A 144,179-nucleotide genomic window follows, 5' to 3' on the forward strand; every position below is an offset into this window, starting at 1 on the left:
CTTTGCCAGAATGTCTTGCAGTACATTGCATGTAATTTTCTGCTTCAACAACCAGAAGAATAGGAGGCGGAGAACGCTATAAAGTAGGCAGGAAAGATTCGATTTGGAGAGAGGAGGTTGGCCGGGACACAGAAATTTATTTACTTCTTGCCAAACCAAAAAGCACAGCGAGAAATCACATCGCATGACACTTCATCGCGTGCTATTATGCATCAGTAATCTAGCTAGTTTGTGGAACCGAGCAGATAACAAAAGACACATCACACACACCATGACCTCTAACTTCGCATTACCACGTCCCCTGAGGAGATCCTGGAGTCTGGCCTCGGCACGGACCGTGCGCATCGTGGTGCTGGGTCAAAGCGCAGTGGGGAAAACAGGTAAATATGACTGTGTGTATTGCTATGTATCAAATGTTCTCCGTCGATTAGCGGGTACAGAAAAAGGGATAACCAACGTGATAACCGACGTTCATGTTTGTAAATTAGAAGGGTTTGTAAAAAACGCTTATTCGTATCAAGAGAATTCTCTTTGTAGTTTGGTGTATGTTCATGTACGATAGTTCACTGTTACGCGGCTTTAGAAATATCATTCCCAGTACTGTTGAATTCCCAAAGCCTTCCCAGATATAATAATTAAAACAAGAATCATTTTACCTAGTTCTTATTTTTGCTGGGAACACTTAATTGTCACATGACACTAAAGCAGGCACTCATAGGCTTTTCACAGGGGAACTTTCTGCGCCGTTATGCGATTAAACCTTTAGAGGAAAGAATAAAGTGAGAAATGTACTCGATACTTTATAGTATGTGGAAGTAGAACAGGGGTCTTATCATGACAGCAAGCAATAGAATGTGTCTGCCTACTGGACCATTCCACCGATCACCATAACAATAAGACTTTTTCTCAAGCTTTGCATCTATCTATTGGTCCCCCTGCCTCTCCGTTGGTTGGTCAGTTGATCGGTCGATATCTTTGTCGGCCTTCAATTATTTCAGTTCTGTACTGGCTGTCAGTGAAGTTCTAGTTACGGTTTGTTTTCGTATTATGTGACTCTCTTCAGCTAGAAACTGCTTCCCCGGCCATCACCTCCATGATAAGTTTGGGAATCGGAATGTAGTCAATATTAGCTACTGGTTATTTCTGCCGGCTCGCCAATCTGTGACACGCATCCAACAGGTTCTACGACTGCTGATGTTCTAGATCACCTTCTTTCTACCTGTTGTAACACTTCATACTTTGTTTGGTCCTTGACATTCATCCCATCTAGTTGGACCATCATTCCTGATGTAGACATTGAGACCTTAATCAGCCGTTGGTCTCGTCTTAGATTCAGGATCCATATGCCTGGTCTAGACATGTTTAAATTCCCTTACTGTCTTAATATCTATCTACCACTTCTTCTGGGAGGCTCTTCTATTTATCTACCACCGTCTCTTCCTTACATTCCATTTTTGCCTCCGACCCTCTAGTTTTAGATTCTGCCCTCTTGTTCTAAGGTTTCTCCTCCTGAAATAAACTTCCCTCCTGTCCTTTAAATCCCTTTATGTATTTCAATGTTTCTATCACCCCCCCCCCCCTCTTCTCTCCCCCAAGCCGGACGTGTTAGCCTTTCCTGGTACTTTTTATCCTGTAAACCATTTTAGTTGCCCTTCTCTGCACTCTCTCTAGATGCTCTAGAACGTTATCCCATCAATCTACTATCATTCCCCTGAAGCAGTGCTTTCTGAAATTAGGTTAAAATAAACTGACAGCACTCAGCATATCCATCCCAGCCTAGAAAATCTTTAGTGAACCGGCTTTTTAATCATATTATTTAATACCGATTCCAAGTTTTGACGCTTTCGATGGAATTCTCACGAAAGTGGAAAAAGTCGAGGTTTCCTAACAGATGGTTTCTAGAATTTCCCTTCCGCTAACCTGGCCGACTCTCAAAGCTTTACCAAGAAATGAAACAATCAAATGTTTGTTTTATAATCTGTGAAAAACAAACAAAAGTTAAAAATATGTGAAATGCAAAAATTGTTATAAACACAAGGGGGAAAAAAAGTCTAGGGAATCTAACTTACTTTGCTTTCATCATCTAGTTTATTCTGACGCTTCCAAAACCCCGACTAAGCCCATTAAACTGAAACATTGTTTTTTTTATATTAGAAGATATAAATGAATGTTGTATACATATTTATAGAAGAGGAGGTCCTGGATTTAGATTAATTTAAATTAACCCTTTGGAATTACCGCTTTAACCTTAATTTCTTCAGTCCACAAAACATTTTTCCAGTATGGTTGTGGAGTGCCAAGGTGCTTCAGGTGTTCAGCAATGTTTTTTTGGACAACAACGGCTTCCTCCGTGGTAGCTTGCCATGGACTCCATGCCTGTTCAATGATTTGTATATGGTAGACTCGTGGACAGAGATGATGACCAGTTCCAAGGATTCCTTCCAGCCTTCAGCTGTAACTCTAGGGTTCTTTTTCACCTCATTGAACATTCTGCGTTGTGCCCTGGGATCCATCTTGGCTGGGCACCCACTTCAGTCTAACTGTGGACCGATTAATATGTAAACTCTTTGAGATTACTTTGTAAGCTTTTCCAGCTTTATGCAAATCAACGATTCTTGATTGTAGGTCTCTAAAACTCACCTCCAACCTTGTTTTATTAATTGGACTCCAGGTTTGCTAATTCCTGACTCCAATTATCTTTTGCTGATTAGCCTGGGAGTTCACACACTTTTTCCAACCCACACTGTGAATGTTTGAATGATGTACTCAATATGGACAAAACAATACAATTAATTTTTGGGTTATTAGGTAAAACAGGTTGTGTTTGTTCTTTATTGTAATTTAGATGGAGATCATATCATATTTTAAGACAAATTTCTACATAAGTGCCAGTAATTCCAAAAGGTTCGCTCGCTTTATATTATTATATGAACCTTTTGGTTGTTTCACTGCACCAAATGCATAAAAACTTATTAAAATGATTTAATACATATCCTAATTTCGTGTTGCAATAATTTAATTCATTTTCTTGCATCAAGACAAAGTTCATAAATTCTGTTGTTGTGGATATATGACATGTTCCTTTTTTTCTCCATTCTGCTTCTGATCAACTTAGCCGAGCCAGTTAAACATTTAATTCATTTGAACGAACAAATCTATTTAATTACCTGCAAGGCTGTTTTTCTGATGCCAGCAAAAGGACAGAGTCCATCTTCATTACCCTTTTATTCGTTTAATGCCCAGTAAGATATTTTCTAGACCAAAAACCAGATTCAAAGCACTCAGCATGCCCTCTTTGGAGATTCATCTTACCAACCATCTGGTTAGGCTGCTCCTCCAAAAAAAAAAACCACAGCCATCATGATAAAAATATAGATTTTTTGCAGTGGTTCCAATCAGTTCCCGTTAATTGGTTCATGCTTTAGACCACAGACTTGTAATATTACAAATGTTTTGGGATATTAGCCGACTTTACCCGAGGGGTTCTAGGCTCAGAACTCTAGGCATTGTCTCAGTTTGCCTTTATAGTAGGGCTGTTTCTCTACACAGGTATTTTAAGTTCTGTAATTCAATTTGATTTAGCATCGTTAAACCCATTAAGAAAAGTATTAAACATGTCAGCTTAAAAAAAATAACTTATGATAAGCAAAATTTGCATAACTAAACATTTTCTTGTCCTAATCCTTTCTTTAGCAATGCCAAGCTATAAAATGCCAGATTCCAGATAGTGATCCATACTTAATCTTTTTAAATGCTATAATATAATAGGACAGGGACATAAATCAATCAGGATCTATTTAGAACTTTCCCACTTTGAAAAGGTTAGCATGACTTGAAAATGAGAAACCATCAGCCCAAGGAATTTAAGCCCATGGTGGCATTAAGTATTGTTGAAGGAAGCTGTCAGCGTCAGAACAGCACATCATCCGGTTTAGTTCATCAACACCATCAATGTAGCCTTCAAAGTTGGTTTTGGGCAGTTTTTGGGCAGCTTCGCCTGGCATTAAAACAGTCGCTGGGTTCCATGTGTTCATGGGACACTTTACACAAAAGCAGGGATAGCTGTACATTAGTGATACGGTTTAATGGACCAACATTCATAGAAAAGGATGCAGTCACATAACCTATTATGACATCATTTGTTCAGATGTAAAAGTAGCAGCCATTCAATGTCCCCTTGACCTATTATTTTGCCCCTATTGGGTCTTCTACCATACACACTAAGCAGAGTGGACACCATGTTGTCCAAGAAATTACCCTATACTCAACATTTTATTCATTGAAAATGATATCATGATATCATAATGCTAGATTTCCATGCATCGCTACCGTATTAGCGCATTTACATTAGAACACGAAGATCCAAGGGAGGCAGCCCATCTGCCCCGGGGGTCAGTTATAAGGGAAATCTCTGATATCCCCAATTGGTCCATTTGAACTCTGTAGGGCTTTACCCGGGGACATACGCCTGTAAGAGACCAAGGGCCAGAGTATGACATCATATGCTGGCACTCAGCAATGGAGACGACGGCCAGAGAGAGGGTGACTGAGTGCGCTGCTATAGGCCTGATCCATTGAAAATACATACGTATATATTTGAAAGACGGATAAAAAAGATTTACTATCAAGTTATTGTTTAGATGAATTTATATACAACAGACTCACGCACACAAAGCCAAAAGCAACATACCGTCAGAACTACAATAACAAGCAATCAGAATATCTGCACTCATTCCGTGTAAATAAAATATTTACTAAAGGCATTTTATCCCCGACCTTCTAAAAAAAAACAAGCACAGTAATCGAGGAACGCAAAAGCTTTTCTGAAACCAACAGATTTTTTAATCCAGATAACTCTGTCCACTATCAGAAACCAGCATCTCAGCATCATCAAGAGGTGTTCGCGGTGAGGATTATACGTACTGTATTCTTCTTTTATTATTGGGTTTTCCAATATGTAATAAAAGGATACGGACAGAATTCTGAGTTCACAGTGTGAGTTAAATTCCATGTACGTAATGTCACAGAACCTGCCACTTGTAGGAAGCCCCCTGACACAACCTGTCACATGAGATGTTGCCGCAAGCAATAAATATGAACCTCCTTGGGCAAAGGTTCGATATGGGGGATAATTCATTCATTTAGTAGCCTTTATTAAGTGGCATAGCAACAGGACTGCAAGCTACTGGCAGAACGCTAGTGTTTTTCACACATAATTACAGGGGTGACCTTTCTGAAGATACAGGTTGGTTTGGCAGATTGTACCGGTACAGATGGAGAGTAATGGATTTGGTAGTCACAGGTTAGAAATATGGCCACAAACAATCGTCTTAACTAAACAGAAATGTCCGTTCCATTAATTGCATTAAATTGCTGGGCTTGAGTACCATTGGGTTCTTGTTGCCCATCTTCTCCCTTGTTGGCCAACTCAAGGGGTATTGTTAAACAACTTGAAATGTATCTCTCTTAAAATACATGGTTTCCATTCTCATTGTTTGGTCAATACGTGAGACCCATTGTTTGGCTTCCTGACCAATGGCTCACCGTAATAGAAGGCACCTTTACGCGTATGTTCAAGGTCCATTTAATTGTTAAGCCTGGAATATCAACAGACCACGATGTCATTCAACTGCCACATAAGGCAACGGGGATGTGAGCCATCACAACTTCACACATTGAAAGCATCAATATTGCTATATATATAATCCTGAAAGCGTGGAATGTCCACAGCTCTCCATCCTGCAAGCTCTCACCACTAAATGTCTCTTTAAATGAGGTGTGGGCCACCAAAAGGAAAGAGGAATAACGCAGCACATTCATTTAATTGTATAATAAATTAAATACAGCTAAAAAAAAACATGGAAAACACTACAACATGCAAGACGCAATTATTTGTTTGTGACCTTGTAATAAGCAGAGAGGCAGATGATTCACTGCTTGATAAACAGCAGATTGCGCTGGCGTGCTGTGGGCAGGAGCTGCAGATATCGAGGCAGGAATGTGTGACCGGTCGACATTTCTCATGATAATTGTTGCATCGCCTGCCTGGCAGAGATATATTAAATCCGTGGAAGTCTCTTCTGTATACACATTTTGGGTTTTTTTCCAGCAGATAAACTGTATCTTTAGCAGGAAATACAATAAATTCACTTGTGTTTATAATGGTGGGAAAAAAAACAAATTATACCTATAAAATACATTAAATTGGTCTATAAAAGAAAAATTTAGGGAATTTATACAGTCTGGGACTCTCAAAATGAAGTCCACCAAGCCCTATAGCTATACATAGTCAGTGCATCCCACGAGGAACCAAGTACACATTGGGGCCCTAATTTGGAACCTTGCCTACGTCCTCTCAAACCTCCCCCCACTTCCTGCTTAAGAGACCCAAATTATTTGGTTTGGTTGCCTTGTGGGGGTGGGGGGCACAGGACCCTTGGATTGTTGATAGAAGGCAAAGGAGTCTCAGATAGAAAGCCAAGGAAAATAGTTAAGAAGACAACGGAGAAAGAGGTAGAAAGAGAAAGATAGAGAGATGTAAGAGTAATGAGAAGAAAGAAATGAGACTGTTCTAGTTACAAACAGAGAGGAAAGTGAGAGTGCAGAACAAAGTAAAATGGAAAAAAAGAGCATCGCAAAAAAGGGGCAAAAAAAGCTGTATACAGAAAAGAGGCATAATGTGTTGGAGAAGGGACCTCAGAGGTCTACACCTTACTTCTCACATCTTATTACTTTGAATATGTTGGTCTTCTAACAAGTATTACTACCGGCAGACTCCTTATAGAATCCCAGGCATGTTCTCGCCTTATTAAACACTCATAGTTTTGTATTGCAATAGATCAACGGCTCTAATTATATTAATCAACATGGTCAGTAGTCTAGGCCCGTTCCCCATTACTCTCCCATATCACAGATGTACTTGTCAGTGCTTGTTGTCGTTTCTTTTGATCTCAATTAGGATGTGGTTTCCTTGATGTGCGGAAATGTTTAATACCCCGAAAAAATCTTTTGCTTTTTAACTTTTAGTTACTTTTCTGGTCCGTAATCAATGAGGTGTGAAAAAAAATCACTTCTCCATATTAATTCCACCAGAAAGTAATTTTTCTGGTGATAGGTTTGTATTCTATGCTTTTTTTTTCCCAAAGACTCAAATTTCATTTCTAAGTAGGATTTTTTGGGATATAAAGAGATGTTTAGGATACTGTAGATGCTATATCAACTTTTACTCTTTACTACATTTTGTCTTTCTAGAATAGACTGCAATTTAATCGGTGGTGTGACAACATGGGATGGTCCAAGCTGGATCTGGTGGTCTAGTGGTGAAACAATGAGGTCTTGGGTTCCTTTAATACAGGTTCCTCATAATGTCCTCTCTTTAATCATTTTCCTATCCCCATCCTGACCCTCTTGGTGCTGGTCTGCAGCCACGTCTTTACTCTCCAGGTTGGAAGAGTTGTTGTTTCTCCAGCTTACTCCTCAGCCCAATTGGGATAGGGTTTGCCTCGTCCCATATGGAGACGATGGGGGAAAAGCTCCAAGTGAAGGAAAGGTATGACTCTGAGATACCTCATCAGACTCTCCCCACATCATGACCTGTCCACCTAAAGACCAAGCACCATCCATACCACATAAGCCTTCCACTATCCAGTCTGCTCACACCAGATCGGGACAGTTGGAAGCTATGATGTATGTGTTTATATACGCTTTGCAATAAACTCTAGTTACCATCCACTGTGAAGTTTACAATTATTGGCAAATCTACTTTTGTTTTGCTTAATCATACCAAAATGTATTTAATTTGATTTATTACAGCCCTGACTGTAAGATTCATCACTAAAAGATTCATTGGAGATTATGATCCAACTCTTGGTAAGTACTTTGATAGAAACGGTATATAAATGAGAATAATAAAAACTGGTCTTTGAATGCTGGGTTTGAGGAATAAATATTTTACCTTGGAATTTCAGGAAACATTTAGCCAAAGCAGGAGACATTTTTAAATTCCAGGTAAATTTTAAAATTTTAATATTTTTTTTTCATTTAGAACACTGCAAGGGTTGTGTATAAAAATAGTACTTTCTCTACGTCCTCATGGTCTAAAGGTCCCTGCAGCTCATGTGAAACTGAGGGGCTCTTGGTGGCCCACATACTTGTTTAATGCACACTTGAGTGACAGATCGGGTGAGTGTGGGGTGCTGATGACCAGTGGCCCAATGGCTGCTTGCCAGGTGGCCAGTCCGAGCCCACAACTATAAAGTGCCTTGCGCTACCTCGCCCCTTTCGCATAGGTAGCCCGAGACACCACATGCCCCTCATAACGCCACTCCTCAGAAGAGGGGGATGCCTAGGTGGCCCACCCTGGGAAGTTCCCATGTGTGTCGATCAGACAATAGTCTATAATATGGAGGATTACATTCAGCACCAAGTCATATCTAGCCTGTTACCGAATTCTAAGACCCTGAAACATGAGTCAAATTGCATCACTTCCATGACAATACATCATTGTATTTTCTGTCTAATAATTCATCTTCAAATTAACAAAAAAAAAGACATTTCAACAAATAAAATTGATGTCTGGGCCATATGCCTTAACTTCGGTGCTCGGCATGCAGTCATTTTCCACGTGAATAGTGTTTGCAGCTCCTTGACAACTTAAATGATCATACAATCAGTCCAATTTTCTGAAAACCTTCTGTTCAATAATAACTTTCCTCCTCCTGAACAATACTTTTCCTATCTCATCCTGAGATCGCATGCTGTTATCGAGCTCACGTCGCTGTGTTTATACCTTGCTAAATGGAAATTTTGATTAAAAATAATTTCATAACTTTATGTAATTAAATACCTTTTCATTCAGGAGCTTTTAATAAAGGTCTATTAGAAATTCTTTGTTCTTTGTACCTAAACTTTACTCTTCTGTAAAACAATTGACAGGGGAATTACTTATTAAACTGCAAGTGAACGGAGACATTTCAGCATGGGGAAGAAAATAGGGATGTCCCTAGCGGGAGCCAGGGCTGTTGGACTTGCAGGGCCCACTGGTGGTCAGCGGGTCAGGAGTCACTTGATGTCACTTAGTCCCAGTCTCTACTAGAAAGACTTGCAGACAGATACAGGTGGGAGTGCGGAGCTGAAAGAGGAGCCCATGGTGACTGCCCCACCTTGGACAGATATGGGGGAAACTCTCAGCGCTTTACTTGAAGCCCAGATATCAGAGCTGATTACTGGGCACCTGGGGCCCCTTCGGTGTGAGTTAACGTTGCACCTCTCTAGTTTTAGAGTGATCAGGTGGGATTATTTCAGTATAGATATCTCTAGCATTGCAATGGTTAACCTATAGCTTTAGTTTTGGTTTTTTTTGCTGTATGGAACCTCTTGCACCCCGGCCTTGATTGTCTCCTCGGCAGTTTGCTTCCGCTCATACTTGAGAAGCAGCACCTGTTAGATATATAGGACTCAGTACCCACTTTGAATCTTAACCACATTTTCTGGGAACGTTGCCAAAATGCTAATAATAGCTTGTTTAAGATTTCTGGATCCAAGAAAAGTAACGTCTTCTAATTAGCTGGCACCCCTAGAAAATGGGGAAGAGACGACTGGAAAAAGCAATAAACAAATATTAACAAAATTTCGTAGGTTTAGTTGGGAGTCCTCCTATCAGACATTTCTACTAAATGTTCTTAACTACAAACTCGGAGTTAACTGAATAGATCACAACGGTAGGATATGTCTCACCCAACCCCAACGCATACGAAATGGTTGAATAAACCCCAATGTGCCATATAAAAAAAATACACTTGAAGACGGGACTTCTGAAGTCTTAAAAGATGAAGTAATTCTACATAGATCTTATTTTGTGGTTTCCAACCCAGTCCTCAAGGCACACCAACAGTACAGTACTTTTGAATATCCCTATTGGACTAAAATTTGGTAATTACGAGACATGTGCACATGGACCAAAAATTATTCGGATAAAAATTTCTTTTTTCATTTGGTTGATGAAATTCTATGTGTTTTTTTTAAAAAAATTTGAATACAAAAGGGACTGTTTTTTCTCTTACTCACTCTCACGCTCACCCTGTCACTCTCTCCCTAACTTCTCTGACAACCGCTTCTATGTCTCCCCATCGGTGTCTCACATAGGGACAACCGCTTCCCTCCAATGGATGGGGAAGAGGTTCTCCCCGTAGATCTGCCATATTGCGGAAAAAGCCCCTAAGAAGAGAGAAGAAAGAAGACAGACAAGTGGAAACGAGGAAGCAGAGGCAGACAGTGAAGCCGAGAGACACGGAATCGGTTGTCGGAGAAGATAGGAAGAGAGCGAGTGAGGATAAAACAATCCATCTCAAAAAATGGAGCTTTCTCTGTGTGTTTGTTTGCTTTATTGGGGATCCCACCTTGTTTGTAGACAAATGTATGAATAAATTAATTTAATGAAAATATTTTGAAATGGAAATTCATACAAATTTGAATACACAAGTCTAGTAATTACTGAAGCCTAACGTGTTAGTGTGCCTGGACCACTGGGTTGGGAACCAGTCTTAAGAATGTTGGTCAATAAACCACAAACTTCTTTGTAAAAAAACAATAGAAAACAAAATTTTAATGCAATATTTTAGTTTAACATATCTATTGGGTCATTATATAAACTATGATACTGTAAACATCAGCCTTTATCCAATATTTAATGTCCCTGTTGCATAACTGCCCAATATTATACGCCAACTGAGGACAGAGAAACCTTCCATCCTTAACCTCAAAATCCTAGACCTTCGACAAATAATCTCTCTGAGAAAATCCTAAAACTCCCTAATTGCTACAGTTTCTTTAAAATCTTAGCCAGAGACCCTATGTTGCTCTTAGGAATAAAGCTGTTAAATCCAGATCATACTGTACGTGCCTTTTGGTAGGAATTTAAATCCAAGGATTAGTGTTGTGTACTTTTCAGACTACAGTAATTATTTATACATCTAAAACATTTTCTCTACCACGAGGTCAAGCAGCGACCGTGGAGCATTGTTACCGTGTTGTTTTTGAAAGCAATTGGGGACGCCTGACCCTTTATGTGACTTCTGCATTTGGATTTGTATGAATCGCAAATTTACCACATTTTGGCAAATTCGGCTATTTGTACAAAATCATGAAAACGAGTTCAGACCCCCCCCCCCCCATGAAGCAGAAGCAAAAAGCTGCCCAAATTTGTGGGCCTTTTCACTCACACACTCTCATGCTCTCACACTCTCATTCACTTGCTCTCTCATGCCCTCTGAATGTTTCCTTACCTCCTCTGCTGACCATTTCCGCTTCTGCCAATCACTTCTACATCTTCTTGTTCTTCATCTTCTGTCTTCTTTCTTTCAGCTTCTGTCTTTTATCTTTTACCTTAATCCGCATCTCCATGGACATAATCTCGCCCGATCCTCAAATTGGGTGTGAGGATGACACCGAAAGAGCTATGATTTTTGCGGAAGTTTAAACCTCCAGTCAACGGGGGAGGACCTCAATGAAGGCACCCCAATTCTTCCCTGACGTGAACCTCCACCAAAAGAGAAGAAAGGCAAACATTTAGAGAATATGCGAGAGAGGATGAAAGAGAATGAGAGTGAGAGAGAGTGTGAGTGAATGTGGGCACTGGGCAACAAATTTTATTCCCGAATAAAAAATGCCCCCCCCCCCCGATTTTCATTCGAAACAAAGGGATTTGCTCATTTTTGGTAGAGTTTCTTCAGCCCCTCCAGTTACTTAAAACTCACCTTTTCATACATCCTCTACAATTTCCATACCTTTCTTGGTTTCAAATCTCAACACACTTTTAATTTTCACAACTTGTATAATGATGTTACATCTTGGGTGCATAAAGGTAGTAGTATTTTTATAACTGTTTGAAAGGAAGAATTTGAAACAAAGGAGTACAAATGACAGCAGAGATGTCCAATGTAGAAACAACTATTTGGCCCATATAGTCTGCCCGATGTAGAGAAATCAGACCTTAGTCGCTGGTCTTGTCTTAGATTCAGGAGCCCTTGCTGTATTAGCCATTACCACTTCTGATATGACGCTGTTCCACTTATCTACCACCCTCTCACTAAGGGGAGACATCTTTACAAAACATATTTTTCTTTTTTTTTTTTAAATATTGCATTTCTTAAGATATGCTCAATTATTCTTTTTATATATTTTAAAGATGAGGTCAGAATAAATTGTTATTCTTGGAGTCCCTAAATGTCTTGCGCCACCTCCACGTAACTTCTTCAATTAACCTTAATTACATACTTACTAGTAAAATCCAAAAAAACTGCCAGTAACTTGCAGTAATAGGACTGAGCCACCATAATATTTATATCACTGAAAAAAAAAATCAATAGAATCATTGTTTCATTTAAAACAAAAAGAAATTCATCCCTTTGTTTTTGGCAGAAATGATTTACAGACATACAGCCGCAATAGATGGAGAATTTGTTCATTTTGAAATCCTAGATACGGCCGGGCAGGTAAGATTCCAGAATTTTAATTTTTGTATGACTTGTTGCTACAGAAGTAACTTTAAGCTTTTTTTTTACTGGCAGAGGGTTATGCAATGGATCACTGACTTTCCCGACGATGAAAGGACTATATTATTGGAACACTTGACTCAACTATCTATACATATCATCAGCTGTTAATCATTCCCTTTCCAAAAAATAGTGGTTTTGTGTGAAAGCCAGGGCTGGAGTGGAGATCACTAGGCAGCTCTGGCACTTTAAGGCCAACAGCCGGCAAATGACGTGCATGCAGCCGCACGTTATGTTTTTATGCTCACTGATCGTGCGGCCGGGTGTATCCAGCCTGGCCAAAACTAGAACTTATGAAACATATCTTTGTATAACAGGGATCCAGTATTTTTGAGAAAGGATATAGATGCGAATAAGCGATACATTCTCTATGTTTATAGAATTCCGTTCATTGTAGTTGAGCTGGCGTTCTTCTATAGTCTGTATACGCCATCTAGTGTCTAAACCATTCATGTCTTATTGCTGCTCCAGAATCTTGATTGATTCATTAATTGATTGATTGGTTTATCATTAAGACATTGACATGCCTAGCAGTATAGTAAAATAGAATGGATTGTCTCCACTTATTTTTTCACAAAGCTCACTAATTGCATTTTTTTTGTTATCCCTAAATCATCACATCACCTTCTCCCATCATTCAAACATAATAAACCCAAATATATTTGAATGTATATTTTTGTCCAGCTGCTTCATAGTTAGAAATACTTAGTGTGGGAGTATATAGAGAGTAATATTAGTATTAATATTATTATTAGTAATATGCACCTAATCGCAAATTGGGTTCTTCCTAACTCCATAGAAATCTTTACATTTATTGATATTGTCTAAACACAGAAAATTATCACTATTTAGAAGAATACAATAAAAACCCAACATGATGAACACTTTATCTAACCAACGGAGGATGCCGATGGAATCCACCCCAAAACTGGTTGGTGTTCGACTGCGACTTGTAGGCTATTATAGGGCACCCTTTTCCCCAAAAACATATGGGATGTCTTTTTTTCCATTGTCTTATTCCCACCATTTTTTTTTTAAATAAAGGCAATAAGGCTTGCTAACCTCTTCAGGGTAGCCTACTTTTTAATCCCGAGTCAAATCAAGATGTTGGTTAAGTGAGGACACTAATGATGATGACTACTCACTGGTGACTTTGGGGCTCTTGGTCGGCCACAAATCTAAATGTTGCCTTACACTGGTCATTGGTGCACAAGACATCACCTTAACCAGAATCTGCCTTATAATGTGTTATGACTTCATACATACTCCTCTTTCATTGGTTGATGACTGAATCAAAGACAAAAAGGCATGTTTGCCTGTGAGGGTCAAACGTCATCAGACAGCTTACACATGCTTTCTATAGGAAACGTTTCAGCAAGGTCTTGCTATATAAAAGCACTTGAAGAACTTGACCTACTCAAACGTATCCTACCATAGAGAAAAATGACAATTGCAGTAAACAACTACTAATTAGAATAAATGTTGTAATTATGCAGATACAGAACAGTATGTATTTATCCCGGTTTAACGTTTGCTTTTTTCCGTAGGAGGAAGATTCTTTGCAGATCGAAGAAAAAATCAAATGGGGCGATGGCTTTGCAGTTGTTTATTCGGTGACAGATCGCTGTAGTTTCGATGAGGTCATGAGGTTATGTTTTCTCATTAATCATATCCACTCCAGTACAAGGAAAGGAGCCGGCGACCAACCTCCCGTTGTGATTGTGGCAAACAAGAAAGATCTACAGTTCGATCGCATGGTGTCCACCGATGACGGCGAAAAGCTGTCTAGAGCCTTGAAGCATCACTTTTTTGAAATTTCCACAAGAGACAGTTATGAGGAGGCCGCAGTTGTATTTAATAGTATCTACTACGAGCTACTGAAACAAGGAAGCCTTTCTCCGGGATCCTTCAAGAAAAGGACTGTGTCTAAACTCATGGAAAAAATTCCCAAACTTTACGCCAACTCTACGCTAAATACAACGGGCAGGAGTTTAAGTTTCAATTCTTTTCGAGATTATATCCCTGAATGAACTGCCGCCATGGGCTGCCATCGTAAAAGTACTAACGACTGTGATACGAGTCCTAACATCTTTTCCATTAGAAGTATCAATAAGTTGGATTCTCATAAAAAAAATCATCTGCTCTTATATCGATCAGTAAACAATGAGGCTTCATAAAGACACACACAGACATAAAACTATTAACAAGTAGAAAAATAAATGGAAAAAAATCCAAGAAATAAAATACCCCTCCCCCCCACCCAAAAAATAAATGATCACATAAGTGCGTCCGACGGCTTGATATGCGTTTTTGGAGTGGCAGACCAAGTAAGTGTGTGGCTTTGTTGGCCAGTGGCCCACCGGGCATTTGCTTGGTGTGCCAGGTGACCAGTCCGGTATTGATCATTGGCCATTCATTTTACTGGAATTCTACATCTGCCTATAGCTGTAGAAGTTGAGAGTGACATGAAAAATACATTATAGATGTTACTTCCATCCACAAATGTATTCATTTTAAACGAACAATAGGAATATGTGCCTTTAAATGGGTACTTAGAGCTCAATTTGTCTATATTTTATGAGCATTGGTCATTCATTCGACCCGAAAAATGAATTCATGTTGGTACCCAGTTTGGGAACTAAGTCCAGCACGCACAGCTATAACGTGTGATGGGTAGATGTCCCTTATAAAGAGAGAGAGAAGCTCGGAGTTTTTCTGAATAGTTTAATCGGGCAATTGCAGTGAAATAAATCACAATGAAATAATTATATATAATATATTATATATATTCTAGTAAATCTTTGTTCTAGCAAAGAATTGATCCTTTGGTCGATGACTAGTATAAAGACTTCAAATAATTCCTCCTTATCTGGTCACTTCTTTTGTTGCATTTGGTTTTGAAAGATCTTCAATGTGTCAATTTACTTAAATTTAAAAAGTGTTAAAAGGGTTAATGTTTTCGCTTTAACACACGTGCTTGTTATAAGAATATTCAAAGGTTTTGTGTCAGTTGTATAAATCTTACATTTCTCGTATAAATGCTGTTCTTAATGTGAACCCTCATCTTGTCCATCAAAGTAATGGTTTCTTGGGATTTGCTTTGTAAAAAAAAACTTGATATTTTCTGCATTGTGAATTGTTTTTTTTGTGAGATTTGATTTTGTAGGAATACAGCTTTTTTTGATTTCTTTGGCTAAATAATGTTCCAATGCTAATATAAAAAATGGCCCCACTGACGTTCCTTTATGATGTCAGATGCTAATGCTAGCTCGTTTTCCTTCGACCAGAACCAAGAATGTTGGCGGAACATTATTTGGTGGGGTTAGAATGGCAAGTCTTGTTAACTATTTGTATAAGGCACACACACACACATATATATATATATATATATATATATATATATTTTACCAGTACAATACAAATGCCCTTTGAGTTCAATAAGTTGTTACCCACGTTTTGGGATAAAGTTGCTCTCACACTAGATGCTAAAACAGCAAAAGTATTGATGGCTGCTTCACGCTAAGTGAAGGTAGCCAGATGAGAGGGAATGAATGCAGACAAGTAGCTAACTAAATGTTATATAATGAGCCTTATTAAACCTTGGCTTGGAACTCAGAGCCACAAAAAGACACCATAACTGGGAATTCTGTCCTCTCTACGCTGGAGCCCCTGTTACCTTGTGATATAATCCTTCGTTGGTGAAGAATGTTTCAGAAACCGAGTGCCGGTTCTTTACGATAGAACGACAAACAACAGTATCAACCTTTCAATCCACGGACTCAAACTTCAAATGTGAGAAAAGCTCAGATATCATGACATCAGAACACGAAGGAGTCATCTCCAGCCTGTACCACCCTAAGAATCTGGCGGCAAACTGAGATTATTATAATCACAAATCTCCAGTCTGAGAATGAACTTTATTACCATGGGAATAATCCTCCATAACTCGTTAGCAAAACCTCCCAGGGAATATTGCAGATGTTGTAAGGGAATGAATTTTTTATAATATAAACCTTGTTATACACATGACGGACAGGACCGGCCGGGTGGAAGCCGTGACGCGGTGGCGTTTTCTGCCAATATTAAAATATAGTTGGAAGGTATTTTTTGCCGACTTCTATTTCCGGGTAGGTATAACACGAGATGACATCATATGTATTTACCATGAGAGGGAACGGAGGCATTATATAGTCTCTCCTTTAGATGGCAGCATCGAATTGCTGTCGGTAGACCTTCGGCTTTAACCCCGTATTCAGCACTGCTGCACCCAATGGCGTAACCCCCCCTATATCTGGTATCCAAACCAGGTCACTAGTGTTAGGGAGCGTGGCAAGAGGGGGAGAGGGGATGGCCAGAGCTGGAAGTGGGCAGAGTCAGAGGCATGGCCACCAGCCCACCGTAGTGAGGAGCCTACTTGCGGTGCTCAGCTGCAGAGAGACCCGACAACTGGCCATAATTCTTTCTGGAAACATCTAATTCTTACATGTTGCTGATCACCACTAATTACTTAATTAATTAATAAGTGGAAGTAACAATTTTACTCGAGTTTAGTGACCTTGTGCCAGAGTCACGTTTATATGGAGTGAAGTCCAGGTAGATCTCAGTGGAGACTCATCTAAAACCTTGGTGATTTGGGATATTGTATATATAAATACATCTCTTTCCAAAATAACTGCCATCAGGGGGGCACAACCAGTAAGGGGACGCGGCCTCACTGATCTGTCATGGGCTTCCTCTTTGGCCCTGGTGGTCTGCTACCCGGGACTAGGGACCTCACCCGCTTTGGGGCTCTAATGGCCCGTTTCAGAGAATTGAGGCCCCATTGTATCACCTGTGGTAACCTTTTGTATTGGGGCCCAAGATTTCTGATGGCAGCCCTGTATAGTAATATGCGCCCAAAATGTGCCATTCATGCAGATATTTGCTGTAGGGAAATCTGTTTTTTAATACAATTGTGATTAAGGATGTTTTTGGCAAATTGGTAATGGCATATTTGACGTTTAACCATTACTTATGTGCATTAACAGAGCTACTGGGGTTTTTTTCTGCTTTTTGGGGTAGTTTGCTGGCGTAGTGCAGAATCCCAATGAAAATGGATGACATTTCTTCCAGTGTCTGATATCTGACGTTAAGATACCCTGCGGCAGGTGTTATCTAAAGTCACCAAACAAAGGTGTCAGCTGCGGTGACTCATGATTGGCATTTCTAAAGGTGAATTCCCCCAAAAGGGCATTCAGTCCATCCACTTTATACACATTTGTAACAGAGTATTTTAAGGATTTTGAGGAAACAAGATGAGGGATTTTACAATTTGCTCCGGAAAGTCCCCTGGCTAATTGTGGCCCCTGCTGTTATATGAACCCCTAACCAACACACATGGCGGGGCATATATTTATTTCCATAAAATAAATATTATTATTATTTTCATTGACTGTACCTGCGCGTTTCATTGCCTTGAGGAGGACAGGTGACATTTACAAAATAAAACTTGAGTTTTTAACAACTTCTCCAGAAAGTTGGCATTTAACGAATGCGTACGTTACTGGGTTCCCCCCCCCCCAATTCATCACAACTTGACTGCAGTCAAGATGCAGAATATGCGAGTTCGATTCTTAACTCATCAGCTGCCAACATGTAATGTATGTATATTTAAGAAAAATAAAGTTGATATGGTGCAATAATTGACCCAGTAGAATACACTATTGTACTTATTTTCAATAATAACAATACAGGGTGTAATTACATACTTTCCCGAGACAGGAATCCTCTTTAAAAATAGAATTTAATATCGGTTTGGAAATTAATGTTGCTAACTTCAGCAAAAGTGTTTGCTGGCATTTCAGATCATGCAGCTCGTGTTATAACTATATTCTATAAAAACAAAGAAAAAAAACAACTCATTAAATCAAAGCTCAACGATAATGAAAACATTGATACCAGGGTAAGACAATTCTTGCAATGTTCAAACAGGAATGATGCAGATCCACAAGGCGTAGATCATGATAAAGAAAACAAAATTGATTGTTATGAACTCAACTCCCAAGACATAAAGAGAAACAAAACTTCACTATAACAAAAGTATTACACTTACAAAGAATAAAATACATAATACCTTTGATAATGATGCCTCTACAAAACAAATAATGTCATTTATATTTAAATACCGTGAGTGTCGGCGGAGTGTCAAGTATCGGGTGCTGTAGGATAGTTTTCCTAGCCACAGCTAAAATGATGTGGAGTTTCCCTTTTGAGGACGCAGATGATGTAATTTAAGCCCCCAAAGCTACTAACCCAGGACTAAAGCTATGTATTCTATTATTTCCAAAAGGTCGTAATCACCGGGCAAGCCCATACACAATGGCCTAAATCTAGATTGTAAGTGCATTCTAAACTATGTTTAGTGGATGAATAAAACAATGGCACTGACCCACATCTCCTACCGTAAAGGAATCAAATGTAGGGCACAATGGGGGGGGGGTATATAGCTTTTTTTGGAATGCCAACCAAGGTATTTGTCACCCTGGGCAGCTGTCCGACAGCTCTGGTGGGTGAGATGAACTCTGTTCCAGACGTCTAAGAAATGGTCATGTCTGGTAGCCCCCTCTCCATTCCACTGAGTTAAGGCCCATTTAACCCTTGTGTAAGGGTGGGTTGGCCACCATTGGGATGTAGCTTGTGTAGCTTGTGTAAATTGAAAAAACAAAAATATATAGAATTTAATTGTCATATAGAATTTAATTGGACTAACATTCCATTTTAAGAACACGCTTTTAAGAATATCAACCTCCCGTTATCAAGTGAAAAGCAATGCCAACCACAAAACATCCAAGTAAGAAATGGGCAGCAGTATAGGGTTAAGGAGAATGATAAGGTCTACGTGACAGCAGTTTTGTTGTAAATGAATTTAGCCAACGTGAGAAGAATATGGATTGTGCGAGTGCGAGTGAGGATGGTATTATGTATGGTAATGCTATTGCTTTTGGTTTGATAAAGGGAGGTTGATACTCTTGAAAGCTCCACCATATGGAGGATGATAGCGTCCCTCCGGTTAAGCTTTCTAGGAGTTGATAGTAGAGAAGAGGATAGAGGATTAACTGTGTAATTCATGCCTATCCATTCCGTTTCAGGTTATATACCCTGTAGATTTGTATTAGTAGAGTTAAAGGGCCACGGTTAAAAGCGGAGTTCCTTTAAATTCACACCATGCCTTCTGGTCCACCAAGGTTTAAAGGCCTACAAACTTGGGCTAAGGGATATCAAAAAATGCTGAGCTGGTCCATGTGATTTGTAATTCACAGATACAGGTCTGTAATATTTTCTATAAATAACAAAGATTTAGTCCAAAATGTTGTAATGCCGCTGGAGACCCTTAGTCTTCAACTTTGTGCGAAGGTTGGACCTGGTGGACCTGGACCACTTACTGGACGAATGCCAAGGATGTTTTAAAATAATTGTTGACATATATATAATATATATTATAAGGTCACGTTATCCACTTCTGGTTCTACAAAAAAACACATTATTAATATTATTTTAAATTAAAGGGATGCAGAATTTCAGAAGAGCCCAATGAGCTCAATGTACCACAGGTTGAAAACGATTTTTCCCGGCCCCACAGCTGGAGGACATCTGTTCTATGTAATCATTTACTTGAAGAATTGTGAGGAATAAGCTATGATGGGTAAGGTAAATCAGACAATTCTATCATCTGCTAGTACCTCGTGCCATCCGAGAGGACTCCGAGATGAAAACGGCGCTCTCATTTATCTGGTTTGGTGGAGAAAAGGACACGTCTGCACACATGCTACACACGCTTACTTATCTTTGATCAACAGAAAAGACGGGGTGTATATTCAACATCGGTCATCCGATGACATATGCGTTTCAGTGTGGCCATTAAAATGGCACCCGCTAGATTATGTAATGTGTGTGACCAGTCTTAGTCTATTACTTTTACTATTAGTAACAAGCTCTGACTTCGATTAGCATTTGCATAACTCTACATGGTTAAATTAGTGAGATTACTTTAAAGAACCTGGGGGACACATGAATAATGCATTATACAGGGTCAGCTCGGCCCTTCTTGCAGCAGAAGCTCACTGGGGGTGGCCCAAAATGTGTGAAAATGGAAGAGAGAGGCTTTGAACCCTCCAAGACACCCATGGGAACTGTACTAACATTCAGAAACATAATAGTTAATATACGTGAATATTTCCAACATATTGAGAATTGTCTGTTTCAGCTCACAGTTTGTTTGTCCATAAAAACAATATTCACGAAAAAAAAACATTAAAAAAATCAAATTCCGCTAAATGAGGATTAATCCGGCAAAATAGACTAAAACAATAAAAAAGACACCAGATTGTATTTTTTATTTTTTTTTAAATACATTGTGATCAATAGATTTATAGATAAAGAATTTGTACAAATATAACCTTTATGACATCTACAAAATTCTAAATTAGAATTGCAAAAATAAAACTATTGTACAATAAAATCTAGTAGTGAGGAAGAAGAAGTCAGGTATATACTGGGATTTTTTTAGTTCTACCCAAACACGACAATTAACGTGAAATCTGTTAAAATATCCTGAAAAATGCCAAACCAACATAAAAACATAAAGGGGCCCCCCTGGACGGTTAGGAAGGGGGAACATGACTGCTGGCCCTTTGACCGGGGGTCAGTAGTTCATGGGCCGGTCACAGGTGTGGGTAGCAACATTGTTGCTATAATTTTCTTTGGTGTATAAGGGTGGGCTTACCGGAGCAGGGTTTCAGTCATTCCTGACACTCTGTACGAGCTTCCCTCCCGCCCTCCCCTTCTATCTATGTGTTCTGTATTTTTTCCTGTGCCGGTGTTGGTTTCTTTTATTCTCTTTTAGTCACAGCGGGAAGTCTCGGCCAGCACCTTTTATGTGGAATATCCAGTGGATGGAGAAGGCTTGGGGAGACGAGTTCTGTGGAGGCTGACGGTACCCAGAACGAGAGCTCTTGGTAAAGTGTTGGGTTATCTGCCTGTCGGTAACACGACAGCTGGCAGGATGGTTATGTTTATGTATGGTTATGATGTGCTGGTTCATGACGTTAATAAAGCTGTGGCAACGCCCTTACCCACAATTGTTGTGTTGTGCAATTTTTGGGTGGGATGGGGGTTTTTTTTGTGTGCCATATTAGGCCCTGTGGTCTTGGTTTAAGCAGTCAAGTCATTTTTTTGGGTGATACTAAAACCCTGTAAATATTCCTATTCTGTCAATGTAAATAACAGATCACTTAAAATAATTAATAATAATAATAAAAATAAACCTCCCAGAATTTACCAGAAAAAAAATAAATCATCGATTTTGCTATTAAAGAAAAAAAATATATAATTTTTCCATAATTGTCCATATTTTTTTTAAACGCTCAATCCCCCGAATAAGAAAATATTTAATTTATTTCAGTAATTTCAGGAAAATGTATTCTCTAGGACCACCTGTGAACATGCAGCATTACAATCTGTTCCATACATATGTAAGGAAGTAGGAATGAAAACAAGCAGTTGCCCGCTTTACGATATAGCGAGAAAAGGCGAAAAAGGAAAGCCAAGCTCGTTGATGATTGATTAAGTTTGTATTTCTTGGGGGGGGGGGGGTCACAAGAAGTCTAATGGATTAGGTTGAGTCCACATGCTGGAGACGTCACGACTCAAGCACCTGGGATATATCTGGCGGTGGGACGTCCCTGGCACTAAAAGGAATCAGCACAGTCGGAGCTATTTCAAGTTGCTTTCCTTCTGTCGAGAGGGCAGCGTTAGATAGAATAACTCCTTGTTACTTATAGCAACATGTGGTAGGTCGGAGATGGCTTTTCAAAGTTCACATATGAACACGGCTTTTTCCGACATAGCGTTAGATCATTTTTTATGAAGGAAAAGGTGTTTTTTCTCCTTTTTTCTCCTTTTTTCTCCTTTTTTCTCATTATCCTTAGTTCATCAATTTTATTTACCGATACGTAGAGTTTTACGATGCCTCATACCCGGAACAGAAATCCAAATTTCATGCCGGAGGTAACCTGGGATTCGGGAGTTAAGGAGATGAACGAAACGTGGAAAGGTGCGGTTGGGTGTCTGGGAGTCGCGATTTTTTTCATTATGACCATTGGAATTATTTACTGGCAAGTCGTGGATCAACCGACCAAAAACTGGATCCTGAAAGGGAGATTTAGTGGATTTGTATGGGAAAAGAATACTCATACCCTGATACTACAGACCCTGAATGAAAATAAAACCTTCGTTGATATTAACATAGGAAATTTCCCCGCCGCGGAACAACCTTTTATTAAGAATTCATGTTGGATGAATAAAACAGAATTTTGCTACACGTGGGATTCCGTACAAACTCTCCAAATTGCACTAAACCAAAGCTTCTCAGCTGGATCTGAGTGCTACAGTTTAACGTGGACTCCGATTCATTGCGATGTGAGACTAAAGGTACGTTTTTAATAAATTAAAGTGTTTTTTTTTTATTTATTAATTCAAATACTTAGAGATTTTAAAAAAAAGTATAGGAGAGAAGTTTATTTGAAAGGAGAGGAAATGTTCGAAAAAAAAGCCATAGTCAAAAACCAGAGGGTCAAAGGGTTCAGATGTAATTTAAGGACGTTTTACTTTACTGAGAGGGGGTAGATAAATGGAACAGCTTCCCAGCAGAAGCGGTAGAGACTTATATAGTGAAGGAAGTTAAATATGTACGGGATAGGCATACGGCTCCTGAATCTAAGACGAGACCAACGTCTGATTAAGGTCTGAGTCTTTAGAGGAGACTAGACAGGGGCCGGATGGGGCCGAACGGGTTTTATGTTTCATACAGTACAATGACCCCATTAAATAATATAAGAATTAACCCAGCTCTATCACTAGCCCATTTTTTCTCCCCTTAGTAAATGTCCCCATCGCGTGTCTTTGTATTAAGTTGTGCTAGAGGTATTTCTAACTGATACCTGTTTGTCTGTCCAAAAATACTCTCAGAGGAACTCTGAAACCTGATCCGCACACTTAGGAGTATGTTACGGAAGGGTATCTAATTTGTAAAACATGCCAGCGTTAAATTGTACCCAGATCATTCATTTCAGCCGTAAGAGGAAATTCAGCTAATTATACAAATCTGATAACTGACACAAAGATGCCGTAAATGTTATTCCCTGTGAAAAAGGAAAAACCAAATAGTGCTTATTACAATGTATAACACGCTTCACTTCAATATTACAAACATATTTATCTGTGTATTATTATTATTATTATTATTATTATTATTTATATAGTGCCAACATATTCTGCAGAGCTGGTCCTAGTTTTGAGATTATAAATTATATATAATATATATATATATATATAATATTCAAAGGTTTGGGGTCGCTGAGCTGCTTTCATGAAAAACAAGGACGTTTCTGGCGGTAAAATAATTGCAAAAGGGTTTTCTAACCATCAATTAGCCTTTTAAACTTAAACTTTGATCAGTGAACACAACGTGCCATTGGAGCAAAGGAGTGATGGGAGTGATAAAGGGCCATTGGAACCCAGGAGTGATGGGAGTGATAAAGGGCCATTGGAACCCAGGAGTGATGGGAGTGATAAAGGGCTATTGGGACACAGGAGTGATGGGAGTGATAAAGGGCCATTGGAACACAGGAGTGATGGGAGTGATAAAGGGCCATTGGAACACAGGAGTGATGGGAGTGATAAAGAGCCATTGGAACACAGGAGTGATGGGAGTGATAAAGGGCCATTGGAACACAGGAGTGATGGGAGTGATAAAGGGCCATCCGAAAACACAGGAGTGATGAGATTGATAAAGGGCCAGTGGAACACAGGAGTGATGGGAGTGATAAAGGGCCATTGGAACACAGGAGTGATGGGAGTGATAAAGGGTCTCTGTACGCCTATGAAGAGATTCCATTATAAATAAGCCATTTCCAGCTACAATAGTCAGTTACAGCATTAACCCCGTCTGCTCTGGATTTCTTATCCATTCTATGTTATTTTAGTGGACAACATTTGCTTTTCTTTCAAAACCAAGGAAAAGTGACCCTAAACATTTGCATGGTAATGTATATATATATATATATATTAACTTGCCATAAAAATATCAACTTGTAAAGTTAATAAGAGTATATAAACTATGCTAAACCTCCTGTTATTTGTTTCTGCATTCTCCAAATAAAGATCTTACATATACTTACCATTTATAAAGAATGGAGTTTACGCCGCAAATACCACATTTTTAACCCCAGGCTTGGTTGAGGGTATCCATGAAACTGTCAAATTATTCCTCAGAAGTTCAAACGTTTGAGAAAGGTTATGTGAACCCGGCTTGATCCGGCAGATCAGGCTCTTGTGGGACAATCTGGTGAATAGAACTTGGGATATTTATCTAGAAGGTAATAAATTTAATTTAAAAAAAAAGAGAGAAATTTCCAAAATTATATTTTTGTAAATTTAATAATCTCACAATACGCACAAAGCATATTCTAAAAAATATGTATCCTATAGACTTTAATATAACAAAGTAACACAAAAAAATCAATAAAATGTGTTTTCTTGTCAATAAAATTTTAGTGTTTTTTGTTTTTTTACAATTTGAGCATAGCATTTGATTGCAGATAAGTTAAATTTGGCCCATCTGGTCCGCCAGTTGTGAATACTTAATATCTTAATCAGTCGTTGGTCTCATCTTAGGTTCAGGATAGCTGTATGCCTATCCCATGCATGTCTAAATTCCCTTACTCTATTAGCCTCTACCACCCCTGACGGGAGGTTGTTCCATTTATCTACTACCCTCTCAGTAAAGTAGATTTAAGTCAGCAGTATCTGCTAAGTTTTCATCTTTTTTTTTTTATTGGCTTGATTACAAATACATTTTTCACTGTCACATGAATAATTGAAGCTGTTAATTGAAATGCATAGTATTGATAAGGAAGAGGACTTGCTTTGCAATTCATTTTGGATCCCGGCTATTCGAGGGGGCTGATTTTTTTGATGGGGCTTTAGTGCAGTAGAAGCAATAATCTTACTGAACAATGTGTAAGTTTTTTCCAGGTACTCGCCATTTTTTATTTTCTGCAAAGGAAAACTATTTTTTTTTATAAATAATTTTAATACTAATATGCCAATCAGAGGTGATGTTACAAAATATTATTGCAGTGAAAAAATAATTAGGTCATATAATAACATATTTTGAAAAGTTACAAACCCATAAAAAATATGTAAATAGATATGTAAGAAAAAAATATGCATTTAGTTTTTTTTTCATTATTAGGAAAAAATCTTTATAATAAAAAAAATAAAATAAAAAGTGAAGTTTGACATATCATTAGCCAGGCAAGGAATTACTGGCGTATATCACAATACAAATATTATATTGTTATAAAATATTGTACAGAATGTCACATATTATTATTATTTTTTTATTATTATTATTTTTTTATTGCCACATCTATTTTTTTTATGATTTTTTTATAATGATTTATTTTAACAAAAAATAAAATCGCCCCTTTGCTTTTGTGTAAGATATTGGATATCAGACAATATACTATATACATTCAGAGAATCTCTTAAAATACGGCTGAATAATAGTTATGTATCATTAGGACCTGATTTACAATGATGACGTACCTAATTATTTATAAAAATAGCCATTTGTGTTTTAAATGGAACCCGCAGCAATAGATTATGAGGTCAGCTCTTAGGGCTTACAAAGAGATAAGGCTGGGATCTCCGCTCAGAGGCACAGGTGGTTACCTCATTAACATTTGGGAACTTTATAATGATAGACGCATGGATAGCCCAGCTTCTGTTCATGCGTAAGAGCTGCTTCTATGGGTTGTAAGGTCTTCTAGTCTTAACAATCTGCACTCCCGATTTACTTTACAGGCTTCTTTTAAGATTCCACGGACATATTCTCAGCCCCACCAACATATCTGGGAACGCAATGAGCAACCCTGAGATTCTTGAAAACCACGAATTGTCATTATTTAGAGATACACTTAACTGAGTCACCTGCATTCAAGTAGGGATATTGGCCATAACATACTGGGAGCCAAAGCACCAATCAGTAGTCTTATATTAGATCACAGCATGGGGAGAGTATGAAGGAGTCAGTTCCAGACTGTGCGCCTCTGAGAATCTGCGCCCTCACTCCGAGACCCTGAAATTGGGGCAAAAATTCTGAGGCTTAGGGTCAAACCCTAAGAGTTCCTAGGTATAACCTTTTTTAGGTATTGTAGGTGTATCTATAGTATGTTTACATTTAATAACCTAAGAGATGTTTTCTCCTATCACTAACGTGACCCAATAAAAAATGGAACCAGGTGAGAACAAGCCCTGCAAGTTTACATTGGAATAGTATAGATTAGAACATATACTTTTTGTCTAGCTTGCATAAAGAACATCTAATGTTCCTATAATAGTGCTCTTTAAAACGACTAGCCTAAATGTTGCACAAGCAGACTCAAGAAATTATAATTCTCTAAGATAAACAGCGATATATCAACTATAATCCACTAAACAGCATCACTAAATAGACGCCTTGCTTGATATGGAATAGTCAGTGATTTGGGCTTCATGAACTTTTAGAAGACCAGTTCGAGATGAATTCGTATGGTAACGGTCTTGTTAACGAGACTCTATTCATGGCAACTTTCTTCTGATAATGTTTTTTTATAATGTCTTAGAAGTCATGTGAAATGCTAAATCTCACTAATCCAAGCTTGTTATAAAGGATTAAGTGACTTATTGTCCTCAATATGTATGATGAGCTGTCAGGCATAATAGCCGCGGGTTTATAAACTGCGCGTGACTGTGGAACGTGCGTTTATGTTGAAATGTTTGTGCTTTTCTTGAGTAATAAGGTGTTTTTTATGTAACATTTTTTATATCTTTGTATAGAGTTCATGGTTAATTCTTAGTTTATTAGAGATGCCTAAATTCTTACCAGAACAATGTAACAATGTGTGTAACAATCCGATACCTCTGGAACCCACGCTGGGATAACTATTTCACTATTGAAAGGTGACTGACAAAGGCCTCACTCAGCACTGCCATAAAGCAATCTCCATGGCGTGCCTGAAAGAAGTGGGTGGAGCCAATATATCACATTTTAATATAAAATGGGGACCTCCAAGTAAGCAAATAGTGCATGTTTAATTTTAGAACATTTTTATAACATTTTATATTGCTATTACACCATACAACACTATACAGCAATTATTTTGGTGGCCTAATTAAAACCTCTTTTTTGAACTCTTCCATAAAGGAAACAAACACATTTTCAGGCCAAAGTGACTACAGGAAGCTCATTTTTGGGCTACTGCCAAAACCAAAAGAACATGGGATGATTCGTAAACTCAAACTGTTATTTCCAAGTTAGAAATATTTTTCAAATTGCTGCAATGCGGCTAATATCGGGATGAGGTACATTTTCCACACGCTGTACTGGGACTGCTCATCCGAATGACCGTAGATCATTTTATGTTGTAGTCAGGCCAGGACTGGCCATTGTGACCAATGTGAGGTGGGCCGTTGCCTGATGGTACCCCCAATGGATTACATGGCAGATCCCATCTGTTACTGTGGAGCCAATGGCTGGGTACACAAGTCACATGGTCCAAAATGGTACCCATAGCATGTACCCAGAAATAGGCTACATCTATGTCATTTTAGTGGCCAGTGTGGCCCCAAGAACCCTAAACCCCAAGTTTAATCAACATGGCCATCAACATCATTCATAATCCATATTTCACCACGTTATTAATCTCACCATAAACAACCCTTCACTCTCTGGCATTGCTAGATATAAAAGATGCATATTATTATTATTTTTTTCATTTCATATATCCTTCCTGACTGATTACTAAGGATTTAAATAATCCTTTCCTGGCGGTTATGCTGTTTTAAAGCCTTTCAGCTGCTTCTTAATGAAACTATTTAAACAGTGGGGTTTTTTTCCCCAAAAGAGGTAAAATCCTCTAGTATTAAAGTTTGAATAATCACTTTCTTTGTTATTCTTCAAAGGTAGTTATTTTTCCTACCGCTAATTATTTTTCTGCTAGGGAAAGAATCGTATAAACTATAATATGATTATGTAGTTCTTGGGTAATTCCCAGGAAGGAAAGTTATCAAAGAAACAAACTATGTTATTGTTATGCGTGGCTGCATGCTGCGAGAGTATAAAAAATGAATGTATGACCTACCGTATCCAGTCGGTGGCCACACACGGATCATTTAGTAGCCAATGGCCCCAAAGTGCTGCTTTTGAGTCCCATTCTGGCCCTGATCTAAAGGTTTAAAGGTCCCAACCTACCACTCAACTTCACTTCCATTTACATTGTTGATCAGTTTTCATTATCAAGAAAAAGCTGACATTCTCTGCCCGTTCAAAAAAAGCCTACAAAGCCTTACATTTTTAGAGTAGTTTTGTGTCCCTGGTAGTTATGGATCTAATTGCCCTAAGAAGGCGATCTATACAGTGCCCTCCACCTTGGATCATAACTTATTTTTTTTGCTCCAGCAAGTACCTACGGGTCTACTACTGTCCCCTACAGCTTGTCACTGTAGGCTCTTATATAGTTTAATTAATTGTGGAAAGCTATGTAAACACATCATGTGTGTATAGGTGGGTGATGCAGAACTTGCTAGCAGCTCTTTGTCGGAATTCCCAGGTGATATCTCCTGACTCCTGGAAGGAAAATGCTGCCACCCAATTTAGACTTCATTCTTTGGCCAGAAGGTCACTGCCCTTGCCAAGGGATTGATAGACGGGGTAAACAAATTATTTGGTGAGGCTGTTAGCACATGTAAATTAGAAGAATGATACTTGCAGACAAGGCTGGGATAAGTGTAAATTGATTTCATAATCTTGCTTCTATTTGAATAACCGTGCTTGAATGCAAAAAATGCAGGATTATGAAGTATTTAAGAGCATGAAGCTAGTTTGTTCACTAATTACTTTTTCCTTGTTTGGTCCTCTGGCATTATCTTTATCTTTAAGCTCAAGGAGGTTCTGAGCCTCCCGGGAGGTCCAGAGCCTCCCATAAGGTCCAACCTGGCCATGCTCCTCTAGCTAGATCTGGTGAGGGATGCACCAGGACATTTCATATGGAAGTGTTGATGAGCACACGGACTCTCTTTTGCACTCTTTGGCTGGCAAGTCAAGAGGAATTTTTATCTTTAAAAGGATAGTTGCTACCTGAGCTGAACCTGTTGAATAGGACTGATGATTGTGCCTTGGGACAGTTGTCAGCACACTTGACCCATTGTTGGGAGACCTCTTGAGAATGTTCTATGATTTACAAAGTAAACTCATCTTCGCTCCTCATCTGAAAACAGAGTGGCTCTTTAAGAACCCTAAATCATGGAAAGTCAACTTGGAAAAAAAATCAATTGTGCAAGTTCCTTGTGTATTCAGTTACACCCTAGAAGTCCCAGGATAGCGAAGACCAATAAAGACTAATCAACAGCGCAGTCATCTGCTGGGAATTTATCCAAACTCTGATATTTATTTAAAAAACAGCACATCTAATTTAATTTATACGCTAAACATCAGCCTTCCAACCTGATACAACAGTTTGTTATAATCTCCAGCTAAGGCATGTCATGTTTTTGGTACCACATCTTGGGTTTTAACAGCTTTCTAGTATTTGCACAATCCAGAATCGGAGTACAGTGACCGGATCTGCGTTAAATTTCAGATACTTCGAGCGGGATCACAGATATCCGGGCTTGGCATTGGTCCCTACAGCTCAAAAGGAATTACTCAATATGTGTGTTAAACGTGTACAAGGTCACAGAGAACCTTATCCATTCTAGACTCATTCCAACAGGGCCGTCCTGACTTTTTGTTCCGTGAGTCCAAATTTTTATGTCATGCACTACTTGTTATGTCCTAGTAACCCGTTGTACAGCACTGCGGATCATGAAGGTGCTATACACATCAATAACAACTTCAATTAAATGTGGAACTCACAATGTGATGACCCACATTGTGAGTAGATTTAATTTGTACAATTAAAATACAAATACAAAATGAATACAATTAATTTTTTGTATTAAAATACAATACAAAAAATTGTATACCCTTCATTTAGTTAGTATAAAAAGAATGAATATATTGTTCAGAAATAAAACTAAAGGTAAATAAAGGAACGCTTCATATGATATTAGACATTTGTTATTATACCGATTTAGTATTCGATATTGTGTATTGTTTGGTTCTGTAATAACAACAAAAGTATAGAGGGGCATTCAGCTAAAGCAAAAAAAACACACAATTATTATATTATATTATATTATAACTGTAACACTCTCAAGATGACTCCAATAAGACAGAAACATTAGCAAAAATTAATAAAAATGGAGGTGCACAAACCTATAAAAGTGTTCAAAAATTCTTTTAATCAGAAATCATATATTATATTAACACAAAAGAAACATACTTGCAGAAAAAAGTAAAAATAAAGCACAAGTCAAACGGTCCAAAGAAAGTCTGGAAAAAAAAGGAGAAAGCAAAAAACACACAAAAAGAGCCAAAAAAAGGAAGGGACAAGAGAGCTGTTCTGTGGAGACCCACCCAATGTTTTGGCTGGACTCCTTTCTCAAGTCTTCCTCCCTTTATTATTTTATTAATTATTGTTTAGTTCCGTGCCTTTTACGTGGCCATACATATCCAGTCATGTCCACTGGCTCTTGTTTTTCAGGATTGCTTTTCAATGTCAAATGTTTCATGGTATGGAGGAGCAACGCTCAGTGCGCAGCGCTGGCCGATCAACAATGTGAATATGGCTCTTCAGCCTTTCATAATCAGCAACCTCAAATCCAGTCCTTCTGGCTATGGATCAGTTCTGGAGAGATATTTTTTGGGATCAACTGGTAAGAACAACGTATGTTGTTTTTTTCTCTTTGTTGACCACACATGTATTGATCATGCCTCTATCTAGAAAGGTAACATAATTCCTCATTGTACAAAAAAATAAATAATTTAATTTTAGGCATTTTAGGTAAATATATGTATTGACTATTAATGAATGCTTGGAGGGGTTCAAAGGGTTGACACACGAGATGAAAAAAAATGTAAATGATTTGCCATTAAAACCTTCACTAGGATTCGCAGCGGAACCACCTGGAGAAATTCTGGAAGGATAAGCAATGTGTGTTGTCAGGCAGGACAAGGTCAGCGGTAGGCAGCGAAGAAGAACATTCTAATTTTGAACACTCTGGTGCCAGAAACCAAGAGGCCAGACAAATAAACATGGAGCATACTCATGGTGTCAACAAAAGGGATTGGCAGAAAGGGGAGCCAAGGTGCCAGACTGTTAATAAGACAGGAGATTCATTGTGACAAACACCTCGATCGAGAAGGAAACCCAACAGAAGATCATTCCCACCATACATGGGATTCCAGAAGATACTAGAAATATGATTCCCATCCACTGGAGGTTCACAGAAAAGTTCTTCTTTCAGAGAGTAGGTTTGAGTTTATCATCCCCACATAGCTGTCCTCGTCAACTGAAAGGAGAACAGTTTCTTGGAAAATTCAACTCAGATTATTTATTTATTTATATCAATTCATATTGATTAATATGACCATTATGACCATTGGCTTTCTGATATTATCTATACATGGTATGCCCAACAAGTGTCATGTCCTCTATATAGATATCCTAAATGTAGTTAGGCACATTGCAGTTTGGCTTACCTGCCATGACACGGTAGCAAATGCCTGCAGTCTGTATGTCTTCCGGATGCCTCTATCCAAAGGACTATTTCAGTTTGCCCTCCAAAATTGTCTAGATTATCTACTGCATCTGCCCAGGGTCCTTTCCTACACTGCTTTTCAAAGTGATTCTAAACGATAATTTAAAGTTAGTAGAAGACAAATTCTTGGCTAATCCTCATAAGCTTGTAGGGTTCTAGAAAAGATAAGGCTGTGCTTGAGATATTGGAGCCCCTGTGTAAAAAAAAAAAGATGTAAGAAGAATGCATCTAATCCGTTCTAAACACATTCATTATAAACAACACATGGAAATGCTATTTATCCTGGCATTCTTAAACAAATAATTACTTATTTTACTGATTCATGTTTTTTTAAGAACTGGCAAATGCATTAATCATCCAACTTGGGGAAAACTGCACAGTGCGTCGCAGGTAGAACCAGATAAATACATTCAATTTAAATGCAAATGAATCTTAGATTAGCTCAAGAAAGAGCAGTAAATCTATTCTCGGGTGGGTGTTGAAATAAATATATTGTTTGCCCACAGTCACAAGGCTCATAAAGCCCAAAACGTGTTTCTGGGGTTGTTGGTCCTCTTGTGTAGAGGGAATTGACAATTTTTTATAATTGTAAGGATTTTTTTAGTAAATTAACTTGGGAAAAAGGGAGGAGGCACAGGGTGGGCTCCATGCCTCCAAAAAATGTAAGTCAACTTGGAAGCAAACCAAGGATCCCCAGCCTTGTAATTGTCTACTTATTTTGTTTTCAACAGGGGTAGCTGTACTGATCAACCCAGATATTCCAGTATTAATTTCAATCGAAGAGAATAAATCATTTTGTGTGGAGACCCCCACAAGCACAGACATGTCTCCGCTGAAATACACGGTGTGCGTCGGCGAGACCATCCCATCTGTCCATCAAGAAATGGCAAGTCTGCTCTATGAGAGACAAAGGAGGCTTCCAAACTTTGAGATGCTTTGGTAACACTCTACGTTTTTAACTACTCTGTGGTGTACAATCTTGTAGTAAAATGTTTAAGGAGATGTGCCTTGTATGGTATATTATTGTTACAATTTAATTATCTGCTGAAGTTGGAGGTTCCATATTATAAGCACTGGTAAATCTGGGTAAGACCCATTGGGTCAAATTGGATGAGACTATCATTAAACCGAGCGAACTTGCAAAGACAACTCCAATGCCAAAAATCTCACAAAACCACCCAAGGGTGAAAGAAAGGAGAGGCATAACCCTCTATCCATTCTAGAACTAGATTTCATGTAAAGGACAATGAGCTTCAAATATTTTGACACAAGGTTCTAAGGTTCTGATACTGTTTCACATTTGGTGAGGACTTCATGGAGTTTGCTTTTGTACGTAGGATGCCAGTTTGGAAACATTATGGGTTATCTGATTCTGCCGCCAAACTTGAAAGAGAATTGAGATCGTTCCATAATAAACTCAGAAGGCTTGGATTGGGGGAATGCCTGATTGCTATTAATGAACATTCCACAATGTTACTTTCTAATAAGGTAAGGTTTTTATGGACTGTAAATAAAAAAAAAATGATCTTTACCGTACAATATGAAAAAAGTACTTTACATAAAGTATGTGCACACTGATTTTATGGCCCATGAAAGCCAGCATATTTTAATAGTTCCGATACCGTTTTCTTTTATTTTAATATACATGTCACAAAGGCAGCTATTTTGAAATAGTTTGCAAAGGAATCACGCACCTGCCCCATTTACCTTCTTGTGGGGGTATATGTGGGGTTTGATGGGCCAAGGTGATGCAGAGCCCCCACAACATAACTGTCGATATCCCAAATATAGAAGATCAATGACTTCTATCCAATCGATTGATGCTGATCTTTTTTTTTTGTAGGACCACAAACCCATAGTGAACCAAGGACTAAGACAGCAAAGACACAGACGGGAGCCGCATTTCCTTAAAAACCTACATCTTATAATAACCACGTCTCCATACGCGAGCATCAGCTCGGAGCAGTTTCAAATGTACCTGCGAGAGGAACATGAAAACTTCTGGATCAGTCTCCATTCCAAGTCAGATGGCTCAACGGTACTGTCTATGTTAGTCTAGAACAGACGATGGCATTACAGCAAATTATTTATTGAAACCGATGGAAAGTGTATTCAATTTATAGTCAAATACATAATAACAACAAGCTTCAGTATTGACTATGGCCTGTCTGTCCCAATTTACCCCTTGCAGGCACCAGTCCTGACTAAATGGAATGGCCACTTCTCGGTGAGATTAAATATAAGTAGCGAAGCTGCCGTTTACTGGTACTTGAACTCCGTGAGCACTTTGAAGAATAAGCTGGGGGCTGAATATGTAACATTTGAAGGAGTGGAAGGCAATGTGTTTATGGAACAGTCAATGCAGCCTCGCCGAGGTTTGGAGAGAGACGGTTACACAGGGTTTTTAGCATCAATGGCGACAAAGCTTGGAAATTCAACCATTATCACTGCAAGTACAAGGTGAGCACCTGACCAGTGGACTGAAGCCCGGTGAACAAAACTATCCAGGCCTAATGCAATCCAAATAATTGGCCCTTTGCACTGAAAATGGTCAGATAAGTCACCTTATATTAGTTTAACTAAGAAAATACTACATAAGAATTATCAGGAACATTTTATTCCAGGCGAGTGTTCTACATTTGGAATGTTGACCAAGAACTTTTTCATAACAATGACCCAAAGCAGATTCACCTGGGTTAACAGCTATCAAATACCCTTGCTGTTAGAATGTAGATGCCTAGACAAGGACATCATGTCTCATTTAAGGTCTGGTGATCTCTCTACTGATTGGCTGCAACCCAATGGAAGCATTTTCCATGTATGCACACAGGGGGTCTTGTTAGACCCCCCATTACGTATGCAGAGCTAAAGCTGTAGAATCCCTCCATGCATTTGCAAAGGGAACACCACAAAAAATGACGAGGACCTCTCAGCTATCGTATGCATCAAAGTTCTCTTGCTGGCTGGAGTATCCGATTGAGTGTCTTTCTCATCACTTAGTCAGTTATTTGAACTACATATTGTGCTGTGTTTGTGTCTTTTTTTGCTGAAATCCATGGCTCGCCCCTCAAATTAAAGTTCAATATTGTGTTGATATCTTTACATGGGGCTGAAATGAAGCCGCTGTCCGTGGTACTGATAGGCACTGCGTTGCAATGAAAAAAAAAGTAAAAATATATTTATCTATTTAGAAGGATTTTCCAGAAATGCATAACGAACTCAAAAACAAGAATGTGTATGTGGAGATTGTAGGACTGTACATATAGACTAACTATATGATCCTTTCCAATTCCTTCTTCTGGGTTTGTTAACCAAGTATTGGGGTTTATTCACTAAAGAGGTAGTAGGTACAAGTTCCATTTCATTTTATAAAGAGAAGGAAAGTGATATGTTACGAGTAGTATAGGTTAGAATTCTGCAAAATCAATTCAGATCAATACGTTTCTAGTTAGCGTTTCTGAAAAGAATAATTGGACGTGATGTCAATGGACCATTTGTCTTTGGTGGTAACATTTACAAATTGCCTAACAATTGCATAAAATTAACCAAATGGCTGATCGCGCTCTCTTCATCTTCACAGGTCAAACTATCTGCCAATATTTATGCAAATGAACCCATTACAATCGGACTGGAGCCACCATGGACTTAAAGGAATCATTCCTTCCGTTCTTCATTACAGCTTGCTTGGATACAATTTTTTCATTCCAGATGCAGTAGGTAATGGGTGATCTGATCTGTCTTCTTCTATTACTAAAAGCTTATAAAAAAATTATTTTACAATATTTTTTTAAATAAATGCCCCAGATCCCTTTCAGAAAGGACAGTCCCAAAATCACCTTTATCATGCTTACTTAGTTAAGCCATGGATGCCTGATGTGTGAGTACCGGGGTGCGTAAGTAACTGTGGGGTCAAGAGTGTGAGCTGCAGTGAAGAAAGGGAGGGAGAGCTTAAAGAGTGGAAGAATGAGTGTATATGTATTCATCTATGATCTTGCAGTGCATGTATGTGTTAGTGTATGGTGTTGGAAACAGGTTACTATATGGTGGTATGTGCATGTGTTAATGTATGGTATCAGCATGTATGTTAGTATAGGTGTATATATGTGGGAGTGTGTATGATGTTGCAGTGTACGGGTTATGGTATAGCATTAGTGTGAGTATTTATCAACATATGGTTTGAGTGCATGTATGTTAGCGTATAGTGTTAGAATGAGTGCCTGCATTAGTATGTGATGGTGTTAGCGTTAATGGGTGGGTGTTAGCATGATTCTCTATGTTACTGTAGAGTGTGTGTTAGTGTATAGTGTTAGCATGAGTGTGTGTCAGCATGTGGTGTTAGAGTGTGTGTCTGTTAGAGTCTGGTGCTAGAATGAGCGTTTGTGTGAGTATTTGGTGTCTGCGTGTGTGTGCATCAGGAATGAGCTTAGGTTTAGTGGTGCGAGGAAAGCAAGGGAGATAGTGTTTGTGTGTGTGTAAGCGAGGGTGTTTTAAAACATGACTGCCTAATTTGTTAATGAAAGACAATCATCATGAAGCTCAATGTGTTTTAGAGGCTTTTCATATGTCTGCCCTAGTCTCCATCTCACATAAAAAGCCAATGCATGATAGTATTAGACAGACATTTGAGCTTAGCAGATACCACCCTAAATGTATATATTGTTCAGTTTTATATGCGGTCAATGAAAAAATTCATGCAGTTGTTATTAGAGACATCTGAAGTCCCAAAAAGCGTATGTAACTTCACATCTGGCCCAGTTAGGTATCAACTTCAACCAAAGCCTTTGTAAGCTTGCGATGGAATCGAGTTTTGGGCTATCTGGGGGCATTTTGTAGACTTTAAGACATGAGGACACAGAATCCCTTAAAATGTCACCAGAAAGAAATAATGTTTTAAATGTCTTTAATTTATTGAATTCTGCTGCAAAGCTGAAGCCAATTCATGGGTTAAAGGGCAATAATATATTTTCCAACTGCTAGCTTTTAGTTTTATTAAACTAGTAATCTCATAAGCAAAAGTAAAGCCTCAAAGCATCCTCTGCAATGAATTAATTTGCTAATAGCTCAAAAGACATTTTTAAAAGCTTTGACTTGTCATTTTTCAACTAATAGCCAGAGATGCATTGAACAATTATATGTGTATCGGTGCGATGCAGTATTATAATAAAAAAAAGTCTAAAACAAATAAAACAGCTAGCTCTTTTTATTAATTATAAAAAATTGTACGTAATCTAAATATATAAATTTAGGATGGTATCTGCAAAGCAAACCCTGATAAATCTCATAAATCTAATTCTTTATTGTTATTTTTTTTTACCTACAAATCCCTTTATAGACCCTAAAGCATAAGGTCCCCAAAATTGGTGGAAAGTAGCACTTTTAACCTCAAGGAAACTTACTTTTAAAGCTTTCACCCAACTTTGGTAGCAATGGTTGCGGTGTAAGAGAGTCCCTTATAACTCATTGTCATATAGTCACGTGTACATAGTTTTTGTAAAAATAAGCATTTAGGCATTTTCATTTTTAACCCTTTATCTTTTTTTTCAAGGAGGTACGTTTGCAGGTGAATTTATAACACATGAAGAACTGTTTATCCGTTGGTTGCAAATTGTGACTTTCCTTCCAGTGATGTCCTTCTACACTCCGCCGTGGGTTTGTTGTGATGATTGGGTGGGTAACACATTCTTACATAGTCCTTTTAACCCCTTAATGACAATGGGCGGTCCCTAAAACCATTGAAAACAATGCATTTTGAGCCCGTACATGTACAGGCTATGTAATTAAGGGGTTAACATAGTAACATGGCCAGAGACATTTGATTTAAAGCTTTTAGACATAACTCAGAACTTCTGGACCCCAAAACAGGGGTCCGTTTAGACCTAACTCAGAACTTCTGGACCCCAAAACAGGGGTCCGTTTAGACATAACTCAGAACTTCTTGACCCCAAAACAGGGGTCCGTTTAGACATAACTCAGAACTTCTTGACCCCAAAACAGGGGTTTTCCCTCTGAATGTCTTTGTCAAGCTTTGTTGTGATGAATTCACAAAACTTCAGACAAAGTCCGTTGGAGTAAAAATTGAACATTCTAAGCCGATAACTTAACAGATCAATCCTTATATTCGTAGCAAAACTCAAACTGTACCTCATTCACCTTTTCTGTCCTAATTATTGAAGTCTATACTGGAAATAGCTCAGTAATGTACTAGGAACATCACCTTAAATCTTTATAATGTCTTTTCTTTCCTTTCGAATAGGTTTTGAATCTCACCAGACTCTATATACAGAAACATCACGACTTTGTTGTACCCTTGCTTATAAAGTACGCCGACGAATGGCTTAACCTTGGAATCCCTATCTACAGACCAGTATGGTGGATCAGTCCAAATGATCCTCTGGCATTTACTATAGAGGATGAATTCCTTATAGGAGATGAGGTAAGAATACAAAGTGTCTTTTAGGTGTATGGACATGTGTACGTTTTTTTCCCCCCTATTCTCTTTTAATTTCTTCGTCATGACGATAATATAATATATGATGTAATACAAACAAACCTATGACATGGGAGCCCAATCAAAGTCACACTTAACGGAATTTCCCGCATTTGGTGGTTTTTCCCTCGAATGTCTTGTTGAAGAAAGGAAGAGAAAAAAGTGTTTTTCTAACACTGTTAAAGATCTAGAATTTTTCTTTGTGGTCCGGCGTGTTCTAGATGTTGTAAATATGCCAATGAAGTACCATGGTTCGAATCATCTGTGTTTTAAGGACAGATCTATCTTTTAGCGTTATGGATCGTGTTACTCTAAGGCTGCTTTGATGTAGATGTTATTGAAAAGTTCTGATCTCTCTCCAGATTCTACAGATTTACAGCAATAAATCAGAGGAAACAGATATATATTTAAAAAAAAAAAAAGAAAAAAGTGAAAGGGTGTATTTTGAAGTTTAAGCCAATTAGTGTCTGTATCTTTCAGAAAATATAACTGCTGCCAACATCTGTATTTTTAAAAAGGGTTTGCAGATCACACTATGATCGTAAACCATGATTAATGTAACCTGCATATATATTTGTTTTCTGCCTTTATCTATCTGTCTATCTATCTATCTATCCATTATCTATCTATCTATCTATCCATTATCAATCTATCTATTATCTATCTATCTATCTATCTATCTATCTATCTATCTATCTATCTATCCATTATCTATCTATTATCTATCTATCTATCTATCTATCTATCTATCTATCTATCTATCTATCTATCTATCTATCTTTCCATTATCTATCTATCTATCTATCTATTATCTATCTATCTATCTATCTATCTATTATCTATCTATCTATCTATCTATCTATCTATCTATCTATCTATCGATTATCTATCTATCTATCTATCTATCTATCTATCTATCTATTATCTATCTATCTATCTATCTATCTATCTATCTATCTATCTATCTATCTATTATCTATCTATCTATCTATCTATCTATCTATCTATCTATCTATCTATCTATTGTATCCGCTTTGCTTTTAACTGGAGTTTATTCACTAAGGCAGGGGAGTTTCAGTTTCATCCCATTGACCTCACATTATCTTATGAAGGGACAACCCCAGAGAGTTTCTGCACCAAGAATAGTTCAGAAGGCACTGTATAAAACATATTTAGATCAGCTCAGCTGTTCTTGCAGATACATTTACCAGGGATGTCCCATTATAACGCATAATTAACTCTCCTGTGAACTCTCCTTTCCACTCTTTAGTGAACTGCTTTAGTGAATAAACCAGGAAACATTGAAATGTAGCCATTGACATCACAGCCCATCAGCTGCCCGTAGCCTTCCCTTGCAGGACGCGGCCAGGAGTGCCCACTGATGTTGGTGGGCGGTCCCACTGACATCAGTGGGAGGTCCTGCTGATGTTGGCGGGCGGCCCTGCTGATGTCAGTGGGCGTTCCCGCTGACATCATGGTAAACACCCCAATTTAAAGGGGAATTGGGCGGGGAGCGGGGCATGTCGAGACCCAGCTCCCGCGGCCTGGCGTTCTCAGGTATGATCATATCTCTTGATAAACAGGTATCGTCATGAAATAATTTTGGTCCTAAATCAATCACTTTTCTTTCAATAGCACACCATGTTCTAGTTTTCCAGCACACGCCGTGATGTCTTTTTCACATTTCAACTTAAAAACTAACATTGTTTTGTTACAAAATATACTTTTTTTAATATTAAAGTTAATATTTTCTCTTTTAATGTATTTCTATGGTATTTTACCAAATACTGGTAAATATAATAATCGGTTGTCCTTGTCTTCTTCCCAGATGCTGATAGCTCCCATCACAGATCAGGGTGAAGTTCAGAGAGATATTTTTCTTCCGGGAACCGATTACCAATGGACGGACATGAAGACATCTCAAGTGTTCGATGGGGGAACCACATTAAGAAACTATGACTGTGGCCTACTGGAAGTTCCAGTTTTTCTCAAGAAAACCTCATAAAGTCAGGACTATTATACATACGTCTAATATATATCCCTTCTGAGAAGACAAATACTAGAGAGGTGTCTCTTATTTAGAGATGACTGCACTTTTCTTAGCACTCCAAGGATCATATGTGTTTTTGTTACATTATTACATCGCCGTTCACGCCTTTGGACATTTGCTACTGTGTTGTCATTGTGCCTTGAGACCACTTTGCCCCAATAGCCCTGGAAGAAGAATATGCGGGTTCCCTGGTATCTTCTCTTTCTTAATTATGGCACACTATGATGTCAGATGGTCAACTCATACATCGTACGCTATACGTGTATCACGAGAAGTCTTAGTGAAATACTTACCTCCTGTATTAACAAAGTGATCAGAAACCACTTGTCTTACCATTTTTTTTCTCATTTATGCTCAAAACTCAAAAAAGGTCCAAACTATTCCATGGTGAACCAAGGTTGATGATATTAAACCCTCCTAAAGAGGAGACCTACGTGCACGTAAACAGGCACCTTAAAGTTCATTGGACTCTGCACTTTATAAAATTCAGAGCCGCATTGTACTTTGTAGACATGACCATATAGACATACGTGTATTTTATTTTGCATGCGTGCAAAGGAATTAAGGAAACCCACTCGCCTGCTGGAAATGAACGGTCCATAGAATTATAGACACAATCGATGTGTATACATCACTGTAGAGAAAAAATTGCGAAATAGATAAATTTTATTAAAAAGTGTCAAAACGGGAAGAAGGACTAGTGAGTTATTCAGTAAATAGCCATTTTCAGGTGGATGGAGTATGGGTGTCTGTTTGAGATACACAACTCAGAAACCATCATGAGATTTGTCAGAGGAAGAATATTGGTAACATTGGCACCATTGGGGCTAGACAGCAGCTGGTCACATGATCTATATTTTTGCTGTGTGTAGACCCGTGTATCCAGCGGGCGACCACACGCTATGAAACGGGATCTGACATACGAGCAACAAGAAACGTATATGGGAGGCAATGGCCCACCAAGTATTTGCCCGGTTAGTCTAATGGCCAGTCCAGGCCTGAGATCTTCCCAAGGGTAATCTGTAGCTGTGCTAAAGAGAGACATGAACCTACCAAACCACAAGTAGTGTATTTAGTATTACTATTTATATTTCAGAATACTCCCACAAGAAGGACATTTCTGCTCCCCTAATGAGGAAGGCAAGTTTCATGCGCTCCTGGATGGGTCGTCGATGCGCCCTTGTTGGAATTTTGGTAGGCCGGCCACCCCTGGAAAGGTTTATCACTGGTCCGAGCTTTCTCTATTTGTAGACAATGGCTCTCACCGGGTTCCCCGAAGCCCCTAAGGGGGCAATTACTTTTTCAAGGGTAGGGTAGGATAGCGTTTTTCCCCTCTATACATAAAATCATCATTTAAAAACTACATGTTGGTTTCGTTTTTGTTATTAATCCTAGTTTTATAGTCTTAAGCGTGACTAATATGTAAAAATAGACGAAATCTGGTATATCGATATGAATGGGACAGCGTGCACCTTGAATGCTCGTTCTCGCGATAACGAAGACGACAAACCATTAAACTATGCAGCCATGGCGGTGTTTACTCAATACCACGTTCCACATACCCTTCAGGCTGTAAATGTCAGCGGGATAATTACCCCTAAGATATCCCGGGATCACCATGATCTTGTTTCCATCTTTGCCTAGCTGTTAAACATCTGTTCCAGGCATGTGTTGGCAAAATCTGTATTTGATCGATGATGCTGTCAGCGGCGAGTTTTAGCGCAGTGTGCAGGTTCTTGGGGGTCATCGGGGTAAATATTTTCCGTAGTTACAAAGCACAAACTTTTAAAGCGATTTTATCATCAATGCAACTCGTAAGTGCATATTAATAATGAATTCAACATGTGTGCCATAGTTATTCCCCTTTGAAGAATAATTGGATATTTCAAATGAAATTTTTCAACCTCCAATATTATTTATAGTTTTTTGGGGGGGTTTTGGAAGAAGATATTAAGAATGTATTTTATTTTTAGATTATTACAATGTTATCGTTCCAACATTGCTGTATCAATGAATAAGCGTTATGCTAGCAAGTAATATGGGCCAGATCAAACAATTTATGGGTTATAATATCTATTTAGATGCCGCACTTGGATTTTGGGGCGCACACGACGTAGATCGAATGCCAGCCCTGGCAAAGGGTGCCAAGTAAAGGGGGATGGCGAAGACTGAGCCGGTAATGAAGGGGAGAGATTTTAGGAGAGCGGAAAGGGTTAACCATTTTTTTTTATTTTGTTTGAGACTGCTATTGAAAACACAAGAATTTTATTAACCCCTTAATGGCAAAGCCTGTACATGTACGGGCTGAAAATGCATTGTTTTCAATGGGTTTAGGGACCGCCCATTGTTCTCAAGGGGTTAAAAATAACTTAGAAATAGCTGAATCATTTAAAATACGCATACAACACGTGGACATGTCTACTTGCTACAATTAGTTAAGAGTTTTTTTTCCAAGTTAGTGTATCGACTTAACCCAGTACTTTTTATGTTCAGCTGATTTTTTTAAAAAGAATAATAAAACTTTTTTGCTTCTCGTTTTCTTTTTTTTCTCCGTCTATAATGCACATGCATGTTCTTGTCACGTGTCCGTGTATATCAATGTCTTTATGGCTCTGAGCTACACAATTGACAATAAAATTCAGGTCTGGCTACACAATAAAATATGCAAAATGTCAATCAAAACAAAAAAAAGAAAAAAAAATAATATTTTTTTTTTAAATAATAAAAAAATATAATAATAATAATAATAATAATAACTGTAAATTAACATACCCTTTCTTGATTTATTGTCAATTATGTTTTATTAAAGATTAATAGCACAGTTACTTTAAGAAATAAATATGTTTTACATGTTATATTAATAATATTATTTTATTATTTTATTAAACACAGGGAAAAAGTGATTCTGCATTATATACATTTTAGATATTCGTTAAAAAGTGCTGGTTGTACAGTTTTACTACCATTACGGAATTTTATATGAACTCAGAAATCAGAAGTACGCCTGGCTGATCTGTTTTACGAAGCATGTGTTCTACATATGTTCGTAATTCGCAAAGTCTGCCGTCATCCTATTGGGTTCAAGCGGTTTCAGAGAACTTAAAATCTGTGTCAATCATAGCCCGAAAAATCGAAGAATAATTCAATCTCATTTTATAAATAGACTTTGAGTATTCTGTATTATGTTACAAATAGTATGTGTGTTATTAACAGTACTTTTTTATGGTTGCCATAGCGAAGTGGAGGATCCATTTACTTTTATGGATAAATACAGATCGCATGGTGCTCAAAGAAAATAAACTCAATTTTTGGGCCATCTCTGAGCAGTAATCTCGAGGGGTCTATGACCCACTTTCCGTATCTTTTCATTGAAGCCAAAATCTAAAATCCATATTTGCAGGATTACAGGCCACCCCTGACCAATGGCCACAGACTTAAAATAAATGTAAATAATAATTAAAAAAAAATTAAATTAATATGTCTTTGGGGGGGATAATGGTTATATCCTGAGACCACCTAGACCAGGGGGTTGGGTGAGTTTGGAAAGTAGACATGGTGTGAGGATGGAGGTCTTCATGGTCATGTCAAGCAATCCCAGGTATGTAACAATCAAACCAACATATAACATGACACGGGGACGGGACATGATCAAGCCAATGGCTCATTCCATTAGTTCTGTCTGCTGCCTATAAACGTTACATACGATCAATCAATTCCATCGTTTCAAATGAGTATAAAAACCTATAAGAGTATTTTATGTTCAATGGGTTTTGTTCATCATAAGATAACCTTTAATATCTGTTATCACACAAGCTGTTAACTTTATTTTCATGCCATAATAGAATGGGAATGAAATGAGAAAACAAGCTGAAAAAAATTCAAATAAATTCCAAAAATAAAGAAGAATGGGTTTATATATATATATAATGTGGCAGAGCGCAGCAGCACACATCTACCCCGTTGACTTTCACTCCTATATTATTGAGGATCTTAAGAGCTTATGAAATGTTACCGTAATAGCATCTGCACCAGCAAACGTGCGAAATATTTCTTATGCCAACATATTTGGTTCTCGTAATATCCCTGTATCCAGAGAGGCAGGAGCCATCGGCGGAATTGCTGCAGCTCGCGTTACAACTTCTGGCAATGGTTTGGAAATAGGAATAAGAGAAACTGCTTGTGTTTTTGTTACATTCTTGTTTTGTAGGCGATTAAGGGAGCCAATGCTCCTGATTATGAAAATTCCATGTCAGCTGTGTTTCCGTACCCCTTAATTATATCCCCCATTCCGGGTCAGTATAGCGATATCCTTACAATGTTCAGCTATAGGTGGGTTTTAGATTAAAAAGAACCAAGTACAATCCATTATTGAAAGTAGTGGGCTAAGAGACTGGAATTTAATTGATATAAAATAAAGTTTTAATATAATATCTAAAAAAATGTAAGAAATCATTGACATCCAGTATAAATAAATAAAAAAGGACCTGACGCGTTTCGCTGGAATGGTGGTAGGATTTAAAGTGCTGTGGGTTACTGAAATTGATAGTTCTTAATTTGAAATTAGGAACTGTGTGGGTGAAGTTATTGATTTAGAAGTGATGTGAGATGTTTTGGTCCGGCTAATATTTGTGGTAAGGAGGATCGCTGGTCTTCGAATGGAGCGGACGCCTGGACAAATTGACTATCCGTGCTGAGCGTGGACGAGTTTCAGTACAAATTCTGTGCAGCCAGTTGGTAGAATTGCCAAAAACATTTCTCAACAACCTATCACAGCCTTCTTTTCTGTCATGTGACAATTAAATGTCCATTGCAACACTTACACAATTTAGTAATTAAAAGTTTTGGGCATTCAGTGCTAGGCATGAAAGTGTTAAATTCCGCAGAATAGATGGAACAGAACCTTTCGCATTAATGATATTTTGTAAATTTGCATATAGCTCATTACTAATCAGTATAATTACTGGAGATACTTAGTCTCAGTGCGAGGCAAAGACTCACTTCTAATTACTTCTGTGTCCCGAACTCTTCTCCTTCTCGTCACGCCGCCGCAAGACGCAGAAATCCTCAAGCAAATGAGCCTCGTTATATAGCAGATAAGAGCCAACAAGAAGGATGCCTTCCGATGATAATTCTGTGGTTCTCGGTTAATTCCATATAGGAAACTATGAAATGTGAAACTTTGGAAAGAGAATTGTTGGAGTTTTCATATACATTGGAAATATATTGCGGTAAGTAGTTCAGACCGAAGCGCCCCAGGGCAAAAATAAGCGCACTGCACCCTCTCTGATAGATTGTTTACCGGCTTGAAATAGAAAATCCGACTGCCGCCGGCACTAAGTGGAAGTCAGGTTAGCTCTTTAAAATACCAGCTTTATGGCGAGAGACCAACGATGATTACGCAAGAGCTCATTCAGGAGCGGGGTACTCGTTTGGAATGGGAAGTCCATTAAAAGGTTTCCCTGTGGGGTTTTCTTTTTTGGTATTTAGCCATAATGCCTAAATGTTAACTACTAGGCATTGAGACTCCATTCTTAAGAAGATATCGTCTTTCTTTAACGGACTCCACTTAATACTCTTTCTTTTTAACCACTCGGCTATTTAAAGTAACAAACCTCCATAAATATTAATTACAAGCGGAAATTCCTGCCACAGGTGTCCCTGTGCGGACTGAATATATAAGATGGACATTGGGAACGGTTGCCGTCTGTATTCTGATATAACCGGAGGGAACTTCTCTATCTCTTACCTGAAATGACCGAGAGACATTTGTATCTATTCTAGGGGTTTACACCTGATGTTCTGCTTCGTCAACACAATCAAAAACCTTCCTAGCTTCTGGAAGACCTTGTCCATCGGGGAGTAGACATTACTTGGGTCAACGATTGACCACAGGAAGGAAAGACACCAAATGCCCAGGAATACGATGAAATAGCCCGTAGAAGGCCATTGTTACTATCCCAGGAGAAGACCATAGCCAGCGGCCCAACAAACTAAAAAAATATATAAAACAACATTTTTCAGCCTTTTCTTCCATTTACACAGAAATCACAACAAAGTACATTCAATTTGCAGTCCAAATGGACTGATAGGCACATCGCCGCTTCTCTGACACAGGGAATATTAAGCAAACTCAGTCTTCTCTTTGATCTCTGGAAAGAAAATAAGACATAATGCTCTTTTAGCGCTTTTTCCTGTGGGAACATTTTCTGATGACCCCAAATATAGGGGAAATATTTTACTTTTGATCCATTTTGTAATTCTGAGTTCTTGAAAATAACTTTGCTGCATTATTACTAAAGACCATACGATATTCTAGAAGTTAATAATAAGAAATGGAACTTGGAACCAAAGTCATACTTGTGTGATTGTAGCTCCAGTATCTGGATAATTCAGGTGTAAAATCGATGATATAGTTGAATGAATAACAAAGTTATTTGTCAGCAGAAAGGAAAACATTCTGGAAAATGAGGCTTTCAAAACTAGTAATTAATGATAAAACTATTTCTAAGAATTCATAAAATGATTGGCATGATATAACCCACTCTTAATAATGCTTTAAGTAAAGCACTTGATCTGCTTAGACTAGGTCTAGGCTTAGGGGCAGCAAGTCTGGGGGGGGCAGCCCCTCTGACATCTAATGAGGGGGCATATTTGGCAATGAGGCTCCCTGTAGCACCACAGCTCAGTAGCCTCGTTAAGAAGGAGATCACTGATCTCTCCAAGCAGCCGATTAGCAAGATGGAAGGTTGTGTCACGTTGGCACAGTCCTCCATAGATTAGTTCTGCACGGCACTGGGTGTCCTTAAAAAGTGGAGCGCTGGGATATGACATCATATTCTAGTGCTCAGCGGTAAGGCCAATGGCACGGTGGGAGCAGCTGACGTCTCTGCCCTAGGTATATATATAGTATATATGTAGGGTGGTCTCCTAATACTAATAGGTGGTTTTAAGGGCTGTATTGCAGATGTGATATTGCTTGTATCTAGGAAAAAAAACAAAAAAAAAAGTTTTAAAGTTTTCGGGGACTTTATGTTCTTTGTCCTTAAAATATACACAGGAGACGTTCCTTTTAAGATGTCCACAAAGAAGAGAACGTATCATAAAATGCAGTATCCAAAGCCTGCCAGAAAGATTAGCGGAGAGAGGGGTTGAGGAAGAGAGCAACGTATTTGCCAACAGAATTTCCAATTCCCTTTGCTCAGCACGTAATGTAACATCGTAAAGGTAACGCTGGCATTGAATAATTAAAATGGGTTCCTGGCAGTAAATGCTAATTGATTTTCTGACTCTGTATATTTTTTTTACTAGATTTACAGGGCAGCGGTAATCTAGTCTGGAGAATCTTATTTTGCTAAATGGAGCGTCTAACACTTTGTTATTAATGCATTTTTATTTTAAAAAATGCCCAAAAACCCATATTGTCCCAACAATTATGGCTACAATAGTTTGAATTAGGAACGATAAGATTGTATTATGTTTTCTGGATATTGATACTATTCTTGTTTGCTGAACTCTTAACATGAGATACCTTGTATCAAATTATTTTGCTCTAGTGCAGGGGCGTCCAACCTGCGGCCCTCCAGCTGCTGAAGGACTACATCTCCCATAATGCTCTTTCAGCTAAGGGGCTGGCTAAGGAGGATGGGAGATGTAGTCCTGCAGCAGCTGGAGGGCCGCAGGTTGGACGCCCCTGCTCTAGTGGAACTGCAATCTCCAATTTTTCTCAACCAATCATCTCATGATTTAGAGCTCTATAGGAAATGAATTGTCAATTCTGTGTGTCTTAATTGATTTAAACCAGTAATTGTAAAAATGATGTATGTTTATAATGCATAATATTTTATCCATACATTGTGCTACCAGCAAAATGTATAGGTGAAAAAAATACTTTGTATATAAAAGTACTAGCTATATATAAATACATTTTATAGGATTTTTATATTTAAATGTATCATATTTTTAGGAACTATTAACTACTGTGTACATCTTAAATTCTTCTATTTATTGATTTTAAACTTTATTTATTACTTATTTGTTTGTTTAGTAGATGTAACCTTCGCTCAAGGAGTTCTACAATAAAGTGTTGTTCATTTTGATGTGTAACGAGCTGGAGAAAATATGACATCGCAATAAAAAGTATCCACGCGGAGAACAGTGAATGGAAATTTCTGTTTAGTATGCGTCGGGCATTTACTTTACAAAGAACGCATCGCACCCGCCAGAAATCCTGACTCATAGGTTTCGGAACAGGTTTGAGCAATGCTGACCCAGTATGGAATAATACATTAAACTTATGCTTCACCTCTTATTTTCCAACAGATAGGGAGCTGTCATTCATTTTTTTTTTTCTTTTTTTTTTTTCTTTAGTGTATTTTCTTCTTTGTATACCAGTTTTCTATGAAAGGCAAGTTTTCCGGCAGGGGCAGAAGGCAAACAGCCCCATAACTTTATAGTCGTCATTATTTGTCATATCAGGCTGCTGCTGGTGGAGGGCTGCCAAAACTTGTACTGGCAGAGTAGGAGAAATCAATATGTCTGGCATAAGAAATCACTGTAGGCAGGTCTGGACTGGCCATTTGGCAAACTAGGCAAATGCCCGGTAGGCTATTGCCAGATGTGCCGACCTTTACTACTCATGTAGTGGATTTCATCCTTCAGTGTGTATCTAACAGGCAGATAAGGAGTGTTAGAGCACAGCAAGCAACCGCATGTATCCAGCCAGCAGCTGAACATTTACGTCATTCATCAGCTGCTGGCCTTAAAGTGCCGGCGCTAATTTACATCCCCGGCCCTGGCTGTAGGAGAGGCATTTACATTAAAGGCACCAGAAAGAGGAATTATGAGACAAGTCTTCCAAGGTGCAGCTCATGACCAATATCACATTGCAGAACATACCGGACTTATATTGAAGAGATATTAATATTTTAGAGCTTCTTGATCCCAGGCCTTTTGGAGTAAAAATGGAATCCAAAATAGATTGGGGGTTTTTCTTGCCTTCTTTTGGATTAAAAGCAGGAAAGAAGTCAAATTAGTTGTACTTGACGGATTTAGGTCTTTTTTTCAAACTAAATTACTGTTACTATGTTTTTACATTGATGCAGAACAAGCTTAAGTGTCCCAAAGGTTGTCCTCTATCCCTCTACTGTGGAAAACAATGTAATGCTACCCTTTTCAAGACAAAAGATGGTAAAACATAAAGCTGGACCATAAACAGACCACCTTTCCGGATCCAAAATCAAAATTGCTGGACACTTTCTTACAGAGTCGATAATTTCTTACTATATCCTTTATTTCCCATAATACTGTGTAATAAATATTGCAGCAAAGATTTAGGCCTGACCTTCTAATATTCCTGTGGGATGAAGAACCTTTGAGTCTCTTTAGACCGGCTCGTACTGGCAGCTGTTAAAAGGCTCCATTGGGTTTCACCGTTGGGTTTGTGATGATTGTTTAATGTGATTTTTCCTATAGGTAGCTCTTTGTGGGCCTTTGGATTTTGAGGTCACATTTTAAGATGTGGAGGGCACCATAGTATTTGTGCCAGGGTACTTAGTATAAAGCCCTAGCCTAACGCCCTTACAAAGTAGGCGATACAGATGAAAAGCATTCATGCTACTTCCCAGTCCCATGTAAACAGCTAATGAAGTACTAAACGTAGTAACTGGTTACATGCTGATGAATGTACATTTTAAATGTGCCTGACAAGTATACTAAATGCACTGTGGGATTATAAATGGAGCATTAGTTGAGCACACTGGGGAAAACCCTCCGTACAGGCATATAAGTAATTTATACCTGCCTGGCATAAAGATGTTCAAAATAAAGGGTTCGTCTTAATAAGGAGAGTTGTTATCGTTGTATTGAAGAGTAGATGAAGATGTAAATATCTGCAGTGACCACTGAGGTCCTTAAAATGTTTGTAACTCTACATCTATTTCTCCTATAGCACCTTTGCCTAAAGACTCCAAAAATCAAAGATTGAAATATGTCAGTTTGTGCATTTGCAAGCAATTAGACAAGAAACATCTACAGAGCAAAAAAATCTCTTTAAGGTGCACCCAAGTAATACTTGAATAAAAGGTGCACCCCAAGGGGACATGAGACATGTATGTATTGGAAGATATAGCGGTAGCAGCTTACAGTATGTTCAATCTTTTGTACCATGGCGCCACCTGCTGTTAAATATTATGAAGTGCTGATTGTGTGCAACGCCTCTTCTGTCCAGAGCTTAATTAAGATGCTTACAATTAACCACTGTGACAGTTATAGAAAGAGAGTGATCAATCATAATACTGGCTCTGTAATGAATCAAACAGTGATTAAGAACATATTAATTAAGGAAACAGGCAATGAATCGATTTTATTAATCTGCGGTTTCAGTTATTTTTCAGTTTTGTTGAGCATACCCATTGAACCGCGCTACGGAATTTGATGGCGCTATATAAAACAGTAAATAATAATAATAATCTCAATAAGATGATGTCACAGCAGCATTATGAAAATTGTGGAAATATTGTAACTATAACCAGTTCTAAAATTGTTGAAATGTATTTCTTCCGGGTTCTAAATATTTTTGTAAAAAATATTGATAGAGGTGCTACAAAAGAGATTAGTTAAAATGTATAGAATTTTGTGGCTTGGTGAAAGGGATGGAGGGCTAGGGTTAATTGGATAATATAGATCCCATACTGAAATATCAATATCAAGTGTTTTCTTGGTCAGAACAACCAAAGAGGTCTGTAGAGACCAAAATGAAACATGGAATAGACCCTTATAGAAGTTTTAAAAAAATATTTATTTATATAAAATAAATAAATAAATGTAATGCATTAACCATGACTAGAGCCCAAAGGATTGATTCTTTATGAATTGACACACTTTTGAAAAAAAGTCATTACAGTGCTGCAGAATATAATGGTGCTGTCTAAATCAAATTATAATTATTAATTCATCGATTTAAATTAAACATGCTGTAAAAATTGGTAACAGTTGTGCATGCAGGAACATGCAGTTCCTTAGTGTTGCCACACGATGTCGCTGCAATGCACTTTATTGCTGGTATTTGAAACCTAAATGCAGGTTAGAAGAGCTCTATTCTGCTCCAGCTCAGAAGCCCAACTACTATTAACTATCTATTAGTAATAAATATTTAAATCACTGGGAACCCCTGACTTTATAGATGATTTTAAGAATTTACACTCAGTAGCCAATATTAAAACTGGGGCCTTGTGATAGTACTATGTGTAATTCACATGGGTTCTGCATGAGACTTTGTGTTAAATCCTAACTTAGACTTCCATGTTGAGATGGGTCACAATTTGTGCATATTCTTTTGGGATTTGTGGCTATGTGCACACACAATGAACCATTCACAGGGATTTCCAAACACAAGGAGTAATCTCATAATAACTGGCTAATCTCATCTTCTGTCTCACTTGCCAATGAGCGTGTTCCGCTTCTCTCCGAGCTGTTGTTTTGTTACTTTGTTGTTGCACCTAGATTGACCTTATTCCGTTCTACCACCATCCGTGACCTATTGACCAGGGTCTTAGGCCCCAAGGCCTCTTGGAGCAGAAGTAGGTCCTTTTGAAACTAATCTTAATCAGTTCGCTTTAAAGCCAAAAGAAGATAGATACATAGGGAGGGGCCCCTCAACGCAGATTGCAAGGGGCCCAGCATTTTGAGTAAAACCTCATGATGCCCAGCAAGCCAAAAGTATTTTGTGACTTGCTTCATAAGTAGTTCTCAGCAGCAGTGTGTATTGGAAGTTATTCTGCACAACTATTTGTCTGTGATGAGAGTTATGGTGTACCACCATCATTGCCTTGGTCAGTAAATAGTGATAGGAGTGTACCACCATCTGTGTCTGACTATGTAAATGATAGGAGTCATGCTGTACCATATTCAGTGCCTGAAACACTGCATAATGATGGGAGTAATGCTGTACGACCCTCAGTGTCCGGGTCACCATATAATTATAGGAGTCATGCTGTTCCACCATTGTTGTCTGGATCACTTTATTATGGTGGGGGTTATACTGTACTACCATCAGTGCCTGGCTTGTTGTATAGTGATGGGAGTTATGCTGTACCATCGTCTGTGTCTGGCTCATTATATAATCATAGGAGTCATGTTCTACCACCTTCACTGTCTGAAACACTATATAATGGTGTAAGTTATGCTGAACCACCTTCAGTGTCTGAAACACTATATAATGATGTACCACCCTCAGTGTCTGGATCACCATATAATGATAGGAGTAATGATGTACCACCATTGGTGTCTGGATCACTATGTAATGATGGAGGAGGATTCGGGGGGGGGAGCATCACCAGAAGCTCCACCACTTTGACAGAAGGTCCCTGGAAAGTTATGTCTCCAGAGATGTGGATGAAAAAAACAAGAGAGAAAAGAAAGCGTGGAAGGGAGGAGGAGAAGATGCAGAGCAAGAAAATGCGCGACACAGAAATGGAAGTGGCCGGCAGAGAGGGAATGGAGACATTGAGCATGCAAAACATTTGTCTGAATTGCTTTTAGCCAATTTGCATATGTCTAGTACACAACCTCTAGTGGCCAAGGTTTACTTTACTGTCCCATTGTCCCTAATGTCCCATTAAGCTCATGCAAGACACTTGGTCAGGCCTCAACCAGCAAAAAATGTGAATAAATCACTGGGTATTTTTATCCTCAATTTAATTTTTACTTATTTATCTACTTTCCTCAAAATAACCTATGTAAAAAATATAGGGAGGCGGCACATTTTGTTTGTTCTTGCCTCAGGCCAAAAGGAGCTAGCTACAGCATTGCAAATAGCTATTATGTGGCTGCTTGAAAACCTTCTATTATGTAAAATGTTTACCAATCTTCTAGCTGTACTTAGGATTGGAAACAATCTAATGAAACAATTATGTTTTAAAAAATGACGCCAGGTTTCATTAATTTTGAGCTGACTTTATGCGATAAAGGTGAACTACAAACACAGTTTAGAAGTGATAGAGCTGAAAATCTGGGCTGTCAATCAGTATAAGGGATTTGGCGATATTTAGTCTGCCCCAGAAATGCTGAGATCTGCATCTCTCTCAACCTATTAACAACAGTCAGCAACTTGTGCAGTAGGGAGGACAAGTTGCCCTAACAGGCTGGAATGTAACGTAATGTTATGGGACCCCGCTGTGATAGCAAGAGAAAGAGCTGTGGGTGAAGTAAGGGGATGAAGGAGTCGGCACAGGAGAGTGAGGGTAAGGAAGGGAGTATGTATGTATGACTGTATGTATGTAAGAGTGTGTATATATATACATGTGTCAGTGTGTGTTAGCATGAATGTGTAAATTTGTGTGCTAGCATGAGGGATATAAGTGTGTGTTAGCTTGAGGGTGTGTGTTTAGTGAGTATGTGTGAGTGTGTAAGTTTGTGCAAATGTGTGTAAATATATGTGCCAGTGTGTAAGTGAGGTACCAGGGAGGGGGGTCACTTGGCTTTACCTGCGTTGGCAAAGGACCCGGCCTGACTTAGGTGACCACATTGTGCATTTTTTCAGAACACATATCATTTTTAAATGTTTCTGACTCAGCTCAGCACTTCTTATACCTGAAAACTGTCTGGATTTGGGTGATCAGTCACATCAGCCATTGTTTCCAGGATACATTCATATCATTTTGACATGTTGTTGACTGGGCACATGTAAAGTGCTGCCCCCTGCAGTATGGTTTAAGTATAAACTCACAAAAGGTAACCAATTACTCAGTTCATCCCACATACAGCAGAGGGCAGCACTTTACATCTACCCGTCAGCAACATGTCAAAATTATATGTGTCCTGGAAACAATGGCTGATGTGACAGATAACCAATCATGTGACCTTCAGGAATATTCACTGATTTACATATTTTACGGGGCCAGCTCAGGCCTCCTTGAGGGTCACACTTACTCAGATTGGTCACACAATAAATAGTGACGTCAGTGAGTTGAAATAGCATCTCACCTGCAAACTGCCACGTTAGTCGAGAAGCTATTCATATCGTTGCAGAGATTTATTAACTCCCCTGAACTGTAAAAATGTGGTATTTAAATGATCACCTTTAAGTGGATAACTTCCATGATGTCACCCAGGCACAGCATGGCCATCTTGGTGTGCCGTTGGTGAAAAAAAAAAGTTGGTCAACGGCTCCCCAAACTTATCGTTACTGCCACTCCTGGAGTGTGTAGCCGGCAGCGGTGGCACAGGAATCATTTTGAAGCCACTGGCCTTAAAGTGCTTAAGTCAGTGGCGTCCAACGTGCGGCCCTCCAGCTGCTGCAGGACTACATCTCCCATAATGCTCTTTCAGCTAAGGTGCTGGCTGAGGAGTATGGGAGATGTAGTCCTGCAGCAGCTGGAGGGCTGCAGGTTGGCCGCCCCTGGCCTAAGTCATTGTCAACTCTTTGAATGTATGGACTTTAAGAAGCACCGTAGGAATATTTGGAGCAATATAAATAATAATAATAAACAATAATAATAATATAATAATAATATTAACAATAACTGCATAAAACAAAATCTTTCAGTGCTTCACTAAATTACCATATGCAATACTTTAGTTACAACCCAAAGAAAAAAAAATATTTTTATCATAAGACGCCCTCTTTAATTATTAAACCTTTCGTTTTTCGACCCTTTGGGTTCCTTCTCTGGAATTAACCCTGTGCAGAAATAAACGAATGTCATCCCAGAAACAAGTGTCGCTTCTCTCTCTCTCTCTCTCTCTCTCTTGTACACGTCTTTGCTAAAAGAGATCGACCTTTCCCCTACTTCTGGAGAGCCCCACGTGACGCCATCTGGGGGGGGGGGGGGGGGGAATCTCCAGTCAACAGAATAGTACAGAATAGCAAACCGAATGCCCTTCAAATGACACACAGGATTCCAGAGCACGCTGCGTGTTCATTGTAACATCGAACTGCTTTTGGTTTCATTTTCTTTCCTAGTTACATTTTTAATTTTTGGTTTTGTTTTTGTAAAAAAAAAATGGGACTCCTTCTTTAATTAGAGGCCCTTAAGAAAAAATGTTACAATGTTTCGAGAGGTCTCTTAATACATTCTTACTTCTCTTTTACTCTGCTAACAACTGCTAATAATGCATTGCATTATTTTAATGCAATACACCAAAAAGTTAAATTCATTTAAAACATTTTTTAAAAAACATTGTTTATATTTACGTAGAACATAGAATCTGATGTCAGATAAGAACCGCTCTGCCCATTTAATCTGCTGTAAAACCTTCAATTTTATTCAGTCCTCGGTCTTGTCTTAGATTCAGGGTAGCATTATGCCTGTACTATGCACGTTTAAATCCCCTCGTCTACCACATCTGATGGAAGGCTGTTCCACTTACCCACCACCATTTCAGTTACATTATTTTTACGTGTATAGAGTGTACCCTAACGTTACAGAAAATAAAATGCTTATTTAACACCTATAATACACAATATCTAATGTGCTATAATGATCACAAATGAATTTATTATTTAATATTATATATATATATATGTAGTATCCCAGCATAGTTGCAGGCATATCATTGTTAAATCTCACATAGCTGTTAGCCCTCAATGGCCATAGTCAGACGTCACCCCAGATAATAGAGAGATTAAGTAATAGAATGCGGCGTTTCTGGCCCTAACAATGTTGGAAATGACCAAAACCACCATAGAATGCTACATCTACATCTCAGGAGCCCCTAGGCACAAAAGTGAACTGGGCAGGGCATGTAATAAGAACGTTATTTGAATAACTCCTGAGACGTCTCATGTTTCCTGAATTGGTCTGACATTTTACCTGAAGAAGAGACATATGAGGTCCTGAAAGCTTGTATAACTTTACACTGTAGTCTTGGTTTGGAATATTGTGCATTTTGTTTTGTATCTAGATTGTAAGCTCTTGCACTCACGGCCCTCGTTACCAAATGTATTGCTTCGTCTTAGTGGGTTCTAGGTTTGTTAGACCCTTTGAATGCTTGCACTGAAGAAGCGCTACGGAAATTGTTGGCGCTATATAAATAAAAGATAATAATAATAATAATCATTTGTTACCTGATTCCGATTAGTAGAGCCGCTGTCACCTGTTATCATGCTCAGGTATGTGGCGGCCCTGGAGTCGCGGTTATTCTAACAAACACAACCTTCGCCCTGGAGATCGTGTGATGTGACATCGACCTGCGATCACAAGACTAGGTTACTGTTTGGCTTATTTTTGTAGATTCACGCATTTGTTTTATTTTTCATCTAATTCATTTAAATGACGTCATGTAGAGCAGATGCAAAAATAATATTTCACCCCATATTGTTCATTTTTGGGCGTTGGTGGGCTGTTGACATTCCTTTCGGTGTTTCTATAGTAGAACAGCATAATGTTTATTTCATGCCTTCTTAAAGTTTCTTGCTGTATGAATTCCTACCACTTTGGTTGGAAGGCTACTCCATGTATCCACCTCTTGGTGCAGTCGGACTCTTTTTTTTATAAATACACTGACATGTTTTCGAGGTGGGAAAAGAACTTTAACGAGACGTTCCTTTCTGAAACATGAATGTCCTCATTCCTTCTTTCTTTTATTATTCAACTGACTTAGCAGAGATTCTAATCGGGTACCAAGGAGGCTCATGGAGGCCGATCCAAGAAAATGTGAATTTCTAGAGACTTTCACAGTTTGACTCCCTTCTTTTTCTCTGATGGTCACCAAGTCTGGAATTCCTTGTCTAATGGATACTATGAATTTTATATATTCTTTTTAAAAGTACTTCAGCTTCTTTACTCTTATGTCATATCTGAAATCCATGCTTGAGTTCAGGTGAGTACAGGTCAGTTAAGGCTGTGTTTCATGGTGATGTCAGCAGAAAGGGGCCCTCAGCTCATGAAATGTCCTACATCGTCCAAGTACAATGTACGCAAGCACTTGAAATGGTCTTGTTGTGGTGGAATTCCAGTGTGGAGGGTGATGACCTGGATCACATTTCAGCAAAAACTAGAAATAGAAGTTATTTTACTGCTTCCTTGACAAATGTTGATGAATGAAAATGTATTATATCTCCTTTTTGTCATAAAGGTCGGTCTTTAATATCAATCACGGAATGGAAGGTTCCAGAAAGAGCAAGCGATGCAGTGAAATTACATATTAACCTCGTGCACAGGAGGCCAACTCAAAAAGACGAGAAGATTTAGCTTTCAACCTTGAACCGCCAGTGTGTCCCGGTGATAGCGGGTCACTCCTCATTCCCCAAGCCGCTGCTACTCTGCTCCTCAAATACATTTTTATCCATTTTAGTGGGGGTGAATTTATGCTCCACCCAAGAAGTGTCACCTCTGATGTCATTCTAGACTCCTCATGACCTAAAAACCAAATGGAAGATGATCTAGACATTTGGATCCATCTTCCACCCACATTGAGTTGCCTAAATTCACTATTCAGCAGGTTAAAATGTTAATGGCCCAAGTATTAAATAAATCCATCAACAGAATTTCTGAAAACCCTTAAATTGACCGCCGTTGAGATCTTCCAGACATTGGGAAACGGTTCCTTTACAATTTGGCTAAATTACGTTTAGCGTCACGATGGCAGCCTAGGTTGGCCAAAGAGTTCTCTTCGGCCGTCAGATTCTATGTTTGAATGTTTCTATGCGTTTCTGCAGACGTTGGTTATCTATAGGTGAACAATGAGATGAAGTTCGTTGTCCAAGCAAATGTTCTGTGACTTCCCCCCATAAATCTTCATCTCCTCAATGCAGTTCGTCTGGTTTCTTATCTACCTTCAACTTTCCTTAGAGATTTGTGGCAACCAGCGAGCACAGTCCAAAATGAGACAAGTTCTTCAGGTTATACATGTAGGTCTAAGAGTAACCAAGGGAAATAACCTACAAGAATCCGCTGAGACCTTCAAAAGACCATAAGAAGTCTTCTGGAGATAGAAACTTGGCAGAAATGCTTCCCAATGTTCTACACAGCCGTAAGAAAAAGGGGACGTTTTCATTATTAATAATCGTAACTCTGTTACAACTCTGTAATATAGCAACTCTGTTGCAAAGTTTTCATTGGTTGCCATGGTGATTGCTCAAAATTTAAAATGAATACCCCACTAGGATAACCTTAATAGGGAACGGCATAGATGAAACACCCGACTATATTAGAGGTATTCAGGGGTAGGTATACAGTGAAGCTCACGTGTATTAATGCTGCAATTATAAGACATTCATTAAAAAATTGATACATTTAACAAACTTATTGTGATTTTTTTCTCAGTGTCAGGCATGTTTTTGTAAGCACTTTTATAACTCACGGGAACATTGTACGCTGTTTGTATTTTGCACAACCAAACGAACTTTGCTCCCGCATCATCTGTCAATGAGAAATACTTGCCTCTGCAGTCTGTGGAAGACTAAAATTCTATTTAGTGAACACTTTCACTAAGTTCTTACGAGACCCGTTGAAGCAGCTGCAGTCAGACCCCCTGTTACGGGTCACCCGATATGTCTGCAACCCCTGAGCTCCATTTTCTTACAGGAGACACAGGCCTCTTCGTTCTGTTATGCTAGAACAATGCCATAGTTTCCCAGTTGGGTTGGGGCCAGATCTCTAGTGGTCCTTCCTTGCTAGTGGGGAGGTAAAAATTTAGTTTTTGGGGTCTCCTTTCATGATCCAGGTGAATCTCAACAAAACTTCATAACCACATAACCACTCTTGACCAAAAGTTTAATATGTGTGTTCTAGCTCTGCTATCACGGACAAACACCCTGACTACTTTTCTTACTGCATGTGGTGAACAATAGAATGGCTCGGCCTAAACCACCCAGTCGGCAATCTGACTAATGAAAGTCTATGGAGGAAGAGACTTCCTTAGAATTGCCATAAAGAATCAGCTCAGTGCGGTGTTTAAGCAGGGAAAATCACCCACAATATCACGTGACCAATGTTCCCTGTAAGCTGTGCTCATTCTCATACCTTACACATTCATACACATACATCCACTCTAACACCATACACTTACCCATACATACATACACAAACTCACTCTAATACCGTACACATACATGCACACACACTCTAACAACATGCATGTACACATATGTATGTAAATATATGTATTCACACACTCTAAAACCAAAAACTTATATTGACATACACACACCACTCTAACACTTACACACACTCTAACGCCATACACAGAAATACATACACAAGATGAAGGGCACGGGGAGAATATTTAATGGAACAGCAAACTGAACCAAGTAGTCCAAACTTCAAAGAATACAATTTCTGCGCACGCCAAGTACTAAAAATTAGAGGACGAATTGCACGCGACTGACAATGATGGCGGCCTCCAGGTCTGCAGAAAAATGAAGTTTATTGGAACAAAATGAGATGAAAGCAGGTTTTTGTAAAAGGTGAAAATAAATACTTACCCCTGGCCAAGACTGATTGTGTTGCCATGTTAAGACACGGAATCCTCATGCTCTCATTGCTTTTGACACGGAAAAATGTTTCCGTTATCCATCGTGCAGCCAGCGAGTTCTGTTACTTGGCTTCCCCATTATTATTAGACTATTTTGCGTTACTCCCTTTCCGTTTATTAAAGACGAAATTATTTTTTTTTTAAATGTGTGTCCCTTTGCAGTTACGCCCTGGACCATTTCAAACCTAATGCTCGCTTGATGCTCAAAGGGTTAAAGCTTTTTTTTTTTTTTTTTTTTAAATAAAAAATATCATCATATTCCACAGTAGTGCCCTATTTTAATAGGCAGACGTCAGAAAATGACGCGATGTCAATTCATGCAGCTTATAAATAGTACAGCTTCCAGGGCTGCTTTGGGGCCGTTACATTCCATTTACTTATATAGCGCTAGCAGATTTCATAGCGCTGTTACAATAGGGGATGGTGAAAATATTTATTAGAGACACCTTAAAATTGACAATGACTTTCTCACGCCTTAAGACATACTGGTACAGAAGGCAAAGAAGCCCTGATCTCGTGAGCTTACAATCCATGAAGAATATGACCTAAAACATGTAATAATTCAGACTTTTGCACAATGACATAGACGAAGCAAACAAGGTCACGCGTGAGTTATGACATCCTTCTGGTGGTTGAATGAAATTCCAGCTCTTGTACGGCTGCAGGGGAGGAAACCTCACTCGTTTTAGTATCAGGAAACAAAGCTCACTCCTCCTACTAGGAGGTAGGGGCTGGGTTAGATCCAGAAGAGGGCTGACTCTCCATTCTGTGAGTGGTGCAGGAGAGAGAGAGAGCGGCAGGGATCCGGAGAGAGCTGTGGCTGCAGCTTAGCTGAGGATAAGCAAAGACAGGTAATAAAAGCGCGTCTCTATCGTTATTATTATTACCCATTATTTCTATATATATCGCCAACAACTTCCGCAGCGCTGCTTAGAGTCCGTACGGTCAAAGGGTCCAAGACGAACCCATACATTAGGTAAAGAGGGCCCGGCTCGCAAGCTTACAATCTATAGGGGCTGATGCTTTATATGCTATAAAATAAGAGGGTTAATTTAGGACGGCACTTCTGTATTGTAACAGCGAAGGCTGTGCTAGTAGCCAGGCGTGGATTATTCTAACTTTCGCTGCAACTGCACAGCATTCTAACAGCAGCTTAATGATCAGGATCAGTAAAATGACATCTAACCGAATGATATTGATCCGTCAATAGGGTTGGCTACAAAGTGCATTGTGTAATATAGAGGCAAGGCTCCTTATTAGATTTTATCATTGGAGATCCCGTCCTATGTGTGCAGCTCCACATTGTTTAAAATGCAAGTCACACCTGTAGACGATCGGGTCTACGGAATGGAAAGCGGACACCGCCAAGTACTATTGATAAGTGTATAGATTAACCCCATGTGTGCCAGGCTAGAATAACGCAATCCTTTTTAGTGCTAAAACCCACCTGGCGCTGGAAGTGTTAATAGCATGCTAAAATACAATGTGGCAAACCACCGTAGGGTTAAATATACACAAATGAATGGTCAGATACGGCTACATCACCCATGCAGCAACATAGTAACATTATTTACAAATAAATGTATCACCCGGCTTAGCGGTGACATTGTCATGTGCACAATGATACATCGTCAATACGGGAAGCTCAATTGAACACCTCCTCCTCCTCCTCCTCCTCCTCCTCCTCCTCCGTGGTGCTTTTTTTTTTTTTGGACAACATATTGAAAATCCTGATTATTTAGCAAAAATATATGAAAATATATGAAATTGCCCGAATGTTCTTTATTTTCCACACAAAAAAATGTCCTAGTTCCATAATTTAATCCTCGTGCGTTATAGGTCTATAGCGATGCACGTTGTTGGTGTCCGCTAGTGTACGCTGCGCTTGTTCTATCCAAAGCCTTCACCACAGGCATGCTCTGCAATGGGTGACCTTTTACCTACTTTCCAGTGTAGCAGTGGTCACATGGCTCAGCACCAGTTTGGGGGTTGGGAGTGTTTTATGTACTGGGAGGGGGGGGGGTGTTATAATAAGAATACAGAGCAGGCGGCAGCTGTTACGTCCTTGACTTAAAAGGGGATGTATGGATTGTAAGAGTGAAAGGGGGCATCGTAGCCAAAAAGAGAAAGCGCTTGCCAAGGACTAATAAATATTTTAATGTTAATGTGCTACAAGGCAAGAGAAGATGACACTATTATTATTATTTGACTTATATAGCGCCATCATATTCTGTAGCGCTGTACAACTTTACAAACTCAATCAATCCATGATATCTTGTGTAATGTACCCCTAACTCCTTGTCACCTTTTGCTTCTGCCTAAACAGTTGTGTCCTAATTAACCATGAATTAATAATAATAATAGTTACATGATATATATATATATATATATATATATATTTACATACTGTGTACATTTATATGTAATACATATATGATCTTAATGATAAAGCATCATGACAAATCAGCCCCTCCAGCAGTATCATTTGTTACATAGTAGGGGGGGGGGTTGACATGTCAAAGTCATCCATTTTATGCATTGGGGAAAGACTACCTCCTTAGCCTGTCTCTCCCCCCTCCCTACTACAGACACCCTTCTTCCCCATGACATCAGCAGGCGGAATGTTTGAATGAATTAGCTTCTGCAAGTAGGGCCACGTTAAAAAGTGTCATGTCATGCATCTGTACCTATCAGCTTATTTCATCATAGTATTGTTTTTAAAATGTTTTCTTAAATATCATAATATTGCTTTAAACAAGATACATGACAGACTTTCTATTTTTTTTATCTACATACATGTCAGGATAAAAGCCTTGTGACATCACTGTTTTGTTTGTTTTGTTTTTATATTCTGCCAGTTTGTTTATCTTCTCCCCTTTGTTTCTTAAACAAATAGAATGTTGGGGTCTTTTCTGGAACACCCTGCACACGTACCTTGTGCCACACTTAGAAATCTCTTTTTGGCCCGTTACAGGCACTTAATCTATAAGTAAAAAGCTGCAAATGAGCTATGATCTAATCTTCTCTAACTATTATTGTTTTCAGGACAAATCAATGTTTACATGGCAAAGGCAAAGCAAAGTGTAAACACATAAAGCCAAAGCGACACATCAATAGTCACTTTTCTGTTCATTTTTTCAGGTCTCTGTCCCTTTAAAAGGTAATTAGGGTCTTGTTGGCCAAAGGAAAAGGGTATTTTTAGTAACTGAATGAAATTGGTTCTTGTTTTAAGCTCTAGTTATCTTGGCTTGGGCTTTAGGCTGTGTACCCATTTATCTTTTGATGTCCACCTTCCAAAGTAATTGTCCATTGTTTGGCTTTTCTGTTGCCTGGATGTAGCAAGAGGTCATATTGTCCCCTAGGATTCTGTACTGAGTGCAGTTGTGTGTTTTGTTGGTTTAGAAGTGTCCTTGGGCATTATCATCAAAGGAGCCGTTTGTGTCATTGCCTTCAGGGCAATTTGCTTACAGTGATAATTAAAATACCTTGGTGCTAAAAAGTACATCACAATGTTCTCTGGCTCTTGTGAGTTTATGGTAGTGAGAATGTCAATTGTTCCTTGAGGTTTGGTGCATGTGTTCCCAATGTAGTTGGGGGTGGTAGATAAGGAGAACAGCCTCCCAGCAGAAGTGCTAGAGGCCCAAATGGTTCATTTCTTCTTTTAAAAATCTATGCTTCTGCGCTGTTTTTCTTCTCCAAAAGTGTATATTCCACAGAATAGTGATAATTAAGCTGATTTTTTCCCATTGTTTAGTAAAGTGCAGATGATGTCACCTTTGAGTCTCGATGCAATGCACCTAGCTTTCCGAGGCTTGTATAAAACTTTGTCAATCCATACTTTGTTCTGGAACAGGCTTTTCATGGTCTTAGATTCATAGTAAGAACACATTCTTCACTATCTTATCAGAGCACTCGTAAACCAATTGCTTTAATCTCCATTATCTGCTCCGCTGAACTATAGACTCTTTGGAGCCAACTGTGTATAATAAATGCTTTATTCCTAATTAGCATAACATGTAATACCAAAGATCATACTTACCCCAAAACGAATACATGCAAATGATTGTATCTTTAGCATGTCTGTAGGCATCTCACATTGGTACCACTAAGAGGTCCATATGGACCAGGCCAACCTTTAGTGAAGAACTACTATTATTATTATTATTATTATTTTTTATTATTATTATTTTGCTTTATTTGTATAGCTCCAACGCGTTCTGTAATTATAACCAATAAAGATTCTGTTACATTTAAAACATTCGATTAGTTATTATGACCTTTTACTGTACTTATATAGTGGCAACAATTTCGGCAGCGCTGCTTACACTCCATTAACTCAAAGGGTCTGACAAAACCGGCTGAGATAAAGCCCTACATTAGGTAAAGAGGGCTCGGCTCGCAAGCTTACAATCCAGGGGGTGTTTTGTATTGCCGCTGCCTGCGTCCTGCTGCGTACAGGATATTCGGGCTGCGGGTTGTCGTAGCGATTCTGAGAAACGCATTTCCTGCCTTTTTTTGTAAAAGCAGAATTTGCTAGACACAGATGCCGCAACAACATACTTTTAATTAAGTCCAAACATAAATTTAATTAAGTCCAAATAAAAAAATATCTCAAGGGTTAAGGATGTGGAATGCTTTCCGCACCCTTAACCCTTAATTGATCTTCTTTTTCCATAGTATTTCTTATGCACATTTTCCAGTGTTGGTTGGTATAATATAACACGTTTTATTGTTATTTATTGTTTTTTATATAACACCCTCATATTCTGCAGCGCTGTACAATGGGTGACCAGGATATAACAAGTAGTGTAACATAACAATTAGACACGTTTTGTGTTTCTATATCCAGCACAAGACACCATAGAAAGTTGTCACCAAGATGCTTTGCAGAAGCTTGCGGGAAACTAGCATGGTTTCAGTTTCAGAACGTTGTAAGATCGCTATAAGATTGTGGGACAGCCGAAATATGTTGGCACCGAGACACTGATTATTATTCCGCTTTAGTGATCGGTGGCCCATTTAACGCTAATGTAACAACGCTGGGATGGCATAGCTGTGGCTTAAGGAGATGCCCCGCTGACAGTTCTGTATCCCGCGCACCTGCCATATGTTGTTTTAGTGAAGGACGGCGGGAGATCTGGAGTCCGGCCGCCGGCAGAAACCCGACCTCTGTCACGTAGTAATCACATAACCTCGCTGGAGCTCAGCAAGCTTCAGTGTACTAGGTGTTTATGGGTAGATATGCAAGGAAGCGTCTGCCCCAAGAAGAAGCTGTAATGGAACACTATGGAAGGGAACCCCGCTATACCCGGGCTGATGGGATTTATTGGGTTTTATGACTGCTTAATACATTATTATTGTTAGTAGTAGTAGTAGTAGATGCATCCCTGGAAATATGAGCAAATCGATAACTGTGAAGGAATGGGATTCACAATTAGCCTCTGACTATTTGCTTTGGCCCTAATGTGGCCCCGGATGTTTTGAATTGGCTAATGTCCCTTATAGTCCCTTCAAGAATAATCTGTAGCTTGAGCTGCCATTAAATGGGCAGTTGTAGAGGGCCAGACTGGGGACAACGAGGTCCTTTAAGGCTGGTGGCCAATAATGATATAAGTGCGGCTATGGACGTTACATTTTTATGCTCACGTAGGACGCAGCTGGGGATATCCAGCCGGTGGCCGCACGCTGCAATCTGCTACTTCATGGCATCAGCAGGCCTGATTTAGTTCAATTATGCTGAAGGAACACCATTTCAAGATAAGCACAACATCCCTGGTGATCAGAATATAGAATAATATAATAGTGGTCCAGCACCTATTAATATATCAATGAGTGGCCTAGCCACATTGTATGATAACTCTATATCTGGTCTCATCTAGCATGGAAGAACGAATGTTGATAGCTCTGCACTATTGAATTAAAAAAATATATATATATTTGTAGGAATTAATCCTAAACATCTGTTTTCCTAATTATTTTGTATCCCTAGAAACCCTTAAGTATTGTGAACAAACTTCATTTACCGGAAAGCCTTAACACACACATAAAGACACAGACCTAAAACGTCTCAAGATCTCTGGGTAATTTCCCAGCTCGTTCACTGTCCTTGGATAAACCGGCGATGTACGGTGAAACTGTAGAACCTTTGGCATCTAGATTAATCCCAAAGCTCCATAGAAGGTTTGCATAACATGGCGTATTAGGGTAAATATTACAGAGAATGTTGGCTGACCCTTTGGTAAAGGACGCACTTGTCTTTGAAAGCCAATCGTTATTAACTATTTCAGTGGTAACATTTTTACTTCGCTGGTAGTACTTCATTTAGGCCCTTGATCCCAGCCATCATGACCTATGATTGTTGCTGTTAGGGGTGTCTTTGTAAGGGTTATATTTAAAGGACACACCCCACCAGCTAGAGATTAATGTGTGCTACTCATGCTCCAGTCCATAGTGCACATGGGGAGGGCTGGCACCTTCTGGATTAGGAGTAAAGGTAAATCCAAGCAGCCCCTGGACTCTCCTATTGCCTCGTCCGTAACTAACCAACACTATCTCACGTCCTAACACCGCACATGCCCACTTACTCCAACACATGCCACAGTCCAACACACTCGAGTGAGCTTCAATGCCTCTTCCACAGAGTCATGTAAGGTTGCATTACTTGACTCAGCTAAACCTCTGCCTTTGTCCCAATGAGGCCTGCTTGATCAATCTGAACCAGCCGGGGAGGTCAATTATCCACTTGCCTCCACCCAGGCCATTCCGCCCCTAAATTAAGTTACGTTCAATGTAAAAAAATGACCCCTGCTCCCTCAAGATGATAAATGTCCTCATGTACCATCACTATGTGCTTGTTGAGGTCAGATTGTACCAGAGGGACAGGTCCTTGAAAGGTCTTTCTCTATTAGACTTCCACCATTCCATTGAATCCGGTACACTGAACCCAGAAACTATTGTCGATTACAAATGGATCTTATTAAGCAGCTTAAAGGGAAAATGGAAACTCTTATCAACCTTGTAATAACAGGATTTTGGCTACTGTGCCGTCTATAAGAGAGGTTACATGCAGCAAAAGTTACAGAAACCCCATAGTACCCAACATTTTAAATGGAATGAGTTCCCGCTGCTGCCTGCTTGTGCTCTTAAAGCTTTAATACAAATGGCAACTATGAAAATGCCAGTTCGGGAACATCAGTTCTTTGATACCCAGACAAGAACCCAACTTTGCAACATGTGAAAGAATCTAGGTGGTGTTCTGAACAGCATTCCTTGGATCCAGGAACAAAAGAAACATTAATTGCCTTAAAAAGCAAAATTACACTTTTCTACAAGCACCCTTTCTTTTTAAAGTGCTTGAGGAGCGATTTAATAGACTTATAACTCTTTGTTTAGATGCCAGATCTTTGGTGTGTTGGCGAAGTTAAACGGTACCTTAATCTGATCCGTACTGAAGGGTACAGAAATATAGAACAGGAACATGTAGACGCAAGGACGGCCGTTTAATCTCATTCTTCATAATCCAAGAGCTCAAAGAGTTTACAACAATTACATTTCTTGTTAAAATGTTATATAAACTTGCTGCTTGTTATGGACTATAACACATATTTTTGGGATTAAAAATAATTGTAAACTTGTAATGTGCCTTACATTTAGAAAATCCCTAAATACTCAATGGATACGGTATTGTATTATAGGGCATACGGTAAATACTAGATTATTGTAAGTATGTTTTTTTAATCTCATGCCACTGGATTCTTTTATGGTAATGTAAGGATTTTTTACTTTACCGAGAGAGTGGTAGGTAAGTGGAACAGCCTCCCATCAGAAATTCTAGAGGCTAAGACAATAAGGGAATTTAAACATATATGGGTTAGGCGTAAAACTATCATGAATCTAAAACAAGATCAAGGACAAATTAAGGTGCAAATCTTTACATCGGGAAGATTGGATCCGATCTGCTGTTGATTTCTATGTTTCTAGGTAAAGTTGATATTGAATGATATCTAAATGTAGTTTAAGAGTTTGGAACATTGATAGTTCCCCTTGACCATGATCTGGAACTTGGAACATCTCATCTCGAAGATATTATCTGCTCGTATAACATATATATATTTTCTTTCTATGCTTTGCCATTAGGAGTGTGGTGAGTAAGAATGGCAGAAGCCCATCAGGCCGTAGCGTTCCAGTTTACGGTAACTCCAGATGGAATTGATTTAAGATTAAGCCATGAAGCTCTCCGGCAGATCTACCTATCCGGCCTCCACTCCTGGAAGAAGAAGTTCATCAGATTTAAGGTGAAGTAACTATGGTTTGTAAAGAATACCACCACGCTGCATGCTATTACAGGAATATACATGGTTTCTATAGACATATCAGATGTTGATGACTCAGAGGTGCCTTTTTCAGAAGTCTTCACTGCTCTTCTGGAGCCAAGTCGGCAATACGTTTCATACGTTTAATTTTGATTACTAGAAAGTGTTGGTGTAAGCCAATGTTTAGAGCTCTCTGGTATCTCTAGCGGCTTTTAAAAGTATATTAAGCTTCTTAATTTATTGGGAGGCAAGGACAGTAAAGTAAAGTTAGTTTACAACTCGAGAGCTACCGGTTGGCTGCCCTGGCCTTCCGAGTATCATCTGGTTGATTGGAGGCCAGCTGTCCTGTTCTTCCATGCCTAGATAAGAAAACATAGGCGGCATTACAGAATTTAATTCATGGTTGTGCTATAAATGTTGCTACCAGTAAAATATGTTTATCTGACTCAAAAATAAAGATTTCCCAGGTTTTGGACTAGAGGAACATGTTCCCATGCTCTTCAAGACATCTATATTTGGATGCCATGCTACTCTTTGTTTATGTGAACATGTAATACGTGTTTTACAAGCAAAATATATAACGGGTGAGCTAGTCAGGGGGGCTTCTCCTTATCAACCTCGTTTTTTTTTTTTCTCTCTAGAATATCTACTGTATCTTCTCAAATTGTGTTACAATATATTAAAGGTAACTCTGATTTCAGACAATTATAATTCTGCTAAAAAAAAAAAAAAAAATTCAATGATTTTAGTCATGCTTTCTTGGCAGACTTGTCTGATTTGTCACTGTTGTTTTTCCTAAAATGTGACATTTTTGAGTCGCTGCAGAAAATAGGCATTTGCTTATATGGTAAATTTCTCCACAGAACGGAATCCTCACAGGAGTCTTCCCAGCAAGTCCATCCAGCTGGTTTATCGTAGTTGTTGGAGTAACATCTGCCTCTATCTATGCCAAAGTGGATCCTTCATTGGGATTAATAGAGAAAATAAACAACACCCTCAGCAACACGTAAGTGGCTCGTTTAATCTTTTTTGTCTGATGATAAAGAGATCAGGAGCCTTCACGAAAGGTGGAGAAATTCGTTCAACAGCAGGAACAGCCTTTACTTCTTTTATTATTTTATTTATACATTTTATTACATTTGTAATACTTTTATAACTATATGTAGCATTTGAAAGAAAAATATTAGCATACCCACTTCTGTTCTGCTCTTTAGCTATGAGAATTGCCTCTGAAAATAAAATAAGGAAATATACAGTTTTTGTATATGGGACCAATGGGATATTCTGCTGCCTGGTTGTCCATCCTTACTCTTGATAAATCCAATGGTTTATAAATAAGATTTCTTTGGCTTGTGTCCCGTCTGTTCTTTGAATTCATGAAGCTCTCCATTATCTAATAGTAGATATGGATTTTGGTTCTGCAACCACCGCAAGTTGGCTGTCATACATGTAAATAGAAATGAACTCAGAGACCGAAATCGGGAATAAGTTTTCTTTGTGAGACTGCCAACTTCTCTCTAACTTATTAAGAATTGACATCTGTACTTTGCACGGTATTGGGGCCGATAGGCTTTCTGATTGTAAAAAAAAAGTACATAGATTTCCAGGAAATGATATCATGGTGATTAAGCAATGGGTGATTGTAGTATATTAATTATTTACCACTCGTGACGTGGACAGGATCCATCCGATGAAATATGACCCAATCTATGTGCGTAAAATTATGCTACTTCGGTTTTCTTGGCTCAGAGGGGTTCTTGAGACACCCCTTTGGTGGCATGGTTTTATTTTGCCATATCCTTTGTTGGTATGAACACCATATTCTACAGTATTACAGAAAACCACATAGTTATAGAAATGCAATGACCTAATGGGCCAGTTATCGGATACTGTGTTAAATTTAAATGATAGAGGAAGTGGACTTCTTCATGGAGTCTCAGACTTGCATATCTCAATATTCCTGTACTGTTGCTTCTTACAATCCTTTTATATTTCTATTATATCAATTTAATGTTTCCATATAGAAAAAAGCCCATAAAATAATGGAAATATATAATCTATATGTAAAATGAGAGCTGGGCAGAGGGAGAGACCCAAAATATTTCTCAATAAGGGCAAGTCTGTTGTACATTATTTCTTTATTCTCTACAAACTTTGTTTCTGAAACAAGGGTATCCGCTGATCCAGGATAAAGCATGCAGAAGTCTCACAATAACTACTTCCATTTTCTCGGCAAACCTTAGGTCTTCTTCTTTTATTTCCATATAGACCATGTGATGCCCTCCAACTGACGTGGACATAAAGCTCCTATTATTGTCATAGAGTAGGTTATAAGCTTGGTGCACATCATAGGAATTGCAGTTCCCAATGACTTTAGAATTACATGACTCTTGGCAACCCGTGGTCCATCATCTCTATCAACACAATTGAAAATGTCATAGTCTTTGTTGTCCCCTGTGTTCTATATATCTGAATGCACCCCAAGGAGAAAAGCCTCTTCTCTTTAATTGTTTAATTAATACATGCCCCGTGATTTCTTTTCTTTAAAGAGGATATATGTCGATGTCCAGCCAGACCCAGGACATTGTCAGTGGAGTGGTGTGTGGCACAGGTTTATGGGTGGCTCTTATTGCCACAATGCGGTATTCTCTGAAAATGCTCCTGTCTTACCACGGATGGATGTTCGCTGAACATGGAAAAATGTCGACCACTACCAAGATCTGGATGGTTAGTAGATCATGGAAAGATATATCAGGTCATGCCATATTCGAGGTATATGGAGCCTATGTCTATGTATCTGTAATATTGTGATATACATTTTCAATGATGCAATGCAAAGAGTTCAACATGCAAAGATGTCAACATGCAAAGCTGACATTTGAATGAATAAATTTGAATATGTCCTTTGGATTTTCTTTGAAGGCTTCAAAAATGTGAAAAATTAAGGCAGTGGTATAAAGAACTGAGTCTCCAGCATCCAGATCTTATTCAAGAGACGGTTACAACAATTTAATATGTTCCATGCTCAGCTTTTTGCAAATTAGTTGGGCAACAAAAACAGATTGTCCGTCTCATCTCTAAATTAATAACGAGTCGGTGAGACGATATACCTCGCTGACTTCATGATAATATACATGCCATTTTTGTTTGTTTGTTTCATTTTTCCAGGGGATGGTTAAACTCTTCTCTGGACGGAAGCCAATGTTGTTCAGTTTCCAAACGTGTCTTCCTCGTCTCCCAGTGCCATCTGTGAAGGACACTGTTAGAAGGGTAAGCTATAAACCCAAAACACTATCACATGGTGGGGATTAAATTAGATTAAATTAGAAGCTGAACTAGGAGTAGGCTCATGGTGCTCAAATGATACAAAACAGAAAGCATGTAGGAATTTCAGTCCTACTTGGTGGACCTGAGCTTTGGAAGGACTTACGCTGGTTCTCTCTGCCCTTTGGCTTGTACAACTACGTGATATGTGCTTGGGCTGCCTTCTTATTATAGAAATTCAGATTTATTTTTTTTTACAAAAGAATAAAATCATGCCCAGAGGCTTTTCGGATTGCTCCTAGAAGCTGGATTTGGAAATTTACCTATTAGATCCAATCCCACCCATACAACTTTCCATCCACCTACTCTACTACGCTTCGGAAAACACATTCGGTGCATTAAATTTACCCAGAAAAAAAGAAATTAAAAAAAATCACATGAAGGGATTTTTAAATATATAATAATAAATGTAATCATTTTTAATAATTATCATTTAATATAATTGATCAAGTTATTTGAGGGTCATGTGTCTTTTATTGTGTATACATTTTAGGAAGAAGTTGCGATAAGGTAAGTATCTGAAGATCTGATTAATTTCCAGTGCATCTAACACGCTATATGCTTAAGCCAAGCTTCTTACTTATTACAAATGGCTTTTTATTTACGGCTCTGATGTTAAAGTGAAAATAATATATTTGTGGATATGTTTCTGTTGTAAATTAATCCTAATAGACCATGTGAGAGACAATTACTTTTTTGGAGTCTCTTGTTTTATCTACTAAAGTTTATGAATTAACAGTTACAAAGTTTTTAAAGACGATTTGGAGAATGCATCACAGTTTAAAATTTCTTGAGTTAATTTGGGGCCAGATAAGACTTTTCAACTTTGGAACAAACCTAGAAAAACTCCTTTTTTTTCCGCTCCGATCATAAGACCAGCATCATCCGAATAAGAGAGATATTCAACCCAACTATGGTCTTCAATCTCAAATAGTCCTCTCCTTTATGTTCAAAGGTTTTATTAAATCAAAATCTTCATAGATGGCTGTACAATTGAACCTGAAGCCGTACATCATTCTTAACAGCATAGTAGTAGTATGAATAATAATATGAATATGGAAAAAATAGCTTTCTTGAGTGCTCTAAATTTAAATGCCTGCATGCTTGTTTGTACAGAAGTGTTCCTGAAACGATACACTGATCCATTAAGATATGAGTGCCCGTTTCTAATACAACGCACAGCTAATCACGTTTGGCTTAATAGAAACTTTAAGAAGCGCTGGATTGGTTGTCATTGGCTTGCCGGAGCCTCGGTTACTGTTAAATTCCCAATTTAAGGGTGCTCTCCCAAACTGGGACCTGCACCTATCTACAGGATAGCCACTGCTGTGTTTGGAGTTTCCAAAAATATCATCGATGTATCCACCTGTTTAATCTCAGGGATTTATTCTACTAAAGTCGTACTCTGCTGTATTCATTGCAAATAACATTTTTTTTTATTTCTAGTATATCATATAGCCCAACAATTGTGCCCTTATTTTTTTACTTTTGACTCTTACTTGTAGTTTAACCATGGAAACCATGGAAAATGTTATACATTGCCGACTGCTGGCGTATACAAAAAATGTGTCATTATACATTGATGTTGGTGGATTTGGGCACCTTCTGTTTGTAAAACTTTACAATTATTGCTTCTCCTGTTGTCACCTGTAACATTAAGACCCTTTTGTTTTGTCCCTGAAGTATCTGGAGTCTGTGAGGCCGCTCATGGATGACCAACAGTTTAAGAGAATGGAAGGTCTTGCGAGTGATTTTGCTATTAACCTGGGACCAAGACTCCAGTGGTACCTGAAGCTAAAATCGTGGTGGGCCACCAACTATGTAAGTTAAATGCCTTAAATGACTACATTTCTATGACAAAGAATGGCAAAAAAAATATATACTTTCCTCTCTCTCCTTCTCCCTCTCCTTCTCCTTCTCCCTTTCCTTCTCCCTCTCCCTCTCCTTCTCCCTCTCCCTCTCCCTCTCCCTCCCTCTCTCTCCCTCTCTCTCCGTCTCTCTCCCTGTCTCTCTCATTAATCTTGATTTCAGTGTTATAAAAGTGTGGCTTTGTTTTTAAGTGTACCTTATGGCTAAATTCACACCATAAAGCACCCATGAGATGATCATTTGGGTACGAGAATCTGAGGGTCAGCTTGGCCTTCACGTTATGAGTGCCAAACAAGTTTCATTTCAACCCGTTTGGTATTCTTGGTTAACTTGTGTTTTTAATACATTAAGGGGAATTTGATCTTTGTAGGAAATTGAACTGGGGCCATAAACCGTACACTTCCACTGGGCTAAAAAGAAACTGTAACGTCAGTTCCTTGCATTAATTATATTTGAGGCTAAACAGCCAGTATAATGCTGAATCATATTATCTTTCCAAAATGCCGATGGCAATTGGTATCCTTATGCTCGATTTTACTTGTTCTATATACACGGCGCTCTGCGATGCTGAAACATTAAAATAGGTGCCTTGTAAAAGAAGGGGACACGAAACACCCCAGAAATTCTTTACAAATCCGCTGAACTTGGAACAGGTCCATATTTTTCATCCAAATACCGTATCATTAGGTATATTTGTTTTCCAAGAAATACAGGCAACCGTTAAAATATTGTGATGACGCAGCCCAAGCTGCCAGCGGCCGCCCCGGATCAAGGCTTTGTAAATGTTCTAGTAACGAAAGGTTCCGTGTGGACATTCCAGCTGGACATTCCGTTATTATATCGCCTGCAGATGCGTGGGAGAAATGTGTTTGTGCTGCACAATTTATTTTAGGTTTGCTTTGTTTAGTCTAAATATTCCGCATTGCTATAAAAGCCTTCAAATATATATATATATATAAAAAAAACAAAAAAAAAACAACAACTTTATATAAATGTCTGCATATACTGGCTACTAAATGTAAAGTTGTAAATGTGATGGTGCGTTGTCATGACAACAAGTTACATTTATTTTAAATCCATTCATATTTTGTTATTTTTCCTCGTAACCTTGTTTGTAATCTTGCAAAATTTACAATTTATTATTATTTTCTTTTAAACACTTGCAATGTTATACATTTACGAAAAGAGTAAATTCAGTCTTTTCTGCCCATTATGAAACCTTATGATCGGGACGATCGTTAAATGTCTTATTGTGTATGCATGTTCAACTTCCAGTGGAAACTTGTTTCAGGTACCCACCACCTTCTCTGTAGTAATAATATTAAATAAATATTAATTTCTTACTTGTATATTTGGCTAATCTGTGATGTTTCCCTTTCAGGTTAGCGATTGGTGGGAAGAATATATCTACCTCAGAGGCCGAGGGCCAATCATGGTTAACAGTAACTATTATGCAATGGTAAGCTAAGCTATAGAACACGGGAACTTGTTTTATATGGAAACATTGTAGGCAACTACTGCCTATGGTCATACTTGAGAAACTCTCGGTGTGACCTAGAAGCTCCAAATACGATGGTTTCACGGTCATACTTTTAGGGTAGAGGTTATTGTTAGTTGTGGTGGGTTTGTGGTGTCATTGTAGCCTGTTTTTATTCTAATTGGCCCCGGTTCCACACCCTTGCCATACATTCCAGTAATATCCCTGGCTCTTATGGAATGGAGAATGCACGAAACCTAAATCACAAGAAATTGCACAATATGGAATCCAAAATGTCTATCCATCTACACAACAAAGTTTTGATGTGGTGCTTGTAGAAGGGTGGAATGTGGTCTCCGTAGGAGGACTATTAGCTAGCTGACCATTAGTGTTCTGTTTATGGTTGATGGCCAGCTCCTTCATCCTTGGACCCAAACAAGATTTACTAAAGAAGACAACAATGTATACCTTCTCCATCCCCAGATAAAAGAAGAATCTGGTGCACACGAGGGTTCAAGGCCCATAAAACAAGAGAAATATTTGTTACGGGTTAATTATGTAGCGCTATGTTTACCTGCCTCCAAGTTCCTGGTAAATGATATTACCGCTTGTACTACAACAAATCCAGCAGACCATAAAACTGTGTGATGCCAATGATTAAAGTGCACTCTTATCAAGCATAGTAAAGGTGGGGGTTATCATTTTCACCATTGCTAGGAAATGGAGGCCTTACGCACCATAACTCTAAATTTGATTTTGAAGGCTGTCAGAGTTGTAAATGACCGGCGCTGGATAACTGGTTAATGTCTCTTTTATATGTTAGCTACGTTCAAGGGCAGAGTGTTGTATTGTTTGTATAGAGGGAATGTGATATTCGATGTCAGGGCCGGACTGGCGATCATGAGGTGGCTCTGGCACTTTAAGACCAGCGGCTGCCTGATCATGTAGGTTACCTTTTTATGCTCACGGGGCGTACAGCCAGGCATATCCAGCATTTGCTTGGTGTGCCAGGTGGCCAGTCGGGGGGGGCCTTCCGATGTCCCTTTTCTCTATGAGCTCAGAATATTTGCCGGGTATGAGGGTATCACAGGGCTCTACAGCCCTAAAATCCCCAATGATGTGCATAGAAACAGCATATATTTACCGATATATTTACCCCCCAGGATTTCCTCTACGTGCTGCCAACTCAAATCCAAGCTGCAAGGGCTGGTAATGCCATCCATTCCATCTTACTCTACAGAAGAAAACTCGACAGGGAGGAAATAAAACCGGTATGTGCTTTGATGTCTGGCCTTTCACCTCTCAAAAGGAAAGCGATTTGTTTTTTTGGTTGGAAGTTATACGGTATTGTTCCCAATCCTTTTTATCAACAGAATATTTATTTGTCTTCTCGCAGGCCTATCGGCCAAAACAAACGTTAGCAGGAAAAACAGGCCGATTTTAGGTTTTAAAATGTTGTCAATGGTCCTGAAGCCTTTGACATATTTGTAAGAATACAAATAAACTCGTGGTTCCCAGTATTTGACCAAATAGCGTGTCAGGCAAGAAGCCGTTTTTATACGTCAATGAGTTCTGGAGGCCTATGATGCCCCTTGTCAGGTACCAATACAACCTCTAAAAATTGGGGGTATTTTTGGAGTGAGTTCTTGGGCCCCCTAGTCCAAGCATGGCAGGCCTGACTCACCTGGCACTAAGACCAACCCTGGTGTCTGCCTGGCACCATTGGCGTTTACCAGCTGGTACCCAACCCCTTTAATTAAATTGTTCACGTTAATGATTTATTAGTCTTTATAACATGCTTTAACATGGATTAAGGGAGCAGGATATTTCCTAAGAAGGGAGGTGTGACCCAAAAAAACAACACAGTCCATTGCAATTAATTGAAATGTATCATTCAAACAATATCTAATCGTTCTGAGCAGTACAACACTAGAACTATGAGAACGTCATATAAACTAATATTTCATTATTTTATGTATGTTGTTTATAATGTGAAATATGTGTGCATATATTTCTTATATATAATATATGCCGGGCATTTGTGTATATATTAATAATATATATATACACATAGAAAACATGGCCTTCCATTACAAGACATACAACATATTTTTTGGTCGGAGACCAATGTTCTATAGCTGTGCTTTGAATAACCGTCATGTATAGTTGAAGAAGCGTAAATAGAATTAAATAGTTAGGATTGTGTGGAAGGAAATACATGACCCTAACCTAGCCCCCCCCCCCAAAAAAAAATTCTGAGGCTTACTGATCAATGGTCAACCAAAGGGGTTCCAGGACGCATTCAAACAATGCCCCTGTATGATTATTCTATGAAGCTTAAGTTAGGAACGTGACAATATGGATTCTCACAAATAATGCAAATTGGGCTAAAATGTCTCCATTTTGCAATTTTTTTAATCTTTCACCGAGTATTAAGTTGCATTGACGCCTCTTGAAATAGGATCTTGTTATATTGCGGCCATGTTTTTGTAAACACTTTTCTTCAATGTCCTCTTGTTTGAACCTTTAATGTCATTTTTCCTATAAATACATGTATTTGTGTTTTCATTATCTCATGCAACAATGGACATTGCGCAGATCGATCCAGAGCCATTATGTATAGTTTGCTTGCCAAACAGACTGGAAGAATGGAGCATAAACATTACAGGCTGCTTGCCAGGGAATTTTTTTCTATTATTCCTTAAATAAATGGATGGTTTATTATTTAGATATACATTTTGTGACAGTTCTTAACGCACTTTTAAGGAGCAACACTGCTTCCTACTGTCCAATTAGCAGAAATAAAAATACAATAGGAAAAATGATAGTTTTTTTATTTTACCTAAAGCCTTCATTCCCATCATAATGTTTCTCTTTTATAAGAGATCATTTTTTTGCAATATATTTCATCCCAAGAGTAACATTCTATATGATTTATGTAAATCAATTAGGTTGTTATGTAATATATATATAGATATATATATACGACTTTGTTTTTTCATAGCACTACTGAATATGATAAATATTATTATTATTAACTAAAAATACAGTACTTCTGAATATGATAGTGCTAAATAATAACTAAAAGAAAATACAGTACTCCTAAATATGATAAAGCTAAATAACTAAAAAAATACAGTACTTCTGAATACGATAGTGTTAAATAATAATTAAAAATAATAATTAAAAAAATACAGTACTTCTGAATATGATAGTGCTAAATAATAATAATAAAAACAAAAAATCACCGAATTGCTGAATATGTTGGCGCTAAATAATATTAATAATAAAAAATTGACAGCAGTGCTGAATATGATAATATAATATATTAATATATAATTATAGTCACAACACTGCTGAATAGGTATATTAATAATTTAATTTAAATTAATGAATGCCTCTACTCCAACAAAGTCTATCTTTGTTGCCATTTCAAGGATTTGCTGTCAGAAATACTATGAATAAAAAACAAACAAACAAACAAAAACCAACCAATTATTTAAGAAAATAATGGAAAAACAAAACTATATCCCAAGGTCTGCCTTTGGAAACCTTTTTCCTAGCTCCTCCATAACATGTTATACTCTCTGCCAGGAGAAGGCTGGATAAAACGTAATAATATAATAATAATAATATATATATATATTTTATTTTGCATCGAACAATATATTGATTTGACTAAATGTAAATGCCATCATTTTGACTGATAAAACATTCGGCCCACTATGTGGTGTAGATACTCCTCATGGGATCCACAGTGCCATTATGCTCTGCTCAGTGGGAAAGAATGTATAATACTTCAAGGATCCCCGGAGAAGAGACAGGTAAGAGAGTCCAAAGGCAGTAGCCGTAGGCAAATAAAGCATCCTGCCAAATATTAACCGAGAGACATTTCGGCCATCACGTTTCAGACTGTCCTACTATCAATTCCACGCGTTCTTTGGTTAAAGGTGCTGTTCCACCTATTCTGTTGAACAATTGGCTTTTTTAATGTAAAATGTGACCTCAATCCGATTTTTTTATTTTTTTTTTTATTTTTTTATTTTTTTTTTTTTTATTTTTTTTTTATGGAAACACTGAAATGATTCAATCAGGCACTGATTGGTTGTTGCCATAAGTGGAACAGCGTTTTTAACGGTCCGTACTTTCTCTTGAAAGTCAACCACAAATGGTTTAGAAGACTCCTTACAAACACTGACTGCTCTAGACTCATAAAATATTGGTGATGTATCGACATGTTGTCTCGCGGTTAATGTTTAAGCGGATACCTTGACCTTCCCGCCTTTACCTACAAGGCTGCCTTGCAATGTCTACTTCTTGCTTATGACATGGTCTTCATGTTTTAGGTTCCTGGATTTCATCTTGGGTTCTTCCATCATTCCTGTGTCCATACCATATTTTTTTTATTACTTTGTACTTGTTTAACTATTTTATTTTTCATATCCATCCCTGGTTTTTTTTTTGTTCACACTATATTTTTCCTTTCAGCTTATGGTTAATAATACCATTCCAATGTGTTCTTCTCAATATGAACGAATGTTCAATACTAGCCGCGTACCCGGCATTGAGACAGGTACAGTGGCAGTCCTGTCTTTCACGTTGTCAGTTATCTTAACCCAACCAAATGTGCAAATAAAAAAAATATAATGCACGTGGCCGTATGATAGTTTATTTATTGGACTCATTTTTAAGGTGTTTTTTTTTTTTTGCATTGCTGAAGAAAACAAACAGCCTAACAAGTGAACCATTTACAAACTCGGGGTCGTACGACATAGAATATAAAGTTTGTATTTGTAAAGGACTCTGACCGTAATTATTGGCCTCTACCACTTCTGATGAGAGGCTATTCCCTTTATGTGGCACCTTGCCGTAAAGTAAAAAAAATACGAACCCCCAACCATGATGAATTTAAAAAAAAAAAACAACTTTACGCTAGGGAAAAAAAAACTATCCTGTATTCCATTATTCCCTAATTCTCCTAATAGAGAATGCAAGGGGGCCATACCATTTTACTTAGACCTTTGCTACGTTCCTTCTCAATTATCATCATCTTAAATTAAAAAGCGCCATACGTTTTGAAGGTTTTGACAAACCTAGAACCGACAGACTAAGACGAAGCGCTGCATTAGGTAGAGAGGGCCCGGCTCACAAAGCTTACAATCTACAGGGAATGGGGTGGAGAGAAACATAATGTATGGAGAAGGACGGAGAGCTCAATCCAGAGTACTTGCGGAAGTTCTCTGGTGTAACTGCACACGAGTGTCCTGCCTAGAAACTCTTTCTTTGTAAGTGGTTCACTTGGCATACATTTAAATGCTAGTAATTCTAGTAATCACTCTAATACAATATAATATTTATTTTAGACTCCACTTTTAATCTGCTTGACGCATCACAATTTTTTGTTTTTCACCCCAGCATTCAAATTCATTTTTGCGCCTCTTAACTTCTTGCTGTCCTGTTCTTGCATGCATTCATCTGGGACTAACTCATTTCCTCTGCTTTCTGAATTAAAATCAAACATTTCATCTCGTATATAATTATAAACTGCTTTGTTGTTATGTACTGTGGTGTGTTGGATGTATACGTTGTATGTCTTTTTATATACCTTGTTCATTATTTAAAAAAAAAAAAAAACATGTTTATAGCACCCACGTGTGGAACACTTATATTTAAATAATTAACCACCCCCGTTTTCTATAGAATTAATATTAAAAATCACATAGAACTTAGAACAATATAATTGCTCGTACTTAGTTGTATTGACTAAATAAAAGGCCCATAATGTTCCGTTATAGTTTTTTTTCTATATGGTCCAGTCAATCTCCATAAAAAGTATAGGATCCATACATATAATGTAATATTTGTTGTATATATATGTAAACAGGGAAAAGGTATGCTAAAGAACAAAAACATTAACTGGCTTATTCTTTAGTAAATGAAATGTAGAACATTCTAGAAGGTTCTAATTCCCATTCATGCCTCTAACTGTAATTAGTTATGCAGGGGACATATAGTCTACAGCCCTTCTGTTTAATTATTAATTAAGCAATATTTATAATACAATCCCAGTATATAAATAGAATATTAATTGCCGCTATTGAGCTATCGTAGTATTATTGTTCGCAAGATAAAAATAGGTTTGTGGTTTACATCGTATTTTGATATTAGAAGCAAAGCTGAACAGTTCCGGTTCCCACCAGAATCACAAATTCCCACATTTCAAGATGTCTACCCATTACTCAATAATAAATAAGTAAATGACTCCTTCTTAAAGAAATTGAATACCGGGGGAACGGATTGTAAGTTATTCTCTCATTCTTTTTATTTTTCCCCTTTGTAGTTGGAACCACAAATAAATGAGGACCCAACATTTTTCATGGGGTGGGAAGGGCAGGAGATAAAGCTCAAAGAGTTAAATATTTCCTTTCCCCTTGCCTTTACCCCACCCCTCATTCCTGCTTCCACTTCATAAATTACCCTACCTGCCCCACCCCCATTCAATTCTCCTTTCATTTATAAACTTGCCCCATAATCTCCCAACCTGCCCAATTGTCCTTCATAACTTGCCCATTGGCCCCCAAATTCTTAGAAGTAAGGGTTTGATGTCAATGAACGCCAGGCCCTCTCAAAGCATTTGGCGCTCTACTAGGGTTAGACGCATCAAGGTAGACCAACCACCATCACCATCGACAAAGTAGTAATATTATAATTCAGTGTTTTTGATACCGGTGGCTTCTTCTATTCTATTAAAAACATCTCGTCGTCATAGATACCATTCAGCATGTGAAGGACAGCAAACACATTGTCGTCTACCACAAAGGACGGTACTTCAAAGTGTGGTTGTACCATGATGGACGATTGCTGAAGCCAAGAGAGATCGAACAACAGATGCAAAGAATTCTCGATGACAAGTCCGAGCCACAGCCCGGAGAAGAGAAGCTGGCGGCTCTTACCGCAGGAGACAGGTAGATACATTTTTTCTTTAGTGTTTTAATAAGATTTTTTTGAACTTATCTTTATTTTATTTTATTAAAAGGGTCAAGTACATGAAATATACAAAAGTCTCAATCCTATCATATTCCCGAACCTTCACTGTTTCTCTTTTTATCCATTAAATACTATAAAATCAGATATCATTTCAAAATAACAACAAAAAATATATAAAAGAGGTGATAAACCAACCCAACCTTCTTGCTTTTGGGGAGTTGTACAGACATTAATGATTATTCTATGACATTTTAGGAGTTACCCTGCTCTTATCCATAGTTTTATAATTCCATACAAATCGTTAATTATATCACAGAGCAAGAGGGGGAGAAAGACCAGCATAATTTCTTCCATTACTCTGAGCAATTCCAGTACATTTACAATTTCAGGCATCGATGGGATATTTGTCGATAACCACTTATGGTGAAATGCTTAACTCGAGGCTAGCAAAAAAAAACCTCTTGATCCGGTCTCCTTGGCTTGGCACAAGTGTATTAGATAGAAATTTAAAAGATTTTAGGGGAAATTAGTAGCCTTATTCCTAAAACGGAGGAAAAAGGGCTCTCCAGCACCCCTTTCAAAACGTAACCAAGTGAGGACAGGACCACCATTTTTGTATAATAGTCCCCACACTGGAGAAGCAGCGCCATATTTTAGGAGTCTCGTTGGAGTATATGTGCACGAGATGCACTGGAGGAAGGTACCATCTGCTATGAATCTTCCTTTGGACCTCCAGGTGGTTGGACATCCCTCATATTGTCTTCTGCATCTCGAAACATATACCTGTCGTTATTTTACTGCATTATCCGACTGCTCAAGTGACAAATTAGTTAATAATTTGACTCACACCTCTTGGAAAAGCTTGTTTAACAAATCTAGAGTTTCCAGCAGGACATTCTTCCAATGACTTGGACTTTCTCTGTTAGATGACTTTGTGAAACAATCTTACAAGACTACTTGTCTTCTCGCATAGCCTTAATTGAAGCCGGGTTCTAATAAAGATGGCAGCCAATTCTGGCATTTTTTTTTGAGGTGAAATACCAAATACCATTATGTTATAAACGCTGATTTAAATGTATTATTTATATCTGTTTTCTTCCCTGCAGAGTACCCTGGGCTAACGCTCGCAAAACTTACTTTGCAAATGGAAAGAATAAGCAGTCCTTGGACTCCGTGGAGAAAGCAGCTTTCTTTGTAACACTAGATGATACAGAACAGGGTTACAACAAAGATGACCCCGTCACATCTCTCGATAACTACGCCAAGTCTCTGCTGCACGGAAAATGCTACGACAGGTACGTTCCTCATCCCTGGTCAAGGCATAATTTATGACCTCTGTAACTTGGGTCATCTGCCATACTCCAGCTGAATGGGAGATGTATTATGAGATATGATTTTGGGGAGAGGGGAATACCTTTTATTTGGGGGTTTCCTATGAAGAGGAGGCATTGTAGGAAATGAAAGGAATTGGATAAAGGATTCCCCAGCCTACTTAAAAACAGCACGCAAGTTAACTGGTGTAGAGAATAACCTTTTCAATATTCATTTAATACATTTTTACAAAGAAGCGCATGAATGAATTTTTTCATTAGACATGAATGTACATTATACCTTTTTAAGTATCTGGGAACCAAATCCCTCTGCTATACCGTCTCTTGCGAATTCCCCTCTTTTATATAAAACTCAGAAGGTTTGCAGGGTATTGCAGCCCTGAGAGTCCCAATGATGATATAAATGGCTTGGAACTCGGCAAGGCGTAAGCCAAAGGTCCAAAAAGAGTGGATATATTGGAGTTTGGCATGACCATCAATTACTTTGTAGGCTTCTTGTATACATCAGACAGTCACAGTTATAGTCGGAGATGAGTTTTGTTCAGGACGGGCGTAACGCGGTGTTATAAATCTGAGGGACACTCGTTGGAGTTTGATATGGGTGTAAATGTACCATTTTCTTTATCATGTTTACCGGTTCATAATCAAACTGTTAATTTTGTCTTTAGGTGGTTCGACAAAACAATCAGCTTTATCGTGTTTAAGAATGGAAAGATGGGCATGAACTGCGAGCATTCCTGGGCCGATGCCCCGATCCTTGGTCATCTGTGGGAGGTGGGTTCAATAACTGTCTAAAAAAAAAAAAAAATGGACAAAATGTCCCTTTCGCCAAATGCTACATGTAATGATCTCAGTAAGATATTAATATTTATCATAATCTGATCAAATGTTTGTAGAAGGAATATTGAAGATTCAAGTGCAAAAATTGGTGGAAACCACCACTTTTTGGTCGCTGAACTAACGTGACATCACATCAAAGTGTTCATGACGTGTACTTCAGCAGGAACTCAAGTTATGAGAGGCAAAACTTTTTTTCATAGACGAGGCGTAATAAACTTCTTGTGGACAAATTTTGTTCACATAGGGTTATGCTGTAAAATAAATTGCGTTCCTCAATGTAATGACATCATCCACATAGGATCACATATTTACATGCAGGTGCAATATATTGTTTGTTTTATATAGCGCCATCATATTCTGCAGCGCTGTACTATATATATATATATATATATATATATATATATTTTTTTTTTATAGATATATAGATTCTAATTTTTATGCATATTGTACAATTATCCTATTATATTTGCAGTATGTCATGGCCACTGATAAACTCGAATTGGGATACGAAGCAGATGGACATTGCAGAGGGGAACAGAACGCCAACATCCCTCCTCCAACCAGGTTGCAGTGGGACATTCTGGAACCGGTAAAATGCGTTCGAAAGTAACATTTGATTGTTTTATGTCATTGCGGGTTTAAATGTCCATTCAATCAAAGGCTCGTGTGCGTTGAATTGCGCTGTTGCCCGCTTTAGTTGAGCGGTGCGTAAATTGCTGCTCTTGGCCGGCTGGCTGATGGATCGCGGGAATCGTTGTTTTGCGGCAGCTGAATGTCTGTAGTCTGTCCACTAATAATGTCCTTTGTATGGCTGGTAATTGAGATCACCGGCAAGTTACCTGAGCCAACTTATCTAAGAAAGAAAATGTACTTGTATATTTTGCATCGATGGAAAATCCTTGTGTCTTCCCATTCCAGTGCCAAACCGTGATTGAGGATTCCCTGACTGTTGCCAAAGCTCTCGCGGATGACGTGGACTTTCATTCCTTCCCCTTCGACGCCTTTGGCAAAGGAGTCATAAAGAAATCCAAAACCAGCCCCGACGCCTTCGTGCAGCTCGCTCTCCAACTGGCTCACCACCGAGTACGTTCGCTTCATAGCCCTAACTTTTATTGTTAGAATGGGTTATTATTCGCAAGGGATCTTAAAAATAAACCCCAAATCTTTTATTTTATTACGCCAAATGTAGGATAAAATATTATGAATTATATGTTGAAAGTTATGATCTCTTACTGTATTCAGACCCCACTTATTCTTCCAAACAGAAAATTCATACAACAATTAGATAAATGACTGCTTTTGCAGCAACCCCATAAGTCATCGAAGTCATTCAATATTAACCAAAAAAAACTTGGCAGAGAAATAGTGGTTGAATTTACGGAGATGAGTAACACTGCTGAATTTTTAAGGGTAATTCTGAGATTCTTGGGGGTTTTAGGTTTCTTTTATTTTTCTTCTTAGCATTGTTTCTTATAATGGTCATTTCTGGTTACCTGTCTGTGATTATGTAGAACACTGATGGATATATATATATATATATGGATATATTGAGAAGAGAAAAAAAACTAACATTTAATGTTTATATTTTCATTATTGTTGATAGATTTTTATTTTATTTTTTTCAGGATAAAGGAAAGTTTTGCTTGACCTACGAGGCATCGATGACCAGGTTGTTCAGAGAAGGCAGGACGGAAACTGTTCGTTCTTGTACGTCGGAATCTAGCAATTTTGTTCTGGCAATGGACGACCCAACACAGAGCGTAAGATTTATGCATACAATGTCTATAAAGCTCTAAAATAAAAAGACATATAGATTTCTTTAGTAACCAATGGTTTAATTATAATTATTATTATTTGTTTGTATATAGCGTCATCATATTCCGCAGCGCTGTACAATGAGATATAATATATATATATATCATTATTTTTGTGTCTCTCCAGAACGAGCAAAAAATCAAATTATTCAAAACCGCGGCAGAGAAACATCAGCAGATGTACCGCCTTGCGATGACTGGCTCCGGCATTGACCGTCACCTCTTCTGTCTGTACGTCGTCTCCAAGTACCTGGGAGTGGACTCTCCTTTCCTGAAGGAGGTGAGTAGCCCTGTGTCTCGTGAGCCTGGATTAGCCTAGATGGGTGTCTAACACTCACGTGTCGGGCTGTTCTTCCCAACGATAATCCATCATACGTTTGGTTATCCAAGGTTTGGTGCGCTTTTTGTATTAATGAGCCATTTCCGAGATTGACAAGAGCGGATCTTCTACTATAACGTTGCTATGTTAACAGCCCATCAGGAAGCATTATTGGTTTATATGGCACCATCATACCCCGTAGCGCTGTACAATGGGCATTGTTTTGCAGCTTCGCTTGGGCCCATGTAATATTTTTGTAAGGTTAGAACAACTCAAACATATTTTATATAGCTACAAGCATTCTAGCATTCTCTAATAGACATGCCCCATTATTATTTATCATTATTTATTTATATAGCGCCAACAGTTTACGCAGCGCTTAATACAATACATATATTCAAGGGGTCTGACAAGACGAGAATTGACAGAAAAACCGATACATTAGGGGGAGATATAGCTCTACGTTTACCTTGTTTAATTTCACATGGTGCAGTAAACGTTTTTCAATGCCCATAAGGGTTGCTCTCGGGGAAGCCGATTTTCCTCTCCTCGTATTTTTAATATCCTTGAATCCCTCAGGTTCTGTCCGAGCCGTGGAGACTATCAACAAGCCAAACACCTCAGCAGCAGGTACATCTCTTCCAGCTGGAGAAGTTCCCGGAGAACGTTTCAAGTGGTGGTGGCTTTGGACCCGTAAGTATATTTTCTCCCCCAAATTCCAGTAAACCAAGGAAAAAGTTTTTTTAAAAGAAAAGTCAAAAGACTCAAACTTTAACTCAAAAGTTAAAACACCATTTTTTCCCCTGTAAAAACAATTTCTGAGGAACACCAGGCTTCCTCGTTACACGTGAAGCCTTTATTGACCAGTCAACGCTGAAAGATTCCATCATTCGCTTCTCGTTAGTGGACGTGGCCTGTTTGTAATCTCATCAGAAATGTGATTTTAACTGCTAATCTCTCCAGGAAAGCATCTTCTCGGTTCCCTGCATACTGGTTCTGGTCCTTACCCCTATGGCGAGGTTTAAATCCCAAAGTGGTTATCACCATAGCAACCAGTGGAATGCCCCACACAAAATGATATGAGTCAATAAATCTAAAATGGATCTCCCTGCAAAGGGATTTAGACACTTAGATTTTTAGTAACATGGCAGATGCATTTTAACATAGAAAAATGTAAAATGATGCATCTGGGGGGGAAAAAACCAAACATGCTAATTATAAATTGAATGGTTGGTTATGGCGAGAAATCTGCTGTGGATTAGGAACAATTTATGGAATATTCAGTACAATTTAGCCCACCAGTAACTAAAATGTGCCAAAACTAGCTAAAGTAATGGAAAATCCTATTTTCAGGTTGCTGATGATGGATATGGCGTCTCCTATATTATCGTGGGTGAAAATCTTATCAACTTCCATGTATCAAGCAAATTCTCCAGTCCCGAGACAGTAAGTAGTTTTTTTTCATTTCATTGAAGCTTTTATATTATTTTATTGCAACTTTGTAACGAAACACACTTTTGCCGTCACGTAACATATCAGTAGCCTTGTTTTTACCCAGAACAACCAGGTTCCCGAGGAAAAGGGGCAAGTTTATGATATTCTTGGTATGTAAGGGTTAACTCTGCGGTGAATTCTGGAAGCCCCAGCTGTCCACATGACCGTTCATTTAAGCCGAAGTGTACGTTGCGTTTGCTCTCAGGGAGTATTTCTGGCCAAATGCTGAAGCTGTGGGATCAATTAAAATAAGGTGGAATTCCTTTGGGACTTTTTGGTCTTATTTAGGTCTCTTAAAAATAATAAAAAATCTGAAAAGACACTCACTAGAGTTTAGTGAATTCCGAACCTTTAGAATCATCGGAATAGTTTTTTGGTTTTTTTTAATTAAAGTATCCTAATTGACGGATCACATCTTGAACATAATTAATAAAATCAAAAAATAAAAAAAACTTTAAGTGGCTAAATAATGAATTGTGGAACCAATAAGCCACAATAATTAATACCAGATGTTCTGTTTTTATAGAAAATGTCGATTTTTAGTCTTATGCAAAAATGTTGTCTCTTGAACATCATATTAATACAAATCTGTTTTTCTTGTTTATATATTTTTTTCTCCCCAGGATTCGCATCGTTTTGGTAAAAACATCAGACAAGCAATGCTTGACATCATGGGCTTGTTCAGCCTCACCACAAACAACTCCAATAAAGGAAAAAAATAAAAGATCCTTTTGTAGGGTAATTAGCCTGGAAAAACCATTCTGACCTAGTTCCTAGTACAATAATCCATTTCACTGCAACCGTACGGACAGAAATCACTTTCGTAGTTACTAACCGTAGTGACTGCACAGATCCGATCAGATTTGAACACCCTTCCTCTGGTTTCCATTTTACTTTTATACATTTTATTGTTTCAATGACTTTTTTTTTTTTTTTTTTTAATTCTGTTGCTGCTGGAAAGTCATCTGAAATGTTACAAAAGCTTCCCGTTTAACGGTGGATTATACAGAAACCAGTATAATTTGACACTCAACAGTGTAACGTTCCTGCTCTTACTCGATTACTTTGAAACGTTTGTTTGTTCCCCCCCAAAAATGGAGGTTGATGTCCAAGTGGGACTTCATCCAAGTCCATTTAAACATCACAAATATCATGTTGACGGACCGCGAAGGAGAGCGTAACGTCAGCACTAAGATTTTATAACGCATATCCTAACGTACTTACACCGCGTGGAGATAGCTGACCTTGAGAGGATGTCGATGCCAAAACCGGCTTCGCTTGTCGTACCGGTGGGTTAGACACACGGGGTCTCTAACAAATGCCTGTAAATATAATACATGCAGTTTGATGATGTGTTACCTCTTTTACTTGTTCTAGAGGTATCGCATAATTTGTTGTATGCTAGGGTTATTCTCAATTCCCGGCAGTTAAGAGGTTAATGTGTGTTAGTGCCTTATATGTGAAGGCTGGTATCCTAAAAATCTGTTGTGTTAAGCAGACTGTACACACGGTACGTTACCTACATCCGTATGGTAAGCTCGCTATTAACCCTTTCAACAACCCTACTATCTTCCGAGAATGAAATATGAAAAAAAAGTTACTGGCTCTCCGTGCCTCTCGTGGGTATTAATTCCCCGTAAAGAGGGCAGAGAGTTTTGTAATGTATGTATTCTGTACAGGTCTTCTCTGCTCTCCTTTTTTTATACTCTTGCCAAGACGTTGGGAATTTCATATGAAGGGGGCGGCATTTTTACCCGAGGCTTGAATGTATAGTAGATTTACCTTCAGAATATTATATTTAAAGACGGTAAGGAGATTCTATTTTAAAGATGGTGACTGACAGAGTTTATGAATTAAACGGCTCTTTTTTTTATTTTTTTTATTTTTCCGCACATATCCAATAGGCTACGAGATGAAACATTTAATCCTTGGTTTACCGTACAATTTGTTCATTTGAAAAGTGTCTGTTAGGAGCCAATGGTGATTTTTCTAGAATTTGGGTCTTCGCTTCAAAAAACACAATCAGAGATGGTCCTTTTAACTGTATTCAGGTGATATGGAGGGATAGCTTTTGTCGCTCAACCTTCAAAGACCTCCAAGACCTCAGTGTGTATGGATACCCCTATTGGAACACAACCAACAATGTTTGGAACCAACAACAACACTTCGGGTTTGCTGCCGTCAACGTTCTCCTACTAACACGGGATACAATGTGGCAGATCAGACTCGATTTTCTCTTCCATTTAATACACGTAGATATTGATCCTGCTGCGAAATGACGTCAATCGCCTGAACACACGACAAAAATGCTCATCTCCGTTTCTGGTAACAGTTTAGTCTCTAATTTAAAAAAAAAATAATTAAAAAAAATAAGTCGATGAAACTTTTTGTCTAGATTTAAAGGTGCATTTCCTCTAGGGTTTAATTGTCTTCTAAATATTGCAAAGGTCTGTTAAAAGCATGCGTCGGCAGTGATGCATCAAGAGACTGTGCCACTCTACCGCTGTCTTAGTCTTAGTCTACCTCTGATTTACGATTGCCACCACCACGGCTCCTTCCTGGTGGTCCAGGATTCAGAGATCTTTTGCCTCATCAGCTTCTTGCACCCCCTAGAGGCTGCAGCGTGCATAGCGCTCGGATATGCCATTATATCAAAAGCAGCTGCATTAGGAAGAAAGTGGCCAAGTTCCCTCTTTCCTCTATCTCAGATGATGGTGAGCTAGGCCTAGTCAGGCTAAGCCTAAGAACTCAAGAGCATCAGCCCCATATCTTCTCTTCCCCATCTGTTTGATCCCTGGTTAAAAAAAGGCACCTATTCAGCGGTGGTCCGGTACCCCCTTTTAGTGTGGCGCCAATGATAGGCTAGGCCTAATATGTCCTTGCACACCAGCCTTATTTTGTCGGTCCCTCTGCAGTTTAAGACTAGCGAAAGGGTCATTTGGTCACACAGGAGACTGGCTATAATTATCCGGAATGAATTCCTTTTTTATTTTATTTATCATTAAAGCGAAAAACTTTTTTAGTATATAAAAAAAAAAAAAAAGCCTTGGAAACCACAATATCACAAATTATTGCACAGTGTAAAAATGCATACATTTTTTTATTTTTTTTTTAAACACTTGGGGAAAATCGCACCTTTTAAATTGACAAAAACCAAGACGAGGACTAGGAATTGATTAAGTAATTGGTACGCCTGGTTTAAAATGGAATTGAATGGTTTCTAACAAAAACATAGCTGCTATTCTGACAACGCTGTATAAAACCTGCACTATTTATGTAAACTATTGACCAATCGGTGTTAAATTAGAATTACTTATTAATTTCTGGTGTTATTTTATTGATGTAATTCAAGTCGGATTAACAAACTAGTTTTAAGGAATATTGAAGTGCTGACGGGAGTATGTCCAACGATGATACAGGAGGTTTATATGGCTGTGTTTGGCGTGTGTAGAGCTCTTTTTTTTTTTTTTTTTCTTTCTTCAGAACAGGTAATATTTATATTTTTATTTCTAGAGTCCATCTAATGAATATCACACATTGCAATATGCCTGTTCTTTTGTAGCCAGTATCCATTGCATGTTAATGTAATGTGCTCCTTTGGGTGTAAATCTTAGGAAAGGCTGAGTTGGAAAGTAGGATGTCGTTAATAAAAAAAAAAGTAAATAAAAAAAGTAATTTAAATATTCTGTTTTTGTCTGTATTTTTCTTAATTTTTGGCTTTGTGAAGTAATATGAACTGTAGGTGGCGCTGCTAAGTAATCAACAGTATAACCTTATATATTTGATATTAATGGCAGATAAGAACCGTTTGACCCATCCCGTCTGCCCATTTTTCCTGATGTAAGGAATTTTAACCCCTATTATTCCTTGGTCTGGTCCCATAGCGAGGATAGCTTTATGTCTGTCCCATACATGTTTAAATTCCCTCACTTTATTAGCCTCGACCACTTCTGCTGCAAGACTATTCCATTTATCTACTACTCCCTTAGTAAAGTAGAACTAACTTACACTACCTCTAAGCCTCTGACCCTCTGGTTTTAGTCTATGAAGTCTTGTTCTGACATTGCTCCTCCTTTTATTGTTCCATACTGTACATAAACATTTAAAAGTATGTTAATTTTAAGTACACGCACTAAACTTGTGCAAATGGACCAGAAAATATTCGGATTAATTTTTCATTTCGTTTTTGTGTGTTTTGTGAATTTTTCTTTCCTGCCCTTTCTGTTCAGTTACTCACCCTCACTCTCACACTCTCTCATACTCTCTTCCACAGTCATTCACACGCTTTCATACTCTCTCACAGTGTCATTCACTCGCTCTCTATCAATGTCTCCCTACCCTCTCCGCCAACCGATTCCATGTCTCTATCTCCTTTTCCTCAGCTCCGCTTGTCTTGCCTCTTCTTGTTCTTCAGTCTTCTTTCTCCTTTTCTTCTTTCATCATCCACTTCTCCCCTGTATCAACTCCGTTAACCAGGCCTCACGGTTAAGGCAAGCGGACAAAGAAAGAAGACAGAAGAGCAAGAAGAGGCAAGAGATGAAGAGGAGCTGCGGAAAAGGAGACCAGCACTCATATGCGCTGCTTTGTAAATCTTTGTAACAACGTTACCGTTTAAAATAAGAAACACAGATGTCGGCATCCCTGAGATAAAATAACCTCCTTCTCTAAACCAATTACACGCAAGAGCACGAGCTTGTGAGCGGATCCTTAGATGTGAACGTGCTGGGAAGAATTATGATGTTATGAATTCAAATACGCAATACCCGTTAATAAAATACGATGTGATGAAAGTGATCGCTAACGCGCCATGGCCGCTGTGACTTCATAAATCTCACAGCAGGGGATACATTACTTAAGGCTCTGCTAAGATTTTGAAATTTTCCAAACAAAATCATTGGCCAACAATTAAGATGTAAATATTTTATTTAGGGAGATAAAGGTATGCAGAAATGTAACAAGATGTATATATTTTGTATAGATACAAATACTCGTCCCAGGGGCCCTGCATCTTCCTCTGCAGCCACCATCCTTTCTGTGATGTGGTCCGGGTGATGTCCTCCTAACTGGCCCAGTGAGTAGATGCTCACCAGGGATCTCTGTTGGGCAGGGCCTGAATGGCAATGAAACGACAGCCCTGGCACTTTAAGGCCAGCGGTCACCTGATGATGTAGGTGCAGCTGACCGCTGGATATGTGCAGCTGCCCACTTGATTTATATGCTTACACGGTGTGAGACCAGGCGTTTTTTATACATTATGTGCAAGGGACAAAAGAGGTATTCTGTACAGAGGCTCGTTTATAAAGAGTGTGTTTTTTTTAATAACGTCCATTTGGGAAGTTTTGGGTGGTCTTGATCAGTGTGATTGTTCCAGATATCATAAGGATAAAAAAAAGGACTAACAGTATGATGGTCAAGATGGTGGCAGCGCAGTTGAGACTCCTAGCCGTGGAACCGTATCTAATGGCTTCCATCTTTTCTCCAGCAAGCTTCCGGTCTCGAGACTGCGAATAGAAAGAAAGACATGGCTTTATCATTGGAGACGGCGCTTATCCTGAGGTCAGTCTTATCCTGAGGTCAGGGGATTAGCCCAACAGTGAGCACCTTAGATGCTAACAACATGCCCCCCCAAAGTTTCAGGTGTCCAAATTGGAGCACCTGTGTTGAGGGTGTGGTTAGAAGCAGGGAGGGGCGGGACAGAGGCAGAGGTGAGCAGGGTTTGGATACAGGAGTGGGCGGGGTCTGAGGCGTGGCCCCCACTCACCTTACCTGAAGAGCTACCTTGCGTTGCTGTTCTGCAAGATGGTCATATAAACAATGTCCTTTCTACCACTCCCTGGAAGAGTCAGGATGATCAGAGGATCTTCCCAGCTTGCCCATGATCCCCATTTCCCACAAAAAGCAGGACGTCAGGACAGTGCCTCAAAAAACGTGACTGTCTCATAAAAAGTGTATGCTGCCAATCATTGGTGTGAACATTCCTTTAGCTGGCACAAACTGTACATCTGTACATGCCAATATTTATTGATTAGTGTGTTAACTGAGCATATAACGACCTTACGGAATACTTCTAGTTCCTCTAGCATACTTCCCTAAATTTCACATTGCAAAAGAGACACGTTTGATTTAGGGCTGTGTTTAGAGGGTTTAGCATAGCCGGCAATAGTCCGGTGTTTGGACAGTCCTGATAAATGAGCGTATGTGCTATCCTTCAGCTTTTGTTTAATAGGATAGTTTTGCACATATAATCCCCAAATCAGTCATGTGTGAGAAAATAGGTAGGTGATGATGTAATGTCAAGTGACATGACATCACACCCATGCTAACGGGTGGAGCTTGACATGATGTCACAACGCTGCCCACATACGGTGGCCACGTGTGAGATGATATGCATTCCAGTGTCGGATTTGGGTGAAGCACAAGAAATCAAATAATCTGACGATATAACCCAATTATATGAATAAGATGATTAATGCAAAAACAACCTTATAACGGGGGTTAAACCGAGGCTGTGACAAAATATTGGGGGGTTTTAGGTGGGGGTCCACCAATTCACTTATGCTTAATTTCAGTAGGCAGAAAATATCTAATTATTTTTTCGATAAATGTATATATAAAGTTAGATCTTTACACCTAGCAGCATCCCCATCTTGCTTGCTTTTGATAGTCTATGGCATTTATGGCTACTAAAGCATTTTAAAATTCTACCCCAACTTGGAAAAAAACTCCCCCTGAACTCACCCTTACGGAGAACACAAGCGCGACGAACCCAAGGCAGCAGAAGTTCATGTATAAAGTGTTAAATATGGACCACGGAAGATAGTCTCGGACGTAAGCGTCAATGGGATTCACAGTAACTACGTTGGGTTGGACCAGGGTTGGGTAGGCACCCGGCGGCATCTCGATCTGCACGTTTTGTTGAGGGTAGGCATTGTTTTCGTACCTAGGAGGCTCCCCGGCCATAGAAGAAAACTGCTGCTTCGGATAGGCTTCGCCGTCAGCGGCTGACATTGTCGGAGAGATGTAGGACAGCTGAACGTTTGATTCGGCAGCTGCGGTTGGTAAAGGGTTTTATATGGATGGAGATCGTGGGTTGCGTTATACCATTTTTGGGGGTTTCCTGACTTCCCAATTGCTTCATAAACCATAATCAGCAAATTAGCTCTTTGATGAAGACATGTTCCTGGAATTGTTGTGGTTACAGAATCTTTTACAGAACCCACTATTTCCTTCTGCCGTTATTTATTACTAGACACAGACAAAGTGTTTCTTTTTGTGCAAAATTCACATTTATTTGCGGAAACACGAGTTACGGTTTCAATTTGAAGTTTTGAGAAACGAAAGAAGCCCAGTGAGGCGAAACGTGTTAGGTGTATTTTATCTTCAATGTGTTTATTACAATTGTTTTTACTTCTATTGACCCTTTTTATTTTAATATGTTTTAAGATTTCAATGTTTTGAAATAAATTGTATACCCGTTATTATTTACCCTACTATACAGAAAGTGAGGGCTGCAAATGAGAATTACCATAAACAATGAAAACGTGGCAAATCCCAGATCGGCTTAAATGAAAATTATATATATATATATATATATGTACACTCACTGGCCACTTTATTGGGTACATCTTGCTAGTGAACCCCTTTTGCCTTCAGAACTGCCTTTATTTTCATGGTATATTTTCTACAAGGTGCTGGAAACATTTCTCAGAGATTTTGGTCCATATGGACATGATGGCATCACGCAGTTGCTGCAGATTTCGGCTGCACATCCATGATGCGAATCTCCCGTTCCACCGCATCCCAAAGGGGGTCTATTGGGTTGAGATCTGGTGTTTGAGAAGATGTGAGATTTGTGACATGGTGCATTATCCTGCTGGAAGTAGCCATCAGAAGATGGGTACTAAGGGGCCCAAAGTGTGCCAAGAAAAAGTCCCCCAGACCATTACACCACCACCACTAACCTGAACCGTTGATACATGGCAGGATGGATCCATGCTTTAATTTTGTTTACGCCAAAGTCTGATGCTGCCATTTGAATGTTGCAGCTGAAATAGAGACTCATCAGACCAGGCAACGTTCTTCCAGTCTTCCATTGTCAAAGTTTGGTGATTCTGTGCGAATTGTAGCCTCGGTTTCCTGTTCTTAGCTGACAGGAGCGGCACCCGGTGGGGTCTTCTGCTGCTGTAGTCCATCTGCTTCAAGGTCCGACGTGTTGTGCGTTCAGAGATGGTTTTCTGCGTACCGTGGTTGTAACGGGTGGTTATTTGAGTTACTGTTGCCTTTCTGTCATCTCGAACCAGTCTGCCCATTCTCCTCTGACCTCTGACCTCAACGAGGCATTTCCGTCACACTGCTGCAGTTTCTGAAATACTCTGACCAGCCCGTCCGGCACCAACAACCAACATGCCGCGTTCAAAATAACTTTAACCCCCTTTCTTCCCCATTCTGATGCTCGTTTGAACTTCAGCAAGTTGTCTTGACCGCGTCTACATACCTTAACGCATTGAGTTGCTGCCATGTGATTGGCTGATTAGCTATTTGTGTTAACAAACAATTGAACAGGTGTACCTAATAAGGTGCCCAGCGAGTGTGTATATATACACAGTATCTCACAAAAGTGGGTACACCCCTCACATTTTTGTAAAAGACATTAATGATTGTGCGTTGAGTTATATTTGAGGGGACAGTAAATGTACACTGTTACACAGGCTGTACACTCACTACTTTACATTGTAGCAGAGAGTCATGTCTTCAGTGTTGTCACATGAAAAGATATAATAAAATATTTACAAAAATGTGAGGGGTGAGAAACTGTATATATAAAAATATTTCATATTTGTTATGTGTTGTGAACAGTGGTGTGTTTGGCCCATGGCTGCAGATCCCATTACCACACAGCAAGCTTGATGGGTTTGGGATATAGACTACTATAGGAAGACCCTGAAAATGCATGAACATAGGCTTTCCTTTGGGCTAAAGTCGGGCAAAAAAAAACCAAAAAAAAAAAACCCTGAAAAATGATTCTACGGATGTTACAGTAGAAATCTCACTTTTTTCCCTTTTTCAGCAGTGACTCCCAAGGAAACATTGACAAAAGTCAACCACCAGTTTCCACCAACCGTAGTCACAAAACTTTCTGAAACAGATGAGAATACATGATACATTCCGTGATGTATGCGTTGGCGGAAACGCAGCTGCAGTTTTTCGGGGGGTGTTTTTTATGCGGAAATCAACTATATATAACTATTTGACCCATACATTTGCTAGAAATGTGGTTAGCACAGTGTACCCATTCTGCAATACCTAAACCTTTTGAGTTTGATTGCAGGTGATAGTTTCAATTGCAGAATTTATCACTTTATTAATGTTCCGTAATCGGATTACCATATTAAATTGTGAATAACAATTAATCATTGGAATTTTAAACTTTTCGGATGTGTCCGGTCTCGTATTGTGCAATTACTTAGTGACAGTTAGTTAGCAGTTAGTGACATCAAGGGAAACATGTATATTGCAAGTAGGAAACTGAAATTCTTGCAAATCTTTCATAATAGAGGCATATATTCTCCGCGCATTGTTTGCAGTACAGACATTTCTCAACAATCACCCTTTTAAAAAGAGGTAATTTCCTGAAACAGGTGCTTTGCCTTTCATTTTACCAAAATGATGAAATATGACCCTGCTTACTATATATTAGCACCATTACCATAAAAACAATTTGAGATCATGTTGAAAAAATTATGAAACCACTTGCTTAGAGATCATTGAATGCTTTCCTCATAAAAAAAAAAAAAAGTTATCTTTTTTTCCGTGAGACCAACTGGAAATTTTGGGGCTGCACAAAATAACATTACTAAAAATGCCCACCTGTCCATTATCTGAATGTTATATACCGTATTGATTATAGGACGCACCCACTGGACGTCTGCGCGATGTGCATAGACATCTGCTGCTGCCCGTCACTTCTGTCGGGGCTTCTATGCCGGCGCTCCTCCCCTGCAGCGCTGCGAGGGATCCTCATCTCTGGAAGCCGGTGAATGTCTACAACAATGCACTCAGACAACCTCTGCTGCGGGCCGGTTCTGGGGCTTCTATGGTGGAGCACCGGAAGGTCATGTGACGCCGGTGCTCCTTCATAAAAGCCCCGGCGGAAGTGCCGGCAACAGCAGGGGTTGTCTGCGTTGCGCAGACATCCACCGGCTGCCAGAGAGGAGGATCCAGGTGCCCTACAGCACTCCAGTAGGTAAATGCAAACAAACTGGTCAGCACTGTGCGTTAATAAAACCACAACTGTAGCAAAACCATCATTATAAAAATGTTTATTGACAGCTGTTGAGACAATCAAAATGCAGAGAATCTAAAGCAGCCTCGTCGGAGGTGACAATACAATGTCTTGGCTGATGTAGAAAAAGATAACAAAAGGTGATGTTTGGAACTGGAGAAAACTCAATAATATCCGGTGTCAAACAGCAGGGTAAAGAAGTGAGAAGTGGGATTGATGCTACTTCATTCACTTTCCTGAAAGCATGGCGTTTATAGTATGCATCAGTGAAGGCAGAGGGGGGAGGCTGGTCAACAAAACGTAGAATATTATAATGAAAAATAGTATTGTCAATACAGTGGCGGTGATGTTAACGGCACGGGATGTCGAACCGTAACTCAAAGCTCCACTTCGGTCCCCAACCAGCTTCCGATCTCGGGACTGCAGACAGAGAACAGAGAGAATGAGGTTAGGAGGACCGAAGAGATGTTCGTTTACTCTCAGTGATAAAGCTCTTTGGGATAGTTGTGGTTTCAGCAACCCTCACTTCGTTAGGAAGGGCAAACACAAGCAGGTTTATCCACCAAGAAGGGCTGAGCTGCCCTTTATAATGGATAAAGTAACGGGTGGGAAAATCTCACTGGTTGAACTATACATTACACAGGGCCAGCCAAGCTCTTGCTGCAGAAGACGTCCACTGGGCTTGGTTCTTTATAATGTATAGCGAAGGTAATAGATCCTACTGTAGAACAACAGGCCTTGTGGTGAACATTTCAATAAGTGAACCGAGGGTAAAACTGAGCTCTGTAAATGGCCCCCACTGTCTGCTCATCATTTCATTATTATTGAATAATTCCAATGACAGAATGAAACGTTCGTTATGTCCTGTCGTTTACTTTTTTTTCCCCCATCCGTCTAATTGGTCCTCTGTATTAAACACACCTCCTTCTTTACAATTTGAATGTTGGCAGAGATCCCTTTGAGTCGATAGATACGGAATGAGAGAGCCAGTGGAACGAAATATATATATACATGTTAAAATATCTACACATCATACAATGTTTGGCATATAGTCTATTATAGGAATTTCGGCTGTTATATCAAACATGCTGATTCTTGTTATGAGGCAAAGAATGAAATTCACTAAGCGAGGTTTTCGGGTGAATTAAATACCTTTCTCCTCTCTAACTACACTGTTCATTAGAAAGGTACAACCCCAAAGCAATGCTCTTGCAAGCAGGACTAGATCTTGAAAGGCTGCATGTTTGAGTACAGAATTGGAGTTATGTTCAGTTCCTAATATTTGTATGCATCGTGTGGGGGGGGCTGGCGTATTAACGTGGTAGCATAGTTGAAGCAAAGCCGCTGTATTAAATGTAGCACAGCAAGTAATATAAGTTACCAAGATCCTGGACACTTAAATCCTACAAAAAGCGAAACAATGGGAGCGGGGGTAACAACGGCAAGGATTGATAACTTTCCAGAACCAAACTTTTTTTCAGCGAGCTTGCTTACAGAGAAAATATTGCAAAATCACCAAAATAGATTATTATTAACTTCTGCCTATGGCCCGGGGGGTTGTTTTTCAAAGGTTATTTTCCATTAAGTGGTTGTTATAGGGTAGAGAGAAGAGAAGCACCAAACGTGATGCAGCCGAACTTTTATTTTAGTAGAAGAATCCTGTCCAGGCCCTGTTACATACAATGTAGGCTTCAAACAAAACCGCGGATTGGCTCGCTGGTAAAGTAATGGACCCAATGGGCCACAAAGGTTCTATACAACGTATGCTGAAGGTCACATAAAATGTGGGCAGTGACATCATAACGCTGACTGTGTGAGTGGCGTGTCATGACATCACACGCATTCATGTGTGTCCCTCATCTGTTTCAGACCATCATATTCACATGTGGTACCTATACATTCTACCATGCTTTATGAATACATTTATGAATGACAACAAAGAGAAACCTCCGGCTTACCTTGATGGAGAAGACAAGTGAAAGGAATCCCAAGCAGCACAAGTTTATACACATGATATTGAAAACAGAGAACAACAGGTAATCACTAATCGGTGGATCATCGGGTGATACGGTAACCACGGTCGATTGAGTGTGCGGATTGGAGACAATCTGACATGGAATCATCTCTCCGCTCATCTGTTTGTAACTTTTCTCACTCTTTAAGGTGGAATCCCCAGTCAGTGGCTCGGACAGTTGCTGAGCGTAACTCTCGTTCTCCATGATCCTTCTACGTGACGGGGAAGAGTTTCTACACGAGATGAAAGGTTTTGGACAATCGCAGAACGATTACAGGCTTTATATAATCGGCATGAAAGGAGGAGTCTGGTTTTTGTTTTACTATTTTGACTACCCGTACTTCCAAAAACAAAAAATTAAAAAAAGTCAGGAATTATTCCCTGACGTGTTTGCTCCCCCTTTGGCGACAAAATCAGTTCAGGGTCAACGTGAAATAATAAAATGGTAAAGTTGCAATCCCTTAGCACGAACGAGCAAATAAAATGAGCCAACTTAAAAGCAAACACAAAGTAGAATATTAACAAAGTCTTCAGTAGAAATTGAACTAAATATGAAGCGCCACATGCTAGAATAGAATAGAACCATACAAAAACCTGCTATAAATTCATATTGCAGCTATATCTGCTAAGTGCTGGTGGCCACTGACCATGGTACTTAAAGAATGATAGTCAACGAGGTCACCGTTAAGCTCGTAATATCAAACTTTAAGCAATGTGGGTAAAGAAGGTATAAAGAATTCAGTTATACGACATGGCCTTTTACATTAAAAGTCATACTAATCATTTTTATATTTGCAGCACCCGATGCCGCTGCGTTAGATATGAGCTTTAAAGTCACAGGGTTGGCTGGGATTGCTCGAGCCATACAGCTTCCAGTACAGAAAAAAAACAGGCAACAAAATTCAAGGTGTCACGTAAATACCCCCCACATTTTTTCAATTCGCATTGAGTCCTTTATAGCTGTTCCCTTTAAGACATAGGACATGTTTCCACATGCTCCATATAATTATGTCTCAAAATGTATCTGCAGTTGAGTATGCTTAAAAAATGGTTCATCCATCCTAGAATTTGACTAACCCATAGACAATGAAGCCAATCTCTGCTGACCTTGTCTGCTAAGCGAGCATCTAACTGCTTGAACATGCAAGAAGAACAAGGTCAAAGTCTGCGACACTAAAGCCACTGCCCCGTCAGTGACTCCTGTTAGAACCTTTTATCTGCTATCAGGACCGCAGGGCAGAAATACAGGGACTTCCGTGCAAACACAATGCCACTGGCAGTGCAGGTCATGTCATCTGCTACACTGTTAAAGATTGAGATGTCGTTGCTCAGGACATATAAGCCGCTTATGCCCCGGCATGGTGCGACCAAAAGTCTGCTATAGGAAGGCAAACGCGTCGCACAAGAACAGAACAAGAAGCTTGGAGTGTTGCAAGCCCAGAAATGGTAACTTTGCCAGACCCACAGCTCCTCTTAAAGATTTATGTGTGGCGTTAACTATGAAAGTGTTAATTTGCAACAGGAAAAAACAGAGAGCAACGAACAAGATTAATTCTGGCTTATCAAATCATGTTACCTGTATGCTAAGACAAGGTGGTGCGCCGCTGGGCTGCTACATGTGACTGCGTGGAGTAGCGTCGCCCTCTAGTGTCTAAATTCTGTAATGCAACTAAACAGGAAGACCGCCAAGGGGCGATGCCATCACACTATACAGGCCAACTGTCTCAGCCATCATCAAAATCCAGATTTTGCTCCAGTAGTAAGAGGATTGATAATTATTGTTTTATTGGTGCTACAGTTTCTTCTCAATATTTATAAACGTTACCAATACTTGCTTAGGAAACTTTAAAAAAAATTAAGGTAACAGTGCAGCTGTGGCCATTCCCTCTCCCCTCAAACGTTCATACATGTTGAGCTTTAACACGCATGTTTATTGTTTAACGTCGGGCTGACCGAATCCTCCACAAACTCGCGGCTATCACAGCTCTGCAGGTATACCCTTCAGATTTCCACATATCAGGCTTGCAAGGCTTCTCTTTGGAGCCAACCGCCTTGCAGAGGTGCCCTACCTTTAAAAGCAGTGGAGCCGTTCGTAGTAGTTCCCACGCATCCTATCTACGAAAAGGTCCTGATCACCTAAGCAGCGCATGCTTAAATTTGCATGCGTTGCTTTTTAACACAGGAAACAAATGAACAGAATAATGTCGACACCTTCATGTTACGGTTGGAGTGCACCTTTAAGAGAAAATATACATACACATCCATTCAATCGCGTGCACACACTCACACAAATGAGTTAAAACTACATAGAAAAAGGGTATATTCTAAAAGTAAAATATGAAGCAAGGAGCATAGTTTTCATTTTTATTGTACTATGCAATGTTATGCTTAGGCACGTTGCATGGGAAACTACTTCTAATATTGTTGGCCACTGTTCAGCTTTCTTCGTTTTCTTAAATATCGGTCAGGGAAGAGATCTCACAACAAACAACCTATTTAGGAACTAAAACAGGATTTAAACCTACAAAAAAACCAAAACATGTGCAAGAGGTGGATACTAGCTTTGTCCTGGGCTGTGGCAAAACATTGCTTTTTTTCCTGCATCAAGAAGGCAGACTGGAGATTTAAGTATAGAAACCTTATAAATTACATAGAATCAACGTCCATAATCTCTACCTATGTACAAACCAGTTAAGGGAAAAAAATATATATATCATTTGTATACACACACAACTCTGGTTTAGAGCTTTGTATATGAAAAACATGTCAGATTAGAGCTGGAACAGCTGACTCGCACACACAAAAAAGTGAACAGATTGCACACACAACTGTGCGGTAATTAAAAATTAAATGAAAAGGTACAAATGGACAGGTGAAAATGGCCGAGGAGCCATAAATTTCGATACTCTGGTTGCTCACTCATTACGCGCATAAAACAAGACAGAATCTATGGCTTTACAATAACTATCGCCAGCGCTGCATCAATAAATATCTTAAATCTCTACTAACAGACATTTGTTCTGGAAGAATAAGGAAAAAAGTCCTAATTAAACTTTTGAAATGATTAAACACTAACAGTGACAGGTATACTTTTCCATTTTTTTTTGGGGGGGGTGGGGGTAATTTAGCTAAAAGCAGGCTAATTGTTATTGTGAGTATGCAACACATAAGTTCATGAAAGCTGACACGTCAGCATGGGAGGGCACAAACCTCATATAGATAAAAAGGTGTATGAGAACTGGTTAATACTTTGGTCACATGAATTGTCAAGATACGTTAGATTTGTGTATACAATTTATAAAAACTATTTTACAACCATCTGAACCATAGTATCACTATTACTGAAGTGGTGAGTTCTTATTTCACAGGGCACCAATTTTAAGAACAGTACAATATAAACATACACAAAAAGTCTTGTTTGTCAATGTGCAATTTTTTTTTGTTTTGTTTGTTTTTTTTACACGGCTGAAGTCTGTACAACACCTTAAAGTCTAAAAAGAAAATAAAATAAAAAAATATAATGCTGCTGGTCCTGATGCCTTGCAACGTTAGTGCAGCAGCAATTGGCATTGACGGGGTGTTTGCTGAACTCTTCAAGTAACACCATTTAAAAACCCAAAAGATGTCACTTTCGTAGTCTTCAACTAGCAGTGGGTATCGCATCATACAGGGCCGTTTGCAGAAGCTCCGTCTAGCACAATTTGCTTGGGAGACCTAGAAATATTAAGCACATTAAGATTGGTTTAGGCAGGACGTATGGTTTGAACTCCCTGAACTCATTAAGCGTTACACATAGCTAGGGCTGCAACAGCTAATCGATAAATTTAATTGAATCGATTTTATGGAATATAAAGATAAGCAAATGCTCTGGAAAAAATACCCCTTGTTTTATAATCCGACCTCAAATAGAGAATCGGACTATAACACCAAGATCAAGATACCCCGCAGGGGACCCGGATCCTCCTCTCCGGCAGCCAGTGAATGTCTGCGCGCAGACAACTTCCACTGCTGCCGGCACTTTTGCCGGGGCTTCTATGATGGAGCGCCAGCGTGACCTTCTGCGTGCATCTTGCAACATTCACCAGCTGCCAGAGAGGACCGCCCGCAGCGCTGGCAGCCGGTGAACATTGCGAGCTGCATGCAGACAACCTGCGCTGCTGCCGGCACTCCTGCCAGGGCGTCACGTGACCTTGCGGTGCTCAGTTATAGAAGCTCCAGCAACAGAGGTTTGTCTACACGCATCACAGGATTTGTGGCATTTCAGGGGGTGGAGTGGCAAGCCGGGGCTCAGATGTGCATAACCAGGGGGCAGGTTGGGAAATAAAAAGAAGTGCATTTTTCTCAAACACCCAGTTTGTTAAATTATTTCAAACAAAAATGTTTTTCGATTAATTGGATAAAAGAAATATGTAATCTGTCAACTAATTGAGAATAATTGTTCGTTGCAGCCCTACACATAGAATTTGCTTTCAGGGTTTTAGACCTTACTGCAAGGAGCATCTGGGCTCTACACTAAGACGTTCCTGGTGCAACAGTCTGGACGTACCAGCAGGGCCGGCCCGACAATGGAGCCGAGTGGGGCAACCGCTCCAGGCAGCACTTTTGAAGGGGCGGCACTTTGCCGCCCCAAGCCCTTTTTTTTTTTATTTTTTTTTTTAAAGCGAAAGAGAGAAAGGGGCGCCAAGCTGTCAGTACCCACTCGGCGCCCCTCTCTCTCTCCTCTGCGGCGAGTCTTTCTGTTCGGTCTCGGTGCCGGATTGTAATGCTGAGTGCCAGAAGATTTCCGGCGCTCAGCATTACAAGCCGGCACCGAGACCGAACAGGGAGACTCGCCGCAGGACTGCTGAAAGGTAAGTACAAGGGGGGGGGGGGTAGATAAGGGGGCGGCATTTTAAAATTCGCCCCAGGCGGCATTTTGCCTTGGGCGGGCCCTGCGTACCAGTACGCCCTAAAGGCAGTCTTGGGACAGTTTTTAAGGATATACCAGCAACCAGCATCTGCTGAGGGGTGTAAAATGTGGGAACAAAAATAACTGAAACGATTGACAAAAGGTAAACAAAACATACAAACCTCTGCTCCGGACTGCTACTGTTGGGCTGTATAACAGGTGAGTTTTCCATAGCTGCATCAAAATTCTCAACATATTTACAAGCTGGATCATGAGAGGTAGACAGTTTCCCTTCCTCGCTGTATTAAAAAAACGAACAAGATTCTTTTTGACAGAACTGAAGTTACGACAGGATTTAAAATGCAATCATGCAAGGTCATGATATGGGCCAAAGATGAGGAACAATAAACGGAGTGCAAAGGTTGTTTTTGCAAAATTAAGATGTCCCAGAACAGCCTTAACATAAAATACAGATGCGCAACGCAACATGATCGTTCAAGAAGAGAGGGGAATGTATGGCCTGCAAAGGTAATGGAAATATCCATTTACTTGGATACATACCAATAAGATTTCAACACTCTGAAGCCAAGTGTGCAAAAAGAAAGGAAAAGGAGGAGAAGCAGGCATAAAAAAGGTTTGTTTTTCCAACCAAACTACAGCGTTCGTTAATTAGGACAAATGTTTAGAAATCCACAAGTTTAAAAAACGTCACCCATGATAGTCCCTTTAAAAAAGGTACAAAGACAAAAGGACTGCATATCAAAACCACTCGACAGTTTATTTGTACCAGCATTCTACAAGATTGATGTCCTTAACTCCATTCAAGACTCAAAAAAGTTCCTGCAAAAAAAATGGAAGCTCTTCGCAAGTACCGTATTTGCTCGATTATAAGACTTTTTTTCAGAGCAAACGCCCTGAAAAATACCCCTCGTCTTATAAATCGGGGTCGTCTTATAATCAGACCTCCAAATAGGTCTGACTATGAGACGACTAAGATCCAGATCCCCCGCAGCTGCAGGGGACCTGGATCCTCCCGTCTCCCTGCCCCCGCCCCACTTACCGGTACTTTCTGAGCCCCCGGTGTGTAGCTGGGGCAGCGTGTAGATGTCTACGCGATTCGCGTAGACAACTTCCGCTGCATGAGGAAGGTGGTGTGGCTAGCAGCGGGGGTTGTCTGCGTCCATCGTGCAGACCTTCCCCGGCTGCCTCTGATCTCTGACAGTCGGGGAAGGTCTGCGCGATGGACGCAGACAACCCCCGCTGCTAGCCACGCCTCCTTCCGGCTGCATCGTAAGTGCGTGGGATCTACAAGCTGCCCCGGCTACATGACAGGGAAGTCAGAAGCACCGGTAAGTTTGGAGGGGGGGGGGGGGGGGAGTGTTAAATGGAGGGCATAAGGCATTTCTGGAGGCAGAGTGCTCTGTGAAATGCCTTTTAACCCCCTTAATGCCACTCTGCCTCCAGAAATGCCTTTTTAACCCTCTATACGCCACTGCCTCCTGAATGCCTTAAACCTCCATATATGCCACTCTTCCCCATAATATGCCTTTTAACCCTCTAGTGGCATATAGGGGTATAAGGCATTTCTGGAGGCAGAGTGGCACATAGGGGGTCAAAAGGCATATCATGGGGCACAGTGGCATATAGAGGGTTAAAAGGCATATCATGGGGCACAGTGGCATATAGGGGGTATAAGGCATTTCTGGGGCAGGTTGGAAAATAGAAGGAACTAAAACCAAAATATTTTGCTCAATCATAGCTTTTATTAAAAAAAAATAGTTTAGATGAATTAACATTTACTGGTAAAAAACTTTTTTCCTATAGGGTCGTCTTATATTCAGGCTCTTTTTTCCTAAATTAATATTCAGATTTGGGGGGTTGTGTTATAATCAGGGTCGTCTTATAATTGAGCAAATACAGTAGTTCCCATCCTGAGAGAAAAGCCAGCATGGCGGCGCCTTAGAATGTGAACTTATTGTAATTACATGATCCCGCATAGCCTTGTATTCTATAACATTTTAATTAGCACAAGGAGCACATTCTAAAAAGTATCCAGTATAAGATGAAGTTGTTTTTCGTACTCTTGAGGAAAGGAAGGGCTGCACATGATTTGCATACGTGGCATTACCTTTTAAAAACAGCAGTCTCTGTTTTGGCATCTACAGTAAGGCTGAGAGTTTCCTTCATGCTGCCATTCATCACAGTTTCAGTCATCTGATCTGAATTCTCTATTTCCTCTTCTCCATCAGAGCTAGCATCCATTGCCACGGTAACTTGTATATTTCAGGGAAAGAAATAGTAACAGTTTAGCACTGCTGTAAGTCTGCATTTAAAGCAGGAAGTATTAAGTTTTCCTAGCACAGAAATGGCAGATTTTCAATACAAGCACAGGTTACTTGAATCAACTCGAGTCATTACACTGCCAAGGACGATCTGACAAACGTTTTAAAATCACCGATTTAAGATAATATAATCAGTCCACTACGATCCTTAATACCATAACTCTTAAACCAACTGATGTAATGGATGGAAGAAAGGATCAAATTCCCTATTCAACTTCTACTTGTTTATTGTTTTTGTTTCCATGGCAACCAGAACAGGATTTCCAAAAACTAAAACATTGGACGAATTTTGGCGAAGAAAAAAAATCCCCCAAAAAACACATTTTCCGCCGGCACAAAGTCCAACACACGTGTGCTGAAGTTTGGCCTTAAAACTAGGAAAGTCCTTGTTTTCCATGAAAACCGCTGTGTAACATAATTGCAAAAGGGGTTTCCCAACGATCAATGGGTCTTTTAAACAAACTTGGATCAGCGAACAACGGGCCACTGAAACACAGGAGCGATGGGAGTGATAAAGGGCCTCTGTACGCCTATGAAGATATTCCATTAAAAAAAAAAATAAAAAAAATCAGGCGTTTCCAGCTACAATGGTAATTTACAACATTAACCCCGTCTGCGCTGGATTTCTGGAAATTTCTACATGACCCCAAACTTTAAAAAACAGAATTTTACATGGCGTTTCTTACAATAGACATTACTAAAACTGACAAACCAATACATAAGCGGGCCTTGAAATACACATATACACATATATCAGAGAGAACACCATTTACTTTCAGTTTGTGCTGATGCGTTCACACTCAAGGGATCCGTAGGCTCTGTGCTCGTTTCCATTTCAACTGGTGAGCTACTTCTTGCAGGGTCCTTTTGTCTAAAATAGGGGAAACTGTTATATTAGAAAATCACAAAATTCTAAAAAAAAAAAATCCATAATATGATCTCATTCAAGCGCAACTGAGTTTTTAACATGTTATGGAAGTGTTAACACAAACACGTAGCTTTGCTATTTTTAGGGTCAGTGAACATTATTGATGTGTGACCATTGAGTAAATCAGCACAACGTAAAATATTAAGCATCAGTAACTAAGCACACCGTGGCAATCAACAGCGATGAACACTGTTCCAATTTGGTAAAATGGATACAGATGTTTCAGGTAAAATCTGCAAGATATACAGTAAGCTAAAGGGGCAAATGCAAAATATAGGACATGCCTGCCAACTTAATCCTACTCAAATATTAACTAACCTAGCACTGAGAAATAGGAGTGTTGAGGTTTCATGAATAATCCCCCAAAACATGCCGAGTTCACGTCAGGACTATAGTTCATTGTACTGGCATCAAGTTAGACGTGTGCGAATGTCATGTTTCATTTGTTCAAACGATGCATATAGTTACCCAATAGAAGCGAAGTCTGAAAAAGAGGCCCAGCCAGTTTCCTTTGTTGGCATTGCTTCTTCTGTGCTCCATACATCAGACCCCACAGAATCCAAGGTGGCCACATGTGCAGTATCCATCGGTATATCAAAACTTGTTGGCCAGTTGCTTGCTAAAGGAGAACAGACAAGCAGCCTTTAAAACACAAGCCTTGATTGCAGTCGGTGCTTAAGGCATGGGTAACAGTGTAAGTAGGAGAATGATTAAGACTAGAGAGTATCAGACAGTATGTTATAATGAAGATCAGGGTGTTGCATTGGGGCAAAAAACTAGGCATCAATGAACCTAGGTACAGCTGGCAAGACTGCAAGCCTGTTTAGAGGGCTCATCCTTAGAGGAATAAAAGGGAGTGGAGGGGGGGTTCTGGCAGAATGAGGCAACATCTTGGGAGGGCTGGGTGAGAGGGGTTTAAATATACTTACAGCCCCTCCCGGAAATTCAGACAATGCAATTTACAAGTAGACAAAAGCACAAATTATTCCAGAAGCATTAAGCTTGATTGGCTTTCAAATGAACCAGATTGGGCTCAAAACATTCTTTATAATAATTAAAAAAAAGTAGCAAAATCAGGTAAGTAATGAAACCGCATTTCTTAATGGCTCCAACAGTTGATGCATTAATTTTACCTTCATTTGCATCAACATCCATTTTGTCTTCCTGGTTTACTGTGCTCGATTCAAATAATCCCTGTTTAGTAGAATCCTCCTCTTCGGAGTCTGTGCTTTCTTCACTGTCTGTGCTTCCTGAGCTGTTACAAACATTTATAAAATGGTTAGACAGAACACATTATGCATTCACTTTATTTTTTAAGTAGCCCAAGAGATGATTTATTCTCTTTTGGAGCCTATACACTTTTTTTTTTTAATAAGTTGACCCTTTAAATTGAAGGTCACATAAGCTTGTGGGGCCTCAGAGGTCTCCTTTTCAGATGGAAACCATGAAGATGACACCTTGGAGTTCCCAAAGGCTTAGGCCCCCTTTTGACATTTTATATTTGGTCCAATAAGAAGGAATCAACTTCCATTAAGCACCAGATATAGTTCTGCTTCACCCAAGACATTAAAGAACATAGTTCACCAAGCTGTGCAGTAATAGGGAAACAAGACCCTCCATAATACTGTAGCAAAATACCTATAAGGCAGCAGCTTGCAGAACACAAAGAGGAGAAACAGCAGAGATCGGTTCAAAGTAGAACTGATATTTTTGCTGTGATACTTTGCAAAGGCATGAAAATCACAACCATCTATGGTAACCTTCATTAGAAGTTACCGTGTAGGTGCAAGAATGACGTTTGTAATTTACATGTGCTGATGCGCGTTACTAAATCTTACCCTGTTTGTGCCAGGCATGACATACAAGAAAAGAGACTGTCATAACTTCTCAAAAAAGAAGAAAATTATACAGAGAAAAAAAAAAAAAAAAAAACCCCCACACACTAGCAGGAAGTATTTTAGTTTACTCCTCAAAGAGCAGTGAGCACAGAAAGCGGAAGTAAATCCTTTCAATCAATTAGTACCCATCATCTGGAATATGGCGGGCCCCGATATTTAAGAAACGTTAAGGTTCCACACCTTGACCTTCTTTGAGTTTCTTGGGTGAAGGCCAGGTTTTTCTCTTCCCAGATGTCTTCTTCATCAGACCCACCATCATCAAACTGCTGTATTCTTTCCTTGCAGCATGCTTCAAACAGAGCTATGTTAGCCTGAAGTGAGAACAAGGCACGTTTTACTCACATAGTTTTACAATCACTACAACAAAACAGCTATAGTCTGCCGTGCAATGCCTTGTCAGTACTGGCTAGAAATTCACAGCCATTACAGCAGCCTCCTGCTAAGGAAGTGCTAAAGTGAGAAAATGCAAAGGAAACCCATCTATAGTTTCCCTTTAATGCATAGCATGGAACACTCCATTACAGCGGAATCCCATAAACACCTTCATAGGTTAAAAAGAGCAGCTCCAGCTCAAAATTTTATATTCGTTTCAGAGAATACCCAACGAGCCCTAAACAAAAAACCTACTTTGCCAATTCTGTGCACCCTGCAGAAGCCATAAGATTTCCTAACACCACATCCCCAGCTATAAAAATGTTTAATAGTTTAATTGCCAACAAGTTTGACAATTTTCTAACTGTCGCTTCACAAACATTATCCAGCCCCTGTCAAGGCTTTGGATTTGACCATTTAATATGAACCCGAGCACATACACGCTTGACATGACCCAGCGGTGACCTTTGGAAGTTTATAAGTAGGGCCCTTGTGAGTGCTCCAGGTTTCAAACACTATCACCATGCTAGAGGGAACCAACTAGCAAGGCCATGTGTACACCACAAACGGATACCCTACGGCAGCACTGCTCTTTACATAAATTATAGTAACACAACGACCCCAGACACTGTTTAGAGTCCATTCTAAAAATATACTTACGCAACTCAATCTCAGGTCACAAGACAAATTTAAGAAAAACTAGACATGTATACTCACACTCTCATTGGCGTTAAGTGAGAAGTTAATGTCCGAGACCCGATCAAAAGCAACACTGAAACAATGAGAGAAGATGGCAGGCAATAAAGAGAATGAACAATCCAAGACGAGGCAACACAAATCTACACCATAAGTTGGCAGCCAGTTTGCTGGTCAACTGCTGCGGTATAAAAAGGAGGGCAAGTTGTAACTTCAACAGACCCTTAAATCAAAAGAAGCATGCATATTGCCGAGAAAGGATGTTACGCTGAAAAAGAAGACTTTGAAACAGACACTTGACATGTGCCAGGAATATTTGAGCAAGGAATTTTTTTTAGATTCTCGAAGGTTGCAGCAGAACTCTGGGAAGAAAGCGGATTGTTTTACATTTTCAAATTGCAAGCCCTACAAAATTTGATGTAGAGAAAGATGCCCATCACCCAATGTTAAATTAGTAACAAGGATGTAATCAGAACCTAGAATCAGTGCAGAAACTATGGTTAGAAGTGTTTAGGGATCCAGCAGCAGACACCAGTATTAGAGAAGAAAAAGTATAAAATATACTTACTTCCCGATATCATCCTGGTCAGCAAACTTCTCATCGTTGAAGCCAAACTGGTCAATAAAATTGGACGTCATTTGTTGCATCTGATAATCAGAAAAGGCCTGGCAACCCCAGGACCAACGACAGTGGTATAATATTTATTCTAAACTTCACCTGAAAGTCTAACCCATGTTTGTTCCAATATGGTTTAGACAGAATACTAACAAAGTAGGGCTTTATTTCATGCGAATAAAAAGTCTCCAAAGCCTCAGTACAAACCGATTTTCTGCTAAGTGCAGAGGTAATGAACAGCCAAGAACTACAAAATAAGGGGATACCAAATAAAGTGTGTCTTGTATTAAACTACCATCTGAATATAACACATCCCCGGCCTTCTTTGGCAAGTTAATTCCACAGGATTTACATTTTCTATTCAGAAGCCCCTCTTTTTCCTGGCATGTCCTAAGAGAGCAGCCACTTTGCTTCCCATCCACAGACATGTCTCAAGGTGAGAATAATGCAATTAAATGCTTACCACCGTTTAGTACTGCCAAAACATCCAAAGAAAAGTAAGCCCTGTTGGCTTTATAGCTAACCTGCTGAATAGAAGAATCTTGAGAAAAGCCAGGATCTTTAAACTCTATGTCATCATCACTAGAGGAGTGGATGTGCCGAGTTGTTACCTAAAGGAAGGGAAGGGGAGAAAAAAAAAAAAAAAAAAGTTACACAAACAGAATTAACGGTTTTCAGTCTGATTTGGCATTTATGGCAAAAAAAAAATTACAAGATGTGCCACTAAATGTGTTATAAAAATAGAAAAAGGCTCCAGGCACTCAATTTACTGGGGAGCTGGCCCTTCCCGGCACAGCTAAGCACCTGAGTTCCTGTGGGGAGTGAGTGCTGATTCCTGATTCTGGTGACTTACTAAATGTGTTAGTCAAAAAAGTTATAGTTCAATGTGTGCTTTATCTGCTTTTACAATATGGTTTGCAAGCCTGCTGACTCGCCTACTTACCACTATCTTCACATGCAGACATATCTCTAGCAGACGGTGTTTCTCCTGACCACGATAGGGGTTTTCAGGCAGATAGTAAAAGGACTCACATATGGTTTAAGTCCTTCAATACATCTACTATTATGAAGGTACACGAGTTCCCTGCGGAAATCTGTTACACTGCCAGCCAACACAACCTCCACTATTCCCGGATAGAAAAAAAATGTTCACTAAAACACACTAGGGGAATCAAGAAAACCTAGATATGATTCACACGCTTAGAGTCAGCTGCTAGGTTTAGGGCTGAAATTTAAAAGTGGCTTTTATATTTTAAATATTTGCAGTAAATTAAAAACATTTTAATTTTCCTGGTGATTTAACACACAGGGAGTCTACCCTTCAAATGGTAAACGGCCCTTATTAACACCGAGGTGGAAGATACCCTAATATTGTCATACGGAATTGGCCAGATATGACCTCTGGAGGTTTGCTGTAACCCCATCACCCAGATATGTCAAGCTTTAATATATTGAAACCCTGACATTCTATAAGAGGCTCTGCCGTGGGAAAGTCGCAGTTAACAGACTGCTGCTTGTAATTAAAAGCAACACAGCTTTCCGGAACCAAACACTTAATTAAATCCGGAACAAATATGGGCCGCTCAGACCTCAGTACTTACAACTATAAAAGCGGCAATGACAGAAGATATCTGAGGAAATCTTGCACTCCAAAGCATGAAGCAGCTGATCAGTGGTAGGAATTGTCAGACTAAGGTGTTTTTACAGTCAGTTGTAGCTTCTACCTGCTGCATTCTAACAATACATGTCAGAGTACTCAGAGTGCTTTTATATGCTGTCCTCTATAGTGGGGCTCAGTAAAAGTGAACTAACCATTTAAGCAGCTGTAGGTTTAAAATACTAGTTTCAAACTGGTACACAGGCCAACAGATGCTGCTCTGCTGGTCAGGTTACCAACGTACTTCACAAAAACACAAGGAACTGGACAATAGAAAGTCCTTTTCATCATGCCATGTTCTCTTGACGTGCCTACCTTGTACAAACGGCCTGTGTGAATGCACCGGGGCATGTGGACAGCCCAACTCCATGTCTGAGCGTGTCAGAGATGGACAGTAGGACATTTAAAAGCAGGAATTTTGTGTAAAATAAATGCCAGGAGAAATCAATGAGGTACACATCCCCCAAAGTATTCAGGGATGAGTGCAATCGTTAACTAGGCTTTTTCATATCGCTGACTTAAGTATCAATTATAATACACGACCTAAGGTGTCAAGAAGAAGCCGCAACTGACCAAAAAGGATGATCAAAAGTATGTATGTATACACACACACACACGACTGTCACCTTGGGACTTGTTAATCATGTTGGGCAAGGCCTAAAAGCAAAGTGCTGTATGATGTGATGTTTGTATTACAAACCAAGCGTGACCAAGAAATTGCACTCTGACAAGGGTCTGATCCATAGCGTTCTGTGCATGGAGGAAAGGGGCAGCCAAATAGCATTGTGTGTGTGAGGATTAAGTGTAACGTCTGGCACTTACACTAGCGATATCTACACCTATAAATCTCTCCATGCACACTTTACATGAGAAAGCTGATGTTGAAAAAGAAACAAAAAAAAGTCTGTCATTTCACCAAGTGAAATTTTATTTTCCAGATTAAGCTGGAAGATCATTTCTACCAAAAAAAAAAAAAAAAAAAAAGAAAAAGTTGAAAAATCTTAACAGATATTAAAAACATATTTGCAACATGCAAGCTTACATCAAAACAGATCCTATACACTCAGTGCAGATAGGAGGTATGGAGAAACCAGGTACGCCTCAAAAAACCTACTAGATCTACAGTGTTCCTCTTGTTGGTCTCTGCTAAGGAACCTGCGCAGAATGCCTCCCAACTTTCCTGAGTTTCATTTGGTAATTCTGCAAGATGAAGGAGAGGAAAAGAACTTAGTCAAGCACAGTTAAAAAGTAACAATTAGATAACTATTCCCCGCACGATTTGATAATTGCTAAATTAAAAAGTGAATAGTGCAATTGATATATTGAGTAGGAGGAACAAAGCTTACCTAGATGCAGAAATGTCTACTTAAAGTATATTAAAATGCATAAAACACTCCCATAACTGTACTCTAGCACTAATTACCTCTTCTACAACCTTCATCTTTTCTTGTTCAGAAATACTCAGCTACATTTATTTAAGACACTTGTACACTCCAGATTCTCATCACACTGAGAAAACTTAAGACCATTATTATGTCAAACATTCGCCAACATGCGATAAACTAAGAGCTTAGCCACGGTAAAATGCAACAAAGAACACAAACCTTTCATATACTGATGCGCCAGTGCACTATTTGGTCCCTTTTCAATACTGTGAGCAATGCAGTTGGCAATTCTTGTCAAGTGCCCCATGTAGCCATATCGCTGCCCTCCTTCAGATCTGACAGAAACAAAGAACAATAGGTAACTTAAGCATTGGTTGAATAAGGAAACCTCAATGTGTTTCAATACATCTTAAAAGATAAGGAATAAAGTGAATGACTCAGTTTCATGTCAATTATGGTATGTTTTACATACAATCAACTTAAATAAAACACAATATTCCTGATCACTATACAAGCTACCCTTATGCAGAATATAAATATCATCAATGGCACACTTTATCCCAAACATGAATTTTATAATAGATGCCTGACATAATTTGCATAGGTAATGTAGTAATGCTACAGAAATACGAGTTTGCCACTTAATTTCTATGTAAATCCTTTCATGGCTACTGTCACATTAAGCCAACCAGAATACTTACTGTGTTTTTTCATTCATAGCCCAGGCTTCAAGTATTCGATCTATTATGCGGCATTTTAAAAAGAGCTAAAAATGCAAGAAAAAAAAAAAGTTATTTCAGATAAAACTCAATCGCAGGGCATATAAAAGTATTACACAGTTGGAGTCAAGAAACCACCAGATACATACATGTTTTAAAAGGATATGGTCTCCACTTGCACTTTGATCACTTATAACACTTTGGTCTACTGTCTCGCCAGGACCAGCAAGAATCAACGCAATGCAGATCTCCACTTGTGTGTGTAGAAAATTATTCCATGTATATTTGAAAAACATATCCTATTGAAAGGAAAGAAAAACAAAAATTCATAGATATTCCATCACCCTTGGCAAATGAGAATGGTGGCCAAAAAAAAATAAATAAAAAAATAAAAAAAAAAAAACACTACTTACCAGAATAACTCCTATAGTGTTCAATTCAATGAGCTCCAAGTTAATGCTGTGTGTGTTTGTCTGCAGCAGACTTGCTATGAGCTTTATGACATTTAGTCGTGTATTTCCTACAGGGGGGTCTAGTACTCCCCAAGTCGTCTTCATAACATCAGCCTGAAAAACATGACAGAGCGTGGGACCACAGTATAATTTTCAATTATGTAGCAGGTGTTTTTAAGGCATCAAAAAACTAAAATCAGAAGCACTGAATCGTCAAAAGGAATTTTTTGGGGAAAAGTTGGGGCTTTTCTCAAACAAGATTCAAAACAGTTTTATCCAGTCTAAAAAATGATCTTATTTATAGAGTATCATTTTTATCAAATTTGACAGCTATAATAAAGCCTATAGGTCTGCTTTAAAATCAAATTTATACAAATAATTTCCCTATGTGTAGTAATATTCCTTTTAGGATAACAGTAATCCTGTTCCGATTTAACTCATTTAAAAATTGTTAAGTAGCCTTTTATGTGTGGAAAGACACACAAGACGGCTGAGTTAGCTTGGAAACAGAACAGCAGACAGATCAAAGTATTACCTTTGGATGATCCAAAAGAAGCTGGTGGAAATTAGAAAGCTTTTCTTGGATGGCCGTCAATACGGTTTTGTTGACGGAAAATGCAGAATGGCCCATGCCAGGCGGGCAAAGATCTATGTGTCCTTCAAACCTGTAACAAAAAGCGCACAGAATAGATCAGCATCATGGTCCATAAATCCCACTATGCCAAAGAGAATGCAAAACTTGAACTGGAGGACCGCACAACAGAAAACAGTTTTAATATATGCCCTGCAAAGCAGTGGGTATGAGTTTTCCCTTATCCGGAAAAAGACTATTTGTATGTGTGCTTGTTTAATTTTGTATACAACACACACACAGAAAGGTACATTCACAAGCTGCAGGAGCTGTAAATGACTTACTTTCAGGTCATGGAAATGAATCAATGTGATCACTAGATAAGAATGCCATGGGTTAATTAGAAAGACACAGATGTGGATGTGTTTTTTTTTTAAACTTACGCCGGCCTTCTTGTTTCTAGTAAAGTGAGCAGTATTTGGATTGCACTGACAATGGCAGATTCATTCTTCTCTTTCAAAAATATGTTTGATAATAGTTGCTCCAAGATTTCTTGTCTGGAAGGGAAATAAAAGAAAAAAAAAAAACAAAAAAAACAGGTTTGTATCTGTCATTAACAGAGGAAGAATAATATTTGCATAAAGCAGGTATAAGGAAACCTTAACTATTAAGAAAGCCGTTTTTATGGACCCGAAAGCTGTACAATGTATCCTGACTGTTATCAGAGACCTGTCGAAGTTAGAACAGCTACACATCAACTAAGAAACTCTCAAAGTATAAACATATTAATCTGGCTAGACACCCAGGACGCACAGCCCTCTAGTTTTCTAAATAAAATGGTATTTGGGAGAAATCATTTAAGTAATGAATACAGCATAGTTGTGTGACCATTAGTTAACATGTGCAAGTTATGATAAACACAGGTTTAACATGTGTAATCTGAAATATCTTTATATTACATTTAACTCAGTAAGCATTTTATTAAACAGGAAAAAATTACAGGACTTGCAGTGTTATGTTTACAGTACTTCACTGGTGCTAAACCCTAAATTGTAGGGCCATAAGCCCGAGGTTTTACAGTTCTTCACAAATGTAGGGAACAGTATTACTGTCCAACTAAAACGTCTTATATTATCAAGAAGTTAAAAACCGGGAAGTCTTAACCAAGCGAGTTAAAGTATATTGTTCAGCCAAAATGAACAAGGTGCTACAGCTACTCAAGCAGGGGTGACCTCGGTCACTAAAAAGCACCCAATAAGACTTACTTTTCTAAAGTGGCAAGAAGTGGGTCTGGTTCAGAGCCGTTCTGAACCTGTAGCATCTGATCTCTGCTCAGACGTATTATCTCACAGAGGGACTGTGATGCATTTGAATGCCTCTGAACAGTAAAACAAAAGCAAATGTTACAATTAGAACCCACAATACGATATATAGTTGCAAGACACACAAAGTGTTTTATTAGTCATGCCGAGGTGTGGGAGTCACCGAACAGCAAGACCAGTACCTTTACAACTAAGATTTGCAACGGGACCCTTTCTGATAAAGGTTTCCTTTCCTAAAGCAACGACAACTCCCACAATGGTCTTCCAGCATGTCTGCCAATAGCCAGAAGTCTTAAACTTCTTTATTCAACGACTGGTGTTACCAGTTTGCTTTGACAGCGACCACTGAACAAATTCCTCTGTCTAGTCTGTCTAAATCTATATGTAGGCAGATAGGATTGGCAAACTAGCCAAGTGCAGATCTTATGAGATTCCTCACATTCAAGACATCAAGTCTGTAAACAGCATGCAGCATAAGGGTTACTTAGCCTAACGTACATCTTCATCCTGAGAGGGGTGAACAATTTCTACAAGTCTCTGAATTATCTTCTCTTCATTTAACCACTGAAAAACAAAGACATGTTTCAAAATAGCAAATGTTAGCTCATAAGCAAAGCTAATTAGCAATATGAATTATTTTGTTTCTATATTTTTATTTCAGTATGATACAAAGCACAAGACAAGACGACTTGAGGAATATGGCTACTGCAATACATGACAAATCTGCACAGACCAAAGGCAGCTGGCTTCAAACACCTCTCATGGGAGTTCATAGAAGTAATATCACTGGGGAATGTCTGCCTTCATTATACTGCACAGAGGCAACTAAAGTTATGGATTCTGATGGTGGTGGGATATGGGGAATTGTTCTCTCACCCGTAATCCTGTTTTTGTCACATAACATGTTGAATGATATGTTACAAAGAATCATAAGCAGACAAGGGTACAGGGATATAAATTCTAAAACATTTAATGAAATACTCACATTAAGGACATCTTGCCTGAGTTGAGGTGGCTCAATACATGTGAGAAGTCGTAGCAGCAAATCCATAATTGCAGAAGTTCCTATGTGTTTAACTATAAGATTGACAAAATCATCTTTTTTCTTTAAAAATGTGACAATCTGCAAAAAAGGATTAAAATATTTATCATCAAGCAACATCATATGCATCTGAGACACTACAACAATGCATGGTACTTAAAGTGTCTCGATCAGAAAAACTCTCCAAAGCCCCTTGTCCCAATGCTCTGCACCCCAGGCAACTGGGTCGATGGTACAATGGGCCTTACTTGGAGCTAGAAGTAAAAGGGGTAGAGAACTGGAAACACATGCTTCCAAGTTTGTCAGTGCATGTGTACAAATACTAATACACAGCAAGCAATTCAATCTGGCATACACAATTAAAAAAATCAAAGTGTGCTTTCTCCCAATCTGGTTCAATACGGTAAACCCATGTATGATTTCAAAGGACTCATAATGTAATGGGGATGCTACTGCAGCATAGCTGCTTTTAATTAAGCAGTCAAAATTTAGCTGGTCCCCTCAGCTCCAAGCCACATCGCTATGGCTGCAGACAAATACATGTTTCAGACACAGCAAAGGTCAACTTTCCCTGCTAGGAAACAGACCAGTGCTTTTTATCAATGCCATAGAAACAAGTTCAAAGTTCTAGCAGTCTTGGGTCATAAATGACACTGAGGCACATACACACTGCTGTTGAACATTAGATAATGCATTACTTTAAAGGAGTTAGAGGCTCCTGGATCAAAACAATTAGTGTATTCGCAGATTAGCACACTGTTTAAAGAGAAAATGTCAGGTCAATAGTGACATTGCATATAGATTTTGTGTTAAAGATACCTGTTCTGGTTTCCGGCTTATTAAAATACTTAACACTTTGCTGAAGAAACTTGCAAGTAAAGGGTTTAACGGGGAATCATTTAAAAGGAATCCATACAATCGTTTGAGTAAAGACTCATCTTCGCCAAGTCTATCATTTATCTGTGACACATCAGATGTTAGCAACTCACAAGACAAGTTGGGATACCTGCAGCAAGAAGGGTGGAGATAAAAAAAAAAAAAAAAAAATCAGATCACTTGTCAGAAGTCTTCTCTTTCCTACCAAAGTTTACATCTACTTTGCCCAACCTCGCAGCCAGGCATGCTAAAAAAATGCACATATAGTTATGTTAATCTTTAGTTTTCATATAAAAGTGAATTTCGAATAATCTTACTTGTAACGCATTCTCTCATCCATATCTTCCGGTGGCTCCTCAGTGATGAAAGTCACTAGGTCTTCCAAACATTCAGCTTTTAATAAAAACTCCACTAGCTTACGATTCTGAGCCTTACACTCCTGCAGAATATCCTCCTCATCCATCAGCTCCTTTAAGGTTACCTCATCTCTTTCCAGGAGGGTGTCTATGTGAGATGAAGAATGCAGGTCGAACTTCCAAAACATACTTGGCTGATGAGAGAAAGAGAAAGCAGCATTTGAAAGACTGAATGTAGATAATGAACCAACAAGCTTATCAGGCCATTTACACTCATGCCAAATGGATCACACAAAAAAAATTATTTCAGAAGGGTTCGTAGACAAACTACCCAAAATTTGCAGCAATAAAATTAACAAGATCCAGTTCCTCGTAATAAAGCCTAGGAGTATTTGAAGCCCCTGTAATTGCCTCCAAGTATGTTGGTAAGAGTTGGGCCCTCGAGCATAAAAAAAATAATAAAAACAGCCGAAAATAATAATCTGCAGGGGCCAGGCTGCTTACCTGTGCGTCTCGTGTACTAGCCAGCGGAGTCACATGAATGCACGTCACATGACTCTGCTGCCCTCCTTCCCCCTGCAGAGGGAAGAAGCCAGGCCCCTGCAGAAATCTGCGAGTTAGAGATCTGCAGTTCAGGTAAGTGGGTGGGGGAGCATGTATGAGCAAGTATCCGTGATAAAGGAAATGAATGAGTTTTTGAATAAGTGAATTAATGTTTGTGAATGAGTGTGGAAGTGTGTGCGATAGCATGGATGTGGAAGTGTGTGCGTGTGAGGGGGGTAGCAGGGCATAGGGAACCTGTAATCACACCCTTATGCCCAGGTTCTAGCATGTACTGGCTGCCTGGGCATGATAGGAGTGTGATTGCTGTTTATCATATATATTAATATTGTTGGATTTTTCTGTCCAATTTTGGTGTGGTTAAATATCACACACACACACGATTAACGATTAACAGATTATTCAGAACCTGGGCATGAATTAGCATAAACCTATAATGCTAAATCAGCCAGTACATGCTGGAATCTGGGTATGCTTGGGCATGATAGGAGTGTGATTGCTGATATATATATATATATATATATATATATATATATATATTGTTACTGAATTTGTCCAATTTTGGTGTGTTACTTTTAATAAGTTTTTTTATTTTATAAAAGGTTTGGGGGGGGGGGGGGGGGTCATTTTCGGTTTCAGCCAAGTGAATCCTGAACTTGATTTAGGTCCAGAATTTTCATTTCGGTGCATCCCAAGTAAGCAACATTAAAAACATTATCCCCTGTAGTGGTGAAATCACTCCCAAGAATTAGTTTAATCATGTAAACGCAGATTTATTTTTTTTGTAGGAACAATTTAGATGTCATGTGACGATAGGTTTTTTTTGCCATATCAAAAAAAAAAATGAGAAAGCTTTATTTAAATTTGTGCTGTTTGTTATTAAACCTTTTTATTTTTATGTTGAACCTAAGCATATTTTATAAGGGGAATAGCACCTTTAAAGAAAAAAAAAAAAAAGGTTTTAGCGATTATAAAACAACAGTGCAGGCATCATCAAAGTTATTCATTTGACTTGCTCACTTGGCTCCATGGATGTTACTGAACACATACAACATACATATATATCTCCCAAAGGTCCTTAAGCAGGACAGTAGCTTACAGGCACTCTAGTGTTGCCAGTTACATTTCAAATGGTGATTACCTTTTTAGGTGGGCTGTACAGATAAAAATGAATTAGAATCCTTTGGAGACAGTCTTATGGTAGTTATGCCAGTAGCGGAGAAACAAACATTTCATGTGCCAACTCCCACATTTAGTCACCAAATAGAGCTGTTTTAATAAACTGGTCTAATTAAACTGTAAAAAAGGCATTATTGGCTAACGAGTTAAACATAAAATTAAAGGCTGAGAAACAAAAGACTCGTACTACTGCAAACATGTTACTGTGAAATGTCAGAGCTTTTCTCCGAGGCAAGATGACATTAAGGGGTTCTCATTCAACGGGGCAGGTGAAGGCACTAGATTAGTCCATCAAAATCCAACAGAAAGCAGGGACCCTTGGAATAAGGAAAAACAAGATTGTGAAAAGTGCCACTATAGAAACCTAGATGAGATTCCAGCTTAGTGCACCAAAATATTACAGCTCTATGAGTCACTTAAAATACTTAACTTACAGAAGGATGCAATGATGAACATCAATGGCCTAACATAACTATGAAGTTTTATAGAAGAAAAAATAAACTGTGCTTTGGATATTCCTCGTATCATACATTTGCAGGAGATAGTTTCTACACGCGTTGGCACAGAAAGGGAAAAGGTATTCATTAAAGTAGCACACCCAGTGGGTATTTTTAAGCAAAACAAGTGACATACTAGCATTTTCTCTACAAGATCCCAAGAACCACATCACAGTCAGTCCTAGGGATATAATCAATGCTAAACTGGTCTGATCCCAGAACCCGGGAACTAGGTAGGATCTGAAGACTTTGATATAGCAAACAAGCTGGGCCTTTTATTACACATAAAGGAAGCATTTTATGTCCAGAAAACATATGTTTATGGGAAGTGCAACATTTACAAAACCATTAAACTAAGCACACCCAAAAACATTTCAGTCCAGCATGCTTTATTTTAGGTATAAAATGTAATCGGCAAGTGAGTTTTAGATTAATCGCGTATGTTTGATAAAATCAATGGCAAGCAGGGCATGATCAGCCCTATAAAAAATGTACATGTCTTTAACCATGTTTCACCCTAAAATAAGCACCTTGAGGCCTGTTTGGCATGTAGAATTGTCAGAATGACATACAGTTGGATATTATGTAATGCTTATTGTGCCTGTATGAATTTTTTTCTTATTTTAGACAAATATGAAAGTTTTGAACCCTACGATTTGTTAATTGACCTTTCCACATTGTTTTTTGGAGGCTAACACCCTGCCTATGCGCCAACGTTCTTGTAAACAAAACGCTTCATTTTGTTTCTCAGAAGAGTTTGATATTTGCTTCGTCTGTGTAAAAAAAAAAAAATCTCAAATAATTATCCATTTAAATATGATTACTAAAATTAACTTACCTTTAAAATGAGATTAAAATGTTAAGAAAATAAAACAAATCTTAGCTTGTGCAACTTCTGGCCCATTACAGGGTATCCTGATCTACATCAAATGTTTAAAAAGCTTTCACAGGTACAGGATAGCCAGATTCCCTCCTAAAAGAAAAAGAAAAAAAGATTTGTTTAATAGGGAGAAAAATCAGAAGGGACTGCAAACGACTACAATTGCGATTCACTTCAAAACCAGGAGCAATTGAACTACGGCTGCGGCTTTCAGGAACTTGTGAATATTCTTAACGGCCACCTATTTACGAACACAATAAACATTTAGCACACCCCTGAAATCCATACCGAGAAGCGGAGCACATTCTACCTGGAATGCAGTGTGTATTTCAACTCGAAACCAGGGCTGAGGTGGACATTTCATAAGTGGCTAAAGCCATATTGACTCGAGAGAACGCCAAGGTCCTGAAAAGCTTATGAAACTATCAGATTTTGATCGGCTTGATGAAAATGTATCACATTCCACTAAAGACTCCAATGACCCTCTGAAATGGCAACCAGTTACAGTCACATAAGGCATAGAAAGGGCAGTATCCCCCACTCCTGGCATCAACACTAGCCTACTATTAACCTCGCCTTTCTCATATGTACTGGTCCTGTCACCAGACACGCGTGGTCTGTGTTCAGGTCAAAACAACATTCGTTCCTTAGAAAAATCTAGGTTTTTCTAGCAGACAACTGGAGCAGAACAAGATGACGGCTACTGATGACTGCTACTTGTAGGTCTCAAGTCCAAGAATTTAGTTGTAAAGGAACCGTCTTCACTGATCAACACACGGTAGCACAAAAAGGTACGGTATCAACATTAGAAGTGGCCATAAACTACAGACAGTAAATGTTGACACATATGCACCGATCAAACCAAAGATGTCGGCTCACCATGACACCACGTTTTAAAAGTATCGAAACAGGATCAAAGGGTGGCTTGAAACTCATGCATCAAGCGTAGTAAAATCTGTCCTTTTGTAGCACGTGAATTGCTGTGTTTTAACCACAGTCAGCAATGTTTTGCCAGGGCTTAGTAAGGTACTTGGATAATAGACAATAGAGAATATTAAATGGAAAACACTTCACTTTTACACCATTTAATATGCACTTGGTTGATGAATGTTTATCGGGAGACTGTAAGGCTCTGTAAGACAAAAAAGATCATTTACAGTAAAATCACACCACATTGCCTGTGTTAATGAGCCACCACCTGCGGCTTAAATGCCACATTGGTGCACTTATTACATTCATAGCGCGCCGGCAGAGTCCGTAGTCCTTCTTTATGGTTTCTCATGTACCCCGAAAACAGCAAGTAGAATGGGTTACAGTTAGAGGATTCCAATTTAAGTTATACCAGCACATCAATAAACTTCACCTATACAATCAGCAGAGCGCAGCAAGCATCCAATGGCCATCACCAGTACATACTACATAACAGGTCTTGGTTCAGGGCCGGGCCACCCCAGGCACCGGTTTATTCACTGAACCGGGAATTTTGCAAAAGCCAAACATTGCACGTCCGCAAGAACTTTTCATTTTGAACAGCAAAGCACCGTGACTTTCGCCTGCAGAACCTGCCAAGGTGGCCATATCCACAATATCGATAAAGCCGCCAGTGCCAAGAAAGCCTTTCCTCCAGGAAGAAACACCCCAATGGCCATTCATACAGCCCAAGAGAAGGGCAAGAAGAAGCAATTTGAAGGGTTAGGAAGTAAATACCGTGCAACTGGCGTATTGTAACCCCTCCGGATAAAGGAAAATCTCACTAAAAATACATCTTTACCATATTTCAGAACAACAGGAAAGAGTATGTATTATGTGTACAAAATAAGGCATACATGGAGAAAGAAAAGGGGAAAACAGGGGTTTTAAAAGCAGCATGCATACTATACAAAGGGTAATACTAAACACTATATATTACAGTACCAAACTTTAGGTAAACATGTCGTTACAATTAAGCAATCGGACTAATAAGTAACAGGAGCCACAGATCCAAGATTTTCTAATAAGATACATTTCATTCTTTTCTGTTGCTACTTCCAGATTAATAAATATAATAAATAACTGGCCTGTATATTTTACAAATGTCTGGTCCAGCCTCCAGCAGACATTGTAGCAAAGTCACAGAAAGCTGAAGTTATCCAGCCCACTCCCAAAACATGCCATAAAACTTCAAACAAGGCACCAGTGACGTCAGCAGGGCCCAAAAACATTGTGTGACCTGTTACCTCCACAGAGGGGTGAAGCCTAATAGCCCCCCCCCCTCCTCACCCCACCAGCGGTGACATAGAAAATTAAGACAGGAGGACTCGGGGAGCTGATTGTTTACTGTGCAGCCGCTGAGTGTACACGGTGTTGTACACCACACACACACTGACAGAGTATAACACCACATCTGACAGGAGCCTTACCACCTTCACTCCGCTCGGGATAAGCGAGTGCCCGATATGGAACGGCCAGCGTTCAGTAGTTGCGTTATTGAGGAAGCACTCCCCTCCCTTTCTTTCCTTCCATGTACAGCACTACTATGGAATGGAGGAGTCCTGCGCCCCCTCGGAGGACAAGTTAACCGGTCACCGCGAAGCCTTCACGCGAAAGGCCCAGACTTTCAGAACACGTATAACACGGAATAGAAAAGCCAAAAGCGAATCAATACCTGAAGTGAATAAACAACCTAATCCAGTCAGGCGGGAAAATTGCTCAGCACTATAGGAGAGTTTTCAAGATGGTGGACATATCAACTCTTCCAAACACTCCCCTTCTCCTTCAGGAGAAGAACGCAGCCAATCATTTTCAATGTCCCGCCCAAGACTTATCGAGAGCTACAGGGAATGGCCGAGAGAGCTGTCTTTCGGTAGTTCCCGCCCGACTGCACAATTGCTGGGGTCGCAGATTGGATTTTTAGCTTGTCAATCACTTGGTTTGTCTCGCGAATATGCCGGCGCTGTGATTGGTGGAACGGACACGGAGTCAAACTTTCAACCCTGCCAATAGCCCGTTATGGTCGGAGCAGCTTCAGCCTCCAAGGCCATAGCAACAACCTTACGTCATTTAGATCGACACCGAACTAGCCCAATCGTTGAGCACTATTTCACCTTCCGCACCAATAGTTCTCAGAGGTGGACTCTATTTTCCCACCAGTACCCGAGTACGGAAGGCGGGATATTGGTACGCTGTCGCTGTTTCGGGGCAGAAGTAAGGGGGATGGTTGGTGCCCTGTTGCTTAATTATCCTGCGTTGTAAAACCGTGATGTTATGAATGCGGTCACCACGGAACAAATGACGCCGCATTCGTATACATTTAATATACAATTTATCAGAATTCTATGCGTTCTACAAGTAGACGAAAAAGGTATTTTAAGACGCTTTCTTATTAGTGGACATAGTCTGTGCCTCTTGGAGCGTGTGTTTAATATGGTGACGAAGAGTGTGTGACGGCTCAATTCACAATCCGAGGCGTGCCTCAGCATGTGGGGAATTAGCTCAAATGGTAGAGCGCTCGCTTAGCATGCGAGAGGTAGCGGGATCGATGCCCGCATTCTCCAGTTCTTTTGACACCATATTTTTTCTTCTATGTGCTCAATATATTTCTATAAAATACTGTATTGTTTTATTTTTTTTAAATTATGCATTCTAAAAAATACTATTAGAACAATTAATAAGATGTTTATTATAACGCACATATATAATATATATATTAGATACAATGCATTATTAGTATATTGGTTGTATTCTATAACATTCTATAAAACTATTATTACTTATATTATTATAATTATTATTATTATTACTACTATCACTACAACAATAGACATAACTAAATTCCATGTTATTCTTTTTTAATTTTTTTTCTAAAGGTTCTGTATTAAACTTATTTTTGTAAATATGCACGTATTTCAAGTGAAAATGTACCCCCCCTTCCAATCAAGATGGTAGATGGTGGGGATGCTATGGGAGGTGGTGTATTTAAGTTGTCGCCGCATTATACCTGAGTCAGGCCAGTGGCCCCAGGACCTACTTCCAGTGAAGAGACCCTACTAAATATGTGCCAGCTAGACAAGCACCGCCATAATGTAAATGGGCCTGATACAAGGAAGATCTCTGATCAGCAGTGTCCCTAGGATTATTATTGTTTATTACTTTATATGGCACCATCTTATTCCATAGCGCTGTGCAATGGCTAGACAGGACATAACAAGTAGTATATGACATAACAATTTAACTTACAGAAACAAGAGTTGAGAAGGGGCCTGGACAAAGGAGCTTACAATCTAGAGGGCCAGTTGGACAGTAGAGCAATATGCCCTGGACGGGGCCTGTCACCCCTTTGGACCCTCTGCCCCAGGCCTAGTCATCCTAAAACAGAATACACCACTGGCAGTGGATTGATGGCATGTCTGTGTCCTTTTAAATCAAATGCTCTGTAGACATGGCAATTAGAGATTACAGAACATATTGACACATGACACAAATCAGAACGCTCCTGCCAGTGCTGGCACACATGTGATATGGGGGCTTAGAGACATGCTGGTGTATAGAAGTTTGGAAGGTCAGTAAAAGGTTACATTAAAGAGAGCTTTCACCTCCTTTAGATTCCGGCAGAACCCTCCAGGGAACGCATTAGACCGCACTCTCAGATGTCGCTACGCTGTATTGTTTATTTTGCCTGACGACGGATCCAGAAAACTGAGTGTTGAAATGAGTAGGATATTTCCACCTGACGTTTCGTTGGTATATGTCCCTACTTTTCATTTAATCGGGAATGTTATCTCAGTTCTTTACTTTACCCTTTGCCATTTAACCTGCTTACACACGAACCTTCTTTAACCACATTACCACATCATCTCCGAAGATATGTGAATAACATTGTCCTTTTTAGGTGGCATTCACTATAATAACTGTACAAAGTACTAGTGAAATCACTAGTAAATTGGGCCCCTGGTGTTACACATCTCTTTATAAATACATGTATCACTCGGGGCCCAAATCACATTCCATGTGATTCCAGATACCTCCAAAATTCACCAGAAAAATAATTGCAGGCAGCGTATAGCCATTAAATAGGGTATAAGTTCAAAGTAAGCATTGGGCTATCCCTATGTGCTTATATGTTCATATTATATGTTTCCATGTAGCTATTTTGCCCACTAACAGACCTCCCAGAAGCCCAGTCTATTATTTTAGAATGATAAAATCTAGAAGTTAGTTTCCAAGTCTAACACACTGTTTTTAGATGAACTCAATATTTACAATTTACCCCCCTCGGTTGTTTAGTATGGTCCACCTTATGCTTCTTAACATGGTAAGTGATTGGAGTAGTCTTCTAGCATAAATGGCTAATAAACTCTTCCAACGCTACTAATTTTTTTACATAAAACTGGAGGATACAATATTACTCTGTCAAAACTGTCCTTGTCGCTCAACAAGTTGGAAGTTATAACTGTATCCGTCTCATCTGCTGTTTCTCTTTGGAATCTTCTAACAATCAGCCTTCTTTAGCTTTTCCCCCCAAACCTCAATGGTGTTTCTCCTAGAAGAACAACAGGTTCAGCCTTTTCCCTATGGGCTAATAAGAAGTTTTGTAGACCTATGCAATGGGTAGATCACCCCATTCAGCACCATGGAGAGTCACATCATGTTTGTACATTTCTAGATATCTGAGGGGATATTACCATAAAAAATATGTTCTAGCTGTCTTGCAGCAACGAAACCCCTAAAAAAATATATGATTAATCCCCATAATACAGTTCAAAAGTTATCATTTACAAGCAATGAAGGAAAATGAAGTCAATGAAAGTCTGATTCAATCACACCACAATATAATTTCATATTTGTCCCTAGGTTTAATGAATTTAGTGAATCATTTACCTAATCCACAATCTCAAAAAGTCCCACTATTTGTATATCACAAAAATACAATCATTTTTTAAACAGTTTTATTGTTTCTTTTTTAAAACAGGACAATTTTAATTTTCAAATAATGCATTATTTCCTGGCTGCTGCATATTAGCCATTTGTATGTATTCTAGTGCTGTTATCTGAGCCCAATCTACTAAACAAACACTCTGACTCCTTATCATATTGCCTGTGAGAAATAAGCCTTATTTACCGAGCCAGACTCTCTTTCTAATGAAAGTCTATGGAGGGAGGGACTTCATTAGCATTGCCTTAAAGTATCAGCTCAGCGTGGTGTCTCAGGTGGGAAAGTCACCCAAAACATCCTATGACTGAGAACAATGGCCGCCTCCAGGTCTGCTGGTAAAAGAGGTTTATTGGATAAAAATGAGATTTTTTGTCAATCCTGACCTACATTACTGTATTCAGCACAGGATTTAAGGTTTAAAGAAAAATAATTTATTATCCAAAGATAATGCTCAAAGATCATTGACATCTACGTGATGCAACATTTTCCTAAACTCAGTATGACCCATTATGACAGATGAAACGTTAGTTTTAGCGCCTATTATTTTGAAAATTGAATGCTTTTACCTCCATACTTTATCTGGATTTAGCATATTCTCTGCTTACATACTTAACCAATTATTTCTTATTTTTATCATGATGACCTCTGATGTGTATTCATTACAACCTTGACATATATTTAAATCATTATTACTGTACTTATGTTACAGCTGTTTAGCATACAAATGTAAGTAGTACCTTAAATATGTGTATAAATAATATATAAATATTATATCTAAATATATTATATCTAAAGGCATTAAGCAAAAAGTGGTGACTAGTGCTAGAAATGCAAATTGGAAAGGTAATATTCAGGAATACTCTGGTTTAATTTTTAGTATTAGTTTACTTTATGTTTTGCTGGGTCAGCCTGGGTCTAATTTGTTTAAAAAAAAGGTACACAGTCTTTTAGGCTAGGTTTCCACTTGTTTTTTTTTTGCAAAAAACGCCCATAAAAACGCCAATAGCGCCACCTGGCGTTTTTTTAGTGAAAAAACGCTGCAGCCAGATGTTAGCTGTTCTTCAATAGGAAATCGCAGAATGCCATATCCACTTGGCGTTTTTCTGTCTGGCGTTTTTTCAGTCCTCTTTGGCGTTTTTCTGCTTTTTTGGGCTCTGTGGCAGTTTTTCAGAATCGCAGCATGTTGACGCTCTGGCGTTTTTTGCAAGGAAATCTTGGCGTTTTTCTCCAATAGAAGTCTATGGGAGAGAAAAAACGCCATGAAAAAGCCATGTGGGTTTTATGCCTTGGCGTTTTTTATGGCTTTTTTTCCACAGTTACAATGCAGAGGATTGGAACAAACACCCATTACAAACAAACCAACGGGATCCTGCCTGCCAAAAGCAACAGCAAACAATTTGCAGCATCATTTGGGGCCAATCTTCCTCGAGGAGCAGACATTCGGAATAAAGCATGCCTTACAAACAACAGAAAAGAGACAAAAGGGTCCGCCGGGGCGTTTAAGTAGAACTCTACCAAGTAAATGGCATCAGGAGAGGGCAGATACTTGCCATTTATCCTAATCCCTTTTAGCTGGGTGAAACTTCTAACTTGTAAAGGCTGGAAAAACTGCCTAAGGTCAAAAAAAGCAATTTCCACAGAAAGGCTAAAACGCCAGAAAAAACTCCCGAAAAAACGACAAAACGCAGGTAAATGCAGTGGCAGTTTTCTGGGCGTTTTTACTGGCGTTTTTCATCAAGAAAAAAACGCAGGACAAAAACCCAAGTGGAAACCTAGCCTAAATGATTTATGTTGGAGCATCATCCCATAATCTTCACTGGGGAAACCATGGTGTACTTATATATTGTACATTGACACATTGTAGCAAGTTGTGCAATAAAGCTCTTTTCATGTTAGTTCTAATGAACATTTGTAGCAGGTTGCTGGCAAATGTCCCCGAAACCAATCAATGGAGGAAAGCAAAAACTAAAAAAATTGCAACATAGCAAAACAATATTTTAAAAATAACGCTTACAGTGGCGGCACCTTTTTAATTTGTAATTTAAATTACGTCAATAGCTTAGTCCTTTCTAGAAGCCTGTCTGTCTGTATTAGTTTAACACATGTATAGAAAAAAAAGTGTTGAAAACCAGTGTGAAGTGAGGTATATAGAGAAGAAATAATGATAAATATACTTTCCTTTTATATCACTTTACCGGATACCCAGCTGCAACCCGTACAAAACACTCTCAAGCAGTGTTTGTAACACGCAACTACAGAAATTCACTTACACTTTCTGAGGGGGTATAAGACCCATATACATCAAATGTCTTTCCTCTGCTTTCCTCCCACGGCTCTTGTGTAGAACTGCATTCAGTAGTCGAATCAAGCTAAATCCACAATGTAGTGTGATATAAAATACTATTTATTTAAGGCTACAAGCCAAAATAAAAAATTATTAACAATCATCCACCAAGGGATATTAAAAGTTAATAAAAAAGTCCAATAAAAGAATAAGAAGAGCTCTATAAAATCCTCAACGCGTTTCGCCAAGTCTGTGGCTTCATCAGGAGTATCTTCATTATTGGTGTGTGGTCCTTTTAAGTTGTGTGCGGCGCCATCTTAGTTTGCCGGCGTCTGACGTCACCACGCCCGTTATCGTCATTCCGTCTGTCTTCTCTACCGTCGTTCCGTCTATCTGTTGATCCTCAGATGTTCCGTGAGGTTCAGAAAATAGGTAAGAGAACATTTTATTGTCTTATTTCTAGCGATCGGGTGTGCCGATCAGTACTTTTGTTACAAACACTGCTTGATAACACACCATTGGGGTTCCTACCTGTTTTCTGCTTTCTTACATATATTCATCATACATCCATCCGGAGGACTGGATTGTTTTTTTTGAAGCCTGAACACACGTATACATTGTGAGTGCATTACATAGACTTACAGTGATATTACCCGTGTTTAATACTACGTAATCATTTTTTTCTTTCTTTTTTTCTTTTTTCTGTTTTTCACTCTTTATTTTTTGAAACCGGTATACACGAGCGGCCCCTAGTGATCTTTATTTTAGTTTAACACATGGTCAGTTTGGTAATAGAGACCCAACTGAATCACTTGCAGAATCAAGTGCAGATGTTTCCATTAGATTTAATTGTAGAATTGTTTAGAGGTAATTGTCTAGAAATTCTAGGATTGGAAACTTGTTTTTAGACAGGTCATTGAATCGCTAACCATGAATTTTTCACGTCCCTCAAATTCAACTGAGGTTCAGGCGGCTCATTGAATCCAGCCCAATGTCTCCTTGATCACAATGTTGACATCCATGATATTCGCATTCTCTTCTATATTATATTTCTGCCACTAGAGGGCACTGTGGATCAGAAAATACAATTTAAAATGAAACCCCAGGAAAAATGTACATTTTATTTATATATCCCTGTATTAAAGGTCTGTTTCACTAACCCTACTAAATATACTATGTAAGGAGCATCCTGCCTATAGCCATTGAATGTTTTATAACCGTTGAACATCCTCAACATAACCATTGCATTTTGCACTATACCATATCTTAACATGTAGACAACAAGAGGACTCTGGTCAGTGGAAGGTTCTTGCAGAAAAACAAAATGTTAGGAGGTTTTTTTTATAAACTTGATTAATACAAAATGACATAATTAGACAGTGTACATTGAAATGGCTGAGTTTTGTTCATTCAATTACCAGGCAGATACCAAGTGACGTCTGTCAATCAGCATCACTGGGTCTTCTGAGCAGTCTTATGTGCTGTTGAGCTCGTGCACTGGCATTGGATTATGCGCTTACAGATTCCCATTTGACAATCCTCTTCTTCTCTTGTGGTAGACTGTTTGTGACCCTACAGAAGGGAGAGAGGATAATGCTTCCTATCGCTGACATTTCGTGAAGGCTGAACCTTGCACATAGGATATATGATCTTCCCTCCGTACTGTAGGGTCACCAAGAGTTTCCCATTAAGAAAAAGAAGTGGTAACGTCCAAGTGAAGAAGAATAATTTTCATTTAAAAAAAATATTTTTGGAGAACAAATTACCAGCTCCCCAATCCAAACCTACAAAAACATACTTTCATGAGGCTTTAGTGTTGTATTGTCTAGGTAGTTGAGTTCACCTGCCGTGTCAAGGCGCCCCATGAGAGGTGAGGCCTTAGTATTAGTTTGCATAGTTCATACTGGTTCCTCGGCAAAGTTGGTGAGTTATGGGTCTCCAGCTACTATCCCTCCTGAGCCCAGCATGTGGGGAATTAGCTCAAATGGTAGAGCGCTCGCTTAGCATGCGAGAGGTAGCGGGATCGATGCCCGCATTCTCCAGTTCTTTTAACACTATTGCTCAATATATTTCTATAAAATACTGTATTATTTTATTTTTTAGAATTATGCATTCTAAAAAAATACTATTAGAACAATTAATAACACATATTTATTACAACGCACATATATAATATATATATATTAGATACAATGCATTATTAGTGTATTGCTTGTATTCTATAACATTTCATAAAACTATTTATTTTATTTTGTTATTATTATTACTACTATCACTACCACAATAGAGATAACTAATTTCCATGTTATTCTTTTTTTTTTTTTTTTTTTTTACTAAACTTCTGTATTAAACTAATTTTCGTAAATATGCACATATTCCAAGTGAAAATGTACCCCCCCTTCCAATCAAGATGGTAGATGGTGCGGATGCTATGGGAGGTGGTGCAGAAGTGGTAGGCCCGGCCTTATGGTTGCTAGCACCCTAGGCAAACTTTGTCATTGGCACCGCTATCCCGGATGCACATGCTTAGAGGAGAGAACATGGCGGCAGCGCCATCACCAACTCAGCATCCTAGGCAGCCGCATATGTCACCTATATGGTAGGGCCAGCCCTGAGAAGAGAAAGTATTACAATATGCTTGGTTATTTTACATAGACTTTTGCTCAAATTGTATTATCATGATTATAACTACCAATAAAGCTTTGGTTCCTATCCCTTGCATACAAAGCAAACCTATCAACACAAACTCATGTTTTGTAGATGCTTGTAGAGAATTTGTGGTGGCCTCCAATTATAAGACGGGTATCGAGGGAAAATAAGGTTTCCGGGAGCTGAAAAAGGGTTTGTTAAAAGGCCTCTTGAGTGGACACCGCAGGATCCGAACACAGCAAGGGTGAGAGAGCGAGAGAGAGAGAGAGAGAGCTGGGCTCCATTTACTCTTATAGTGTGTAAGTTAAGGGGGTCTGCAAAAAGTACAAAGCACCAAGCCTCCAGCGCCAAGCTGCTGATTCATTCCAGATGTGTTCCCAAGCAAACAAATAGTAAAAATGATCATGAAAGGAGCAGAGAGGCGTCTGTGTGGATGCGTGTGTTGGGGGGGGGGAGGTGCTGACTCCGCTTTCCACCATAACAAACCTTAACAGCCAAAAATATACACTATCCCCACCCCACAAGCGTTGATAAATATGACATCACTACTAACCATAACAAATCATTTACGGAAATACATAAACGTAAGTAACATTTAAGAAAAAACAAACACACTGGTAAGTGGCTCATACAAGTGATGCTCATTTTTAAGGGGAGGTGGCATTGTAATGAGTGGCTCTTAAAGAGTTAATATGTTCTTTTTTTTCCTATTCGTGAACTTCAGATATGTAAACTAAAGATTCCCATAGCCCTTTATGACCTCAGTTATTTATAACTTGTATATGAAGAATGACATCATACACTTAAACAAACTCCCTGCAGTTTACATGTTAGAGTTAGATTGTAAGCTTAACTGCCAAGCAGAGTATGCCCTCTGTATAATATTTCTTGTGCCATGTACTATATATATATATATTATAGATTTTATATATAATTGTGTGTGTGTATAGTCTGAGTTTATTATTTTTCTGGTAGTGTAAGGGGTATACATGGGGTCATATAAAAGATGTTGTAAAGAATTGGTACTTGGACACGCACAGGCATGTACCCGTAATAAACACGAGTTACAAACATACAAGTCACACAGACCAGATACAGACACACACAGTTTTGGCACATCAGGCACGGTGACATCTGGGAACGGATAGAAAGCTTTGCCAGATGTGGGGCCACTTCCTTCTTCTTGTGATGTGAGGGGCTCCTATCCCATCAACTATCCAATACAGCAGAGAGGGAGAAAGAGGAGAGAGAGAGAGAGACAGAAGGAGAGAGAGAATGGGCTGTTTCAGAAGGTGATAGCAAGGGGTGACAGACAGAGATAAATTATTAAAGGGGGGGAGACCTTTAGGAAGTAGAGGAAAAAAGGAAAACAGAGATAAGAGGGTAAAGTGTGAGACAGTGGGAAACAGGGGGACTGAGGGAGAGGGAGGTGGGAGAAGAGTTAGGGTGATGTTAGAGTTCTAGATAAAGCAGCAGAAAGACAAGACAGAAAAGGGTCTTAATAAAAGTGTGGCTAAGGAAAGGAGGCATCAAATCCGAGAAGAAAGCAGTGATAGGAACTGACAGGGTCTAGGGTAGAAAGTAACGGAGAGAGGCAAAACAAAAGAGTGAGAGAGAGACGGGAAGTGGAAAGCTTTGTCTCTCTATTGGCCACTGGATTTGGGGCTGGCTTGAGGCGCATCATGGTCCCACTTTGGATGGGGTTGTCCTGCTTACTGCTGACCGTTTCTGGGAGAGAAGGAAGAGTTTATAATGGGAGGAAGAAGCCGCCAACTCTGACAGCACCGAGGTACAGAGACACACTTTCTCTAATACAAATCTCTTAGAAAATTGTTAGCCACCTGCACCATACACAGAGACACATGTAGGGCTAGATGGAAACCAAGTCCCCCGGTTAGTCTGCCCACTTTGTTTGCTCTTCATGCTGGCACTTGTTTGGTCTGTTGGCCTCTGCCAGTCCAATGGCAAGAAGGTCCATGAAACCACTACTCTTTTAGAGTGCTTTTCCACGTTACCTTCTGGTCATCTGTCTTCCTACTTTATCTCATACACATTCTTAATTAGTGAGAGGAACACAAAGAGACACCTCTGTAGACATCTAACGGAGATAAACATGCATTCAGATTTAATCTCTCTGTATATATATATACACACACACACACACACACACACACACAATTAAACGGCAGTTTGTAATCAGCAACCTTGCTTTGATGATGCATTGTGTTGATGTATCATCTTTTTTAACCTATGTATGAAAACTCTGAAGAAGAAGCATAGAATTAGAATCATATAGAATCATTTGCCGCAGATCAGACCCATTGTGTTCCATCAAATCTGCCTGTCTTTCCTGCTGTAAAGAATCATTCCTTGGTCTTGTCGTATGTTCCAGATGTCCAAGGAACATGAACCATGTATGCAGGAACACTAATATTCTCTATTCTACACTAAAGCACGACGTTGAAACATTTGTTGGGATGCAAAACAAATACATTTTAAACATGTTAAGTATATATTCATGATAGTGTATCATACATGATATCCAGATCCAAGGCATGCAAACACATTGGAATATATTTACTCATATACAGGATTTACACTATTTTTCAATCAAAACTGTAAGGGTTAAACCAAAAGTAGTTGAGAGAACTTGCAAAGATTAAGTAGATAATCAATGCTTTGAGTTCAGAAGAAGAACTGGTTAATGTTGGGAAGACTTGTAAAGATAAAGTAGGTCATACATTTTATGGGTTTCCCAAGTAGTCAGAACTTGGCAGAAGCATCCCGTGGATCCTTTAATGCTTGGAGTCTTTCTTCGGACATCTTTACTTGTTTTGTACTGGGAGGGTTTCATGGATTTGTCTGCTTGCCCATTCGTCATGGAGAAAGAAAAAAAAAACTTCTCCAAGTCTGAGAAGTTTTATGGGTGACTTTAACCTCAAAGTCATACATCTTCAGTTTAGTTCAAGTCAGGACTTTGAGAATTCTCTTGTTTGTGCATTCCAATGAGGCTTGGATCTTGAGCCATGTGTCATTGTCCTTCTGAAATGCTTGAGATGGTGTCAAACTTGTGCCAAGAGAGAAGCCTAGAATTTAGAGCAGAATCATAAATCTGTATCTCTTCTGACATCAAAAGCCTTATTCCACATCTAGAGAATCATCCACATTCTTTATAGTCAAGTTCCCTTTGTGGTTTAAAGGAGAGCATTTATAGTTATTTTTAATTAGTGGAATTGTTTAGGAGATATTTAAGATTAAAAGCAAGAGATTACTTTTCCTTCAGAAAAGCTGAGATCTGTGGCAGATGGTGGCAAAAATAGCATAAAAATAAGCTTCTTTTTGTGGTCCTTCCTCCTTTCCCTTTACACAATCATGGCAAAAGCTGCCAGAACCAGCTGGTACAAAAGAACGGATACTTGTATCTGACGTTTTTGGCAATGACTCATTTATATCTCTGTCCATACCTCTATCCCATTGTACAACGCTGCAGAATATGATGGAGCTATATAAAACAATAATAATCTGATTTACGCATTCTCTGTGGCTCTTTAGGATCCGCTCTGGCCCTCATGTTTGTTTCTCAGGGATGGGGGGATGTTGCCCCGGTTGGACAGTTTCTCCTGGCACCGGGCAGTGCCTCCAACGTAAGTACCTTCTCACATAATGGAGATTGAGATGAAACGTCATGGTTTAATGAATATACCTCAGTGGGGTAGTTCTATAACCAATCACTCGCACTAATGGACTGTCTGTAACATATCTCTTCTGTTCTTCCTTGTAGCTGTCTGCTCATACGGCTGTGGCAGCGGATTCTGTATCGCTCCCAACTTGTGTTCCTGCAGAGATGGGTACCAAGGAGTTACCTGTACAGGTAAGGAGATCCTCAATGCCTGTCAATGCTCCCTTTTTGTTGGCTCCCCGAGCATATGCCATCTGATGATATAGTATTCATTTTATTTCAGATGAATTCGCCGGTGATTATGAGAAGGATCTTGAAGACAAAGGTAGGATCTTTGTCCAAATCTGCACATTTTGTTCAACATTCTAAAAACGATGTTGTGTTTTTCCTTAATAATTTCAACGTACCAAGTTCATTATACATCAAAGACTCCAGTTGTACCAAGCATTCTCAAATTAAAGGTCTGGGTAGGCTGCAGAGCTTACTGTCCAGTTCTTTGAGTTTGATTCATGTCCTAGATTTTTGAACCAGTCTTATAAATGTGCTATCTGAAAATTATCTGAAGGACCCATTAAGCATAGAGGTTTTCATTTGTCATTCTTACATGTTACCTTCTTCTCTATAGGACTTTCTCTTAGATGTTTGTCTGCCAGGTGTGACCAAGGCTGTAGAATGGTAAACAGTTTGCCCGTATGTAGCTGCTTCCATGGCTTCTTTCTCGGGAAAGATGGTAAAAGCTGTTATGGTAAGATGGAACAATTATCTTAAAATCTACTCAACTGTTAAAGGAACTCATCTGTAAAGATGTAGTTAGATGTGAGATGCCACAGACTTTTCACTCCAGTTAGAGGAACCTCTTAAATTCCCATATTATTTTATGTTGCCGTCGTATTAACAAACGCTCTGCAATGAGCACCAAAGTAGGATCCTCTCGGCATTAACCGCGATTATTGAGGATTTTCCTATAATTTGTAATTGGAGTAAATGTTACTTGTTAACATTAGTTTACTGCCATTAATGACACACAAGAGAGGCAGAGTTGTTAATGGGAACACATGAGACATATGAGCTACCTCTTTCTTATTGTCAAGTCGCTGATGGTTGTTGATTGGTTCAGACAACCTTTGTAAGGAGAACGTTTTTACAACAGATTGATTTTGCATGCTAGTTCTGCCACCGTTAGCCACAAAGTCCAGCTCAATGTGTAAAATAGCCGCTTACTTTTAAACGCATTGTCTCCAAAACAGTTACATTCATGGTGAAGGTTATATGTAGCTTTGATTAATGGATTTAGTTGTGTTACACTCCGAAGGTGACAGTTCCTCTGTATTTATGTGATTCCATGTAACCTTTGATTTAAATATCTGTTCTGCCATTCAGTAAATTGAAAACATCTGCCGAGAACAGCTGGCATGGACTAAAACACCCCTTAAACTTAAAAGGATGTAAACATAAAGTGTTCCATTCCATTCCGTTGTAAGTCGAAGGCCACAATAAAATAAGGACAACCTAGCGAGGCTAACAACTAAACAAACACAAAGGAAGGTTCAAAGTGTCAAAACACAACCAACGTAAGAAAAAAAGATAGAACTTACTTAAGAATGAAAATATATATAAAATATATATACAAATGGATATAAAGTAAACATTATTAACCTACCAAATTAAAATCATTAATAAAGCCAGACAAATGTACCGATTGATCACCGGGGTGAAGATTTAGGTGCTTGCCAGATGACAACACCTTTGTATTAGATGCTATGCATAAAGATGTCTGAATGGATTTTATATATTAAAATGTTTAGTAATACTACAAAAAATAAAATAAACATCAACAAGAGCAACAGAAATATTGTTTTGGTCAAGGATCAATTAAATAGGTTACATGTTTGGGTCTACACCAAACAAGACCTTCATCATGGATGTTGATCATCTCACAAGACCCTCCAATGAGTTTCTATAATTGTTGGTTGATCGCCAGCCTACTTCAGTTGCATTTATGTTTTTCTTTCTTTTTTCGACAGATATCGATGAGTGTTCCCGGCCGCAAGCGTCAAATCCCTGCCAACAACAATGTAAAAACAGCATTGGTAGTTACAGATGTCTTTGTGTTTATGGATATCAGATCTCCCTGAATGGACGATCATGCATTCCCAATAAGCATCCCAACACTATCGGAAGTAAGTTACGTAATCTGTTTAAACCATGGTCAATGGCAAGCCAGGCTACCTTACTCACAAGCTAGCTGTCAGGTATGAGAGGGAGGAAGGGTTTATATATCGTAACCTTTTGATAAAAGAGGGGGTATGGTCGTATTCCAGGGCTGGACTGGCAATGACTGGGCATCCCTGGCACTTTAAGGCCAGCAGCCGTCTGATAACGTAAATTTGGCCGATGGCTCATGTAGTGTGCAGCTGGGCATATCCACCCACTGGCCACATGCTACAGCGGGTCGCTAATGGCCGGCGGCCCACCGAGCATTTGCCCTGTGCGCCAGATGGTCTGTCATATTCTGTCCCAAAATACAAATATTTGGGACGCATCCAGATTTTGTAGATTATAGGTAAATTTAGCTTCAAGCCCTTTGCTATTGAGCGGCTTCAAAGGCATTTAATTAGAGAACAAGAAAAATGCCCAGTGCCAAACCTCCAAGCAAATAAATGAGACGGACGTATTGTATCCATGAATTTCTAATTATCTGACACTCTTGCATGTCTACAAAGGAAACATATATTTCCTTGTTCTTACATCAAATTGCCAGGAAAACCTAGGATGATGTAAACCCCAGTATCCTGATTTGCTTTATGATCATTGCGGTGCAGATGTTTCGGAAATTGTTCTGTGTTTAATTGATGTCATATGTTTACGAGCGCTAGGTCACGCAGTCATAGGGGGGACCACATGTGGTGTGGAACGCTTTTCCCGAGCCGCGCGATATAATGCACATTATAGAAGAAAACTATATTTCATGCTTTTCTTGTATGTCCAGAATAAATTGTTGATTTCTTCACTAAAATATATATATATATATGTAAAACGTTCACAGATGTATATGTAAACTATGTCAGTCAGGACCAAGTCCATTAATACAGTGAAGGAATTTAAATATATATGGGATAGACGTATGGCTGTAAATAACGAGGATTTATCTACCCCCCTGTTTATTAGCAGCTACCGTTCCATGTGGAGAGTACGGCTGCGAATTAAAATGTAACGACGGTGGCTGTGAACACGTATCGCGTGTGTGTCCTATAGGATTCAGCATGATCGAGACGGCCGGTGGTGTCACGTGCACAGGTAGCGGGAGCGTGCCGCGATCGGGTATCCGTAACTCTCTGCGCTACCTTCGAGAGTCACTAATATAAATGAGATTTACCATCCGATATATTTGGCTAGTGGGCTATTCAGTTGTCTTACAAGTCGAACCTTTCAGTTCCCATGGCACGTCCATTGTTAAAGCCCAAAAGTCTCAATGCCTTCTCTATTTATCTGCCCTGGTTGTCTATCATATTAACTATACAGTCCAGAAATTATATTAAGGCATTAACCATCCATACAATTAGTGTCGCTCTATACATCCCATTACATGTTGCCTTCTAGCCCCTGTGCCATAAAGTCCCTCATCTTTCAACTTCTAATTACAGCCTTAATTGCTTTAAAAATGTTTATCCACTCCTTTATCCTTCGCATTTCATACTAGTTCTTACTGCCTGGATTTTGGCTTTTTAATTAATCTACCCCATTGGCGCTTCTCCTCAAAGAAATCCATCCTCACCCCTACTAGTGCTATTAATCTCAACCGGTTCCAATCAATTCCATCATTCTCATCTTAACACTCAGCCTCGTATCGTGCCTTTATGTTTTGGTGGACATTCCTCCAAGTTTACAAACTGATAAGTATAAGCTATCCCTTAAGATAAATTCTAGAATTTGCCTAGAATTATACTTTTTTAGGGCACTAGAGAAGCTAAAATGAGCATAATGTAATGATAACTCCTCCTGCTTCCTGCTTTACCCAAATTTACCCCAATGTCCTTCCCTGTTCCTGACTATGTCCGGCATGCAAACCATTTTATATTTTAACTTAATTAAGATTGTGATGGAGAGCTCTGGTAGCCTCCGTGCATTCTGTGCATGCGTTCTCTTTTTATAGGATAAAGTTAATAAAGGAGTTTTCAGTCTCATTCTCCTCCTCCCCGTTTTCATCTACTGAAGCGAGAATACTTAAGTATGCTCTCACACAACCTCAGCTTTACTTAAATACATACGTTTTGCATAAGTTCAAGAAGCACACACACATTTGTCTGCCACTTCCTGCAGTGCTGTGCAGGAAGTGTACTTAAGTACACTTCCTGGTTTTAGTAGAACACGGCAGGGGAGGAGGAAGTCTTATTTACAAACTCCTATAAAAAGAGAATGCATGGACTTATTTCCGTGCTGTAAAGTGCGTTGTTGTCCGTGCAAAATCAGCTCCAACATGCATTGAAAAAAGAGGACAATCTATAGGATCCAATTTAATTCATTATCATTTTCCTCTTTTGTGATAATGCTTTAATTGCCACTGAAAAAAATGTTGGTATTTTAAAAGAAAATAAGAGAGCTAGTTTCTTAAATACCGCCGTTTCTAGCCCTGTCATTCTTGTGTGTACTAGATATAAATGAGTGTGTATCATCATCTTGCGAGGGAACCTGCATCAATACAGAAGGAGGATTTATGTGTGACTGTGGGCCAGGTCTGAAGCTGTCGGCTGATGGAAGCAGCTGCTATGGTAAGTCCTCGGGGGGACAGTAAAGCCTCCCATGGCCGTATTGATACATATATTTTCCCTGATCCTCAAAATCACTTGAATATTTTGGGCTTTATAATTCTTTTCGATCTTGACTTCAGTGAGGTCACAGGAGCAAAACTCAGGGGAAACCTGGCTCAACCAAGCTACCTGTATCTTTATCAGGCTCCAATGCTGATTTCCATTCAAAGAGTCCCAAGCATTTTATTGGGTTCCCTGTTCAATCATTCCTAGAGTTAATGTAGTGGAACCTTTCCATTCTCCACTTTGTTGCCATTGTCGTGAAATTGCCTTTACGGTATGTTATGTCGCGTGAGTGTTTTGTGTCCTGCGTGCCGGGTTATGTTGTTTTCTTCTTCTACTTGCTATCAGACGTAGATGAATGCTCAGCCCACAGATCTCCGTGTCAACAGAGGTGCAAGAACCTCTACGGCAGCTACAGGTGCTTGTGCAGGGCAGGATTCGCCCTCCACAGCAATGGACACACCTGCGCAGGTAAGAAGTTCAAGTGGGGACTGCAATGAATTAAGCTAAAGAAAATGCATAAACATTTCAGGGGGATTGTTGCGCCTAACATGGGTTTAATAAATGGAGAATGCTATTTATATGCTCACTTACACTACCATTCAAAGGTTTGGGGTCACTTTCCATGTTTCATGGAAAACAAGGACATTTCTAGTTGTAACATAATTCAAAAAGGGTTTTCTAACGATCAGTTCGCCTTTTAAACTTGGATTATTGAACATTAACATGCCATCGGAACACAGGAGTGACGGGAGTGATAAAGGGCCATCTGAACACAGGAGTGATGGGAGTGATAAAGGGCCATCGGAACACAGGAGTGATGGGAGTGATAAAGGGCCATTGGGACACACGGGAGTGATGGGAGTGATAAAGGGCCATTGGAACACAGAAGTGATGGGAGTGATAAAGGGCCATTGGAACACAGGAGTGATGGGAGTGATAAAGGGCCATTGGAACACAGGAGTGATGGGAGTGATAAAAGGGCCATTGGGACACAGGAGTGATGGGAGTGATAAAGGGCCATTGGAACACAGGAGTGATGGGAGTGATAAAGGGCCATTGGAACCCAGGAGTGATGGGAGTGATAAAGGGCCATTGGAACACAGGAGTGATGGGAGTGGTAAAGGGTCATTGGAACACAGGAGTGATGGGAGAGATAAAGGGCCATTGGAACACAGGAGTGATGGGAGTGATAAAAGGCC

At 39.1% G+C, this 144,179-nt stretch overlaps 4 protein-coding genes and 2 non-coding genes across 6 annotated transcripts; 5 read left to right on the forward strand and 1 right to left on the reverse strand.

The window, feature by feature from the left end:
• Positions 1 to 271: 271 nt before the first annotated feature.
• On the forward strand, positions 272 to 14,581 carry LOC149276252 (ras-related and estrogen-regulated growth inhibitor-like). Its single transcript, XM_089503839.1, has 4 exons — positions 272 to 380; positions 7,813 to 7,869; positions 12,418 to 12,491; positions 14,099 to 14,581. The coding sequence occupies exons 1-4, from the start codon at positions 272 to 274 to the stop codon at positions 14,579 to 14,581; spliced, it is 723 nt and encodes a 240-aa protein (XP_089359965.1).
• Positions 14,582 to 22,553: 7,972 nt separating this feature from the next.
• On the forward strand, positions 22,554 to 40,825 carry LOC149276253 (SITS-binding protein-like). The gene is made up of 10 exons (XM_089503818.1): positions 22,554 to 23,018; positions 31,277 to 31,448; positions 33,065 to 33,272; positions 33,671 to 33,821; positions 34,177 to 34,371; positions 34,525 to 34,793; positions 35,914 to 36,050; positions 37,879 to 38,000; positions 38,587 to 38,766; positions 40,649 to 40,825. The coding sequence occupies exons 1-10, from the start codon at positions 22,554 to 22,556 to the stop codon at positions 40,823 to 40,825; spliced, it is 2,076 nt and encodes a 691-aa protein (XP_089359944.1).
• A 27,671-nt stretch (positions 40,826 to 68,496) lies between these two features.
• Positions 68,497 to 88,832, forward strand: LOC149276254 (carnitine O-palmitoyltransferase 1, liver isoform-like). Its single transcript, XM_089503819.1, has 18 exons — positions 68,497 to 68,637; positions 69,519 to 69,661; positions 71,205 to 71,382; positions 71,824 to 71,925; positions 73,663 to 73,800; positions 75,230 to 75,307; positions 76,489 to 76,596; positions 79,814 to 79,898; positions 82,095 to 82,290; positions 83,419 to 83,607; positions 84,312 to 84,417; positions 84,956 to 85,072; positions 85,402 to 85,566; positions 86,109 to 86,243; positions 86,425 to 86,577; positions 87,196 to 87,309; positions 87,970 to 88,062; positions 88,734 to 88,832. Exons 1-18 carry the CDS (start codon positions 68,497 to 68,499, stop codon positions 88,830 to 88,832), a joined length of 2,340 nt encoding a protein of 779 aa, XP_089359945.1.
• A 15,236-nt stretch (positions 88,833 to 104,068) lies between these two features.
• On the reverse strand, positions 104,069 to 120,714 carry LOC149276255 (serine/threonine-protein phosphatase 6 regulatory subunit 3-A). Its single transcript, XM_089503836.1, has 22 exons — positions 120,488 to 120,714; positions 120,114 to 120,300; positions 119,238 to 119,375; positions 118,751 to 118,816; positions 118,196 to 118,308; positions 117,374 to 117,487; positions 116,895 to 117,024; positions 116,321 to 116,473; positions 116,057 to 116,206; positions 115,890 to 115,954; positions 115,408 to 115,523; positions 114,918 to 115,003; positions 112,671 to 112,757; positions 112,099 to 112,145; positions 111,552 to 111,606; positions 110,643 to 110,773; positions 109,698 to 109,819; positions 109,033 to 109,183; positions 108,410 to 108,507; positions 107,423 to 107,567; positions 105,477 to 105,593; positions 104,069 to 104,120 (listed from the first exon to the last, which is right to left on the reverse strand). Exons 1-22 carry the CDS (start codon positions 120,712 to 120,714, stop codon positions 104,069 to 104,071), a joined length of 2,550 nt encoding a protein of 849 aa, XP_089359962.1.
• Positions 120,715 to 127,103: 6,389 nt separating this feature from the next.
• Positions 127,104 to 127,176, forward strand: TRNAA-AGC (transfer RNA alanine (anticodon AGC)). Its single transcript has one exon. It is a non-coding gene; the product is annotated as a tRNA-Ala (tRNA).
• A 6,631-nt stretch (positions 127,177 to 133,807) lies between these two features.
• TRNAA-AGC (transfer RNA alanine (anticodon AGC)) lies at positions 133,808 to 133,880 on the forward strand. Its single transcript has one exon. It is a non-coding gene; the product is annotated as a tRNA-Ala (tRNA).
• The last annotated feature ends 10,299 nt before the right edge of the window (positions 133,881 to 144,179 follow it).

This window comes from Sceloporus occidentalis, unplaced genomic scaffold, assembly GCF_023333645.1.
Source record: "Sceloporus occidentalis isolate IW3139 unplaced genomic scaffold, rSceOcc1.0.p SCAF_243, whole genome shotgun sequence".
Classification (NCBI taxonomy): domain Eukaryota; kingdom Metazoa; phylum Chordata; class Lepidosauria; order Squamata; family Phrynosomatidae; genus Sceloporus; species Sceloporus occidentalis.

What these genes read in the sequence shown, in the direction of transcription:
- LOC149276252 (XM_089503839.1), top strand. Translation starts at nt 272, where the DNA reads ATGACCTCTAACTTCGCATTACCACGTCCCCTGAGGAGATCCTGGAGT. An exon ending in AGATTATGATCCAACTCTTG is followed by an intron (nt 7,870 to 12,417) that starts GTAAGTACTTTG and finishes TGTTTTTGGCAG; the next exon opens with AAATGATTTACAGACATACA. An exon ending in TCCTAGATACGGCCGGGCAG is followed by an intron (nt 12,492 to 14,098) that starts GTAAGATTCCAG and finishes TTTTTTCCGTAG; the next exon opens with GAGGAAGATTCTTTGCAGAT.
- LOC149276253 (XM_089503818.1), top strand. Translation starts at nt 22,554, where the DNA reads ATGCCTCATACCCGGAACAGAAATCCAAATTTCATGCCGGAGGTAACC. An exon ending in CCAAACTTTGAGATGCTTTG is followed by an intron (nt 33,273 to 33,670) that starts GTAACACTCTAC and finishes TTTTGTACGTAG; the next exon opens with GATGCCAGTTTGGAAACATT. An exon ending in CAATGTTACTTTCTAATAAG is followed by an intron (nt 33,822 to 34,176) that starts GTAAGGTTTTTA and finishes TTTTTTTTGTAG; the next exon opens with GACCACAAACCCATAGTGAA.
- LOC149276254 (XM_089503819.1), top strand. Translation starts at nt 68,497, where the DNA reads ATGGCAGAAGCCCATCAGGCCGTAGCGTTCCAGTTTACGGTAACTCCA. An exon ending in CCACTACCAAGATCTGGATG is followed by an intron (nt 71,383 to 71,823) that starts GTTAGTAGATCA and finishes TCATTTTTCCAG; the next exon opens with GGGATGGTTAAACTCTTCTC. An exon ending in CGTGGTGGGCCACCAACTAT is followed by an intron (nt 73,801 to 75,229) that starts GTAAGTTAAATG and finishes TTTCCCTTTCAG; the next exon opens with GTTAGCGATTGGTGGGAAGA.
- LOC149276255 (XM_089503836.1), bottom strand. Translation starts at nt 120,714, where the DNA reads ATGTTTTGGAAGTTCGACCTGCATTCTTCATCTCACATAGACACCCTC. An exon ending in GCTATGAATGAAAAAACACA is followed by an intron (nt 115,524 to 115,889) that starts GTAAGTATTCTG and finishes TGTTTCTGTCAG; the next exon opens with ATCTGAAGGAGGGCAGCGAT. An exon ending in GAAACTCAAAGAAGGTCAAG is followed by an intron (nt 109,820 to 110,642) that starts GTGTGGAACCTT and finishes TGTTTGTAACAG; the next exon opens with CTCAGGAAGCACAGACAGTG.